Source organism: Nomascus leucogenys, chromosome 4 (assembly GCF_006542625.1).
Source record: "Nomascus leucogenys isolate Asia chromosome 4, Asia_NLE_v1, whole genome shotgun sequence".
Lineage (NCBI taxonomy): Eukaryota > Metazoa > Chordata > Mammalia > Primates > Hylobatidae > Nomascus > Nomascus leucogenys.
The window spans coordinates 73663082-73807260 of NC_044384.1; the positions used below are offsets into that span (position 1 = coordinate 73663082).

General features: G+C 41.2%; 2 protein-coding genes, 1 long non-coding RNA gene and 2 other non-coding genes across 5 annotated transcripts; 2 read left to right on the forward strand and 3 right to left on the reverse strand.

The window, feature by feature from the left end:
* Nucleotides 1–4002: 4002 nt before the first annotated feature.
* On the reverse strand, nucleotides 4003–4109 carry LOC115834901. The gene has a single exon (XR_004029896.1). It is a non-coding gene; the product is annotated as a U6 spliceosomal RNA (small nuclear RNA).
* A 1559-nt stretch (nucleotides 4110–5668) lies between these two features.
* LOC115834696 lies at nucleotides 5669–10799 on the reverse strand. Its single transcript, XR_004029583.1, has 2 exons — nucleotides 10711–10799; nucleotides 5669–6820 (listed from the first exon to the last, which is right to left on the reverse strand). It is a non-coding gene; the product is annotated as an uncharacterized LOC115834696 (long non-coding RNA).
* Nucleotides 10800–11125: 326 nt separating this feature from the next.
* On the reverse strand, nucleotides 11126–47608 carry LOC100587567 (AFG3-like protein 2). The gene is given in 13 exon segments (XM_030810033.1): nucleotides 11126–11163; nucleotides 17094–17204; nucleotides 19893–20018; nucleotides 20114–20221; nucleotides 21815–21968; nucleotides 32651–32788; nucleotides 34648–34921; nucleotides 35903–36027; nucleotides 39732–39806; nucleotides 42901–43053; nucleotides 43212–43318; nucleotides 46754–46831; nucleotides 47500–47608. Coding segments are annotated over 13 exon segments (1596 nt in total).
* A 6588-nt stretch (nucleotides 47609–54196) lies between these two features.
* Nucleotides 54197–118540, forward strand: LOC100583227 (ankyrin repeat domain-containing protein 18A). The gene is given in 24 exon segments (XM_030810817.1): nucleotides 54197–54465; nucleotides 58482–58596; nucleotides 58762–58935; nucleotides 62855–62961; nucleotides 64031–64168; nucleotides 66763–66818; nucleotides 73360–73390; nucleotides 76094–76163; nucleotides 84691–85605; nucleotides 87148–87294; nucleotides 92214–92326; nucleotides 94396–94525; nucleotides 101835–102116; nucleotides 102713–102924; nucleotides 110608–110641; nucleotides 110643–110831; nucleotides 114205–114250; nucleotides 115410–115463; nucleotides 116302–116378; nucleotides 116963–116971; nucleotides 118016–118114; nucleotides 118268–118309; nucleotides 118311–118410; nucleotides 118413–118540. Coding segments are annotated over 24 exon segments (3471 nt in total). The 5' UTR covers nucleotides 54197–54262.
* Nucleotides 65570–65676, forward strand: LOC115834903. Its single transcript, XR_004029898.1, has one exon. It is a non-coding gene; the product is annotated as a U6 spliceosomal RNA (small nuclear RNA).
* Nucleotides 118541–144179: the final 25639 nt, after the last annotated feature.

Here is a 144179-nt window from a genome sequence, read left to right on the forward strand (position 1 = left end):
AAGAGACTGCCATCCTTAGAAAGGCCTGCATGCAACGCTGGCCCTTGGCTGGTGTTCAGGAGAGTGGAATCGGGAGGGTTTCCACCATTCCCTGAGAAGAGTGGCTCACTGTGTCTAAAGTGTTTATAGAAACAGTGTGGTTACTCTCAACAGCTGCTTTCCTTGTAAGAGTCTGGAATTTGGGTACATGTAAGGGAGAGTAACCTCCGTAGAAAAACCTGGGCACTTAGTCTCTAATGAGACTGTGGTACTGGTAGACATCACTACATATATGTTGTCAAAATGTGAGCCTGGGAGAATTAAGCAGATCCCAGGAACTCCACAGGAGAGAGCTCCTGGAGGCTTGTGCCTGATTTCCTCCAGAATTGACCACAAGCACCTTTTTCCTCTACTAATTTTGCTTGTCCCCATTCTTGTCATCAATTAAAGATCTGAGTATGACTATTTGCTGAGTCCTGTGAGTCCTTCTAGTGAACCACCAAACCTGGGGGTGGTCTTGGGAAATCCTGACAAAAATGCATTGTGTAAGATTTGTATTAAGTTGATATAATACATGTAACTGTAATCAGATCGTTATTTCACAGAATAACTTTCCCTAATCTGTTTTTCTTTTCTTTTTTTCCCTTGATATTTGACTTGGAGATTCTTGTATTTCTATATCTATCCAACTGAATAAAGCCATAAAAGGAATAAATGAAAGAATAATGTCAGAAAATAATGTGAAATAAGCAGCAATCTTATTTTAACTGAATAAAAAATAGAAGATCTGGGTGATTGACAATATGTTCTATGATATGAATGTTTCTAGAAAAAAAATGAAAAGGTGGTCAATTTTCTGCAACTCAACTGGGCTTAATTCCCTTTTATAATAATTGTGCAGGTCCGGTGCAGTGGCTCACACTTGTAAATCCCAGCATTTTGGGAGGCTGAGGCAGGAGGATCACTTGAGCCCAGAAGTTCCAGACCAGCCTGGACAATATAGTGAGACCTCGTCTATTAAACAAACAAACAAAAAACACAAGAAAACAAAAAACCTTAAGAAGAAAATTAGCCAAGTGTGGTGGTGCATGCCTGGAGTCCCAGCTACTTGGGCGGCTAAGGTGAAAGGTGAAAGTATCATTTAAGGCCAGGAAGCAGAGGTTGCCGTGAGCCAAGATGGCACCGCTGCACTCCAGTACCGGCAACAGAGGGAGACCCTGTACCAAAAATAAATTTTAAAAATGTGTGTCAGGCCAGATGAAACCACACAAAACTATAGTCCCAGCTACTCAGGAAGATGAGGTAGGAGGACTGCTTGAGCCCAGGAGTTCAAGGCTACAGTGAGCTATGTTTGCACCACTGAATAGACACTGTATTCTAGCCTAGGCAACATAGAGAGACCCCATCTCCTATAATAATAATAATTGGTTAATTGTGCACCATTCAAGTACATTGTATAACTGGAGAAAAACATATGACTACTGAATATACTATAATAAATCTACTACTGATGATAGTACAGGATGTTTACTTGCTTCTAATCTTTTTCTTTGTCTCTTATAAAACTGAAAACGTGATTCCCCTGTTAAAGGCAGTTCATCATAAAACAAGTCAAAAAGTCAAAAGAGTTGCATCCAAACTGTAGGATGTGTTATCCACTGCTCCCTGCGAACAGTTGGATTTGGTCATTAAGAATCAGCAGGACTTTTAACTTGGTGCCTGTGTGCACATGCGTGTGTGTATGTGTATGTGTGTAAACTGTGACAGATAAAATCATTTTGCTTGTGTAAGAATATGTAATATAACTTGTGCTTCTCATGAAGGAATTGCTTTTCTGTCTTCTGTGCTCAGTAGCTATTTTCAAAACATAATCTCCTCTTTGTATGGGTGCACACTGGTTCAGTTTTACAGTTCTTATTGCCATTTATTTATGGTACCAGAAAGTGATTGCTGAGTTCCTGGTCCTAAAGATAGTTACTTTCTTAGTGACACAAATCAATATGCAATACAGTTCACCCTTGAGCAGCAAGTGTTTCAACTGTAGGGATTCACTTATATGCAGATGTTCTTCTGCCTCTGCAACCCAGAGACAGCAAGATCCACCTCTCCTCTTCCTCCTCAGCCTCATCAACCTGAAGATCGTGAAGACCTTTGTCAGGATCTACTTACACTTTGTGAAAAGTCAGTATGTTTTTCCTGATGATTTTCTTTCTAACAGCTTCGTTTCTCTAGCTTACTTTATTGTAAGAACACAGTATATAATAATGCAGCACAAACAAAATAGGTGTCCATCAACTGTTTATGTTATCTGGAAAGCTTCCAGTCAATGGTGGGCTATTAGTAGCTAAGGTGAAGGACTCAAAAGTTATACTCACATTTTTAACTGCACAGGGATCGGAGTCCCTCACCCCCACATTATTCATAGGTCAACTGTAACTATGGCTTACTAAATATAAAGAATTTATTATAAAAATGAAATAGGAGATCCATTTGTGTAACAAGTCCAATTGGTTATAATGTAACTATAGAGGAAACATACAAAATACTAACTTAAAAATCTTTTTTCTTGTTTATGCAAAAATATTATATAGGATTTTAGGGATCATAATTAAATAAATGAATTTTTTCAGACAATAATGTTTGAGATTATAAATTAGCTACAACTACCTACTTAAATAAATCTGAATTTCAAACTAAAGAAGTTAAATTTAAAAAATTAATTTACATATGTATATATATATTATGCACATTTCACTTACACATAGTTTTTAACTGGTCTTTTTTGATTAGCACTATCTTAATCTTACATCTTACTTTTTACTTTCTTATCAAGAGTAGGACCACCAGGGGAAATAAGAAATTCACTAGCAGAAGTCTTACCTTGTTTGTCATTTTTAAGTATCTTCTTTTTATGTTCCAAAATTTGTTGTTGAATTCTATGTATACAAAAGTAATAAATAAAATTGCTATTTTAATACTGAAATAAAAAATATTCACCAAACACATTGAATTCTAAAACCATTTCAGGCAATATCAGACCTAATATCAGAATTTTAATGTCCCATACACTTCAAAGTTTTAAAGCTTACAAGTTTATTAAGGTTATAATTAAAGAAGAAAAAAAGTAAAGTACTCATAAATGGACGAAGCACAGCTCAGTAAAGGAACTCTAGTTAGCTGGACATCATGCAAAGTGTCCTGCACTCGGAGTAAGTCCTCACCCCGTAACCAATAGGTATTTTGTTTTCAGACGAGTTGCTTCTCTTCGGCTTCGTGGTTTCTTCTGAAAATACGGATTTTGCTACCTTACTTCACTAGGTTGTTAGGAAGGTGTAATGAGATTACCTGTTTAAATTTTCAGAGAAATAGTAAAGCAATGGAATAATTTATTCTTGAACTTTATTGCTGAAACCATTTTGGAATCCCAAATAAAACTTTGGTGTGTGTTTTTTTCTGTAAGTTCTAATATTCAAATGTTGCAGTTTTCAGAAAATGTTATTAAGTGCTAATTTTGGTTATTAGTTGTATTCTTTGTGGCTTGTAATTCAGGGCATTTTACCTAATTCATAACTAATCTCATTAAAATAGATGACCTAATTGTCTCCCATCACTGAGCTCATCAATCACACCAAAGGCAGAAAACTAATGGGTGTCAAAACATGGCTTGGACAACTACCGCTCCTTCTCTACCTCCCTCAAACTGTAAGCCAGCACATCTGTGCTAGGATGCTGGATCTCCATGGTCCTCTCCAACTAACAGACAAGACAAAACCCTGCTTTGATTGTTTTTCAGTTCCATGAAGGAAATGCAAGTTCACATTTTCTCATTTCCAAGACATGTGCCAACAACAAGTAACATCCCATTATTACTCAGCTCTGTTCTCATTTCAGAGATCACCTTACATCAATAGTTTTATAGTGATAATCACAATTTCAAAATTGGGTGTCTCCTGTTTTAGTTTCACTCACACTGCTTCCTTGGAGCTACTCAACAAATACTCAAATGACCTTCCCGGGACTATGCAAAATATGGAACGCTTTCTGAATATGTGTGCCATCCCTAGGCAGCAGCCATGCTTATCTGCTCTGTATTGATCGAATTTTAAAATATGTGCTGCTGAAACAAGTACAAAGCCTGTTTGATACATGGATACTCGTGAGTCCTGGATGAGGCTTAGCTCTGTTAAATCCAACTCACCCACTTTAGATTCAGAGAATTTGATTGAATGGCTTCCTGTGAGGCAGAATTTTAAAATATATTTAAAATTTGAGGAAGAGTTGTGATTAGCCCAGGAGATTTTCATTATCACAGAGACACCTTACTTGAGGGGCCAACTACAAGCTGGTTCCCACGACTCAGTGGAAAGATAACATGGAACCTTCTGCTACCTAACCAAAGCTGCTCCACAGGATGTAAAAAAAGCCTCAAGGTACAGATCTGATAGCAGAAGGGAAAGGGAAACCTAATCTCTTCCTGCAACATTATTTGAACATCCCTGACTGTTGAGAACAATCCCAACTAATATTGGTTAAAGAAAAGACAAATATGGCTCTCAAAGGGTAACATACCATGAATGCTTAGGCTAAGCCTAGCTAAGATGTGAGCTCCAAAGAAGGTTTTTAGTGTAGGGTGAGGATCAACTTGCTCAATATTTGTGTTGGTAAAGCTAGGAGGCCTAGCTGCCAGATCAGGGTGCTGGGAACAGTGACTGAGCATAAGTACATAAACTAATAAACACCACAAACTAATAAAACTAATAAATACATGAACTCTATGTATGAATCAGCATGAAAACTGAGGGGCCTGAGTGAGTGAAGGCATCCTGGTGGCACAGGTCAATCATTATCAGATTGCAGGACTGGTTACAATGGCAACAATACAGCAAGTGAGTCCATGGAAACAACAGAATGATCAGAATGGCCTTTTTTCCCCTTCTTCTGACTTTTAAAGAAAGATTGCCTTCCTTTGACTTAGGAAACCCCTTAGCTTCTTGGAAAATTCAAAGAAGGAAGACACAGGAGATAGCCCCAGGGGAAAACACAAGATTTTCTGCTAAATTGGCCATTTCAAGACCCAACAACTAATCAGAAAAGTCAGGCCAGGCATGGTGGCTAGCACTGTGAGAGGCCGGGGCAGGGGGATTACTTGAGCTCAAGAGTTCAAGACCAGCCAGGGTAACAGAGTGAGACCTTGTCTCTACAAAACAAAACAAAAAAAAAGAAAGGAAAGGGAAAGAAGCCAAAGATGTGGCTCTTTTTATCCCATGCATGGGGATTATAACTTAGAATAAAATGAACAACACTGAGATCCCTAGGGATAAAGGTCTTAAAAATCCTGAAAAAGTCTTGCACTCTACTTCTAACTAATCTAGACTTCTGCTTGATTTCTGGCTAAAAGGTAGACAAACTCATTGCTATTTCAAAGATCTGAACCAAACTAGGAACTCTCACCTAATGTATAAGATGGAAGAGTTGCAATTATTTTAAACTTCAGTTTAGTATTAACTGGCCTTTTAACATAAACACTTACTTTGTCAAATGGGGAGAAATAGCGTAATCTTCTGCATCTCTTCCACACATGTCGTGAGTAAAGACATTAACATTTTGCTTAAGAAGGATGTTGACAATACCCGGTGAGTCATAGTGCACGGCAAGCATGAGGGCTGTTCTAAAATAACAAAGACATCACTCCACTCAAGAACTTTAATAAAGACTTTTTTAAACAGCTAGTTTGATACACTTTACCAATTTAATATCCACCTGTCAGTGTAGACGTAATAACCATTTGCAGGTACTAGCTTGGGTCTATAAGCATCTAGGGTGCTCAGGTGTTCATCTTTGTAAATTATCACCAAGGCTAAAAGAAAGGGACAAGGAAGCCTCTCGTCCCACTGGGGTATGACATAATACAAGTTGCTAACTTATAGTCCTTTGATGGCCAAGAAACTGTGCTGAGGTCACTTATCTAAAGCAGGCAAATATTTAGATGAAGATTACCCCATTGCTTTCCTAGTCTGATATATTACAATTCAAATCAGCCAGGGGTCAGATAAGAGTTATCTGCAGGCTGAAAACAACAACAACAATAATCATAATAAGGATAATTCTAGCAGTCATGAACTAAAGGTCCACACTTTAAAAATTAATAAAACTGGTCAGGTGCAGTGGCTCATGCCTGTAATCGCAGCACTTCGGGAAGCCAAGGAGAGCAGATCACAAGGTCAAGAGATTGAGGCCATCCTGGCCAATATGGTGAAATCTCATCTCTACTAAAAATACAAAACTTAGCTGGGCATGGTGTCCAGCACCTGTAGTCCCAGCTAGTTGGGAGGCCGAGGCAGGAGAATCACTTGAGCCTGGGAGGTGGAGGTTGCAGTGAGCCAAGATCACACCACTGTACTCCAGCCTGGCAACAGAGCGAGACTCCATCTCAAAAAAAAAAAAATAATAAAACTAATACAAAACCCTTTAGCTAATAAAAGATTACAGTACCAAAAACATCCAATTATAAATAACAAACACTCTATATTATAAGAGAAGATGAATCCTACTCTATACTGTTCTTTATATCACTCCGTCCAAATATTTGCTGATCTATCTGATTATTCATGGTGATATTTTTTATTATATGCCAATAATTATGTTAATCTTCTTATTAATATTTCTGACTTCAGTGACTGTTACCACTCTAGAATATGCAGGTTTTTATTTAAAAAAAAAAAAAACTACTGTACCGTCTCAGCCTATCAACGGCCTGTGTACTTGTTTTGTTTTTCAATAAAAATTCCACCATTTTCTCTTTCTTGCAAATTATAGCGAATAAAAGTGGGGTATTATTGTCCTATAAAATAGCAGAAAAATCTTAATAATTCACAAAATTACATATTTCTCAACTGAACTGAAAATCTTCTCTAAGATGCTTTGAACTTCAACATACAATATAGAAGGAAGTAAATGAAAAGCTGTCCCTTCCTTCTCACTCCTCTGTGCTTTCTGATGTGCTGCTCTTTGCCTTGCAAACAACCCTCCTCTGTCTCCCCGGATTAACTGTGGTCATTGCCACAACTCACTTTAAACACTTCCCAGTCCCAAGAATCCTTGCTTTGATCACAGCACTTAGCATGGTACATTGTAATCATTTCACTGTTTCCCACTGAAACCAAGAGCTGCTTGAGGCAAGGGCTGTATCTGTTGTCTCTATAGCCCCAACACCCTAAGACATAGTAGCAGACATGTTAAGTTTTTTACATAAATTAATGATCTAAATTATTCTCACTAAAGCAGTGCTTCTTAAACTATATTCCAAAGAATATGTGCTTTACCAGAAGTATTATACCCCAAGAGAAAGACTCCATGACCATCTGCATTTGAGAAGTATTACAAAACTGTATGATATGTCTAATAATCAAGAAATCTCTTGAATTTTACCTAATCCCCATTTGACAATACTATTTGTGGCAAACATTAACATTTGAGAAATTAAGAGTTTCAGAGATACAGTTGCCAGAGCTTCCCAATACAGGTGGAGGCTTCCTCTGGGTGGTACAAACTTGCTTGATTCACTTCTATCAATGGTGTCAGGATCCCAGATGCCAATGTCAGGCACTCCTGCTCCAAATGGCTCACTATGGAAATGAGCTCTGCATTAAGAGAGATTGGCTTCAAATGCACTTATTTTCCTTATTATTAAATAGTCCATGGGTTTTTTTTTTCCTAATACAAGAGAATAGATTTTTATCTTTCTTGTTAGAAAGCTCAGTACGTTCCGTGTAAGAGAGACAGGTTTAGAAAACTTAAGAACAAATATTTAAAAAACCAAAGCTCAGTAAGAAATACTATTCTCAATTATAATGGTAATCCCAGGACCCTAGTGCAGCTCTACTTTTTAAATCCATTTCTTACTGGCTTCCACTTAAATGGCTACTTAAAATTATTTTATTTTTTATTTTAGAGAAAATATAAATCGGAAATAAAAACATAATGGCTTATCAATAAATGTCTTCATACTGATCCATATGAATTATTTCTGGCATGATAAAAGCCAGTAAGTCACTTGCATTTCTAAGGAAGAGCACTGAGGAGAGAGACGTAATGTCTGCAATATTTGTAAATTATCCAACTATAACCGGGAATAACCTAAAAAGGCTTCTAGGCATTCTTATGGGCAGATAATTATTTGTGGTGTATATAAAGAAACAAGTTTCCAAAACTTCTAAATTCTAAAATTCATCTCCATAACGGAGGGATTTATATACTCTATAGACTATATATTATGACAAATATGCGCTGACTTAAAAACCTTGAAATCTTTATCAAAATATACTATACCATAGGAGTTGTAAACTCAAATACTTACGAGGACAAAGGAAGGTTGCCTGAGTAAAGGAAGTACTAAGGTGGGCACAGTAGCAAACTGGAGAATACATGCCTTCTCTAAAGGGGCAACCTCTGCACGGCAGACCAAACAGTGATAGAAACTCAGGGGACACCAGATTTGATTTTTTAGGATAAGGCTGAAGGCCAGATTTCTACACCAGTCTTCTAAATTTTACATGTTGATTCAACTTATAGAGGCAAACAAACAAATCTGTGTACCACATTAGAATATAGCCCCCCTTGTGTTTTTATATTCGGTATTAATGTGTGACTAAATGGTTGTGTATAATCCAAGTATTTGCATGTAAAATATTTTCTTCCTCTAGTATCATATGTTTTACCAAAACATCAGGCTCTCATATATAATAAAAATTGCTAAAAAAGACTCATAATACCTGCTTCAAGAATTTTTCCAACATTTATTCATTTAAAATATGTTTGTGTATAATTTTCCCAGATCATTAACCAAATAGATAATTGGCTCATAGGACTGCTAAAACTAAAGTATTAAAAGAATTCATATGTGTATTTTTATTAACTCCATGGATTTGTGTTTAAAACTGACATTTCCGTTATGCTAAAGCTCTATAAACTTAACAAACATACTGAGCTAGTTCAGAATACAACTTCAACTAAAAAAAATAGTCTAGGATTTGCTACTATTCTAACTGAGAAAGCCCAACTTGTAATGAACATTTGCTGACACATAATCAATCACGTGCATGGTGACAAAGGGACATCAAATCATGAAAAGGTCAGCCTCTACTTATTGAAAGATTACCCATAAGCAAATTTCTAAAGACTCTTTGCATGTTAGTGAATGATTAATGGTGGGAAGGAAAAGGGGTTATTCTGTAAGCTGAGAGATATTGCCAGTAATATTTCCTTTCACTTCCCAGTCACAGACGTAGAGGAAGACAGATAAGTCAGGCTAATATTATTGAAAAGAAGAACTTTGAAGGAAGTAGCACCTATCAAATGCCAATTCTTCTAGAGATTTCTTACGTTTTTGAGATACAGAGATGTATATGTTGCGCTTATCTATTCTGGGGTTCTTAATCAGGAGTGTATCCGAACCTTGAGGTTTTTTTTTTTTTGCTGTTATTGTTGTTAGAGGCAAGAGTCTCACTACGTTGCTCAAGCTGAACTTAAACTCAGGCTCAAGCTGGGACTACAGGAACATGTCACTGTGCCCAGCTTCAAGAAAACGGTTTTAAAAATGTTCAGGCCTTATTACGTCTATAACATCAAAATCCTCAGGGGAAAGCCTACAATTGTAGATTTTTCACAAAATGTCCTCAGGTCACTGTAATGCACAATTCTGAGAATTAGTGCAGCGATCGCTTCAGTCTCGTCTCTCACCTCCATGGCTAATTCCCTTTATCAGTTGGACATGTGGCCAAAAAGAGAAAAGAGTGAGTCATTTATTAAAGCTCCAGTTAAGTTTCCTGGGTATGAGTAGAATAGAGAGAAGTAAACTCAAAATCCCACTTGATTTTGCTATTTATAAGCTCCTCATCTCCCACCTTCCCACCAAGATGTGGGTTTGAGAGGAGTCTTTAGACTCTTATCTAAGTGGCTGTTTCTGCCAGGATGGACAGTAAGTCAGTTAATAATTTGTTCCACCTTCTGCTGAAGTGTTTCTCACTTCATCACCACCTATTCACTGCCAATCTGGTTTCCTCAAAGTCTTCCTAAAATTAATCTCTAGGCAAGTTTCAATTCACTCTCATTTTCAAACCAAAAATTATTAGACCCAAAGCAAAAGAGCACCTTGTCTCAACACATAAACTGGAAGAACAACAAACTAAAAAAAAAAACAAAAAACTCTTTTTGGCATTTTCCCTCATTACCTAATTTCCAAGTGACCTGCATATTTCTGATTGCTCTCCTTTTCCGTTCCCATTTTTCCCTCTTAAGCCTTGTGCCACTGAGAGATGATACATCAGTTTCTCAGAAAATTATCAGCAGCAGCAACATGTCCACTTATTGTAAGTTGCTTTAGTTTTGTTTGAGTTTTAAGATAAAGCCTATTTCCAGGCTGTATTTTCTTTCCTGTGTTGTTTTCCACTAATTAGGGGGAAAAAAAAGGAAAGAATAACCATGTATAAAAAAAAAGTTGAAAAGGTTTTTACCTTTAACAGATTCACAAATATTTTCCAAAGTGCGTTTTATAAAGCTGTGCCCTTTAATGCTCCTTTAAAAGTATCAATATTTAAAATAAAATCTTAGTTATTTCAAAATAATTTGCATTTGCATTCAGGGAATGGTTGAGCTTCCAAACATAAAAAATTGACCCTTACCTATGTCAATGTTAAAACAAATATTTTGGAAAGAAAGTTGATTGATCTATACCTTGTCCAGTGCTTCAATATTTGCACCATGGAAAAGCAGTTTTTTTGCCAGCGAGGTGCTCTCACTATACACAGCATAATGGAGAGCAGTGTTGCCGTAGATATCCTTAAGGTTTGGATTGGCGCCACGTTCCAGCAGAATAATGGCACAAGCCTCTTCCTGGCAATGGACAGCCTGTCCGTATTAGACCAACAAATAGATTGTAAATTCCAAGAATTCAAAATACACGTTCCCCACAGGTTTCACCAAGTAGTTATATTTAAATGAGATCCATTTATTTTAATTCTATATATGCAAATCAAATCCATCTCATGCTATAAGAGTTGGCTCTAATGTACCTGTATCAAAGGTGTTCTGTGTTCTTTGTCACAGATATCAATCTGGTATTTTCTGCTAACAAGGAGAGTGACCACTTTCACATGGCCACTGGCACAGGCCAAATGTAGAGCAGTTCTATGAGAGTAAGAGGACTTTTCAGGAAACTGTAGTGCAACATCTCAAAACATACAATCATTCATGTAACTGTAAAAATTCAATAGCATGTTTTTCCTCTGCCTTCCAAACTCTTAATGTTTTTGAAGAAAGTGCAATACTTACTGGCTCTTATTGCTCAACTGCCTTAATGAATACAGCAGCCTATTTGAAGAGAGATCAGGCTTTGGATTCAGTTCAACTATGGCTTGAGTCCTACTTTAAACCCTGTCACTTACCAACTATTGCTTAGCCTTTCTGTGCCTCAACTTCCTCATTAATAAAGATGACAATAGTAGCTATCTCATAGGACACCATCGTGATGCTTAAATGAGAAGCTATGTAGTTAGAATAGTTTCTACAGCAACTCAATAACTGTAAGATTTTTGTTTTTTGAGACAATGTCTCACTCTTTTGCCCAGGCTGGAGTGCAATGATGTAACTATAGCTCACTGCAGCCTGGAACTCCTGAGCTCAAGCGATCCTCCATCCCCAGCCTCCTGAGTAGCTGGGACTACAGATGTGCACCAGCAGGCCCAGCTATTTATTTAAAAATTTGTGTAGAGGCCGGGCGCAGTGGCTCACGCTTGTAATCCCAGCACTTTGGGAGGCCGAGGCGGGCGGATCACGAGGTCAGGAGATCGAGACCACGGTGAAACCCCGTCTCTACTAAAAATACAAAAAATTAGCCGGGCATGGTGGCGGGTGCCTGTAGTCCCAGCTACTCGGAGAGGCTGAGGCAGGAGAATGGCATAAACCTGGGAGGCGGAGCTCGCAGTGAGCCAGATGGCGCCGCTGCACTCCAGCCTGGGCTACAGAGCAAGACTCCGTCTCAAAAAAAAAAAAAAAAAAAAAGAAAAATTTGTGTAGAGTAAGAATCTCACTTTGTTGCCCAGGATGGTCTCAAACTCCTGGCATCGAGCAATCCTCTCACCTTAACCTCCCAAAGTTCTGGGATTGCAGGTGTGAGCCACTGCACCCAGCCAGATATTATAATTGTTACTATTACTACTACTTAACAAAAACATTTTAATTAGGTAAAAGATACAATTATACTACTTTGTAGGATGGCTTAAACAGTAGGTCACATTTTAATACTTCTGACATTGAATGCCACTTATTATTAACCATAAGTAGCATTTTAAAAATTATGTTATTGATATATAAAATAGTGGGGCATCACACAATCCATGAGACCTTACAGTGAATAGAATATGGTATACTCAGCAGGTCTAGGGCAGTTCTAGGCATATAACTGGCACATAAATATATTTTAGTTCTTTTTTTTTCTTTTTATTATACTTTAGGTTTTAGGGTACACGTGCACAATGTGCAGGTTTGTTACATATGATTTCCTGCACCCATTAACTCATCATTTAGCATTAGGTATATCTCCTAATGCTGTCCCTCCCCCCTCCCCCAACCCCACAACAGTCCCCGGAGTGTGATGTTCCCCTTCCTGTGTCCATGAGTTCTCATTGTTCAGTTCCCACCTATGAGTGAGAACATGCGGTGTTTGGTTTTTTGTCCTTGAGATAGTTTACTGAGAATGATGTTTTCCAGTTTCATCCATGTCCCTACAAAGGACATGAACTCATCATTTTTTATGGCTGCATAGTATTCCATGGTGTATATGTGCCACATTTTCTTAATCCAGTCTATCGTTGTTGGACATTTGGGTTGGTCCCAACTCTTTGCTATTGTGAATAGTGCCGCAATAAACATACGCATGCATGTGTCTTTATAGCAGCATGATTTATAGTCCTTTGGGTATATACCCAGTAATGGGATGGCTGGGTCAAATGGTATTTCTAGTTCTAGATCCCTGAGGAATCGCCACACTGACTTCCACAATGGTTGAACTAGTTTACAGTCCCACCAACGGTGTAAAAGTGTTCCTATTTCTCCACATCCTCTCCAGCACCTGTTGTTTCCTGATTTTTTAATGATGGCCATTCTAACTGGTGTGAGATGGTATCTCACTGTGGTTTTGATTTGCATTTCTCTGATGGCCAGTGATGATGAGCATTTCTTCATGTGTTTTTTGGCTGCATAAATGTCTTCTTTTGAGAAGTGTCCGTTCATGTCCTTTGCCCACTTTTTGATGGGGTTGTTTGTTTTTTTCTTGTAAATTTGTACTGCTCAATGAAATAAAAGAGGATACAAACAAATGGAAGAACATTCCATGCTCATGGGTTGGAAGAATCAATATCGTGAAAATGGCCATACTGCCCAAGGTAATTTATAGATTCAATGCCATCCCCATCAAGCTACCAATGACTTTCTTCACAGAATTGGAAAAAACTACTTTAAAGTTCATATGGAACCAAAAAAGAGCCCGCATCACCAAGTCAATCCTAAGCCAAAAGAACAAAGCTGGAGGCATCACGCTACCTGACTTCAAACTATACTACAAGACTACAGTAACCAAAACAGCATGGTACTGCTACCACAACAGAGACATAGATCAATGGAACAGAACAGAGCCCTCAGAAATGATGCCGCATATCTACAACTACCTGATCTTTGGCAAACCTGGCAAAAACAAGAAATGGGGAAAGGATTCCCTATTTAATAAATGGTGCTGGGAAAACTGGCTAGCCATATGTAGAAAGCTGAAACTGGATCCCTTCCTGACACCTTATACAAAAATTAATTCAAGATGGATTAAAGACTTAAATGTTAAAATACTACAAGAAAACCTAGGCAATACCATTCAGGACATAGGCGTGGGCAAGGCCTTCATGTCTAAAACACCAAAAGCAATGGCAACAACAGACAAAATTGACAAATGGGATCTAATTAAACTAAAGAGCTTCTGCACAGCAAAAGAAACTACCATCAGAGTGAACAGGCAACCTACAGAATGGGAGAAAATTTTTGCAACCTACTCATCTGACAAAGGGCTAATATGCAGAATCTACAATGAACTCAAACAAATTTACAAGAAAAAAACATTTTAGTTCTTAAAGGTACTATGGGGAAAGAGCACTGAAATGACAATAATGCATTTTTAAACAAATTCCTTGATTTTCAAAGAAATTGAAGCCAAAGGAAACTCATGATTCAAATGAATACGTATGGCTCATTTTATTCAATACTTATACTTACAGAATATATGCAAATAAGACTTTCCAATGATTAATATTAGTATTTAAGACTGATAAACTTTTGAAAGGGCAGTTAAAGGTTATCTTCTACTATTTTCTAACTTCAGAAATGCTTTTGTTTGGAAGGTGGGAGACAAAGTTTCAAGGAGATTAAGTCCCAATATTCCCATTTTAAATCTCTCAAGCTTGTGCAGGCAGGGCAGGTAAACATGAAGTTTTTAAGGATAGAAGGGTCCTGAGAGATAGAATATGTCTCCTACATAACAGGTACTCAGGTTATATTCCATGAATAAATGCAATGAAAGAATGGATAATACAGCTGGGGAGTTCAATATTTTACAATAAACTCATATCAAGCAATATTTTTGCAATAGCAATTACTTATGTTATCTTCATTTTTAAAGAACATACTTTATCTATCGTTTGCATAAATTGAATGAATATATAAGAAAACATATGTACGTAACAAAACATATAGATAATAAAATCTGGAAACAGATAAAAACATTCCCTTTTTACTTCTGAAGAAGCTAAAAGTTCGAAGAAGGTAATAATACACACAATAGTGATAAAAAAATAGAAAGCGATAAATTATTTTTAATATTCTAAGATTCATCTTCCTTCCCAAGGATTATTCCTTTATTAATATTAATAAACTTTACTAGTTTTGTATATGTTCACTGCAGCAATCACATCAGAAAAAGGAAAACACAAATGCTCAGCAATGAAAAATTTTATATTTTGTACATATTTTTTGCTAAAACAAGACCACAGTATTTGTGTGTATGTATAATTTAACTCATTTTCTTTCCTCGCTAGCTATAACAAAACACACCTTCGCACATCAATGTACTTGTGTATCTACTGTGCCACCTGCGATGGTCACATATTTCCATCCTTCGGATGCAACTGAAATTTATAGGATCCATTCTACGGGTTCTTTTAAAAATAAGTTGCGAAAGATAAAGCGCATGCATCTTTATTTCCTAAGGGTGTAATAGTATAATGGAATTGATGGGTAACGGCATACATATTTTTTAAATGTAATATTTACCAACCTATTTAAAAGTAATCAAGCAACTTAAGACTTTAGGCAGAAGTGTAAAACACCCTCAACAAATATTGTGGCTGGAACACTGTTTCATTTGTCTTTTAATTTAAATTCTTAGACCAGAAATGTGAAGGACTTTTTCCTGCATACACAAGTAACTTGTAGATCTGGAAAAAAGTATTTGCCCAATTTTAGACTTTTTGATGATTTGACTGGAAAGAACTCCCTGTAAAATGAAAATGTACTTTTCATCTAATGTGTATATATATATAAAAGATTATATCTGTTATATACATATATGGTATATCAGTACTATATATCATACAATATATAATAAACAATAGGCCGGGCACCTTAGCCCATGCCTGTAATCCCAGCACTTTGGGAGGCCAAGGCGGGCAGATCACAAGGTCAGGAGTTTGAGACCAGCCTGGCCACCATGGTGAAACCCCTTCTCTACTAAAAATAACAAAAATTAGCCAGGCGTGGTGGCAGGCACCTGTAAATAGCAGCTACTCGGAAGGCTGTTTATTTGAACTCTGGAGGCAGAGGTTGCAGCGAGCCAAGATTGTGCCACTGTATCCCAGCCTGGGTGACAGAATGAGACTCTGTCTCAAAAAACAAAAAACAAAACAAAACAAAAAACCCACCTTAATTCAACACTGGCCATAGGACAAAATTTTAAAAGCCTTTGAGCTTAACATTCAAGACTTTCCAAAACTGACCAGTTTACTCTCCCTCAACACAGGGTAGACTGCCTCAAGTCCATCTGCCAGGCCACTTCCACGCCACACCCCAGTTTCATCCTGAGCCTGGGGCACACCCCTCCTATTCTGTGGAACTCTGCCTGGCGCAGGGCTTCACCCTCCGTTGAATGCCCGAGTACTTGAATTGCTACTTGCCTTTGGGGATTAAATCAGAAGCCCTATGGAATGCTAAGAAAACGCGCTGTGTGCACTCCCCCTATGCTGACTGAGGAAGCACTTCCAGCTCTATGCCTGTTACAGCTATTTTATTTTATTTTATGTTATTTATTATTATTATTTTTTGAGACAGAATCTCACTCTGTTGCCCAGGCTGGAGTGCAGTGGCGCGATCTCGGCTCACCACAACCTCTGCCTCCCGGGTTCAAGTGATTCTCCTGCCTCAGCCTTCCAAGTAGCTGAGACTTCAAGTACGCACCACCACGCCTGGCTAATCTTTGTATTTTTAGTAGAGATGGGGTTTCACTATGTTAGCCAGGCTGGTCTCAAACTCCTGACCTTGTGATCTGCCCGCCTTGGCCTCCCAAAGTGCTGGGATTACAGGCGTGGGCCACCATGCCCAGCTGTTACAGATATTTTACACCCACAACCTGTATCTAGCACAGAGCATCTCTACTCATGTGATGAAACTTTTGTAAACAGGAAGGTTGTGAGCTTTTAACAAACTTGATTGGTATAATTCATGGGTAGACACCTCACTGCTGGCTGCCTGTGCAAGCAAAGCATTCGTGAGCTTCCATCTCAAACTAACCCAGCACCACAGACCTCCATGCAGAGGGCAGGTGGCAGGGGACGGTGGGGGGAAGAAGGAGGACAGGGAAGGGAGGCATGGGAGGGGCCATGACACCAAGAGAGCACAAGTATGGTGAGCCCCAGGGCTGAGTGGATGCACTTTCTTTGCTTCTAGTTCTTGCCCAAACAGAGAAATCCCTGGCCTCAAATTCATTTTATCAGCCTTTCCACTTGAGTTATGTTCAGTTTCCTTACCACCAATCACTCGCTCAATTGCCTGTTCAAAGTGTTTCTGATTTATGGAATCTGACAGATGCCTTGCAGCAATCAACGCAGCTTCATTACAGACATTAGCAACATCAGCACCTAAAAAATGAACACAGAAGAGCTTACCCACCGAAACACGCCCAAACTGATCAGTCACACGATATGGACGGCCAAATCCATAGTTAATTTTTAAATCAGCAGTACAATGAATAAAGGTTTTGTGTAAATATAGTTCTGTTTTGACTCATGATAACCCTAAGCTATTCTAGCATTTAATGTAAGCCTGGTATAATTCTGGCCCTCTGAACTAAGATGAAAGTATTAGTAGTCAATAGATAATTACAGGCAACTATTTACCGTAATAGACAATATGGCTCACATAACAGCAAACTAAGACAGCATCTAAAAATGCTCATTTAAATAACTTAGTTCTATTACTTGTGTTGGGAAAATGGCTTGCATAGATATTAGGTGAAGTACTGATGTATGATGAGAAACCTAATTTTTATAATCACCTAGTACATTCAGTGAAACAACTAAATTTAAATGTAGCTAAAAGCTTGTCAAATGCTTTTTAGATCCATCTCTTTAAATTAACGTTTCAGTTAAGTATATGGTAGCACAAATAAGCTACAGCATACCATCTGTGTTAAATAAACAAATATTAAAACATTATAAATTTCAAAGTCCAAAGACAAGTAAAAAGTTAGGACCCCTGGAACATCTTCTGACCACACTATTGTATATAGTCTTTTCATACTTCTCAAACTGTTCTTTTTTTATTTTATTTTGCATTCAGAAGGAGAGAAATAGGGAATGGGAAAGGATCACATTTTACATTAAAAAATTACTGGAATAAGCACATGAAAAGATGCTCAACATCACTAGTCATTAGAGAAATGCAAATCAAAACAACAGTGAGATGCCAAATCACACCAGCTAGGATGGCTATAATAAAAAAAGACAGTGACGAGTGCTGGCAAGGATGTGGAGAAACTGGGACCCTCACACATTACTGGTGGGAATGTAAAATGGCACAGGTAATTAAAACAACCTGGCAGTTCCTCAAAAAGTCAGAGTTACCATATGACACAGCAATTCCACTCCTAGGTATATACCAAGAGAAACACCACAAAAAATCTGTACACCAATGTTCATGGCAGCATTACTCATAATAGCCAAGAAGTGGAAACAGCCCAAATGGCCATCAACTGATGGGTGGATCAACAAGATGTGGAATAGCCAAACAATGGCACATTTACTTGGCCACGAAAAGGAATGAAGTTCTGATGCCTGCCACAATTTGGATCAACCCTGTTCATTATGTTAAGTGAACATAAGCCAGGCACAAAAGACCACGTTTTTATTTTATTTTTATTTTTTCGAGACGGAGTTTCGCTCTTGTCACCCAGGCTGGAGTGCAATGGCGTGATCTCAGCTCACTGCAACCTCCGCCTCCCAGGTTCAAGCGATTCTCCTGCTTCAGCCTCCTGAGTAGCTGGGATTACAGTTCCCCACCACCATGCCCAGCTAATTTTTGTATTTTTAGTAGAGACGGAGTTTCACCTCATTGGCCAGGCTGGTCTTGAACTCCTGACGTCAGGTGATCCACCTGCCTCGGCATCCCAAAGTGCTGGGATTACAGGTGTGAGCCACCGCACCTGGCCAAAACCACATTTTTATATAAAATGTACAGAATAAAAAAACCTAGAGAGACAGAAAGTTTGTCTTGAGACAGAATCTCGCTCTGTCATCCGGGCTGGAGTGCAGTGGGATGATTTAGGCTCACGGCAACCTCGCCTCCTGGGTTCAAGCCATTCTCCTGCCTCAGGCTCCCGAGTAGCTGGGATTACAGGCATGTACCACCATGCCTGGCTAATTTTTGTATTTTTAGTAGAAACAGGGTTTTGCCATGTTGGCCAGGCTGGTCTCGAACTCCTGACCTCAGGTGATCCACCTGCCTCGGACTCCCAAAGTGCTGGTATTACAGGTATGAGCCACCGCGCCCAGCCCAAAATGTTTTAAAATTATAGTAATGGTTGTACAACCCTGTAAATATACTAGAAACCATTAATTGTATACTTTATACAGGTGATTTTCAGTTAACTTTATTTCAATAGAGCTTTTAAAAAAACACTTAGGAATAATTCCTACAATATTTATAGAAAAAATTGATACATTGTCAGGAACTTGTCACAAAATACTCCAGAGGAAGCAGAAAGAGAGGAGGATATAGATAAAAGTAAGGTTAGATGTGAATTAGTAATTGTTCCTGAAACTAGGTGATGGGTACAGATGGGTTCATTACACCATTTCCTCAAAATCTGTGTATGTTTGAAATTTCCCATAATAACAAAGTAAAAATAGTCAGGCACAGTGGCTCATGCCTATAATCCCAGCACTTTGGGAGGCTGAGGCAGGAGTATCACTTACAGCCAGGAGTTTCGGGCCAGCCTGTGCAACATAATAAGTAAGACCCTGCCTCCACAAAATCAAAAAGTTAGCTGGGCATGGTGGTACATGCCTGTAGTCCCAGCTACAAACGAGGCTGAGGCAGGAAGATCACTCGAGCCCAGAAAGTTGAGGCTACAGTGAGCTATGATTACACCACTCAGTCCATCCTGTGCAATTAAGCGACACCCTGTCTCAAAAAAAAATAAAAATGAGAATATAAACTTAGGAAGCCCACAGTAAAGAAGTGAAAAGGTAAGAAAGTAAACCGGTACCTGGTAACTGTTACTGATTTTAATATACTTCTAAATAGGGTCCTCGTTATTTTCCACTCACCTGAAAACCCTGGAGTTAAACATGCCAGTTTTCTTGCCAATTTATCCTTCTCCAGGGTACTGTCCAGTTTTAGTGGTCAGAGATGAACTTTGAAAACAGAAGCTCTTCCTTTTATGTCTGGTGGTCCTTTTGAAATCATTTTTAAGGAAAAGAAAATCATATTGAAACAGTCACACCTACACTCATGAGCACTGGACCTGCCCCAGCAAACATCATCTCACCAATAAAGATCTGCCTGTCGAAACGCCCCGGCCTAAGCAGCGCAGGGTCCAGGATATCTGGTCGATTGGTGCCAGCCAAAATGACGACATTTGTTGTTGTATTAAAACCTGAAAGATAACAAAAATGCAAACGCTATTAAATGACAAGAGGCAGAAAGCAACAGTGCACCATCAGGAACATATGAGCACTGCAAATTCATAGCTACAGTAAACACATTTTCTATTCATTATCCAGTGTTTTTTTTTTTTTTTTTTGAGACGGAGTTTCACTCCTGTTGTCCAGGCTGGAGTGCAATGGCGTGATCTCAGCTCACTGCAACCTCTGTGTCCCGGGTTCAAGCAATTCTCCTGCCTCAGCCTCTCAAGTAGCTGGGATTACAGGCATGCCCCACCACACCTGGCTAATTTTTGTATTTTTAGTAGAGACAGGGTTTCTCCATGTTGGTCAGGCTGGTCTCGAACACCTGACCTCAGGTAATCCACCCGCCAGGGCCTCCCAAAGTGCTGGGATTACAGGCGTGAATCATCGCCCCTGGCCTATCCAGTGTTTTTTAAGTTACAAACTTGAATTATTTTTCTTACTATTCAGCTTGTCCTTGAAAATAATCATATATTAGACTTAAAGTTTTATGAGTAAATTTCCTAAAGACAAATGACCAAATATTTAAATTTATTTAACTAGAAATTTAGAAGACAATGTCAATTTTAAAAATGTCTTAGAATCAGATTAAATTGGCAAAGGATGTGTCTGACACCCTGGGCCACAGGACAACCAACTGCCTATCTGAAGGCAGAGATCAACCTCTACTTCCCACCTCTTCTCCACACTCAAGCAGCTCAGTGTTACTGCCCATTTCTCAATGTAAATGCCATGGTCCCAGGTCCTTCACCCTCAGGAACCTGGCCGGCAGGAGCTCCTGGGTGAATTTCCCTCAGATGTGGTGCTCCAATGTGAACGCGACATGGGCTGACCATCGCGGGACGGAGGATCTCTACCTCCTTATTCTGCCCCTATGCCTGGCTTCATCACTGAAGCCAGTTCAGTACTGGCACTGTGCTTCCCCTTTCTGCACAAACAACCAAGCATCCACATTTTTATCTTCCAGCAGGAAGAACACATGGCATCCTGAGAAGTGGCTTTCCTAAATGAAAGAAAAGCTGGCTAGCATGGAATGACTGCTACTCTCTTAGTAAAAAAGTATTCAAAATTTGCTAAATTCACATTTGGTTAGGCTTAGATTTTCCTTATGCTTCAGAGATGGTGATGATTTAGAGAATGAGATGGTAATTCTTTTGTGACTCATTTCACCAATTCTTCTCTTATTCAAACACCAGACACAAACAGCATGTTAACACCAATATTAAGTTATGCAGGCTGCCAGGAAAAAATATTTTGCTATTATTTGTATTAGTATAAAAGGGCCTTTTAAAAGAGCTGTTTGTTTTAGGGAATGCTTTTTTTTGTTTGTGATACTCAATATTGGAATAAGCACTCTCATTTTGGGGACATGAAAGGCATAAGAAAGTGCAGCTTAAACTCAGGAGGCTGAGGCAGGAGGAACGCTTGAACCCAGGGGTCAGAGGATGCAGTGAGCCGAAATCACACCACTGCACTCCAGCCTGGACGACAGAGTCAGACTCCATCTCAAAAAAAAAAAAAACAAAAGTGCAGTTAAAGATACAAAAGCCTTGACCACTCACCATCCATCTCCACCAGCAGCTGGTTGAGTGTGTTCTCCTGCTCACTCTGCCCTCCAAAGTTGCCTCTTCCTCTCTTCCTTCCCACCGCATCAATTTCATCGATGAAGAGGATGCAAGGGGCATTCTTCCGCGCAAGGGCAAATAAGTCTCGGACCTTGGCAAAAACAGAAAGAGAGTCACCTGACCAGAGAATATTATGTATTCTCTGAATAAGAAATGAAATAAATCAGCCAGGCACAGTGGCTCATGCCTGTAATCCCAGCACTTTGGGAGGCTGAGGCGGGTGGATCACCTGAGGTGAGGAGTTCGAGACCAGCCTGACTAACATGGGGAAACCCCGTCTCTACTAAAAATACAAAATTAGGCAGGCATGGTGGTGCATGCCTGTGATCCCAGCTACTCAGGAGGCTGAGGCAGGAGAATCGCTTGAACCTGGGAGGCAGAGGTTGCAGTGAGCTGAGATTGAGCCATTGCACTCCAGCCTGGGCAACAAGAGCAAAACTCCGCCTCAAAAAAAAAAAAGAAATGAAATAAATCTTCAGCTTCCTGTCCCATGTGCAGACAATCTTTTTGTGATACACACTGTAAGGTACATTTTTTTAAAGAGTTAAAACTAGCAAAGAAGCAGCAAATGAGGAGTAACCTGGGTAACCGACTTAAGGTGAGCAAATCTTTCTCAGATCCCATAAATTACTGCATATGTAATAAACACTGATAATATCTGCTATTTTTGTAACATCAACAAATTAACATTATGTATATACCTACACAAAGACAACACTGCAGAGCTGTAAATTTTACATTCAGTTCAAAGTTCAGACTTCTCTAGAGTTCACATTTCACGCCTAACACAGTTTAATAACACGCTGAGGCTACTAAGCGGTCTATGCAATCACACACACACAGTGAAGCCAAAGACCATCCAAGCCCATCAGCTCATCCCCAAAGAGGGGGAGGGGGTGACAGCCTTCGTCTGCCACCCACTCCACCACAGACCATCCTGATAGCACATACCCTCAGACAAACCTGCAGTCAAGAGGAGGAGGAAGAGCCACTCAGCGCCTCACCGTCAGTCACCTGCCCCTTCAAGGAGCGTCAGAGACAACTCTCCACCCGCCCACTCCCACCCCCTACCCCTACTTCACTGGCCAGAAGTCCAGGTCTTCCTGCCTGGATTTCTGGATGTTCATTCCTACACTGCTCTGAACACATCCCCTAAAATAACTGGTATCCTTCTCCAGCCTCCCCTCTGAACTCCAGATCTGTGACCTACAGACCCACACCTTCAAAGTACATCCATCCTGTCCCGGCATGAACAGGAACTCAGCCATTCCAGCAAGCCTGAAGCAGGAGTCTGCATCTTCCCCTACAGGCTAGCTGCAGCTGGGGTCCATCTCACACCCCACTGCTGCTGCCAAAATAACTGCTGGAAAAACCCCTGCTTGCTGAGGCTCAGGCCTCGTGGCAGGCACTCCACCCCACTGTGCCGTGGGTCTCCCCCGGCCTGACTGCCACTAGGCACGATGTCCTCAGTGATTTCCATCCATGTGGCTCTCGGTCTCTCAGTTCCCTGACCACTCCTTCATTCACCTTTTACTTCACTCTGAGAAGACCAGCACTGCCAAGGTTGCCTTTTAAACCACCATCTTCAAGTCATCTACTCTCTGAGCACCCCCGCCTATCATCTGGCCGCACAGACACACTCAGGTATCTTACGCCAACTCTTTACCACTTCTTAGCTCTCGAACCCACCAGGCCCACCCTTCCCCACCACCACCCACAGCTCCTCTCCTATCTTCAATCTCCCCCCATCCACATTGTGTCTCATGGCCCATCATCATTAACACCCAACTCCCCCTCATTCCCTATTTTTCTATGACTTATCTGCACAGCAACAGCAAAGTGTGAAACAGATATGAAGGTGAGGCCGGACAAGGTGGCTCACGCCTGTAATCCCAGCACTTTAGGAGGCCGAGGGCAGATGCATCACCTGCAGTCAGGAGTTCAATACCAGCCTGGCCAACATAGTGAAACCCTGTCTCTACTAAAAACACAAAAATTAGCTGGGCATGGTGGTGGGCGCCTGTAATCCCAGCTACTAAGGAGGCTGAGGCAGAATCACTTGAACCCGGGAGGCAGAGGTTACGCCATTGCACTCCAGCCTGGGCGACAGAGCAAGACTCCCTCTCAAAAATAAATAAATAAATAAATAAATAAATAAATAAATAAATAAATAAAAGAACTCTTAAAATTCAACAACCAAAAGAACCCCCCGCAAAAAAACCCAGTTAAAAAATGAGCAAAGGATCTGAATAGACAACTCTCCAAGGAAGATATACAAATATACAAATGGCCAATAAGCACATACAAGATGTTCAACATCACTCCTCATCATGGAAATGCAAATGAAAACCATGAGATACTACGCCACACCCACTAAGGTGGCTATCATCAAAAATCAGACAATAACCAGTGTTGGTAAGGGCGGGGAAACATCAGAACCCCTTACACACTGCTGGTAGGGATGGAAAATGGGCAAGTAGTTTGGAAAACAGTCTGGTGGTTCCTTAAAATGTTAAACATAGAGTTACCATTCGAAAACATTATGTTAAGTGAAAGAAATCAGGCATAAAAAAACCACATTTGTATAATTTCATTTACACAGAATGTCTGTACTAGGAACCTCCTTTGGGTAGTTTGCTTAGGACTCCCGATTTATTTATTTATTTATTTTTACCAGTAGTACAATTTAATTTTTAATTTTCAATTTTGGTGAGTATACAGTAAGTATATATATTTATGTGAATATATAGTAAGTATATATATATAATTAGATGTTTTGACACAGGCATGCAATGTGAAATAAGCACATCATGAAGAATGGGGTATCCATCCACTCAAACATTTAGCCTTTGAGTTACAAACAATCCAAGTACACTCAAGTTCTTTTAAAATGTACAATGAAGCCATTATTAACTATAGTAAATCTGTTGTGCTATCAAATAGTAGATCTTATTCATTCTTTCTATTTTTGTACGCATTAATTATCCCTATTTCCCCTACACCCCTCCCACTCTTGTACCAGCCCCAGTAACCATCCTTCTACTCTCTATGTCCATGTGTTCAATTGTTTGGATTTTTATTTTATTTTATTTTATTTTTTTCAGGATTGCCTCACCAAATGGAGCATGTGTATATATATATCTATATACATATGTATATAGATATATATATATACATATGTATATAGATATACATATGTATATATATATACATCTATATACATATGTATACATATATATACATATATATACATATGTATACATATATACATATATATACATATATATACATATATATACATATGTATACATATATACATATATATACATATATATACATATATACATATATATACATATATACATATATATACATATATACATATATACATATATACATATATATATATATGTATACATATATACATATATACATATATACACACATATATACATATATACATATATACATATCTATACATATATACATATATATACACGTATACACATATATATACATGTATACATATATATACACATATATACATATATACATATATATACATATATATACATATATATACACATATATATACGTATATATACATATATACATATATATACACATATATATACATATATATATATATTTTTATTATACTTTGGGTTTTAGGGTACATGTGCACAATGTGCAGGTTTGTTACATATGTATCCATGTGCCATGTTGGTTTGCTGCACCCATTAACTCGCCATTTAGCATTAGGTATATCTCCTAATGCTGTCCCTCCCCCCTCCCCCCACCCCACAACAGTACCCAGAGTGCGATGTTCCCCTTCCTGTGTCCATGAGTTCTCATTGTTCAATTCCCACCAATGAGTGAGAACATGCGGTGTTTGGTTTTTCGTCCTTGCGATAGTTTACTGAGAATGATGGTTTCCAGTTTTATCCATGTCCCTACAAAGGACATGAACTCATCATTTTTTATGGCTGCATAGTATTCCATGGTGTACATGTGCCACATTTTCTTATTCCAGTCTATCGTTGTTGGACATTTGGCTTGGTTCCAAGTCTTTGCTATTGTGAATAGTGCCGCAATAAACATATGTGTGCATGTGTCTTTATAGCAGCAGGATTTATAGTCCTTTGGGTATATATCCAGTAATGGGATGACTGGGTCAAATGGTATTTCTAGTTCTAGATCCCTGAGGAATCGCCACACTGACTTCCACAATGGTTGAACTAGTTTACAGTCCCACCAACAGTGTAAAAGTGTTCCTATTTCTCCACATCCTCTCCAGCACCTGTTGTTTCCTGACTTTTTAATGATGGCCATTCTAACTGGTGTGAGACGGTATCTCATTGTGGTTTAGATTTGCATTTCTCTGATGGCCAGTGATAATGAGCATTTTTTCATGTGCTTTTTGGCTGCATAAATGTCTTCTTTTGAGAAGTGTCTGTTCATGTCCTTTGCCCACTTTTTGATGGGGTTGTTTTTTTCTTGTAAATTTGTTTGAGTTCATTGTAGATTCTGGATATCAGCCCTTTGTCAGATGAGTAGGTTGCGAAAATTTTCTCCCATTTTGTAGGTTGCCTGTTCACTCTGATGTTAGTTTCTTTTGCTGTGCAGAAGCTCTTTGGTTGAATTAGATCCCATTTGTCAATTTTGGCCTTTGTTGCCATTGCTTTTGTTGTTTTGGACATGAAGTCCTTGCCCATGCCTATGTCCTGAATGGTATTGCCTAGGTTTTCTTCTGGGAGTTTTATGGTTTTAGGTCTAACATTTAAGTCTTTAATCCATCTTCAATTAATTTTTGTATAAGGTGTAAGGAAGGGATCCAGTTTCAGCTTTCTACATATGGCTAGCCAGTTTTCCCAGCACCATTTATTAAATAGGGAATCCTTTCCCCATTTCTTGTTTTTGTCAGGTTTGTCAAATATCAGATAATTGTAGATATGCGGCATCATTTCTGAGGGCTCTGTTCTGTTCCGTTGATCTATGTGTCTGTTGTGGTACCAGTACCATGCTGTTTTGGTTACTGTAGCCTTGTAGTATAGTTTGAAGTCAGGTAGCGTGACGCCTCCAGCTTTGTTCTTTTGGCTTAGGATTGACTTGGCGATGCTGGCTCTTTTTTGGTTCCATATGAACTGTAAAGTAGTTTTTTCCAATTCTGTGAAGAAAGTCATTGGTAGCTTGATGGGGATGGCATTGAATCTATAAATTACCTTGGGCAGTATGGCCATTTTCACGATATTGATTCTTCCAACCCATGAGCATGGAATGTTCTTCCATTTGTTTGTATCCTCTTTTATTTCATTGAGCAGTGGTTTGTAGTTCTCCTTGAAGAGGTCCTTCACATCCCTTGTAAGTTGGATTCCTAGGTATTTTATTCCCTTTGAAGCAATTGTGAATGGGAGTTCACTCATGATTTGGCTCTCTGTTTGTCTGTGATTGGTGTACAAGAATGCTTGTGATTTTTGTACATAGATTTTGTATCCTGAGACTTTGCTGAAGTTGCTAATCAGCTTAAGGAGATTTTGGGCTGAGACGATGGGGTTTTCTAGATATACAATCGTGTCATCTGCAAACAGGGACAATTTGACTTCCTCTTTTCCTAATTGAATACCCTTTATTTCCTTCTCCTGCCTGATTGCCCTGGCCAGAACTTCCAGCACTATGTTGAATAGGAGTGGTGAGAGAGGGCATCCCTGTCTTGTGCCAGTTTTCAAAGGGAATGCTTCCAGTTTTTGCCCATTCAGCATGATATTGGCTGTGGGTTTGTCATAGATAGCTCTTATTATTTTGAGATATGTCCCATCAATACCTAATTTATTGAGAGTTTTTAGCATGAAGGGTTGTTGAATTTTGTCAAAGGCCTTTTCTGCATCTATTGAGATAATCATGTGGTTTTTGTCTTTGGTTCTGTTTATATGCTGGATTACATTTATTGATTTGCATATGTTGAACCAGCCTTGCATCCCAGGGATGAAGCCCACTTGATTATGGTGGATAAGCTTTTTGATGTGCTGCTGGATTCAGCTTGCCAGTATTTTATTGAGGATTTTTGCATCAATGTTCATCAAGGATATTGGTCTGAAATTCTCTTTTTTGGTTGTGTCTCTGCCAGGCTTTGGTATGAGGACAATGCTGGCCTCATAAAATGTGTTAGGGAGGATTCCCTCTTTTTCTATCGACTGGAATAGTTTCAGAAGGAATGGTACCAGTTCCTCCTTGTACCTCTGGTAGAATTCGGCTGTGAATCCATCAGGTCCTGGACTCTTTTTGGTTGGTAAGCTATTGATTATTGCCACAATTTCAGAGCCTGTTATTGGTCTATTCAGAGATTCAACTCCTTCCTGGTTTAGTCTTGGGAGGGTGTATTTGTTGAGGAATTTATCCATTTCTTCTAGATTTTCTAGTTTATTTGCATAGAGGTGTTTGTAGTATTCTCTGATGGTAGATTGTATTTCTGTGGGATCGGTGGTGATATCCCCTTTTTCATTTTTTATTGCATCTATTTGATTTTTCTCTCTTTTCTTCTTTATTAGTCTTGCTAGTGGTCTATCAATTTTGTTGATCTTTTCAAAAGACCAGCTTCTGGATTCATTAATTTTTTGAAGGGTTTTTTGTGTCTCTATTTCCTTCAGTTCTGCTCTGATTTTAGTTATTTCTAGCCTTCTGCTAGCTTTTGAATGTGTTTGCTCTTGTTTCTCTAGTTCTTTTAATTGTGATGTTAGGGTGTCAATTTTGGATCTTTCCTGCTTTCTCTTGTGTGCATTTAGTGCTATAAATTTCCCTCTACACACTGCTTTGAATGTGTCCCAGAGATTCTTGTATGTTGTGTCTTTGTTCTGATTGGTTTCAAAGAACATCTTTATTTCTGCCTTCATTTCATTATATACCCAGTAGTCATTCAGGAGCAGGTTGTTCAGTTTCCATGTAGTTGAGGGATTTTGAGTGAGTTTCTTAATCTTGAGTTCTAGTTTGATTGCACTGTGGTCTGAGAGACAGTTTGTTATAATTTCTGTTCTTTTACATTTGCTGAGGAGAGGTTTACTTCCAACTATGTGGTCAATTTTGGAATAGGTGTGGTGTGGTGCTGAAAAAAATGTATATTCTGTTGATTTGGGATGGAGAGTTCTGTAGATGTCTATTAGGTCCACTTTGTGTAGAGCTGAGTTCAATTCCTGGATATCCTTGTTAACTTTCTGTCTCATTGATCTGTCTAATGTTGACAGTGGGGTGTTAAAATCTCCCATTATTATTGTGTGTGAGTTTAAGTCCCTTTGTAGGTCACTCAGGACTTGCTTTATGAATCTGGGTGCTCCTGTGTTGGGTGCATATATATTTAGGATAGTTAGCACTTCTTGTTGAACTGATGCCTTTACCATTATGTAATGGCCTTGTCTCTTTTGATCTTTGTTGGTTTAAAGTCTATTTTATCAGAGACTAGGATTGCAACCCCTGCCTTTTTTTGTTTTCCATTTGCTTGATAGATCTTCCTCTATCCCTTTATTTTGAGCCTATGTGTGTCTCTGCACGTGAGATGGGTTTCCTGAATACAGCACACTGATGGGTCTTGACTCCTTATCCAATTTGCCATTCTTTGTCTTTTAATTGGAGCATTTAGCCCATTTACATTTAAAATTAATATTGTTATGTGTGAATTTGATCCTGTCATTATGATGTTAGTTGGTTATGTTGCTCGTTAGTTGATGCAGTTTCTTCCTAGCCTTGATGGTCTTTACAATTTGGCATGTTTTTGCAGTGGCTGGTACCGGTTGTTCCTTTCCATGTTTAGTGCTTCCTTCAGGAGCTCTTTTAGTGCAGGCCTGATGGTGACAAAATCACTCAGCATTTGCTTGGCTGTAAAGTATTTTATTTCTCCTTCACTTATGAAGCTTAGTTTGGCTGGATATGAGATTCTGGGTTGAAAATTCTTTTCTTTAAGAATGTTGAATATTGGCCCCCACTCTCTTCTGGCTTGTACAGTTTCTGCCGAGAGATCGGCTGTTAGTCTGATGGGCTTCCCTTTGTGGGTAACCCGACCTTTCTCGCTGGCCGCCCTTAACATTTTTTCCTTCATTTCAACTTTGGTGAATCTGACAATTATGTGTCTTGGAGTTGCTCTTCTCGAGGAGTATCTTTGTGGCGTTCTCTGTATTTCCTGAATCTGAATGTTGGCCTGCCTGCTAGATTGGGGAAGTTCTCCTGGATAATATCTTGCAGAGTGTTTTCCAACTTGGTTCCATTCTCCCTGTCACTTTCAGGTACACCAATCAGACGTAGGTTTGGTCTTTTCACATAGTCCCATATTTCTTGGAGGCTTTGTTTTTCATCTTCCATCACTGATACCCTTTCTTCCAGTTGATCGCATCGGCTACCGAGGCTTCTGCAATCTTCACGTAGTTCTCGATACTTGGCTTTCAGCTCCATCAGCTCCTTTAAGCCCTTCTCTGCATTGGTTATTCTAGTTATCCATTCATCTAATTTTTTTTCAAAGTTTTTAACTTCTTTGCCATTGTTTTGAATTTCCTCCCGTAGCTCAGAGTAGCTTAATCGTCTGAAGCCTTCTTCTCTCAACTCGTCAAAGTCATTCTCTGTCCAGCTTTGTTCCATTGCTGGTGAGGAACTGCGCTCCTTTTCAGGAGGAGAGGTGCTCTGCTTTTTTGAGTTTCCAGTTTTTCTGCTCTGTTTTTTCCCCATCTTTGTGGTTTTATCTACTTTTGGTCTTTGATGATGGTGATGTACAGATGGGATTTTGGTGTGGATGTCCTTTCTGTTTGTTAGTTTTCCTTCTACCAGACAGGACCCTCAGCTGCAGGTCTGTTGGAATTTGCTAGAGGTCCACTCCAGACCCTGTTTGGCTGGGTGTCAGCCGCAGTGGCTGCAGAACAGCGGATTTTCATTGGACTGCAAATTCAGCTGTCTGATAATTCTGCTGGAAGTTTTGTCTCAGAGGAGTACCTGGCTGAGTGAGGTGTCAGTCTGTCCCTACTGGGGGGTGCCTCCCAGTTAGGCTGCTCAGGGGTCAGGGACCCACCTAATGAGGCAGTCTGCCCATTCTCAGATCTCCAGCTGCCTGTTGGGAGAACCACTCCTCTTTTCAAAGCGGTGAGACAGGGCCATTTAAGTCTGCAGAGGTTCCTGCTGAATTTTTGTTTGTCTGTGCCCTGCCCCCAGAGGTGGAGCCTACAGAGGCAGGCAGGCCTCCTTGAGCTGTGGTGGGCTCCACCCAGTTTGAGCTTCCTGGCTGCTTTGTTTACCTAAGCAAGCCTGGGCAATGGTGGGCGCCCCTCCCCGAGCCTCGCTGCCACCTTGCAGTTTGATCTCAGACTGCTGTGCTAGCAATCAGTGAGACTCCTTGGGCATAGGACCCTCCGAGCCAAGTGTGGGATACAATCTCCCGTTGTGCCGTTTTCCAAGCCCGTTGGAAAAGCGCAGTATTAGGGTGGGACTGACCTGATTTTCCCGGTGCCGTCTGTTACCCCTTTCTTTGACTAGGAAAGGGAATTCCCTGACCCCTTGCACTTCCCGAGTGAGGCAATGCCTCACCCTGCTTCGGCTCGCGCACAGTGCACTGCACCGACTGTCCTGCACCCACTATTTGGCACTCCCTAGTGAGATGAACCCGGTACCTCAAACGGAAATGCAGAAATCACCCGTCTTCTGTGTTGCTCATGCTCGGAGCTGTAGACCGGAGCTGTTCCTATTCGGCCATCTTGGCTCCGTTGATGTTTTCTTTTTTTTTGAGACGAGTCTCACTCTGTCACCCAGGCTGGAGTGCAGTGGTGTGATCTCAGCTCAGTGTAACCTCCACCTCCACCCCAGGTTCACGCCATTCTCCTGCCTCCGCCTCCCAAGTAGCTGGGACTACAGGCATCCGCCATCACGCACAGCTAATTTTGGTTTTGTATTTTTAGTAGAGACGGGGTTTCACCATGTTAGCCAGGATGGTCTCGATCTCGTGACCTCATGATCCGCCCGCCTCGGCCTCCCAAAGTGCTGAGATTACAAGTGTGAGCCACCACGCCCAGCCAGGATTTCTTCTTGATGTAATGGAAATGTTGTAAAACTGATTGTGGTGATGGTTGCACAAATCTGTGAATTACTAAAAGCTACTGAATTGTATACTTTACAGGGATCAATTGTTTGGTATGTCAATTATATCTCAATAAATGTTGTCACCAAAAAAAAAAAAAAATCCACAAATAAAGCAAATGCAAATTTTTTTTTTTTTTTTTTTTTTTGAGACGAGTCTCACTCTGTCGCCCAGGCTGGAATGCAGTGGTGTGATCTTGGTTCACTGCAACTTCTGCCGCCCGCCTGGTTTCAAGAGATTCTCCTGCCTCAGCCTCTGAAATAGCTGGGATTATAGGCATGCGCGACCATGCCTGGCTAATTTTTCTATTTTTAGTAGAGACAGGGTTTCGCCATGTTGGCCAGCTGGTCTCGAACTCCTGACTTCAAGCGTTCCACCCACTTCATCCTCCCAAAGTGCGGGGATTACAGGCGTGAGCCACCGCGCCCAGCTGCCAATTCTTGAAATTGGTCTAATATAGGTAGCAGACTGCAGTCCTAGCTGCAGCAAGGGAAGGTGGGGTGGAAGTCACAGGCCTTGCTGAAGGCTTAGGCCTGGAGGAGAGCTCAGGCCAGGGACTGGTGAGAGGTCACTCTAGCACTCTAGGGGGAAGGGCCATCTCTAGCAAGTGCCCTCATCTGTGGGGAAGTGGTGGGTGTATGGAAGCTGTACCATCCGAACAGAATGAGACTCACTCTAGCAGGGCCCACACCAACGAACATCTCCAAAAACTCGGATCCACTAATGGTGATGAAGGGGACATTGGCTTCTCCGGCTGTGGCCTTAGCTAGCAGCGTCTTCCCAGTGCCTGGAGGACCAGTGAGAATGGCATCCTTCAGATATGAAAAAAGAAATTACATTTAATGAGAATTTCAGAAAAGTAAATTGTGTATCTGCAAATAATTCCAAGATATAACTCTGTCTCTAAATCTTATTGATATATATTAAATATTACTTAAACATCTGGGCTATGGTAGAACATTTTTATATTAGTAAGAATAAAAAGATTATCAAAAGTAATTTTGTTTCAAAAAATTTGGTAAGAATGTGAAATTTAAAATATTTCATTTTTTTCCTAGGGCTGATTTTTAGACCTTTAGTCTAACAGTATGTAAAGGGTGACTTAGGCTAGGAATATACTAATAAATCTGCTAAGATTTACTTAAATAATTCAAGAAGACACAAACACCACACTCCTGATTTATGAAATTCTTTTACTCTTTACAAGTAAAATTGGTTTTTGAGCTCGAATAATTAATAAACCCAACTTCTGACTTCTACTTTCATGTACAAATCAGTACATTTTTAGCATGGTTGGACGTGCAACTTAAAACCTAACTGTGAATTTGTTTTTATTTCCATTGACTACCCACAAACAGTATCCTCTCTTATTTACAAATAGACATACTACCACACTACCATATCCAAATACTGTGAGGAGGTAGATAATATGGTCAAATGACATTTTTTCTAGGCTCTGTAATAAAACCTTAAGGTATTTTTAAAATTTTGCTTATTTTCTTCTTTAAAAGTTTCACAAATGAAGTAGAAATCTAACGACCAATGATGAACTTCACTACAAAGAAAGATGTGTTTGCTCAAACAATACACTTTTTTTTTTTTTTTGAGATAGAGTTTCACTCTTGTCCAGGCTGGAGTGCAGTGGCACGATCTTGTCTCACTGCAACCTCCACCTCCCAGGTTGAAGTAATTCTCCTGCCTCAGCCTCTTGAGCAGCTGGGATTACAGGCACACACCACCATGCCCAGCTGATTTTTTGTATTTTTAGTAAAGACAGGGATTCACCATGTTGGCCAGGCTGGTCTCGAACTCCTGACCTCAGGTGATCCACCCACCTCGGCCTCCCAAAGTGCTGGGATTACAGGCGTGAGCCACTGCGCCTGGCCCTACACACCTATTATATTAAGTTGTAGAGACAGCTAGGTGTGATGCAAATGGGTACTAAGTAACAGTAAGTTATAAATTAATAAAATATGACTTTTATCCATAGAAGCAAGACATAAAAATCAAGGAAATAATGATTATCTTTCAAAGGATTCCTTTAAAGTAAAATTTATTCATTGACTTTTAAAAGAATTATACCTTTTTATTCATTTACTTAATAGCTGATCCATTTAACGAATATGAAGTTGCTGTTCCACGCCTAGCCCTAGGGGCGCCAAGCCCTGTAGGGTACAGCCCACCACTAGCACAGCAGGCAAGAGCGTATTTGCTGGAAAGGGGGAGGTGATGGTGAGTGCCGTGTCCTCTCCACTGGATCCTGTGCAGTGAACCTCAGCACCAGCACAGGTGTCCTGTTCACATACATCCCTCGAAGGGACACTGGGTGACAGCAGAGGGTGACATTGTCAGTGAGCTATAGCGGGCCTACAGTTGCTGAGAGATAGGGCACCTAAATCAGATTAGAGGGAGAAGGAAGACAAATCAAGAAAGTCTTCCAAGAGAAGGTAACACAGATATTTTCAGGAATACATACACTATACAAGACACATTCACACAGAACAACTGACCCAAAACGATCCTCGAGTTGGGCAGAGGCTAGCCTAGTAAGCTCAGAAAGAGGAAGGACAGCAAAACAGCTATCTATAATAAGTAATCAAACTTCATAGAATTATAACTTCAGAGATCAAGAAACACTTCGAACAGTTAATCTTCTAAAAGTTCATTTTACCTTTGGGATTTTTGCTCCTAGGTCTTGATACTGCTTTGGGTTTTTCAAGAAATTCACAAATTCCATGATCTCTAGCTTGGCCTCCTCACAGCCAGCCACATCTTTGAACTTCACGTCAATTTCATCCTTTAAGACCTTGGCAGTGGTTTCTCCGACACTGAAGAGTCCGCCCATCCCTCGGCTTGTCCGGCCGATGCCAGCAGGCCCTCTTCTGATGGTGTAGAGCAAGAAGGCAATGATGAGCACCGTAGGCAGCATGCTCAGCAGAAAAGAGCTGGGGACACACAGTGCAACACGGGTTAGGATTGGCTGCTCACCTCCAGCTTTCGCATGTGGTGCAAGATATCAATATAAATATATATAGCTACACCAAAGTATACCTTCTGCACTTAATACAAAGGAGGGTAACTTGCAAGTGTTCTTCAAAGGCAACAGAATTCCCAAATAAGCTCCACAGCAACCAACTCTTTGAAATAAATGGAGCATCTGCCCAGACTTTAAGTGGGGTTACTAACATGGTCTTATTAAAGACAACCCCCAAAGAAGAAGTTCTGATGAGAGAAGAAATACCCAAAAATCTTGGAAAACTCTGTGAAATGTAAACATAAATGATAGTTCAAAGGGAATGGCACTCTTTGATACAAAGGGGTTCTTTATGCTAAAATCCTACCAAAGGTCAATGCATTGAATGTTAATACCCTAAACCACTGCTTAATCAAGATAAGTATAAATGTGTAGAAAGGGAATGAATCAAAAATAAAAATAAAAATAAAGATAAAAAGCCAGGCGTGGTGGCTCACAACTGTAATCCCAGCACTTTAGGAGGCTGAGGCAAGTGGATTACCTGAAGTCAGGAATTCGAGACCAGCCTGGCCAACATGGCGAATCCCTGCCTCTACTAGAAATACAAAAATTAGCCGGGCATGGTGGCGGAAGCCTATAATCCCAGCTACTCGGGGAGGCTGAGGCAAGAGAATCGTGTGAACTGGGGTGGGGGCAAAGGTTGCAGTGAGTCAAGATCACACCACTGCACTCCAGTCTGGGTGACAGAGAGAAACCCCATCTCAAAAAAAAAAAAAAGAAAATGAATGAGTCATACAAAAACTAGTGAATTACTAATAGTTTTTTAAAAATCTGGCCAAACTGAGAAAGGCCTGTTTGAGAATATAATGTGTAGCCCTGCACCCAGGGACAGAACACAGTGAACCACAGGCAGCACAGTAAACAGTCTCCAAAATATTATCTTTGAGATTACCCATCACTTTCAGCAATGTAGACAACAGGCACCCGATTTTCTCCTTCTATGCCCAATTCCTGCTGTAAAGTTTCCAGATTCCGTTCAAAGGTGTCCACACTGCCAATATTAAACCAAACGTATTGCTATAAAAACAAAACAAAAAATATCCTAAGAATGTAGTGAAACTAAAAGGTTCAATTCACTAAAGGGTTCAACTTTTTAAGAATTTTTCATAAATACTGAAAATTTATAAATTAAAGAAAAAACAATAATAAAAGACTGGCTTCAATAATGTGGTGATTAAATGTCACTCATTGAGAACACTTGGCAATTCTTGGCAAATAAGCATTTCTTTAGCAGCAATATCTCAGTGGCTCTAAAATTATAAACTCAAAAAACAGAATGAAAAGCCTATTTGAAAACATAATCCTTTTTAAAATAAATATGCATTGTTTCCCTCTTCCTCCATTTCCTAGGTATTTTAGCTCCCTATTCCAAATTTAAAACTACCGTGAAACAGTGATAAGAGCTAAAGTTTACTAGGCATGTATTAAGTGCCAGGCATTGTTCTGGGCCCTTTAGATGCATTAGTTCATTCAATCCTGAGGACCATCCTAAGAAGCAGGTGCCATCACTGGGGGTGGTGTTCAAAATCTGAACACCACATCCCCACTGTGCAACTGGAACAGATGTGCCTTGCTGTGCCAGGCAATCCCTCTTTATTCCCTAGAGCTGCAGAGACCCACAGGGCCCAGCACAGGGACACCTCAGGGGCCAGGTCAAGGCTATTCTACCAACCAGCACATAATTATTTCCTATTGTACTCATGTCTACTGACTGAATGAGCCCTGACTCCTGTTCCCATTCTACAGATGAGAAAACTTGCTCATGGTCACACATGAAATAAGAGGCTAGGATCTGAACCCAGACAGTCTGGCTCCTGAACCAGTGTCCTAACCACAATGTCACATTGCCTTTACACAACCATGAGGACACTGATTTTAACAGCTCACATTTATGGAGTTTACTAGCTAGAAGACCCCATTTCAAGCACTGTGCATGTATTAGCTCCATTTTATAGTACAAAAAAACTTTGCTTCTCCTTTAACCCGCAATCATCTTTTCTTAAAAAAGTATTTTTAAAATCAAAACAGTAAGTCTATGATATAAAACTCATTAGGCTGGGCACAGTGGCCAGTAATCCCAGCACTTTGGGAAGCCCAGGTGGCAGATCACCCGAGGTGAGGAGTTCGAGACCAGCCTGGCCACCATGGTCTCAAACTGTCTCTACTAAAACTACAAAAATTAGCTAGGCATGGTGGCACCCGCCTATAGGCCCAGCTACTTGGGAGGCATGAACCCAGGAGGCACAGGTTGCAGTGAGCCAAGATTGTGCCACTGCATTCCAGCCTAGGCGACAGAGCGAGGCTCCATTTCAAAACAAGAAACAAGGCTCGGTGCAGTGGCTCACACCTGTAATTCCAACACTTTGGGAGGCCAAGGCGGGTGGATCACAAGGTCAGGAGTTCAAGACGAGCCTGGTCAAGATGGTGAAACCCTGTCTCTACTAAAAATACAAAAAAAATTAGCCATGGCAGGCATCTGTAATCCCAGCTACTTGGGAGGCTGAGGCAGAGAACTTCTCGAACCTGGGAGGCGGAAGTTGCAGTGAGCCAAGATCGTGCCACTGTGCTCCAGCCTGGGCGACAAAGTCAGACTCCATCTCAAAAAACAAACAAAAAAACAAAACCTCATAAGAGAGCAACAAGTCATCGCATATCCTTCCCACCAGTGTTACTGAGTGAGGAACATTACTTTGGTATTTCTCTCCAAGTACCTAAAAATAAAAGACGAAGAGTAAGTTTTATATTATACAACAACATAACAGTATTTGGTAAATTATTCACTGACAAAGATACAAAATTCACATGGTTACAAAGCCCCAAAACCTGCTCAGAATAGATTAACCACAGAGGATGGAACATTCCCTAACTCAGCCCCTGCTATCAACTGGGCAATGGGCCAAACACCTGGCTTCCATCACAGAAGCAGTGTGAACCCAGGACCAGCAGCATGGTGCCACCCAGGAGCATGTTAGAAATGCAGATTCCCAGAACACAATCTAGATAAGAACCTCTGCGGGGATGGGGTCCCAGGACTCAAGTTTTAATAGCTTTCTAGATAATTCTTATGCACACTAAAATTTGAAAACCACCACTGAATGACCCTATCTCATTTAAGCATTAAGCCCTCCTCTACTGTCATAGAGAAGGTAAGCCATCTACTACTCGATGTAAGGCTAAAGGCTGTGTGTGTGCAGCACTGCACAGTGATTAATACTGCTGCTCCATTCACAGCAGGACACTGAAAATCTGTTTCTGAAAGCTCAAAACAAGAAGTCTTTAGTAAGCAGGTAATATACATTCTCTGTAAAAACTCGGGATATGCCCATACAGAAAGCAAAGACATCCATAACCCCAATATTCAGACACAAACAACATCAGCATTTCAGGCCTGTCCCTCAAGACTGTATAATACCACCTTTACAATCTTGAAATACAATTTTGAAAAGAAATCAATATACACCTTAACTGTAATATAAAAGAGAAATACAAAGAAAGCACTTTATATACAATGGTATGAATTTCAACACATAAATGCTTGTGCATGCCAACACTGGAAAACAACTTCCCGCCAATGTCCAAATCGCCCCTAGGGATGGCACTGCCTCCAAGGACAACTGCTCAGCCAGAAACAGACAGGGAACAAGGACTGCCTGTTAACCCAGTGCCTGGCACGGGCCGCTGGGTTATTTCTCATTTTTTTCTACGTATAGACAATGTGTGAGAGGACGTCCTTGCAGAGACATCTCACACGCATCCCTACTTTCTCCCTAGGCTTCCCTCCTAAAAGCAGAGGGATGGGTGTGTGTGTGCTTCCCACAGTGCTGGAACACACGTTGCCTACCGGCCTCATGAGAAAGTGCCAACTTAATTCCCAGCACTAAAGTCTGAGGATAAAGCACGGTTATTAATAGGCATTGCATCATTAGGTAGAGGGAATGGGAAATCAAGACAATTAAAATACCTTCCTAAACACAGGGCAACACCAGAGCCCTAAGACTTTACAGACACTCTGCTATTTGCTGACATGCTATTAAATAGAGAGATATGGTCACCATCACTTCTAGTTGTCCTTAAATGTTGCCCTGTCCAGGCAGGATGGCTAGAAAATGGTTAAACTCAATTATCCTAAGGGAGCCTGGCAAGTCCTGGGAGCCTCAGCTTCACCTCTCTCCCCTCCCCTCCAGAATTCCCTCAGTGCATTCAGCTTGCTCTGCGGTCTCTGGAAGTGTACTCCAGACTGGTTGGAGAGGAAATACAAATTATTTTTAAAATAAGAAATCAAATGGAAATTAAAATAATATAATATCACAAAATGGTTGGGAGATGGTAGGGATGCTTTTAAACTAATTTGATAAAACCTGTCTCAAAACATAGGCAATTGAGATTTTAATTTTTTCCTAATCAAATAACTACTTCTCAGTCTTGAAAAGTCAAAGACTATTCTGGAATACTGAAAACTGGGATTTCACTCACTGTCTTCTAAATGTAGTCAAAATGGTTATCAGAAACTAAACAAAACACTGATCCAATCCCTACATCAATAATCCATACACAACATTCCCATTTCCACTGATGTTAGTAAGATCACCCCTGCCACACTGCCCAGTTCTGATATATCTGGTGAGTATAACTCCTAGGGTATGAGGCAGGTTTTTCTTTCAGCTTTAAATCTGAAAATGTTAATTTACAACTAATTCACACCAGTTAATAAAATGATTTACCCCATCAACAGGAGTTTTTCCTGGTGTAAAGGTCACTCGAACAAAACGCTTGTTGACGACTTCCAGTCTGTCTACCTAGAATTTTAAAAATAAATTCACACATAAATTCACAGAAAATACTTGAGATACTCCTTTAAGCTCATTTAAAATGCATATGATGTTTCAGCCATACAAGGAAAGAATAAAAATCAGATAAAGATGCCCCCACATCCCCACCTATAATTCTGCGGAAGCTCCCAGGCACGGCCCCTCCCAAAGGGGGCTATGCTCTCATTTAGGGGCTGCATTGCCCAAACCACATCCTTGCACTTGCATTACACATGAAGGTAACCCTACACAATATGCACATTCCCTTCTGCCTGTTTTTAACTTTAAAAATGGTCTTGTTTTATATATAAGTATCCTTCTACAACTTTCTTTTTCCCTCCAACATTGCATTTGTGAGGTTTACACAAGCTGACACTTCCGTGCTGCAGGGTATGCCATGCTATGACCACACCCAAGTTACTGATCCATCCTCCTGTTAATAGACAGCTAGGCTGTTACACACTTCTCACAAGCAATGCTGTTATGAACATTCCCGTATCTACCTTTGTGGGCACATCTTAAAAAATTTCTCCAGGAAACACACCTGTAGATAGACACACTAAGGCTGTGTCGCAGGGTATACGTACCTTCAACTTTACTAGATATTGCCAAATTGCTCTCCAAAATGGTAATTCACACTGCCATGAGCAAAACATTATTATTGTTCTATAGGACATAGACTATCGCTCTATAGGACATACCCACATTTGGTAGTACGAGACTTTTTAATTTTTGTCACTCTATAAACATAAAATAGTTTAAGCTTTTTAAAAAATTGAATCACCTAATTATATAGGATCCTTTTTTTATTTGTCTTTAGACAGGATTTCACTCAGGCTGGAGTGCAGTGGTGCAATCATAGCTCACTGCAGCCTCAACTTCTCTGGGCACAAAATATCCTCCCTCCTCAGCTTCCTGAGTAGCTGGGACTAAGAGTGCAAGTCACCACAAGTGGCCAATTTTTTTACATTTCTTTGTAGAGATGGGGTCTCCCTACATTCCCCAGGCTGGTCTCAAACTCCTAGATTCAAGTGATCCTCCCACCTCAGCCTCCCAAAGTGCACAGATTACAGCTGTGAGCCACCACGGCCAGCCTACATAGGATTCTTAATAACATTGTTAAACACCACATCCCAAGGACTGTAACTGATTTAGGAGCATGAGCACTCTGGGATGTGCTTATTTCTAACTGCTTGCTTTGTCAGCAAGTCTGGAAGGCAAGAATGACAAACAAAAAGCAAAGGAGTCCCAGAGCAATCCCAGAGGGGCTGGAATCGGGGAGCAACTGTTCTTAAAGGCAGTCTCTGTCAGAGAGGAATGACTGGCACTGCTCCACCCCACAGACACCTGCTGGGGAGACAGCAGACTAATGGCAAAGAGCCAGAGGGTCAGGAGAAGCTGCAGCTGTGGAGAAGCCACCTCGAGGACCTGCCATCCCAATCGGAAGGACGGCTGCAGCCCGGTCCACACGTGATGATCACTGCTTCTGCGCAGCTTCTGAGTGGGAGTCCCCACTACACCTGAGAATTACATATATAAGATCCTCACTTTCATGAGATAAACATGTTTCAAAAATCCAACTAGATAAAAGGACTCTGGGAAGATGGTGGCATAAGAAGGCACCAGGAACCCATCTCCCTACGCACAGGACAATGGTACAGGCAGGATCTGTCCGATGTAAGCATTTTGGAACTCTGGAGTCCACTGAAGGTTTGCAACTTCCAGGGGAAACATAAACTGAAGTTAATCCCAGTCAACTTCAGCTCTTAGCACAGCAGCAGCTGCTCATTAGAGTAGGTAGCCATTTCTTACATCCTTACCTTCCTGTACAACCTTTAGAACGAATTTAAATTCTTTGCACTACCTCAGTAAGTATTAATGTCGTCTTACTTTATCCATTTCATGGATGAAAACCCAAGTATTAAGAGGTTAAGGGGTTTCCCCAAGGCTACACAGCAGGCCTAATTCTGGTGTCTATCACTATACTGCATCAATTCTTTTTTCTTTTTTGAGACAAAGTCTCACTCTGTTGCCCAGGCTGGAGTGCAGTGGCGCAATCTCGGCTCACTGCAAGCTCCGCCTCCCAGGTTCACGCCATTCTCTTGCCTCAGCCTCTGGAGTAGCTGAGACTACAGGCACGTGCCACCACGCCTGGTTAATTTTTTCTATTTTTTAGTAGAGACGGGGGTTTCACCATGTTAGCCAGGATGGTCTCGATCTCCTGACCTCGTGATCCACCCGCCAAGGCCTCCCAAAGTGCTGGGATTACAGGCATGACCCACCGCACCCGGCCACTGCATCGATTCTAAGACAGACATTTTTCATATTTTAACATCAGAAATGGAGATCCATTTTACAATTGATGGCATGTCATAATTTCATCAGCATCTTATTAGATTTGTCTTAGCAACTTATAAAACACCATGTGTCTTACAATCAATAGCATCTTAAATATGCTGAAATATGGTCTTACTTATTTCCCACTGGTTGTGGTGAATATAGTCACACATGGGCAAGCCCAGCAGGCAGTAACAAAGGCTGCTCCGCAGACAGAGAAAAGGCAGGGACCACGCGCCCACCTGGCCCTCCCTTAGAGCCCCATCTGCTCTGACGACACACGCTGATTAGCTGCCACGCCCACAGGTGACTAAAGGTAGTAAAGACCTACAGAGGGCCCAAAGAGGCTGGCACACGACAGCACAGAGCAAGGGCAGAGGCTGGCACACGACAGCACAGAGCAAGGGGAGAGGCTGGCACACGACAGCACAGAGCAGGGGCAGCTGAGGGCACGTGAGAAAAGGGCACAAGCAGAGGACTGCCAAAGACCATGGTCAGAAGCAGTGGTTCCAAAACCCAGTTCTGGGAGGTAGTGAAATAAAAGAATTTGGGGGTAAATGTGAGGACACCAGTCAAAACACGGGTTTTCTGGTTGCAGTACTTCTCAGCATTAGAAAAATCGGAGTGAAAGTAATAATTTTACAATGGACGAGCCAGGTTAACCTGCTGACTGTCACTTCTTTGGTCTAATCTGATGAATTTCACCTTTGAACCACAACAGCCACCAATCCCATAAAATACTTACTACTCCTTTTGAAAGATAGTTATTGACAAAGTCCTTCCAAGTGATTTCTCTCCCAGATCTCTTGAGCAGCAAGTAAAACATGACTCCACCCCAGAACACAGCAGTCCAGAGGAAGAACATCCTGAAATCCTTGTCGTCCCATGGAATGTCACCCTAGGCAGAGAGGGAGACAGCTTCTGTGAAGAATGAAATTCCACAATACGATCTATGCTCTGTGAGACACAAATCCCTCCAACACTACACTAATGCCTCCCAGCCTTCTCTGGGCCACCATCATAACCTCGAAATTCACACAATGTATAGCATCAAACCTTCTGGAACCTGGACCACCAGTGAGAAGCATCTTTCTTGCCACCTCGTTTTCCACCACCACCACTTCCTCCTCCAGAAGAGCGTGTGGTAGCGGCTGGCTTTGATTCTGTTCATAAACAAAGAGCACACATAGAAGCACGGCAAGGTTTTAGCTCTCTCAGCAATGTCTTCATGTGTACCGTTTAATAAAAGACTCGTTGCAGAATACACTGTGGCAACTGATCAGTTACTAAGTGAAGCACTATGAGAAAGAATACAAATACAAAGCTTACCAATCAGGGAGGCTCCCAAGGGCTATACTTCCATCATCTCATGAAATATGCACAATAACCCAATAACTCAAGAAATTGTAGGACTGTTATACCCTTCACAGAGGGAGAAAGTATAGCTTAAGTAACTTGTTGGATAATGGGTGGCAGTGTTAGGGGACAGCGAATAAGTCACAGAGTTGGGATGCAAATTCCTCAGTCCCCACTCAAAGTTTTAAGTGTGTTCTGGCCATGCACGGTGGGTCATGCCTGTAATACCAGAATTTTGGGGGGCCAAAGCAGGAGAATCCCTTGAGCCCAGGAGTTCAAGACCAGACTGGGCAACAAAGCAAGACTCTGCCTCTGGCTGGGCACGGTGGCTCACACCTGTAATCCCAGCACTTTGGGAGGCTGAGGTGGGCGGATCACCTGAGGTCGGGAGTTTGAGACCAGCCTGATCAACATGGAGAAACCCTGTCTCTACTAAAAATACAAAAGTACCTGGGTGTGGTGGCGCATGCCTGTAATCCCAGCTACTAGGGAGGCTGAGGCAGGAGAATCACTTGAACCTGGGAGGCGGAGGTTGTGGTGAGCCAAGATCACACCATTGCACTCCAGCCTGGGCAACAAGCGTGAAACTCCGTCTCAAAAAAAATAAAAAATAAAAAATAAAATAAAAATTAGCCAGGCATCATAGTGTGCACCTGTGGTCCCAGCTACACAGGAGGCTGAGGCAGGAGGATTGCTTGAGTCCTAGAGCTTGAGCCTGTAGTGAGCTGTGATTGTATCACTGCACTCCAGCCTGGGCAACAGGAAGACCCTATCTCAAAAGCAACAGCAACAACAAAACAAAACAAAAGTAAGTACTCCCTTTCCCACTCCCACAAAGTATACATGGTTAACACTTTCTTCTGCAGGAAAGCCCATGGTTTTGACAAATGGCTAAAAAAACACACCCACAGTTGATATTCAGCTGGCATCTTTGCTTTGTAGGGAAATGTATGTAAGGAAAACTGTAATTCAGTCCTTGTTGTTGTTGTTGTTGTTGTTTTAGACGGAGTCTCACTCCGTCTCCCAGGCTGGAGTACAATGGCGTGATCTCAGCTCACTGCAACCTCTGCCTCCCAGGTTCAAGCGATTCTCATGCCTCAGCCTCCCAAGCAGCTGGGATTACAGGATCACGCCACCATGCCCGGCTAATTTTTGTACTTTTAGTAGAGATGGGGTTTCACCATGTTGGCCAGGCTGGTCTTCAACTCCTGACCTCAGGTGATGCACCGGCTTCGGCCTCCCAAAGTGCTGGGATTACAGGCGTTGAGCCACCGCACCCAGCCTGAATACACTTCTAATGTCTTCAGTGACCATGAAGCAACCCCTCTAGAGTAGCAGGATGGGAGGCTACAGGCACCCAGCATCCTCAGTGGCTATGTAACATGTGGCTTCATGACACATTCACCCCGCTGTGCTGCATATGAGGCGCTTCTGCACCTCTGTCTCGAGTGGAGTCTGAGACAGGTATGATGTGCACAAGCCTCAGTCCCCCTAATGAGGCCCAGGACTGGGAAACACGCAGTAAGCACACCACTAAAGCTGTGCAACACTCCAAACCATTCAGGGAGAAAGGAATGTCCACACAAAAGCAACCCAAAAGCTTGTATGGGTTATCATTACTCGGCCCCCACACCAAGACTCAAAGACCACCTAGCATGCACTGGGAGCACTGTAGGTGCTGCTCCAATCTAGAGCCCCGGGGCTGTCACCAGCCCACACCAGCGCTTCTCCTTCCTCATGTCCCCTGGCTCTTACTCCTTTGCATTCTTTGGGCATATATTTGTCTCTCCAACTAGATGACAAGTACATTTAAAAACATGGACTCCTTGAGGCCAGGTGCAGTGGTCACGCCTGTAATCCTGGCACTTTGGGAGGCTGAGGCGGGTGGATCACATGAGGTCAGGAGTTCAAGACCAGCCTGGCCAACATGGTGAAACCCCATCTCTTAAAAATTAGCTAGGCATGGTGGCGCATGCCTGTAATCCCAGCTTCTGTGGAGGCTGAGGCAGGAGAATCACTTGAACCTAAGAGGCAGAGGTTGCAGTGAGATCGTGCCACTGCACTGCAGCCTAGGCGACAGAGTGAGACCCCTTTCCCCCCCGCCAAAAAAAAAGAGAACTGAATTACAGTTTTCTTTACACTTTCCTAAAAAGCAAGGATGGGCCAGGCGTGGTGGCTCACGCCTGTAATCCCAGCACTTTGGGAGGCCGAGGCAGGCGGATCACGAGGTCAGGAGATTGAGACCATCCTGGCTAACATAGCGAAACCCCATCTCTACTAAAAATACAAAAAACAAATTAGCTGGGCATGGTGGTGGGCACCTGTAGTCCCAGCTACTGGGGAGGCTGAGGCAGGAGAATGGTGTGAACCCGAGAGGCGGGGCTTGCAGTGAGCCGAGATAGCACCACCGCACTCCAGCCTGGGCGGCAGAGCGAGACTCTGTCTCAAAAAAAAAAAAAAAAAAAGCAAAACAAAAAAAAGCAAGCAAGTCAGTCAAAATGGGCACAGCAGGCCCACTCAGTCCCCCAGCCACCAAGCTCTAATTAAGTCTCTCCGAATCCCTAGGGTGAGGTAATGCTCTGAGGAGCAATTTTTAAAACACTGCCCTAAACACAATATGTATCAAATAAATTGCACGTATTAGATTTCTAAGATTTTTCTCAATGTTTTAAATTATGTGCCAGATATCTATCAAATATGCTTAGTTTGACCAGACAATACCTCTAAGGTAGCCTTAAATTACTTCAATTTGCAAAACGACAGGAAAATATCAATAGAAAATTAAGGCGAAATGTAACATAAGGTCTGTAGAATTTTATATGTACTTGCAACCTACAGCTTCACAACTGACTTACTATAACTTTCTTTTTTTTTTTTTTTTTTTGAGACAGGGTCTCTCTGTTGCCCAGGCTGGAGTGCAATGGCACAATCACAGCTCACTGCCGGGCTCAGGTGATTCTCCCACCTCAGTCTCCCAGGTAGTTGGGACTACAGGTGTGCACCACCATGTCTAACTAATTTTTTGTATTTTTAGTAGGGACGGAGTTTCACCACATTGCCCAGGCTGGTCTCAACCTCCTGGGCTCAAGTGATCCACGTGCCTAGGCCTCCCAAAGGGCTGGGATTATAGGCGTGAGACACTGTGACCAGCCTGATAACTCTTTTCTTTGTTCAGTGGAAACTATCACCATAATACATGAGGGGAAAACACAAAATTCAAATATAATATTGTCAAAAGGTACCTTTTTTCTCTCCCATAACTTCTTTAGGTTCACTAGCTTTTTTTCCATTTTTTCCATTAGGAAAGTATTTTTCAAATCCTGTTAGAAAAGGAAAAAAAATAGTTATCTTCAAACTAAAATTCATCAAGTTTTGTGTTCATTTTGTTTTCAAAGCAGCTGATGCATCATTGAAAAGCACAAGCTGGCCAGGTGCGATGGCTCATGCCTGTAATCCCAGCACTTTGGGAGGCCAAGGTGGGCAGACCACCTGAGGTCAGGAGTTCGAGACCAGCCTGCCCAACACAGCGAAACTCCGCCTCTACTAAAAATACAAAAAATTAGCTGGGTGTGGTGGTAGGTGCCTGTAATCCCAACTACTTGGGAGGCTGAGGCAGGAGAATCACTTGAACCTGGAAGGTGGAGGTTGCAGTGAGCCAAGGTAGCACCAATGCACTCCAACCTGGGCAACAAGAGTGAAACTCAGTCTCCAAAAAAAAAAAAAAAAAAGCACAAGCTAAAAGCATAACATTTCTTGTGTACAAGTACATCAAAGTCTAAATAATAGAGTTCACAACCCAGAAGTATTAAAGGAAAACGCCTCCTTTTTGCATATCAATTTCATTATCTACAAATGTATTACATTTGAAGATGACATATCTTCATTGCTGTAATCAGACATAAGTAGGAGGCAGGGGAATGGGTTACAGAATGAGACAAAAGACCCAACCTAAGAATGTGGAACACTATAGCCACACCTAAGCATTTACCTTTTGGGGGTCGAGAACAGAATCTTTGATAAGCAGCAATTACATCTGTCAAAAGAGAATTTCTGCTGGCCCTTGCTTGAGTTGTAACAAATCGGTAAATCTGCAACATGACATAAAAATAAAACCATGGTTATATCAAGATAAAAAATTTAAAAGAGCTTCATTTCCTGGTCCTAAAGTAGATGAAAGGTCTCTCTCTTCCACAGGTGGTTATGAAGTAGCACAGAATGACTCCCTTAGTGAGGACTAGGGTTACCTAGCACTAGGCCACTGATCCCAGCAAAAGAACCAGGAGACACACATTATTATCCAGAAAACAAGAATATTTCAAAATCAGACATAATGTTGAATTGCAGTCCAATTATAGTTATGTGACAACACATTCACTTTGATGATGTTTGTTTAATTTGTAGCATTCAAAAGACAAACCCTGGCCAGGTGCAGTGGCTCACACCTGTAATCCCTGTACACTGGGAGGCCGAGGCCGGGTGCATCACAAGGTCAGGAGTTCAAGACCAGCCTGGCCAAGATGGTGAAACCCCGTCTCTACTAAAAATACAAAAATTAGCCTGGCGCAGTGGCAGGTGCCTGTAATCCTAGCTACTCGGGAGGCTGAGGCAGGAGCATTGCTTGAACCCAGGCGGCAGAAGTTACAGTGAGACGAGATCGTGCCACTGCACTCCAGCCTGGGCGATGGAGTGAGACTCCGTGTCAAAAAAATAAAAAGTTATAAAAATTACAAAACTAAATAAAACCACCTCATACCCACTATAATCAAAAAGACAGACAAGTGTGGGTGAGAATGTGAAAAACTGGAGCCCTGTACACTGTGCTGGTGAGAATGTAAAATGGTGTAGCCACTTTGGAAAACAGTTTGACAGATCTCCAAAATGGTACCATATGACCCAGCAACGCCACCCCTACCCAAGAAAGCTGAAAACACATGTCCACAAAAAATATGCACACAAATGTTCACAGAAGCCTTATTCATAACAGTCAAAAAGTAGGAACAAGCCAAACGTTCACCACCTGATGATGAACAGATAAATAAAATGTGGTATACCCATACAAGAGAATACCAGTCACTCAAACAAAGGAATGAAGTACTGACACGTGGATGAACCCTGAAAACATCATACTAAGTGAAAGAAGGCAGACACAAAAGGTCACATATTATGATTCCATTTATATGAAAGTCTAGAATAGGCAAATCCCTAGAAAGATACATTAGTAGTTGCCTAGAGTTGGGGGAATGATTACAGAGAAATGCGAAATGATTACTAATGGTCACAGGGCTTCTTTTTGGAGTGCTGAAAATGTTCTGGAATTGGAGACAGTGATGATGGCTGCATAACTTTATGAATATGTTAAAAACCAATGAACTGTACATTTAAGATGAAGAATGGCTTGTAATTTAAAACATCAATAAAAAAACAGAATGAGATGATTTAACTTCAAATAAACACACAATTCTACACAGCAAAACAGGACAGGAACACCAACATTGTTTTTGTCTGAGTGCAATACTGGCCTGGAAGACTTTGGAGCTTATGTTGTGTTACACCCTGCCCAACCACCGGAACACTTGGCCTATGAAATAACCACTGATAACAGATAAGAATGCAACTTAAGAGTTTTTTTCCAATGCCAAATCCATTAAAGGTGTAGATTAAAATGAAATGTTATTCAAGCTAGACAAGTCAACAACTCCAGGTCAGCTGCTGTCAAGCAGTGGGGTGTCCAAAGGGGAATCAGAACCAGTTCCCACCCCTAAGAAGCATAGAAACATAGGGAAGAAAATCATGGGACAAATCAGTTACACTATGGCATAACAATGTAACCAAACAAAAGCTCTGAGTACAGGAAACAGGAGTGGTGCAGAGGTAATATGAAGGGGTCTTTATATTGCCACGTCTTAGTCTTAGTCCGTTCTGTTCCGCTGTAACAGAGTGCCTGAAGCTGGGTAATTTACAAAGAAAGGTTTATTTAGCTCACAGTTCTGCAAGAGGGGAAGTATGAGAAACAGGGTGCTGGGCTTATGGTGAGCATCACATGCTAGGTCAAATTATGGCAGGAGAAGGTGCTACATCAAAACGTGGTGGGAGAAGGTCAATGGCAAAGCAGCCACATGCCAGGAGGGAGGAACTTCTACGTTATAACAACCTAAGGTCTCTGAAACTAAGCCAGTCCCACCACAGCTCACAGAACTCACTCAATACCTCTAGAATGGCACCAAGACACTCATGAGGGCTCCACCCTCATGGCCCAAACACCTCCCACTGGGCCCCACCTCCCAATACCACCACGATGGGGAACAAATTTCAACATGAGTTTTGGTGAGGCCAAACTCAAACCATATTACCATATAAAGCAAGTCTTTATATCACCATAAAGTTTACTACAGAACTGGGCACTGTATGCCCTCCATAAATATTGACTGAAAAGCCCTTTTTAGGCTCTATTTTCAAATTGTGTTGACATGGAATATCCCTAGCAATAATCCGTGACTGAATTTAACACTGAGGTTGTGTTCTATGAAGAAATCGTCAAGGAAACTTCTTCTCCTCTGCATATCTAATCAAAGATCTGCGTGTCTATCATTCAAAGAATAATGTAAGAGATACTAATTAACAAAATTTAAGTTGAGAGCACCGCATTTTGGAGAATTAGCCTTTATGTTTGACAACACGAGCACTTTTCAGTTGCTTTATCATCAGTCTTATTCCTCTGGGCATAACACCTGAGAACTCATCTCTCAACACATCAGAATCTCTTCCCCAGGAACCTCACCATGAAAGCAGTACTTCTGTCTCTGATCTTTAACGGTAGCAGGAACATAAAGGAAAACCTGTCCTATCAGACTCCCTCACAGCACAGTAATGCCCAGGTGTCACCAGGCAAATCTTCAGAGAGTACCAAAGAATATGCATCAGGACAGCGAACCCCCCCCCACCCCCCCACCCCCCACAAATCAATCAGCTACAGCTGTCAGCACAGAGGACTTCCTTATATATCAGCATCTGAGTGATATTCACAGGGACAATAGTGTCACTCAAAAGGAAGGCCTTTGGGTAACACTTCTGACATTAAATTGCAAGCTCACAACGCAGATCCCTACCTGGAACTGTATGTCTGAGTCCAATATTCATGAGCAGCAAAAGAAAAGGAATCAGGCTGGACAGGGTGGCTCACGTCTGTAATCCCAGCACTTTGGGAGGCCAGATGGATTGCTTGAGGCCAGGAGTTTAAGAACAGCCTGGCCAACATGATGAAACACCATCTCTACTAAAAATACAAAATTTTGCCAGGCGTATTGGGGGGTGCCTGTAATCCCAGCTACTCGGGAGGCTGAGGCAGGAGAATCGCTTGAACCCTGGAGGTGGAGGTTGCGGTGACCCCAGATCACACCACTGCACTACAGTCTGGGCGACAGAGTGAGACCCTGCCTCAAAAAAAAAAAAAAAAAAAGAAGAAAAGAAAAGGGATCAGAGCTTGGTAAAACAGGGAAATGGATACAGGAAACCAAAAAAGGACCTACCACAGGGCAGCGTGGCATGACCATAGCGAAGAAATTGATCTAAGACTGGCAAGGGAGCCTCAAAGAGTAAAAGTCATGAATGCAGGCACTATTATTCCCCTCCCCACCCCCGCCCTTTTTTTTTTTTAAGAGACAGGGTCTGTCACCCACGCTGGAGTATAGCAGTGCAATCACAACTCACTGGAGCCTCAACCTCCCGTGCCAAGCGACCTGCCTTGTTCCCCCGAGTTGCTGGGACTATAGTCATGAGCCACTGAGCCCAGATAAGGAAAAAAAAAAAAAAATTGTAGAGGCCAGGAGCTGTGGCTCAGGCCAGAAATCCCAACACTTGAGAGGAGGAGGTGGGAGGATCGCTTGGGTCCTGGAGTTTGAGGCCAGCCTGGGCAACTGAGCAAGATGGTGAACCCCATCTTTCCAGAAATTTTTTTTTTTTTTTGAGACGGAGTCTCGGTCTGTCGCCCAGGCTGGAGTGCAGTGGCCCGCTCTCGGCTCACTGACAGCTCCACTGCCCAGGTTCACGCCATTCTCCTGCCTCAGCCTTCCAAGCAGCTGGGACTACAGGTGCCCGCCACCACACCCAGCTAATTTTTTGTATTTTTAGTACAGATGGGGTTTCACCGTGTTAGCCAGGATGGTCTCGATTTCCTGACCTCGTGATCAGCCCGCCTGCTGGGATTACAGGCGTGAGCCACCGCGCCTGGCCTCTCCAGAAATTTTTTAAAAATCAACCACGGTGCTGTAGTCCCAGATACTCCAGAGGCTGAGGCAGGAGGATCGCTTGAGTTTGGGGCTGCAGTGAGCTATGTTTGCGCCGCTGCACTCCGGCCTGGGCGAAGAAGCAAAACCTCGTCTCTAAAAAAAAAAAAAAAATTAAAAAAAATGTAGATTGGAGGGTCTGCTACCCTACCCAAGCTGGTTTCCAACTCCTGGTCTCAAGCGATTCTCCCGCCTCGGCCTCCCTAAGTGCTGGGATCGCAGGCGTGAGCCCCGGCACTGGCCTATCTCCCCTTACAGTGAAGACGTTGAGCTGACTACCTCAAGGGCGCTGGGATAGCAGGAGGCCAAGCCAGGTTCCCATGGCCGACCCGGGGACCTCAACCACCACCCGTACACCAGTGCAAGGCTGAGGAACCGTGTCACCTAAACAGTGAGAGCGACTATTCGACACGTGAACGTTTCCTTGAGACAGATCACGGCCATGGTTCTGTCAACACACTATCATTATGTCAGAAACACGTATCAGGTCCCGTGCGCGTATCTAGAGGGATGGCTACCAACAGAGAAAGAGCCTCCTGCTGAGAGCAGGCCCTGATATGCAACGAACACAGAGTCCCTGCTCTGAAAAGGTGACATTCTTAATAATAACAGCTAATACTGCCAGTCCTGCAATGCCCGCAATGGCCCCATTCAACAGACGGGAACACGGAGACTCGGAGAGGTTAGGCAGCCCGACTCCAAAACCCATCCTTGCGACTACATCGTGCTCGTGCTGCTGACTCAAAATTACAGACGCCTTCGTTCCGTGCTCCCGGGACACGAGAGCGGGGACAAGGAAGGCCACCAAGCCAACATGACTTTCGAGGCTTCAGCCGCCCCGGTGAAGCGCGAAGACCCGCCTCTACTGGAGCTGCGCGTTTTCAAAACTTGAATCCCACAGGCAGGGCTGAGCGCGAATCGGCGCTCCCGGGGTCGGCGGAGAGACAGCGCGGGGCGCCCAGGCACTCGGCAGGGATGGCCCGCGTGCGGCGGGAGGGCGGGGGCCGGTGACCTTGACGTCCGCTCTCCCGAGCCGGAAGTGGGCCCGAGGCAGGGTGGAGGGCGCCTGGCGCCCAGGTAGGACTCACCGTCCGGAAGCAGGGCTGCTCGCCCGGGCCCACGCCGCCAGGCAGGAGAAGCTGCTGTGGGCCGCTCCTGACCTCCTGATCCACCCGCCTCGGCCTCCCAAAGTGCTGGGATTACAGGCGTGAGCCACCGCGCCCGGCCTCTTTTTTTTTTTTTTAAAGTCAAAAAGACTTGGCCATATTTATAATCAAGGGTGGGATGCAGGGTGGAAGAAACCGAAATTTGAGTAGAGAAGACTTGCAGAGCAGATTTCCCCCGCCACCCCGGGGCCCGCGGAGACTTGGGGAGGTAGGCATCATCTGAGGACAGAGGGCAGTGTGGGGAGCTTGGTCTGGGTCCAGATGGTGACAGCATCTCCTGCAGATGGGGTATTTGCCCTGTCTGACACTGCCTCAGTACTCACTACCACCTGTGGGTCGTCCAAGGCCATGAATGAGTGGTGACCCAATGTGGGCCCCAGCAGTCTCACTCCAGAGCCTGTGCCCTTAACCAGCACAAACCAACATACAGCTCCACCGTATTTAACCAAAGGGCCCAAAGGCAATAGAGATCACACCTCTTGGATTAATTTTCTCTACGTGGCAAGCAGCAAAGTCATCAGCCCAGAGAGAGAGGGACCGGGAAATGACAATGAGGTGCGGAGAGCATGGTCCAGGTTGGGGGAGGGTGATGACCAAGGATGAATGTGTTACCCTTAGGGGACCTGGATAAAACAAGATACCTGGAATGTCTTCTTTGACAATCTGTAAGATCATGCCTTTTCTCCAGTAGCACAGAGTCATTTGGGCTCCTACCACAGAGGGCCGACTGCCTCCAGGGCTTGCCTCTGCATAGTGTGCGGCGGCAATGGAGACAGGCGACTGCCCTGATAGAGGGTGCCCTTGCCAGCACCCGATCTCCCTTAGGAGGAAAAGCGGGGCGGGCCGCAATACCAGACAGGCCCTCCTCCTCAAGCCGGGCTGGCAGCGCGCGTGCGATCCTGGGGCCACCCAGTGAGCCCAGGAGAACCGGCGAGCCCAGCGGCGCCGGCCCGAGGCTGCAGCCCCACCTGCCAGCGCGCGCCGCCTGGGAGCGGTTTCCTGGAGCCCGACGGCCACCGCGGTGCAGGCGCGCGCCCAACGTCTTTGCCAGGCTCACTGGGTTTGAGAGGTCGGAGGCTACTGAAGGCTGTTTTGGACCGGGCTGGATCGCGGATTTTGGGGGATCACAGATTTGGGATCGCGGATTGGGGGTTGGATCGCGGATTTGGGGTTGGATCGGGGATTTGGGGTTGGATAGGGGATTTGGGGCTGGGTCAGCGGGGGCGGGGGCTGGTTGTGAAAAGGTGACAGGGAGCTGCCCCCTCTCAAGAGTCGGTGGTTGGGGGTCTGAGAAGTCACCCCCATGAAGCTGTTCGGCTTCGGGAGCCGCAGGGGCCAGACGGTTCTGGGAGCCGTAGACCACATCTACACGGGTTCCGGGTACCGAACCCGGGACTCCCAACTGCAGGCGATCCACAAGGCGGCTGTCAAGGGCGACGCCGCGGAGGTGGAGCGCTGTCTGGCGCACAGGAGCGGAGACCTGGACGCCCTGGACAAGCAGCACAGGTAGCGGGGGCTCAGCCCGGGGTGGGAGGGGGTCTCCAGACCCGGCTTTCCGGCAGCCCCTGGGACGGGGCCTTGGAGGGCGCCGGGCACCCTCTGAGCGGCGGAGCCAAAGGGACCCTCAGCTGTTTTCCATCCGTCATAATTCCCTGGCTGGAGCAGTTGGTGGAGAATTTGAGTGATTTAACTCACAAATTTAAGCATATACGGTGTTGTTATTTTTAACGTACACGTTTAAAACATGGTTTATATACATTATAGGAGGTGCCTAATGAGAGAACTCATTCACCTCCCAAAAATACCGTGAGTTATTTTCAGTGGGCGAAAAGTTCTCAGATAAAACTGTCCGTTTTACATCCATATCCCCCTCTGTAGATGGGTTCTTTACTGAAGGTTCTTAGAGAGAAACTTGGAAGTGGGAGGTGGGTTCTGTGTTCTTGAATGGGAAGGCACATTTTTCTCAAAATGTGAGCTCTGTGTTTATCAATTTTACATAGACCGAATGAAAATATCAAGGTTTTAAGATTTTTGTATGACACCTGCTGTCTTTCACTATTGCGATGACATTTAAAAAAATTTCATAATGGAGTGAAAAAACACTAGCTCCTCTAGATATCAAAATATGCTATTAATTTCTACAATTAATTGTTTACTAACAGCTGAAAAGGCAGATAAACGCGTGGAACAGAATAGGCAACCCAGAAACAGTGAAATTATGTGAGATATACGTAAGGATTGATGAGTAGGAAAGGATGAATTATTAATTTAAAAAGTCTGCTGTTTGAAGAAAACTAATGAAATTTTATGTCACAAGCATGAGTTCCTGATGGAATACAGACTGAAATTTTTACATATGCAAATGAGTAAAGTACCAGAAGAAAACACAAACGCTTATTTTGCAGGTACACTTTATGTTGACAAAAGCCTTCCTAAGAATGACCTCATAAGCAAACATTCTGAAGGTTGATTTAGCAAACTAAAAATTAAAACTGCCTGTGTTTCAGAAAAAAAAACAACAAAAGAGAGCTTACTTGAAAAATATTAACTATATTATATATATATTCAGATAAAAGTATGTTTTCATTTTATAGGGAATTCATTATATTATTTATTTATTTATTTATTTATTTTTGAGTCAGAGTCTCACTTCTTTGCCCAGGCTGGTGTCCAATGGCACAATCTTGGCTCACTGCAACCTCTGCCTCCCGGCTTCAGGCAATTCTTCTCGCTTAGCCTCCCAAGTAGCTGGGATTACAGGCAGGTGCCAGCATGCCTGGCTAATTTTTGTATTTTTAGTAGAGAGGGGTTTCACCATGTTGGCCAGGCTGGTCTCGAACTCCTGAGCTCAAGTGATCTGCCTGCCTCGGCCTCCCAAGGTGCTGGGATTACAGGCATGAGCTACGGTGCCCGGCCTATATTGTTTATTATATATCATATGATATATGTATTACTGATACATATACCATATATATATTACAGATACAATCTGTTATATATATCAGTTATGTATACACATTAGATGAAAAGCACATTTTCATTTTACAAGGCGTTCTTTCAAATCAAATCATCAATAACTCTAAAATTGGGCAAATTACTTTTTTCCCGATCTACAAGTTACTTGTGTATGTAGGAAAAAGTCCTTCACATTTCTGTTATAAGAATTTAAATTAAAAGAGGAATGAAACAGTTTTCTAGCCACAATATTTGTGAGGATGTTTTACACTCCTGCTTAAAGTCTAAGTTGCTGATTACTTTTCAAATAGGTAATTTGGTGGTCAGTACTACGTTTAAAAAATATGTATGCCCTTTACCCATCAATTCCATTATACTAATACACCCTTAGGAAATAAAGATACATGCACTTCATTTTTCGCAACACTTATTTTAAAAAGAACCCATAGAATGGATCCTATAAATAAATTTCAGTTGCATCCATAGGATGGAATAATATGTGACCATTGAAGGTGGCAATAGATACAGAAGTACATTGATATGCAAAGATGTATTTTGTTATAGCTAGCGAGGAAAAAAAATCAGTTAATTATACATACACACAAATATACTATGGTCCTGTTTTAGCAAAAAATATGTACAAAATATAAAATTTGTAATTTCTGATCATTTGTATTTTAAGTAAAGTTCTTTTCCTTTTTCTTATCTGTGATTGCTGCAATGAGCATGTACAAAACTTCTAGTAAAGTTTATTAATAAAGGAATAATCCTTGGGAAGAGAGGAATATGAATCTTACAATATTAAAAATAATTTCTCGCTTTCTATTTTTTATCATTATTGTGTGTATTGTTATCTTCTTTGAACTTTTAGCCTCTTCAGAAGTAAAAAGGGAATGTCTTTATCAGTTTCCAGATTTCATTATCTATGTATTTTATTATGTACATATGTTTTTCTTAGATATTCATTCAATTTATGCAAACAATGATAGATTAATCATTTCATTTTAATTGTATTCTTTAAAATAAAAATAACATATAAATAATTACTATTGCAAAAATATTGCTTTATAGGAGTTTATTTTAAAATATTGAACTCCCCGGCTGTATTTATCCATTCTTTCATTCCATTTATTCATCAAACACAACCTGAGTACCTGTTATGTAGCAGACATATTCTACTATCTCTCAGGACCCTTAACTTCATGTTTACCTGCCCTGCCTGCACAAGCTGAGAGATTTAAAATAGGAATATTGGGACTTAATCTCCTTGAAACTTTGTCTCTCACCTTTCAAACAAAAGCATTTCTGAAGTTAGAAAACAGTAGAAGATAACCTTTAACTGCCCTTTCAAAAGTTTATCAGTCTTAAATACTAATATTAATCATTGGAAAGTCTTATTTGCATATATTCTGTAAGTATAAGTATTGAATAAAATGAGCCATATGTATTCATTTGAATCATGAGTTTTCTTTGGCTTCAATTTGTTTGAAAATCAAGGAATTAATTTGTTTAAAAAATGCATTATTGTTATTTCAGTGCTCTTTCCCCTCAGTACCTTTAAGAACTAAAGTGTATTTATGTGCCAGTTATATGCCTAGAACTGCCCTAGACCTGCCGAGTATACCATATTTTACTTACTGTAAGGTCTCATGGATTGTGTGATGCCCCGCTATTTTATATATCAATAAGATAAATTTTAAAATGCTACCAATTATAGTTATAATAATATAAGTGGCATTCGAATGTCAGAAGTATTGAAATGTGACTACTCTTTCAGCCATCCTGCAAAGTAGGTATAATTGTATCTTTTACCTAATTAAAATGTTTTTGTTAAGTAGTAGTAATAGTAACAATTATAATATCTGGCTGGGTGCAGTGGCTCACACCTGCAATCCCAGAACTTTGGGAGGCTAAGGTGAGAGGATTGCTCGATGCCAGGAGTTTGAGACCATCCTGGGCAACAAATTGAGATTCTTACTCTACACAAATTTTTAAATAAATAGCTGGGCATGCTGGTGCACATCTGTAGTCCCAGCTACTCAGGAGGAGGCTGGGGATGGAGGATCGCTTGAGCCCAGGAGTTCCAGGCTGCAGTGAGCTACAGTTACATCATTGCACTCCAGCCTGGGCAAAAGAGTGAGACTTTGTCTCAAAAAACAAAAATCTTACAATTATTGAGTTGCTGTAGGAACTACTCTAAATACATAGCTTCTCATTTAAGCATCACAATGGTGTCCTATGAGATAGTTACTATTGTCATCTTTATTAATGAGGAAGTTGAGGCACAGAAAGGTTAAGCAATAGTTGGTAAGTGACAGGGTTTAAAGTAGGACTCAAGCTGTAGTTGAACTGAATCCAAAGCCTGAGCTCTCTTCAAATAGGCTGCTGTTTTCATTAAGGCAGTGAGCAATAAGAGCTAGTAAGTATTGCATTTTCTTCAAAAAAATTAAGTATTTGTTTTGAAGGCAGAGGAAAAACATGCTATTGAATTTTTACAGTTACATGAATGATTGTATGTTTTGAGATGTTGCACTACAGTTTCCTAAAAAGTCGTCTTACTCTCATAGAACTGCTCTACATTTGGCCTGTGCCAGTGGCCATGTGAAAGTGGTCACCCTCCTGGTTAGCAGAAAATGCCAGATTGATATCTGTGACAAAGAAAACAGAACGCCTTTGATACAGGTACATTAGAGCCAACTCTTATAGCATGAGATGGATTTGATTTGCATATATAGGATTAAAATAAATTGATCTCATTTAAAGTATAAGTAGTTGGTGAAACCTGTGGGGAACGTGTATTTTGAATTCTTGGAATTTACAATCTATTTGTTGGTCTAATACGGACAGGCTGTCCATTGCCAGGAAGAGGCTTGTGCTGTTATTCTGCTGGAACATGGCGCCAATCCAAACCTTAAGGATATCTACGGCAACACTGCTCTCCATTATGCTGTGTATAACGAGAGCATCTCGCTGGCAGAAAAACTGCTTTTCCATGGTGCAAATATTGAAGCACTGGACAAGGTATAGATCAATCAACTTTCTTTCCAAAATATTTGTTTTAACATTGACATAGGTAAGGGTCAATTTTTTATGTTTGGAAGCTCAACCATTCCCTGAATGCAAATGCAAATTATTTTGAAATAACTGTCCAAGATTTTATTTTAAATATTGATACTTTTCAAGGAGCATGAAAGGGTACAGCTTTATAAAACGCACTTTGGAAAATATTTGTGAATCTGTTAAAGGTAAAAACCTTTTCAACTTTTTTTCTATGCAGGTTTATTCTTTCCTTCTTTTCCCCCCAATTAGTGGAAAACAACACAGGAAAGAAAATATGCCCTGGAAATAGGCTTTCTCTTAAAACTCGAACAAAACTAAAGCAACTTACAATAAGTGGACCTGTTGCTGCTGCTGATAATTTTCTGAGAAACTGATGTATCATCTCTCAGTGGCACAAGGCTTAAGAGGGAAAAATGGGAAGGCAAAAGGAGAGCAATCAGAAATATGCAGGTCACTTGGAAATTAGGTAATGAGGGAAAATGCCAAAAAGAGTTTTTTTTTGTTTTGTTTTCCTCTTAGTTCGTTGTTCTTCCAGGTTATGTGTTGAGACAAGGCGCTCCTTAGCTTTGGGTCTAATAATTTTTGGTTTGAAAATGACAGTGAATTGAAACTTGCCTAGAGATTAATTTTAGGAAGACTTTGAGGAAACCAGATTGGCAGTGAATAGGTGGTGATGAAGTGAGAAACACTTCAGCAGAAGGTGGAACAAATTATTAACTGGCTTATTGTCCATCCGGGCAGAAACAGCCACTTAGATAAGAGCCTAAAGACTCCTCTCAAACCTACATTTTCTTGGTGGGAAGGTGGGAGATGAGGAGCTTATAAATAGCAAAATCAAGTGGGATTTTGAGTTTGCTTGTCTCTGCTCTACCCATACCCAGGAAACTTAACTGGAGCTTTAATAAATGACTCACTCTTTTCTCTTTTTGGTCACATGTCCAACTGATAAAGGAAATTAGCCATGGAGGTGAGAGATGAGACTGTGAAGCAATCGCTGCACTAATTCTCAGAATTGTGCATTACAGTGACCTGAGGACATTTTGTGAAAAATCTACAATTGTAGGCTTTCCCCTGAGGATTTTGACGTTATAGACGTAATAAGGCCTGAACATTTTTAAAACCGTTTTCTTGAAGCTGGGCACAGTGACATGTTCCTGTAGTCCCAGCTTGAGCCTGAGTTTAAGTTCAGCTTGAGCAACGTAGTGGGACTCTTGCCTCTAACAACAATAACAGCAAAAAAAAAAAAAAAAAAAAAAACCTCAAGGTTCAGATACACTCCTGATTAAGAACCCCAGAATAGATAAGTGCAACATATACATCTCTGTATCTCAAAAACGTAAGAAATCTCTAGAAGAATTGGCATTCAATAGGTGCTACTTCCTTCAAAGTTCTCCTTTTCAGTAATATTAGCCTGACTTATCTGTCTTCCTCTACGTCTGTGACTGGGAAGTGAAAGGAAATATTACAGGCAATATCTCTCAGCTTACAGAATAACACCTTTTCCTTCCCACCATTAATCATTCACTAACATTCAGAGAGTCTTTGGAAATTTGCTTATGGGTAATCTTTCAATAAGTAGAGGCTGACTTTTTCATGATTTGATGTCCCTTTGTCACCATGCACGTGATTGATTCTTTGTCAGCAAATGTTCATTACAAGTTGGGCTTTCTCAGTTAGAATAGGAGCAAATCCTAAACTATTTTTTTTTAGTTGAAGTTGTATTCTGAACTAGCTCAGTATGTTTGTTAAGTTTATAGAGCTTTAGCGTAACCAAAATGTCAGTTTTAAACACTGAAGTCCATGGAGTTAATAAAAATACAGATATGAATTATTTTAATAATTTAGTTTTAGCAGTCCTATGAGCCAATTATCTATTTGGTTAACGATCTGGGAAAATTATATACAAATATATTTTAAATGAATGAATGTTGGAAAAATTCTTGAAGCAGGTATTATGAGTCTTTTTTCAGCAATTTTTATTATATATGAGAGCCTGATGTTTTGGTAAAACATATGATACTAGAGGAAGAAAATATTTTACACACAAATACTTGGATTATACACAACCATTTAGTAACACATTAATACCGAATATAAAAACACAAGGGGGCTATATTCTAATGTGGTACACAGATTTGTTTGTTTGCCTCTGTAAGTTGAATCAACATGTAAAATTTAGAAGACTGGTGTAGAAATCTGGACTTCAGGCTTATTCTAAAGAATCAAATCTGGTGTCCCCTGAGTTTCTATCACTGTTTGGTCTGCTGTGCAGAGGTTGCCCCTTTAGAGAAGGCATGTATTCTCCAGTTTGCTACTGTGCCCACCTTAGTACTTCCTTTACTCAGGCAACCTTCCTTTGTCCTTGTAAGTATTTGAGTTTACAACTCCTATGGTATAGTATATTTTGATAAAGATTTCAAGGTTTTTAAGTCAGCGCATATTTGTCATAATATATAATCTATAGAATATATAAATCCCTCCGTTATGGAGATGAATTTTAGAATTTAGAAGTCTTTGACACTCTTTTCTTTATGTATACCACAAATAATTATCTGCCCATAAGAATGCCTAGAAGCCTTTTTAGGTTATTCCCGGTTATAGTTGGATAATTTACGAATATTGCAGACATTACGTCTTTCTCCTCAGTGCTCTTCCTTAGAAATGCAAGTGACTTACCGGCTTCTATCATGCCAGAAATAATTCATATGGATCAGTATGAGAACTTTTATTGACAAGCCATTATGTTTTTATTTCTGGTTTATACTTTGTCTAAAATAAAAAATAAAATAGTTTTAGGTAGCCATTTAAGTGGAAGCCAGTAAGAAATGGATTTAAAAAGTAGAGCTGCACTAGGATCCCGGGATTACCATTATAATTGAGAATAGTATTTCTTACTGAGCTTTGGTTTTTTAAATATTTGTTCTTAAGTTTTCTAAACCTGTCTCTCTTACACGGAACGTACTGAGCTTTCTAACAAGAAAGATAAAAATCTATTCTCTTGTATTAGGAAAAAAAAAAACCCATGGACTATTTAATAATAAGGAAAATAAGTGCATTTGAAGCCAGTCTCTCTTAATTCAGAGCTCATTTCCATAGTGAGCCATTTGGAGCAGGAGTGCCTGACATTGGCATCTGGGATCCTGACACCATTGATAGAAGTGAATCAAGCAAGTTTGTACCTCCCAGAGGAAGCCTCCACCTGTACTGGGAAGCTCTGGCAGCTGTATCTCTGAAACTCTTAATTCCTCAAATGTTAACATTTGCCACAAATAGTATTGTCAAATGGGGATTAGGTAAAATTCAAGAGATTTCTTGATTATTGGACATATCATACAGTTTTGTAATACTTCTCAAATGCAGATGGTCACGGAGTCTTTCTCTTGGGGTGTATAATACTTCTGGTAAAGCACATATTTGGAATATAGTTTAAGAAGCACTGCTTTAGTGAGAATAATTTAGATCATTAATTTCTGTAAAAAACTTACCATGTTTGCTACTATGTCTTAGGGTGTTGGGGCTATAGAGACAACAGATACAGCCCTTGCCTCAAGCAGCTCTTGGTTTCAGTGGGAAACAGTGAAATGATTACAATGTACCATGCTAAGTGCTGTGATCAAAGCAAGGATTCTTGGGACTGGTAAATGTTTAAAGTGAGTTGTGGCAATGACCACAGTTAATCCGGGGAGACAGAGGAGGGTTGTTTGCAAGGCAAAGAGCAGCACATCAGAAAGCACAGAGGAGTGAGAAGGAAGGGACTGCTTTTCATTTACTTCCTTTCTATATTGTATGTTGAAGTTCAAAGCACCTTAGAGAAGATTTTCAGTTCAGTTGAGAAATATGTAATTTTGTGAATTATTAAGATTTTTCTGCTATTTTATAGGACAATAATACCCCACTTTTATTCGCTATAATTTGCAAGAAAGAGAAAATGGTGGAATTTTTATTGAAAAACAAAGCAAGTACACAGGCCGTTGATAAGCTGAGACGGTACAGTAGTTCTTTTTTTTTAAAAAAAAAATAAAAACCTGTGTATTCTAGAGTGGTAACAGTCACTGAAGTCAGAAATATTAATAAGAAGATTAACGTAATTATTGGCATATAGTGAAAAATATCACCATGAATAATCAGATAGATCAGCAAATATTTGGACGGAGTGATATAAAGAACAGTATAGAGTAGGATTCATCTTCTCTTATAATATAGAGTGTTTGTTATTTATAATTGGATGTTTTTGGTACTGTAATCTTTTATTAGCTAAAGGGTTTTGTATTAGTTTTATTATTATTTTTTTTGAGATGGAGTCTCGCTCTGTTGCCAGGCTGGAGTACAGTGGTGTGATCTTGGCTCACTGCCATCTCCACCTCCCAGGCTCAAGTGATTCTCCTGCCTCGGCCTCCCAACTAGCTGGGACTACAGGTGCTGGACACCATGCCCAGCTAATTTTTGTATTTTTAGTAGAGATGAGATTTCACCATATTGGCCAGGATGGCCTCAATCTCTTGACCTTGTGATCTGCTCTCCTTGGCTTCCCAAAGTGCTGCAATTACAGGCATGAGCCACTGCACCTGACCAGTTTTATTAATTTTTAAAGTGTGGACCTTTAGTTCATGACTACTAGAGTTATCCTTATTATGATTATTGTTGTTGTTGTTTTCAGCCTGCAGATAACTCTTATCTGACCCCTGGCTGATTTGAATTGTAATATATCAGACTAGGAAAGCAATGGGGAAATCTTCATCTAAATCTTTGCCTGCTTTAGATAAGTGACCTCAGCACAGTTTCTTGGCCATCAAAGGACTATAAGTTAGCAACTTGTATTATGTCATACCCCAGTGGGACGAGAGGCTTCCTTGTCCCTTTCTTTTAGCCTTGGTGATGATTTACAAAGATGAACACTTGAGCACCCTAGATGCTTATAGACCCAAGCTGGTACCTGCAAATGGTTATTACGTCTACACTGACGGGTGGATATTAAATTGGTAAAGTGTATCAAACTAGCTGTTTAAAAAAGTCTTTATTAAAGTTCTTGAGTGGAGTGATGTCTTTGTTATTTTAGAACAGCCCTCATGCTTGCCGTGCACTATGACTCACCGGGTATTGTCAACATCCTTCTTAAGCAAAATGTTAATGTCTTTACTCAAGACATGTGTGGACGAGATGCAGAAGATTACGCTATTTCTCGCCATTTGACAAAGTAAGTGTTTATGTTAAAAGGCCAGTTAATACTAAACTGAAGTTTAAAATAATTGCAACTCTTCCATCTTATACATTAGGTGAGAGTTCCTAGTTTGGTTCAGATACTTTGAAATAGCAATGAGTTAGTCTACCTTTTAGCCAGAAATCAAGCAGAAGTCTAGATTAGTTAGAAGTAGAGTGCAAGATTTTTTTCAGGATTTTTAAGACCTTTATCCCTAGGGATCTCAGTGTTGTTCATTTTATTCTAAGTTATAATCCCCATGCATGGGATAAGGAGAGCCACATCTTTGACTTCTTTTCCTTTCCTTTCTTTTTTTTGTTTTGTTGTGTGGAGACAAGTTCTCACTGTTACCCTGGCTGGTCTTGAACTCTTGAGCTCAAGTAATCCCCCTGCCGCGGCCTCTCACAGTGCTAGCCACCATGCCTAGCCTGACTTTTCTGATTAGTTGTTGGGTCTTGAAATGGCCAATTTAGCCGAAAATCTTGTATTTTCCCCTGGGGCTATCTCCTGTGTCTTCCTTCTTTGAATTTTCCAAGAAGCTAAGGGGTTTCCTAAGTCAAAGGAAGGCAATCTTTCTTTAAAAGTCAGAAGAAGGGGAAAAAAGGCCATTCTGATCATTCTGTTGTTTCCATGGACTCACTTGCTGTATTGTTGCCATTGTAACCAGTCCTGCAATCTGATAATGATTGACCTGTGCCACCAGGATGCCTTCACTCACTCAGGCCCCTCAGTTTTCATGCTGATTCATACATAGAGTTCATGTATTTATTAGTTTTATTAGTTTGTGGTGTTTATCAGTTTATGTACTTATGCTCAGTCACTGTTCCCAGCACCCTGATCTGGCAGCTAGGCCTCCTAGCTTTACCAACACAAATATTGAGCAAGTTGATCCTCACCCTACACTAAAAACCTTATTTGGAGCTCACATCTTAGCTAGGCTTAGCCTAGGCATTCATGGTGTGTTATCCTTTGAGAGCCATATTTGTCTGTTCTTTAACCAATATTAGTTGGGATTGTTCTCAATAGTCAGGGATGTTCAAATAATGTTGCAGGAAGAGATTAGGTTTCCCTTTCCCTTTTGCTATCAGATCTGTACCTTGAGGCTTTTTTTTTACATCCTGTGGAGCAGCTTTGGTTAGGTAGCAGAAGGTTCCATGTTATCTTTCCACTGAGTAGTGGGAACCAAATTGTAGTTGGCCCCTCAAGTAAGGTGTCTCTGTGATAATGAAAATCTCCTGGGCTAATCACAACTCTTCCTCAAGTTTTAAATATATTTTAAAATTCTACCTCACAGGAAGCCATTTAATCAAATTCTCTGAATCTAAAGCGGGTGAGTTGGATTTAACAGAGCTAAGCCTCATCCAGGACTCACGAGTATCCATGTATCAAACAGGCTTTGTACTTGTTTCAGCAGCACATATTTTAAAATTCGATCAATACAGAGCAGATAAGCATGGCTGCTGCCTAGGGATGGCACACAAATTCAGAAAGCGTTCCATATTTTGCATAGTCCCGGGAAGGTCATTTGAGTATTTGTTGAGTAGCTCCAAGGAAGCAGTGTGAGTGAAACCAAAACAGGAGACACCCAATTTTGAAATTGTGATTATCACTATAAAACTATTGATGTAAGGTGATCTCTGAAATGAGAACAGAGCTGAGTAATAATGGGATGTTACTTGTCGTTGGCACATGTCTTGGAAATGAGAAAATGTGAACTTGCATTTCCTTCATGGAACGGAAAAACAATCAAAGCAGGGTTTTGTCTTGTCTGTTAGTTGGAGAGGACCATGGAGATCCAGCATCCTAGCACCGATCTGCTGGCTTAGAGTTTGAGGGACGTAGAGAAGGAGCGGTAGTTGTCCAAGCCATGTTTTGACACCCATTAGTTTTCTGCCCTTGGTGTGATTGATGAGCTCAGTGATGGGAGACAATTAGGTCATCTATTTTAATGAGAATAGTTATGAATTAGGTAAAATGCCCTGAATTGCAAGCCACAAAGAATACAACTAATAACCAAAATTAGCACTTAATAACATTTTCTGAAAACTGCAACATTTGAATATTAGAACTTACAGAAAAAAACACACACCAAGTTTTATTTGGGATTCCAAAATGGTTTCAGCCATAAAGTTCAAGAATAAATTATTCCATTGCTTTACTATTTCTCTGAAAATTTAAACAGGTAATCTCATTACACCTTCCTAACAACCTAGTGAAGTAAGGTAGCAAAATCCGTATTTTCAGAAGAAACCACGAAGCCGAAGAGAAGCAACTTGTCTGAAAACAAAATACCTATTGGTTACGGAGTGAGGACTTACTCTGAGTGCAGGACACTTTGCATGATGTCCAGCTAACTAGAGTTCATTTACTGAGCTGTGCTTCGTCCATTTATGAGTACTTTACTTTTTTTCTTCTTTAATTATAACCTTAATAAACTTGTAAGCTTTAAAACTTTGAAGTGTATGGGACATTAATATTCTGATATTAGGTCTGATATTGCCTGACATGGTTTCAGAATTCAATGTGTTTGGTAAATATCTTTTATTTCAGTATTAAAATAGCAATTTTATTTATTACTTTTGTATACATAGAATTCAACAACAAATTTTGGAACATAAAAAGAAGATACCTAAAAATGACAAACCAGGTAAGACTTCTGCTAGTGAATTTCTTATTTCCCTTGATGGTCCTACTCCGGATAAGAAAGTAAAAAGTAAGATGTAAGATTAAGGTAGTGTTAATCAAAAAAGACCAGTTAAAAACTATGTGGAACTGAAATGTGCATAATATGTATATACATATGTAAATTAATTTTCTTAATTTAACTTCTTTAGTTTGAAATTCAGATTTATTTAAGAAGGTAGTTGTAGCTAATTTATAATCTCAAACATTATTGTCTGAAAAAATTCATTTATTTAATTATGATCCCTAAAACCCTACGTAATATTTTTGCATAAACAACAAAAAAGATTTTTTAGTATGTTGTATGTTTCCTCTATAGTTACATTATAACCAATTGGACTTGTTGCACAAATGGATATCCTATTTCAATAAATTCTTTATATTTATTAAGCAAATAGTTACAGTTGACCCATGAATAATGTGGGGGTGAGGGACCCTGATCCCTGTGCAGTTGAAAATCTGAGTATAACTTTTGAGTCCTTCACCTTAGCTACTAATAGCCCACCATTGACTGGAAGCTTTCCAGATAACATAAACAGTTGATGGACACCTATTTTGTTTGTGCTGCATTATTATATACTGTGTTCTTACAATAAAGTAAGCTAGAGAAACGAAGCTGTTAGAAAGAAAATCATCAGGAAAGATATATTGACTTTTCACAAAGCGTAAGTAGATCCTGACAAAGGTCGTCATGATCTTCAGGTTGATGAGGCTGAGGAGGAAGAGGAGAGGTGGATCTTGCTGTCTCTGGGTTGCAGAGGCAAAAGAACATCTGCATATAAGTGAATCCCTGCAGTTGAAACACTTGCTGTTCAAGGGTGAACTGTATTGCATATTGATTTGTGTCACTAAGAAAGCAACTATCTTTAGAACCAGGAACTCAGCAATCACTTTCTGGTACCATAAATAAATGGCAATAAGAACTGTAAAACTGAAGCAGCGTGCACCCATACAAAAAGGAGATTATTTTTTGAATATAGCTACTGAGCACAGAAGACAGAAAAGCAATTCCTTCATGAGAAGCACAAGTTATATTACATATTCTTACACAAGCAAAATGGTTTTATCTGTCACAGTTTACACACATACACATACACACACGCACATATACACATACATATGTGTGCACGCATGTGCACACAGGCACCAAGTTAAAAGTCCTGCTGATTCTTAATGACCAAATCCAACTGTTCGCAGGGAGCAGTGGATAACACATCCTACAGTTTGGATGCAATTCTTTTGACTTTTTGACTTGTTTTATGATGAACTGCCTTTAACAGGGGAATCAGGTTTTTAGTTTTATAAGAGACAAAGAAAAAGATTAGAAGCAAGTAAACAGGAACTCTATGATCAGTAGTACATTATTATAGTATATTCAGTAGTCATATGTTTTTCTCCAGTTATACAATGTACTTGAATGGTACACAATTAACCAATTATTATTATTATAGGAGATGGGGTCTCTCTATGTTGCCTAGACTAGAATACAGTGTCTATTCAGTGGTGCAAACATAGCTCACTGTAGCCTTGAACTCCTGGGCTCAAGCAGTCCTCCTACCTCATCTTCCTGAGTAGCTGGGACCACAGTTTTGTGTGGTTTCATCTGGCCTGACACACATTTTTATAATTTATTTTTGATACAGGGTCTCCCTCTGTTGCCGGTACTGGAGTGCAGTGGTGCCATCTTGGCTCACGGCAACTTCTGCTTCCTGGCCTTAAGTGATACTTTCACCTTTCACCTTAGCTGCCTAAGTAGCTGGGACTCCAGGCATGCACCACCACACTTGGCTAATTTTCTTCTTAAGGTTTTTGGTTTGTTTTGTTTTTTGTTTGTTTGTTTAATAGACGAGGTCTCACTATATTGGCCAAGCTGGTCTGGAACTTCTGGGCTCAAGTGAACCTCCTGCCTTGGCCTCCCAAAACGCTGGGATTTACAAGTGTGAGCCACTGCACCTGACCTGCACAATTATTATAAAAGGGAATTAAACCCAGTTGAGTTGCAGAAAATTGACCACCTTTTCATTTTTTTTCTAGAAACATTCATGTCGTAGAACATATTGTCAGTCACCCAGATCCTCTATTTTTTATTCGGTTAAAATAAGATTGCTGCTTATTTCACATTATTTTCTGACATTATTCTTTCATGTATTCCTTTTATGGCTTTATTCAGTTGGATAGATATAGAAATACAAGAATCTCCAAGTCAAATATCAAGGGAAAAAAAGAAAAGAAAAACGGATTAGGGAAAGTTATTCTGTGAAATAACCATCTGATTATAGTTACATGTATCATATCAACTTAATACAAATCTTACACAATGCATTTATGTCAAGGTTTCCCAAGACCCCCCCCAGGTTTGGTGGTTCACTAGAAGGACTCACAGGACTCAGCAAATAGTCACACTCAGATCTTTAATTGATGACAAGAAAGGGGACAAGCAAAATTAGTAGAGGAAAAAGGTGCTTGTGGTCAATTCTGGAGGAAATCAGGCACAAGCCTCCGGGAGCTCTCTCCTGTGGAGTTCCCGGGATCTGCTTAATTCTCCCAGGCTCACATTTTGACAACATATATGTAGTGATGTCTACCAGTACCACAGTCTCATTAGAGACTAAGTGCCCAGGTTTTTCTACGGAGGTTACTCTCCCTTACATGTACCCAAATTCCAGACTCTTACAAGGAAAGCAGCTGTTGAGAGTAACCACACTGTCTCTATAAACACTTTAGACACAGTGAGCCACTCTTCTCAGGGAATGGTGGAAACCCTCCCGATTCCAATCTCCTGAACACCAGCCAAGGGCCAGCGTTGCATGCAGGCCTTTCTAAGGATGGCAGTCTCTGGCCTGCTATAGGAAATCTTTTCTGCACAACGTTTATAGCCCCAATTTAATTTTTGGTGTTGTTTTAAAATTTTATTTTAATAACATAATATTATAAGATAAGGTAACTTGGTACTAATTTCTGTTGTGTGATCCATCTTAAGTTGCAATGCTGGTTACTTTTTGACTTTTGGTGACTAAGAGGTATTTGTATATAAGTTGCCATAGCAATGTTAGGTAATTATAATCTGTCCCTTTTATCTCATTAAGCTTTCAGTAAAATTGTTAAATTAAATCAGCATAATAATTTCTGAGTTAAAATTAGAATAAAAATTGTCTTTTATTTTGATTACATGAATAATCTAGTTTTCATATTGTGCTAAATCCCTGTTTAGAATTATGAAATAAGATACAATATTCAATCATTTTTATCAATCTTTTCTTACCTAAGCATGCAATTAAATTTATTTATTTTATATATTTCCTATACTTCAATTTGAGAAATAATGACCACATGCTGTTACTTTGGTCTTCAATGATCTCTAATTTTTAGGGTCACCGTGTCTTGCTTAAGTATATCATCATAACAGATTCAGTGAATATCTTTATTTTTATTTATTTATTAATTTTTTGAGACAGAGTTTTGCTCTTGCTGCCCAGGCTGCAGTGCAATGACAGAATCTTGTCTCACTGCAACCTCCACCTCCTGGGTTCAAGCGATTCTCCTGCCTGAGCCTCCGAAGTACCTGGGACTACAGGCATGCACCACCACGCCCAGCTAATTTTTTGTGTTTAGTAGAGACAGGGTTTCACCATGTTGGTCAGGCTGGTCTGGAACTCCTGACCTCAGGTGATCCACCCACCTTGGCCTCCTAAAGTGCTAGGATTACAGGCATGAGCCACTGCGCCCGGCCATCTTTTTTTTATTATTATTATTTTAATTTTTGTTCTGGAGATCCAGGGATGCATAGACAGTTAATATCTTTTTTTCTTTTTTGAGATGTAGTCTCACTCTCTCTCCCAGGCTGGAGTGCAGTGGTGCGATTTTGGTTAACCGCAATCTCCGCCTTCTAGGCTCAAGTGATTCTCCTGCCTCAGCCTCCCGAGTAGCTGAAATTACAGGTGCCTGCCACCACGCCCAACTCATTTTTGTATTTAGTTGAGACGAGGTTTTGCCATGTTGGCCAGGCTGGTCTTGAACTGCTGACCTCAGGTGATCCACCCACCTGTGCCTCCCAAAGTGCTGAGATTACAGGCATGAGCCACTGGGCCCAGATGTGAGTATCTTTTTTAAATCAATAACTTTATTTCTTAGAGCAGTTTTAGGTTCACAGCAAAATTGAGAGGAAGGTACAGAGATTTCTCGTATGTTCCATGCCTCCGAAACATGCATAGCCTCCCCCATTATTAGTATTTTCCACCAGAGTGGTACATTTGTTACGACTGATGAACTTACACTGACACATTATAATCACTCAAAGTTCATAGTTTACATCAGGCTTCACTCTTGATGCTGTACATTCTGTGAATTTGGACAAATGTATAATGGCATGACATGTATCTATTACTGTAATATTATCGACAGAACAGTTTCACTGCCCTAAAAATTCTCTATGCTATGCCTGGTCCTCTCTCCCTTTCTCCCTAGCAACCCGTGGCAACCATTGATCTTACCCTGTCTTCATAGTTTTACTTTTTTCAGTAGAATCATATAGTTGGAACAATACAGTGGATATCTTTTTGAATAGTTAGAAAATTACAGCTTCATGGCATTTGAATGTAGTCCTTTAAGATGTTCTTTGTCCTTTTATTTTTCTTTTGCTTCTGTATCATTGTAAAGAATGATATATGCTGATGACCTATGCTTTGCATACTTAGAAAGCATGATTTCTATAGGTATTTGGCACATAATAGAAAGGGTTGAGGAAAAGGACACCATGCCGTACCACACAGCACAAACGGGAGCATCTTGCTCTATGAGGTGGGTCCAAACAGACTCTCTAGCAATGGAAGGGGACAGGTGCAAGGGGTTGTACTTTATAAAACTGGAATCACAAAGTCTTTCATACTTACCTTCAGTTGGAAATAAGACCAGGCAGTGAATGCTATACGTAAATACATATGTTCCTCACTGATCCTCTTCCTTTGAGGGATGAGATTGACAACAGCCTCTATTATGATGACATGAATCACCTACAACTAGATTCTGTCATGAGGGATGGCAAGGGAGTTTTGCTTTATGTGAGGTGAAAAAGAATTTTTTCCCCTACTAGGGAGAAGGGCAAGCATTGGAACATTCTGGTAGTAAAAGGGCATTGATAGTTTTCTTTCTATATATTTTTCACATCAGATAATACTGCCCAGCAGCCTGCCACACCTCCCCAGTGTTTCTTCAGCTTCTTTCTGAATGTGGGTAAGCTCTTAAAGGCGTGATCTTTCCAGTGGTTCCTTCTGTGGGAGGTAAAATGGCAGGTGAATTTGGACCTTGTTCTACGTAGGGCAGAGCAAGTAGCTACAACTAAGGAAACCACCCAGCACCTTCCCCAGAAGAGTATTAGCCAGAGTAACACAGTGATCTCTCTTGAGCTCTTCTCCACTGGCAGCTGGAAAGTTTTTGCAAGGATTCCTTTTTCTGGTCTGATTCCTGTGTTTCGCTGGCTTCTGGTAATAGGGTGTTTTATGCTAAACTGAACAGTTTGAACTGAAGAGCTAGAGAGGCTGTGTTGTGTTATAACAAAATAAGTGCAGTAGTTCACCCTTAACTGTGGGAGATACATTCCAAGACCCCCAGAGGATGCAAGAAACCATGAATAGTACTGAATCACAAAGTGTTTGTTCCTATACGTACATATCTATGATAAAGTTTAATTTATAAATTAAGCTAAATCTGATGTTATCTGCAGATGGGGTGTGAGAATTGAATTGTGCCATCAGCAGGAATGATTGCTTGCTTGTTGGTGGGGAAAAACTCTCCACACATTTGGTCACAGAAGCCTTCTTTGTTGGTGATTGTTGCTGTGGCGTGACAGCAGAGAAAACACGTCAAGTATGTCTTTCTGCACATATAGTGGATAAGGGGTGCTACTGTATACTCTGTTTTAACTGCTCCTCCTATTTTGGTCCAGAAATCATGCTCTTTGACACTGTTGACTCATCACACCTGTTCTGCTAACAATACCATTTTTACTCCATCTCATAGGGTTTGGCTAGGATGACTTCTATGCTGCAGTTCATTTGTAGATACCAAGTTTTAATAAATTTATTCTTCTTTGCATCTAATAAATACCAAGGGAAGAGTTCTTAATTGCATTAATTACCTACCAATAGGTATAACTAATGTTAATTCTAATACGGTCCCAGGCATGCTCCCAAAGGAATGCTTCGTAACAAAGCATCAGTCTTATGCTTTAAAAAACCAAACCAAAACAAAACCAACAACAACAACATCAACAACAAGAAAAAAGAGGATCTAAAGAATACACAAAAGTGTGCACAATTTTTTTTATGAAGGTAGGGTCTTTCTATGTTTCCCAAGCTGGTCTCAAACTTCTGGGTTCCTCAAGTGATATTCTTGCCTCATCCTCCCAAGCAGTTTGGATTACAGGCATGCATCACTGTGCATTCTTATGCTTTTAATATTCTGTACATTTATTATCGATTTAAAATGCATTTTATCTTTTTCTTTCATAGATGTTGGAAGTTCTGATGAATCTGCAGTCAGGTAGGATTTTATAGGTTTAAAAAATTATGTTAACTAGGGAAATACAGATGGAAGAAACTACTATCTGTCGAGTGTTGTATTCTGGGCTAGACATCCTAATGTGTTCTATGCATTTATCATCTCATAAAGCCATCACAACATCTGTGTTCCTATAGCCTACTGTTTATTAAATAAACAACTATGGATTAGAGCAGTTGATTAATTGCCTCATGATCCCATAGTTAACAAAGTAGCTGGCCCACGGTTTGACCGTCGGCCTGCCTGCCTTCCAAATCCCTTCTCTTGCTCCTCAGCATAGATTGATAGGCATCTGCGCAGCACTTGGATCAAGGTATAGGTCTGAATCAGATTAATCAGATTCATTAATTTAATTAATGTCTAAATTAATGAGAGTTTAAATACCTTAAACTCTCATTTAAGGTTATTGTTAGAATGTGGTTAGTCCAAGAGTTTGTCCTAATAAATTTGACAATTTCAGTGGTAACCAGTATCTTATTTTTACCGTCAAAGGCTTTAGGGCAAATCTTGCTTAGCTTTGGCCATAGGACTGTAAGTTTTACAAAAGCAAATTTAGTCAAGTCTTAGAGAGAAATTATTTGACTACGCGTTTGGTTTTCCATTTAGGCAGGTATTTCTGCTTACTTCCGCGATACTTTTTTTAGTCTTGTTTCTTTTTCCATGACTTTTCTATCATCTTGTCTTCATTTTTTAGAACTTTCTTCTCTGCTCTTCTTGCTGTTTCTTTTGTTCTATTATTTTTTCAAATTCTGCTGGCTGTGTATTCCCAGTTTTCCTGTAGACAGAATCAAGAGGACATAGACTTACAGAATTTTAAGGAATCTTAGAATGAATTAAAATACCTTCTAGTATTTTTACCTGTATTGAATATTCCAGTCAAGTGATTCTCTAGATAGAGAATGTGAGGCTCAAAGTGATTAGGATGCTTTTTTTTTAGACATAGGAATTGGCAGAAATGGATTTGAACTCATTTTAAAGCCCAGTACTCTTCCTTCTTTTTATATCCTATTTTCATGTGTTATAATAATAGAAATGGGAGTGAGTCCGGTGCGCCCAGGGGATAGTATGAGAATGGAATTAGCTGGTGAACCCAGTGGAAGTAGATAAGAATGGAACGAGCAGGGGAAGGCCAATTTTGAAGAGAAACAACACTGGATTGGATAGGAGTATGGACTCTTCAATAAGAGATCAAAATATTGGGGTTTATGACAAGTATGATAAAGATACATTATAAAGACGAAGGACACAAGATGTTGGGGATTATCTACGAAGGCACATTAAAATAGAAGGTTTGAGGGAGCTCTAAAAAGTTTGCTGCCTTTTTTTTTTTAATCAAGGACTGACAAACTTGAAGATTTTTACTGAAAGATGCTAAAACATTTTGAGACACTGAGAAGGGTGTCTACAGCAGATAGAAATGTGGTATCATCTACTTCCATCCTGACTTACAGAGGGGTGGCTTAGAGCCCCTGGAGTACTAAGGGGCTGGAGATTGCTGAACTACATTGATGTGTGGCAGATGGCAGGTGTCTCCTCACCTCTGCCTCTGTTCCCGATTCACTGATGTCCTTCCCATGTCCATGTAGGCTGGGTCAGGGGCATGATTGGCTGGCAAATCAGTCATGGAGTTCAGTTAGGTAGTAGGTAGTGTGTCTGTGCTGGGGGAAGGCGATGGAGACTCCAGTTAGCTTGTTTTTAGGAGCAGGGATATAGAGAGCTCCTACTCCTGGTCATTTGAGGCCATCCTTTCAGGAATCTGTGCTTTCATAGACTGAAGATTGGAAGATTGGAGACTTCTGTGGAGCCCTGCAGAAGTGGAATCTGGAAGTGGGAGCCCATAGGAAGACAGATATTTAGATAGTACTTAGGGAAATAGAGGTACAACTGCCAGGACTCTGTTTTTCCAGCAGTCTCTCTCCTTGGGTGTCTGATTGCCTATGAAAATTTTTAAGGGCTTGCTAGTTTATGTGGACCTGAATAAGGTAGGACCTATAGGGTGAAAATAATGGGATTTTATATTTGTTAATGTTTTAATCTTTCCGGGAAGAGTATTCTCCATAAGAACATACACGTTTTGTTATTTGACTCTTGTACATTTAGCTTTCATACATCTCAAATATTGTAGGGGATTCCCTGTACTGATTTAGGGCAAAGGAAAGCAATAGGACCTTCCTAAGTGGGTTCCATGCTGAGGAATCAAGAGCGTCATTTTGAAGTGATGCAGATTAGTCCTTTAACCAGAGACAGATCATGGAAAAGAGACAGTGGATCTTTCTACCTTGTTTTAGGTCATCAGGTTTCTTCCAGTTTAGGTAACAAAGTTTATGTCATCCATTAATTGAATTTTAAGTTCAGCTTCAAGACAGATCACTTGTGAGGGTAAATTATTGTCAGGCTCTGCCAACATATTGACTGTCACTATTTGTTGTAAAGCTCAAGGTCAGTTTTCATTGAATATTTTATAGATTTAGACAGGAGGAGGCAGAAATAGGTAACTAAAATCTATTTTTAGAATGGAGGACATATTTTAATTATATCAAGAATCATAATTTAATATATAGATTACTGACCTTTCCCCAGATTATGTCTTCCTTTTTTGAGGGGAAAGCTGGATATAAACTGGCAGTTAAAAAAATTGTAAAGAAATCAACTTGCTCATTTTCTTTGTGTATTTTTGCTCTCAAGCATTTTCCATGAACTGTGTGTGGATTCATTGCCTGCATCGGATGACGAAGACTTGAGTGTTGCTACTAAGGTAAAGTGGTCTCTTGTAAAATTAATTTTCTCACTCTGAATCTAGTTTTGCATAGTGTTTACTTTTTAAATTTAGCAGTGGCTTACCTATCATTGTTTTATGGTGGTCATGGAAAGTTGGTCAGAGAAAAACATACGTATGGCTAGTTGATTCAAAAAAATTGTTTAACTTTGGTAACTAACAAAGATTGCTAAATACTGTGACAGGGTGGGAGCTAAAAAAAAATGAACTGGAAAATAAGCAGTGACAGGAAAATCACATTAGGAAATACTTTCTCCAATAGAGGAAATATGAAATTTGGTCAAGGTTTATTTGGATAAATACTATTACTTCGACTTTTAAATCATATGAGTGTGACTTTCATGATCTTTATGCCTGTATAAATCTTAAGTGGATCAAATTATTTGCAGTAATCATACAATCTCTCTGGTACCTTTTAGTTGTGAAAGTGTTCAGCACACAGCATATAGCTTTTTTTCTCAGAAACTTATTATTTTGGTGTCATTTAGCTTTTAGGAGAGATCATTTCTCTACTTATATTATTGGTTCTGTAGTGAGACTAAAATAATATTTAAAATTGTAGAAAAATAGCTGAGTGTGGTGGTGTACACCTGTAGTCCCTGCTACTTGGGATTTGAGGCAGGAAGATTGTTTGAGCCGAGGAGTTAGAAAATAGCCTGGGCAACATAACAAGACTCTATCTGATTTAAAAATATAAATTGTGGAAATGTAGAAATTTAAATTTATGTTCTCAAAATTTGTATTACAAAGGGATTTTTGTGTGTTTTATGAATTGTCCATAAAGAGTTTATATAAAACACGTCACCTAATTGAATAACATGTATTTTGCTGCAAATAACCAGTTCTAGAAGCAGAGACTCTTAATACCAATATGGTAAGACTTTAACACTTTATTTTATCAGTGTTACTTATAATATCCACTTGATTTAATATATATTATTTAGGTCTGAAACAAACCAGAAATGTTATCTCATTTTTAAAAATGAATGATGATACAGGTACAGTTATTAATATTTATTATAAATCTTGGCAACCGCATAGCGTATTATTTTATTACAAAGAGCTTTTGAAAACAACAATATGCCATAATATAGACTTAGTGATAACCTATTGATAAAAATTTTTTTCCCAGTAAAATTGCTGCTTTTACTTTCCCCTATTTCACACTGATTACTGTACCTAATATTATAAAGAAGAAACAGAAATTATTGCAATCACAAATAATCTCATGATAGTCTAAGAGGAGATCTGTACATTTTGTCTTATTTACTATTGGTGTTTTGAAATAAAAGTGTTCTGGCCGGGCGCGGTGGCTCACACCTGTAATCCCAGTACTTTGGGAGGCCGAGGCAGGCGGATCACGAGGTCAGGAGATCGAGACCATCCTGGCTAACACAGTGAAACCCTGTCTCTACTAAAAATACAAAAAATTAGCCAGGCGAGGTGGCGGGCGCCTGTAGTCTCAGCTACTCGGGAGGCTGAGGCAGGAGAATGGCGTGAACCCCTGGGGGCGGAGCCTGCAGTGAGCTGAGATCGTGCCACTGCACTCCAGCCTGGGCGACAGCGAGACTGTTTCAAAAAAAAAAAAAATAAAAGTGTTCTTTCGTATTGATATATTTACACTGCAGAAGTAACTGTGATCTGTTGGAGAACTAGATGTAGAGTCAGAAGCCCTTGGGAAAATCCTGTAGCTTGCTTATATTTTTAACCTTTCTTTTTTCAAAATTGTGGTAACTAGATGAGTTCATCAATGAATGTATATAGGAGTGACTAGTATAATATCTAGATTTATGATTTAGTAAATGTAATTCTTATAACTGACTATAAAAGTGTTAAAGGAATCAAACTGCAATAGAATATTATCAGTGAAACAGAACTGTAATAACTTTGGGAAATTTTGTCTGTCCAAATACGTGTGAACTAAGGTTCTTACTATAGGGTGGTGTGTGGGTTAGATATCAAAGTGTAAATGAAATTTTTTCATATATTTTAATTTAGTCAAATTTGTTAATGCTTTAATTTATGCTTTTGGGTTTGTTGTAATTCAGCGAAAGGCCTTTCCAACTCTGATATTCTTAAAAATTCTCTGGTGTGCATGTGTGCTTGTGTGTGTGTGTGTGTGTGTGTGTTTACTTTTATAAATTCATTGACTTTAAATAAATTTCTGAACTTTTTTGAATTTGTGCTCTATAAGTTTCAAAGTTTTGCTTCAACTTTTTCTCCAGTTGGACATCTACTTTTTTTTTTATTATTATACTTTAGGTTTTAGGTTACATGTGCACAAGGTGCAGGTTTGTTACATATGTATCCATGTGCCATGTTGTTTTGCTGCACGCATTAACTCGTCATTTAGCATTAGGTATATCTCCTAATGCTGTCCCTCCCCCCTCCCCCCACCTCACAACAGTCCCCGGAGTGTGATGTTCCCCTTCCTGTGTCCATGAGTTCTCATTGTTCAATTCCCACCTATGAGTGAGAACATGCAGTGTTTGGTTTTTTGTCCTTGCGATAGTTTACTGAAAATGATGTTTTCCAGTTTCATCCATGTCCCTACAAAGGACATGAACTCATCATTTTTTATGGCTGCATAGTATTCCGTGGTGTATATGTGCCACATTTTCTTAATCCAGTCTATCGTTGTTGGACATTTGGGTTGGTTCCAAGTCTTTGCTATTGTGAATAGTGCTGCAATAAACATACGTGTGCATGTGTCTTTATAGCAGCATGATTTATAGTCCTTTGGGTATATACCCAGTAATGGGATAGCTGGGTCAAACGGTATTTCTAGTTCTAGATCCCTGAGGAATCGCCACACTGACTTCCACAATGGTTGAACTAGTTTACAGTCCCACCAACAGTGTAAAAGTGTTCCTAATTCTCCACATTCTCTCCAGCACCTGTTGTTTCCTGACTTTTTAATGATGGCCATTCTAACTGGTGTGAGATGGTATCTCATTGTGGTTTTGATTTGCATTTCTTTGATGGCCAGTGATGATGAGCATTTTTGCATGTGTTTTTTGGCTGCATAAATGTCTTCTTTTGAGAAGTGTCTGTTCATGTCCTTTGCCCACTTTTTGATGGGGTTGTTTGTTTTTTTCTTGTAAATTTGTTTGAGTTCATTGTAGATTCTGGATATTAGCCCTTTGTCAGATGAGTAGGTTGCAAAAATTTTCTCCCATTCTGTAGGTTTCCTGTTCACTCTGATGGTAGTTTCGTTTGCTGTGCAGAAGCTCTTTAGTTTACTTAGATCCCATTTGTCAATTTTGGCCTTTGTTGCCATTGCTTTTGGGTGTTAGACATGAAGTCCTTGCCCACGCCTATGTCCTGAATGGTATTGCCTAGGTTTTCTTCTAGGGTTTTTATGGTTTTAGGTCTAACATGTAAGTCTTTAATCCATCTTGAATTAATTTTTGTATAAGGTGTAAGGAAGGAAACCAGTTTCAGCTTTCTACATATGGCTAGCCAGTTTTCCCAGCACCATTTATTAAATACGGAATCCTTTCCCCATTGCTTGTTTTTGTCAGATTTGTCAAAGATCAGATAGTTGTAGATATGCAGCATTATTTCTGAGGGCTCTGTTCTTTTCCATTGATCTCTGTCTCTGTTGTGGTACCAGTACCATGCTGTTTTGGTTACTGTAGCCTTGTAGTATAGTTTGAAGTCGGGTAGCGTGATGCCTCCAGCTTTGTTCTTTTGGCTTAGGATTGACTTGGTGATGCGGGCTCTTTTTTGGTTCCATATGAACTTTAAAGTAGTTTTTTCCAATTCTGTGAAGAAAGTCATTGGTAGCTTGATGGGGATGGCATTGAATCTATAAATTACCTTGGGCAGTATGGCCATTTTCACGATATTGATTCTTCCGACCCATGAGCATGGAATGTTCTTCCATTTGTTTGTATCCTCTTTTATTTCATTGAGCAGTGGTTTGTAGTTCTCCTTGAAGAGGTCCTTCACATCCCTTGTAAGTTGGATTCCTAGGTATTTTATTCCCTTTGAAGCAATTGTGAATGGGAGTTCACTCATGATTTGGCTCTCTGTTTGTCTGTGATTGGTGTACAAGAATGCTTGTGATTTTCGTACATTGATTTTGTATCCTGAGACTTTGCTGAAATTGCTAATCAGCTTAAGGAGATTTTGGGCTGAGATGATGGGCTTTTCTAGATATAAAATCATGTTGTCTGCAAACAGGGACAATTTGACTTCCTCTTTTCCTAATTGAATACCCTTTATTTCCTTCTCCTGCCTGATTGCCCTGGCCAGAACTTCCAACACTATGTTGAATAGGAGCGGTGAGAGAGGGCATCCCTGTCTTGTGCCAGTTTTCACAGCGAATGCTTCCAGTTTTTGCCCATTCAGTATGATATTGGCTGTGGGTTTGTCATAGATAGCTCTTATTATTTTGAGATACGTCCCATCAATACCTAATTTATTGAGAGTTTTTAGCATGAAGGGTTTTTGAATTCTGTCAAAGGCCTTTCCTGCATCTATTGAGATAATCATGTGGTTTTTGTCTTTGGTTCTGTTTATATGCTGGATTACATTTATTGATTTGTGTATGTTGAACCAGCCTTGCATCCCAGGGATGAAGCCCACTTGATCATGGTGGATAAGCTTTTTGATATGCTGCTGGATTCGGTTTGCCAGTATTTTATTGAGGATTTTTGCATCAATGTTCATCAAGGATATTGGTCTGAAATTCTCTTTTTTGGTTGTGTCTCTGCCAGGCTTTGGTATCAGGACGATGCTGGCCTCATAAAATGTGTTACAGAGGATTCCCTCTTTTTCTATCGATTGGAATAGTTTCAGAAGGAATGGTACCAGCTCCTCCTTGTACCTCTGGTAGAATTCAGCTGTGAGTTCATCAGGTCCTGGAGTCTTTTTGGTTGGTAAGCTATTGATTATTGCCACAATTTCAGAGCCTGTTATTGGTCTATTCAGAGATTCAACTTCTTCCTGGTTTAGTCTTGGGAGGGTGTATTTGTTGAGGAATTTATCCATTTCTTCTAGATTTTCTAGTTTATTTGCATGGAGGTGTTTGTAATATTCTCTGATGGTAGATTGTATTTCTGTGGGATTGGTGATGATATCCCCTTTTTCATTTTTTATTGCATCTATTTGATTCTTCTGTCTTTTCTTCTTTATTAGTCTTGCTAGCAGTCTATCAATTTTGTTGATCTTTTCAAAAAACCAGCTTCTGGATTCATTAATTTTTTGAAGGGTTTTTTGTGTCTCTATTTCCTTCAGTTCTGCTCTGATTTTAGTTATTTCTAGCCTTCTGCTAGCTTTTGAATGTGTTTGCTCTTGCTTCTCCAGTTCTTTTAATTGTGATGTTAGGGTGTCAATTTTGGATCTTTCCTGCTTTCTCTTGTGGGCATTTAGTGCTATAAATTTCCCTCTACACACTGCTTTGAATGTGTCCCAGAGATTCTGGTATGTTGTGTCTTTGTTCTCGTTGGTTTCTAAGAACATCCTTATTTCTGCCTTCATTTCATTATGTACCCAACAGTCACTCAGGAGCAGGTTGTTCAGTTCCCATGTAGTTGAGAGATTTTGAGTGAGTTTCTTAATCCTGAGTTCTAGTTTGATTGCACTGTGGTCTGAGAGACAGTTTGTTATAATTTCTGTTCTTTTATATTTGCTGAGGAGAGGTTTACTTCCAACTATGTGGTCAATTTTGGAATAGGTGTGGTGTGGTGCTGAAAAAAATGTATATTCTGTTGATTTGGGTTGGAGAGTTCTGTAGGTGTCTATTAGGTAAACTTTGTGCAGAGCTGAGTTCAATTCCTGGATATCCTTGTTAACTTTCTGTCTCATTGATCTGTCTAATGTTGACAGTGGGGTGTTAAAATCTCCCATTATTATTGTGTGGGAGTTTAAGTCCCTTTGTAGGTCACTCAGGACTTGCTTTATGAATCTGGGTGCTCCTGTGTTGGGTACATATATATTTAGGACAGTTAGGTCTTCTTGTTGAATTGATCCCTTTACCATTATGTAATGGCCTTCTTTGTCTCTTTTGATCTTTGTTGGTTTAAAGTCTGTTTTATCAGAGACTAGGATTGCAACCCCTGCCTTTTTTTGTTTTCCATTTGCTTGATAGATCTTTCTCCATCCCTTTATTTTGAGTCTATTTGTGTCTCTGAACGTGAGATAGGTTTCCTGAATACAGCACACTGATGGGTCTTGACTCCTTATCCAGTTTGCCAGTCTGTGTCTTTTAATTGGAGCATTTAGCCCATTTACATTTAAAGTTAATATTGTTATGTGTGAATTTGATCCTGTCGTTATGATGTTAGTTGGTTGTTTTGCTCATTAGTTGATGCAGTTTCTTCCTAGCCTTGATGGTCTTTACAATTTGGCATGTTTTTGCAGTGGCTGGTACCGGTTGTTCCTTTCCACGTTTAGTGCTTCCTTCAGGAGCTCTTTTAGGGCAGGCCTGGTGGTGACAAAATCACTCAGCATTTGCTTGTCTGTAAAGTATTTTATTTCTCCTTCACTTATGAAGCTTAGTTTGGCTGGATATCAAATTCTGGGTTGAAAATTCTTTTCTTTCAGAATGTTGAATATGGGCCCTCACTCTCTTCTGGCTTGTAGAGTTTCTGCTGAGAGATCAGCTGTTAGTCTGATGGGCTTCCCTTTGTGGGTAACCTGACCTTTCTCTCTGGCTGCCCTTAACATTTTTTCCTTCATTTCAACTTTGGTGAATCTGACAATTATGTGTCTTGGAGTTGCTCTTCTCAAGGAGTATCTTTGTGGTGTTCTCTGTATTTCCTGAATCTGAATGTTGGCCTGTCTTGCTAGATTTGGGAAGTTCTCCTGGATAATATCTTGCAGAGTGTTTTCCAACTTGGTTCCATTCTCCCTGTCATTTTCAGGTACACCAATCAGACGTAGGTTTGGTCTTTTCACATAGTCCCAAATTTCTTGGAGGCTGTTTGTTTCTTTTTATTCTTTTTTCTCTAAACTTCCCTTCTTGCTTCATTTCATTCATTTTATCTTCCATCACTGATACCCTTTCTTCCAGTTGATTGCGTCGACTTCCGAGACTTCTGCAATCTTCGCGTAGTTCTCGATACTTGGCTTTCAGCTCCATCAGCTCCTTTAAGCCCTTCTCTCCATTGATTATTCTAGTTATCCATTCGTCTAATTTTTTTCAAAGTTTTTAACTTCTTTGCTATTCATTTGAATTTCCTCCTGTAGCTCGGAGTAGTTTGATCATCTGAAGCCTTCTTCTCTCAACTCGTCAAAGTCATTCTCCATCCAGCTTTGTTCCGTTGCTGGTGAGGAACTGCGTTCCTTTGGAGGAGGAGATGTGCTCTGCTTTTTAGAGTTTCCAGTTTTTCTGCTCTGTTTTTTCCCCATCTTTGTGGTTTTATCTACTTTTGGTCTTTGATGATGGTGATGTACAGATGGGTTTTTGGTGTGGATGTCCTTTCTGTTTGTTAGTTTTCCTTCTACCAGACAGCACCCTCAGCTGCAGGTCTGTTGGGGTTTGCTAGAAGTCCACTCCAGACCCTGTTTGGCTGGGTGTCAGCAGCGGTGGCTGCAGAACAGTGGATTTTCATGAGACCACAAATTCAGCTGTCTGATAGTTCCTCTGGAAGTTTTGTCTCAGAGGAGTACCTGGCCGAGTGAGGTGTCAGTCTGTCCCTACTTGGGGGTGCCTCCCAGTTAGGCTGCTCGGGGGTCAGGGTCCCACTTTAGGAGGCAGTCTGTTCGTTGTCAGATCTCCAGCTGCGTGCTGGGACAACCACTACTCTCTTCAAAGCTGTCAGTCAGACAGGGACATTTAAGTCTGCAGAGGTTCCTGCTGAATTTTTGTTTGTCTGTGCCCTGCCCCCAGAGTTGCAGCCTACAGAGGCAGGCAGGCCTCCTTGAGCTGTGGTGGGCTCCACCCAGTGTGAGCTTCCTGGCTGCTTTGTTTACCTAAGCAAGCCTGGGAAATGGCGGGTGCCCCTCCCCCAGCCTTGCTGCCGCCTTGCAGTTTGATCTCAGACTGCTGTGCTAGCAATCAGTGAGACTCCGTGGGCATAGGACCCTCCGTGCCAGGTGCAGGACACAATCTCCTGGTGTGCCGTTTTCCAAGCCCGTTGGAAAAGCACAGTATTAGGGTGAGACTGACCCGATTTTCCACGTGCCATCTGTCATTCCTTTCTTTGACTAGGAAAGGGAACCCCTGACCCCTTGTGCTTCCCGAGTGAGGCAATGCCTCGCCCTGCTTCGGCTCGCTCACAATGTGCTGCACTGACTGTCCTGCACCCACTGTTTGGCACTCCCTAGTGAGATGAACCCGGTACCTCAAACGGAAATGCAGAAATCACCCATCTTCTGTGTCACTCAGGCTGGGAGCTGTAGACCGGAGCTGTTCCTATTCGGCCATCTTGGCTGGACATCTACTTACAGTAGCCTTATGAGTGTATGGATGTGCAGGTTATTCTTTAACTTCAGAGGTAATCATGATATGGTATTTTATTGAGTACTAGCTAAAACTTCCTTTTGTTTTATTTAGGATTTTCATAATCATGAAGAAATGAAAGATCTGATGGATGAAAATTGCATTTTGAAGACAGATATTGGTATACCCAGACAGGAAATATGCACAATGAAAAATGACAATCTGGAAAAAGAAAATAAATATCTTAAGGACATTAAAATTGCTAAAGAAACAAATGCTGCCCTTGAAAACTGTATAAAACTCAATGAGGAAAAAACAGCATTCTGGTATCAACAAGAGCTTAATGATCTCAAAGCTGAGAATGCAAGGCTCAATTCTGAACTGTTGGAAGAAAAAGAAAGCAAGAAAAGACTGGAAGCTGACATTGAATCTTATCAGTCTAGACTGGCTGCTGCTATAAGTAAACACAGTGAAAGTGTGAAAACAGAAAGAAAGCTAAAACTTGCTTTAGAGAGAACACAAGATGTTTCTGGACAAGTAAAAATGAGTTCTGGTATTTCCGAAGTAAAAGATGAGAATGAGTTTCTTACTGAACAACTTTCTAAAACGCAAATTAAATTTGACACCTTAAAAGATAAGTTCCACAAGACAAGAGATACTCTCAGAAAAAAGTCATTGGCTTTAGAAATTGTACAAAATGACCTAAGCCAAGCACAGCAGCAAATAAAGGAAATGAAAGAGATGTATCAAAATGCAGAAGCTAAAGTGAGTAAATCCACTGGAAAGTGGAACTGTGTAGAAGAGAGGATATGTCAACTCCAACGTGAAAATCTGTGGCTTGAACAGCAACTAGATGATGTTCATCAGAAAGAGGGTCATAAAGAGATAGTAATTAATATCCCAAGAGGCTTTATTGAGAGTGGAAAGAAAGACCTCCTGCTAGAAGAGAAAAATAAGAAGCTAATGAATGAAAATAATCATTTAAAAGAAAGTCTCTTTCAATATGAGAAAGAGAAAACAGAAAGAGTAGTAAGTATCAAGGAAGATAAATATTTTCAAACTTCTAGAAAGAAAATTTAAACATTTGGTTCTGAATACATGTCGAATCTAGTTGAATATAAAAATCAATAGATAAAAAGTGTGTTTACCATAGTGTATAATTCCATTTACATGAAACATCCAGAAAAGATAAATGTATGAGACAAAAAGTAGATGAATGTTTGCCAAGGGCTGGGGCTGGAAGCTGGTAGTGACTGCTAGTGGGCGTGAGGGATCTTGCAGTGATGGAAATGCTCTAAAGTTGGATTGTGGAGATGGCTGCACAACTCAGTAAATGTACTAAAAATCTTTTAACTTTATGTTGAAACAGATACATTCTATAGTATATAAATATATTTCAACAAAGCTTTTTAATAAAAAAAAAGGAAAAATGTGTTTACTATAGCAGCTTAGAAACATACCTTGTTTCCAGGAAATAAAAGTTAGAGGTGAGAGATGATTTACTTTGAGAAAAGACATGGTGTCACCTATGAAATTTTAGTAGGCACAGAGTCATATTTTAAGGTAGATAGTCCTGTACTGCTGAAATAATAATTTTAATGTCTTTATGTTGTTACATGTTAAGACCATGATGAAGGCATAAATGGAAATGTTTACACCTGAAATGAGTATTTTCAAATTAAAATTGAATTAAGTGATTTGCTTCGACACTTAATTCTAGATTTCCCAGATGAACTGAAGTGTATTACTGTCTTGTAATATCTTGCTTTAAGTAGCTTTTTATATATTTTAGTTGGTATAGCTTTATTATTATTCATATTAATTTAACTTAAATCTGAAAATATGTCAGTCTCAAATTACGTATTTTTATGACCATGTAATGTTTTAAAAGCACCTACTTGTTGTAAAATTATCATTTAGGGTAAATGTGATAAATTTCAGCAAAACTATATTTGATTTAGTCTTCCCACTGGTATTCATAATTTACTTTGAATATTTTTATTAATAATTAGCCCATAATTTTTATTTCAAGGCTCAATGACTATCATTTGAATATAACTTTGTCCAGTACAAAGATACTGTAGCTGCTTGTGATTTATGAGTTAGGCATTAGATCCCCATTTTCAGACTGAAGGGTGGCAGGCTTCACGTACAGTGGGAATGGAGTAATCACAGGAAGGAGTTGTAGGAGCTTGAAGTCAGAGAGGGAGGTAGAGGCCTCAAAGGCCATTGGAATTTTACTTTTATTCTGAGACAGGAATCTGTGGGAAGGATTTGAACAGGTGATTGAATATGTTAGGAACTTTGAGGTTGAGTTGAGCTTCTAAGATGATTGAATGGTGGGCTGAATCTGTTGTGTAAGTAAGAGAATACCAATTTGGCAGGAGGATAACACATTCTGCATCCCTCACTGAATTCAGTAATAAATAAAAGTGTGTACATGTGATGAAAAGAAGGTGAATTGATGTGTGTGGTGATAACTTTCAAAGTAGGTATGTTAGAGTTAAATGTTATCAATATAATTTAATAATAAGGCAATTTATAAAATCAGTAACAAAAATATTTTATCAGGTGGTTGTGAGACACCTTCAACAAGAAGTGGCTGATTCCCTTAAAAAATTAACCACGTTAGAGTCTCCACTGGAAGGTACATCATGTCACATTAATTTGGATGAGACACAGGCCTCAAAGAAGAAATTATTTCAAGTGGAAAGTCAAGTATGTATGGAATTTTACCTGTCGATAGTTATTCTGTAGGTGGTTGAATTATATAACATGTTTTAGGATACTAATTTTGGCAGAAGCTTGATTTTGTATTTTCATTACAATTAATTATTTCCATTTTACTATCTTTATAATGTACTTTTTTTTTATGTTGTGACTTTTGTTCCACCATTTTAAAAAACGATTGCATACCTTTTCTCTTACAATATGTACCCTTGGAAAAGTTGATAATTCTACATCTTTCCTCAGAGAAAATTGACTTTTTTCCTGTTAAGCATATTTTCAAGTAATTTTTGTATTGCTATGATGAGGCAGGCCAGATTAAATCAAAGGAGAATGTTTAACGGAATGTTCCAGAAAATTGTCTTATTTCTTCACTTTTGTGAATCTGTGTCTATTTATTTCACAGATTCTAGGTTAACTTGTACAGAAAGGCCATTGTACTATTCTTTGAAATGTACATGTTTTATGTTAATTTACAAACTATTTGAAAAGTTAGGCATTTTCTTTATTTATCTTTTATTTAAAATATACTATAAAAGTATAGAAATATTTAGATCTGATCTAGTATGTACATCAAAAATTGAAAGTTGAGAAAGTTATCTTGATCCTGTCATTGGATTTTTAAAACAGTTTCACTGAGATATAATTCATGTATCAGACAGTTCAACCATTTAACATGTGCAACTCCGTATCTGTTAGTATACTCACAGCATTTTCATCACCCTGAAAAGCAACGCCACATCTCCTAGGCATGACTGCAACCTTCCTCCATATCCCTCCACCTGCCCCTGTTGTAGGCAACCACCATCTACATTTGTCTCCATAGGTTTGCCTGTTCTGCATATTTCATATATATAGAGTTAGACAATATGTAGTCTTTTGTGACTGGCTTTTTCACTTAGTATAATGTTTTCAGAATTCATGCATGTTTTAGCACACATTGGTAGTTTATTTCCTCTTATAGTTAAGTGATATTCTATTGCGTGGCTATACTGGTTTTCCATTCATTCATCAGATGATGGATCTTTAGATTAGTTTCTACTTTTTAGCTATTATGAAAAATGCTGCTGCAAACATTCACTTACACGTTATTATGTGGACACGTGTTTTATTTCCCTGCCGTTGGACTTTATCCTCAGAGTTAATTGGGCAGGTTTCAGCACTTGTCTTGCTCGTGCTATCCTTTCTGCCCTCTCAGTTTCTGTTCATCCAGCCTCATTCATTCAGACCTGGCAGACAATTTATTTGTTTTCATGAAGCTTTCTCTGACTGTTCTGACTCTCATTGACCTTGTGTGTTAGGAATTGTTGTCTAGTCTGTGCAGAAAAACTTAGTCCTTAATTTTTCATGGCTTTTATATTTTTTATTGAAATTCATAATGAGACATTTTTTATAATATAAATTTATAATGAGATTTATAATGAGACAAATTTTATGGAAATTTATAATGAGACATAATTTTGTCTCATTATAAATTTGCTTAATGGGGGAATAACATATAATATGTATGCCATCTATCCTTGCATACACTGAAAGTATTTTATCTTAGAAGTTTTTAGCATACAATTAAATACTTTATACCATACCAATTATTTCTTCTTTGAGACCTTGACACAGTAAGGTTTAAATGTATTTTTGGCAATTAAATATCAAATGTAAACCAATTAGTCTAATAGAGGAGAATCGTTCAATCACATGTTTATGTTTTTCTCACTATGAAAAAGAATCTAAATTGGCCTTTTTTCGCTATGCAGCCAGAATTGTGTTTCTGGACTGCTACCAGTTTGTCAGCTGAACAGTTCTGGCTGCAGCTTGCCCGATGAAGGATAGCACAGCCCCTCAATCTGAGTGCTCAGAAGAGTGCTTGTGAAGGCAGCACCACAGCAACAGTTGCTCAGAGGGAACTGATTCAGGAGCCTTTATTTAGCAGTAGAGTCTAGGGTTTTCAGCTCAGTGTCTTCAGCCTGTCTCTGCTGGTCATGTCAGTTATGTACTATTCAACCCAGGAGGTGCTATTTACATTGTAGTACATACATAGTCATTGCCTACTGAGTCATACACAGAGAAAAGTAAGTTATAAATTATATGCCCCCCATTTGCTGCAACTCTCAGTGGTGAGAGGAATGATTCAGTGCAGCTATAGGAGACTACTTCCATTGGCATGCCACCTGCCTAACATACACAATTTTGTTAGGATATACAATAAAAGTGTTATGCTAATAGCAAATATTTTGTGTAGCTCACTATGTTCCATGTACTCTTCTAAGTGCTTCATGTTAGTCCCCAGTTAAACACCTGGTTGGGGGAGGTGCCTCATGCCAGTAATCCTAGCATTTTGGAAGGCTGAGGCAGGAGGATCGCTTGAGCTCAGGAGTTTGAGATTAGCCAGAGCAATATAGTGAGACCCTGTCTTTAAAAAAAAAGTTTTTTTAAAATACTTAGCTGAGGCATGGTGATGCATGCCTGTAGTCCCAGCTACATTGGGAGGCTGTGGTAGGAGGGTCGCTTGAGCTTGGAATATTGAGGCTGCAATGAGTGGTGATCAAGCCACTGCACTCCAGTCTGGGTAACAGAGGGAGACTCTGTCTTTTAAAGAAAACATTTTGTATAGATTCCCATAGAAGTGAGTTAGACATCAGGCATAGAATTATTAGCCACTTTGATGTCTGCCTTGGGAGTAAAACATATAATAAGGGACGGCATTAAACAATCTCAATCAATAGCCTCTAACTTCTTGAGAAGGTTCTTATTTCATGAATTTCTAAGCAAGAGACTATCTGGATTAAAACATTTGGTGGACACCGTTTTGAGAAGAAGAATCTCAATTGGGAAGAAGGGAGACCTCTACTTGACTGGAGCTTCCCAATGATATAGTTGAGTGTCCCCCAAAAGAAACTTTAAAAACTTTAGAACAAGACTTTCATCATGCCATATCTCTACAGAAAAGGAAACTCTTTAAAACAAAGGCAAACAATTGATAATCTGATTCTCATGGGAAAGTTTTCATTATAAAAGAAAAAAAGGACTGGGCATCGTGGCTCACATCTGTAATCCAAATATTTTGGGAGGCTGAGGTTGGTGGATTACCTGAGGTCAGGAGTTCAAAAACAGCCTGGCCAACATGGTGAAACCCTGTCTCTACTGAAAATACAAAAAAGCCAGGCGTGGTGGTGTGCACCTGTAGTCCCAGCTACTTGGGAGGCCGACGCAGGAGAATCACTTGGACCCAGGATGTGGAAGTTGCAGTAAGCCAAGATGGCGCCACTGCACTCCAGCCTGGATGACCAGTGTGACTCCATCTCAAAAAAAAAAAAAAAAAAAAAAAAAGGGACAAAGTAGACTGGTCCAAAAAAGAAGAAAGAAAGAATAAAAGGACAAGTTATACTGGTCAATATCATAATGGTGAGACTGTCCCCCTTTGAGATTAGAAAATAACAGTATACTCAAAGTAACATCAGTAAGAACCAACATAAAATAGACAAGACTCACTATCTACAAAAGTAACCTGCACCAAGTAAGATTGTATGAGCGTATGGTTGAGAATGTTGTCTATAATAGGTGTACTAGAAGGAAGAGGCCTCAAGAGAAAGGTCAGAACTGGAAATGTAGATTAGGGAATCTAGGTCAAAGTTTTGAGATTTTAGGAGTCCTGAGGGAATTTAAAAAGTGGAATAGCATCCGGGCATGGTGACTCACACCCGTAATCCCAATACTTTGGGACGCCAAGGCAGGCAGATCATGAGGTCAGGAGTTCAAGATCAGTCTGGCCAACATAGTGAAACCCCATCTCTACTAAAAATATGAAAAATTAGCTGGGCGTGGTAGTACAAGCCTGTAATCCTAGCTACTTGGGAGAGTGAGGCAGGAGAATCGCTTGAATCCAGAAGGCGGAGGTTGCTGTGAGCTGAGATCATACCACTGCACTCCAGCCTGGGTGACAGTGGGGGACTCCATCTCAAAAACAAACAAACAAACAAACAAAAAACAGAAAGGAATAGGGCTGAAGAACAGAGGTTGCTGCATTTAGAAATGAAGCGGGGTCAGAGGAATAGAAAGGGATAGGGCTGAAGAACAGAGGTTGCTGCATTTAGAAAGGAAGCGGGGTCAGAGAAGCAAAGAGAACATTTGGTCACTGCTTGCAGTTTCTGCTGAGTAAAGCCGGATAAAGTCCTTCATGACCCTTGGACTTTTTTATTGGAATTATTAAAAATCAGATTTCAATATAAAAAACACAATAAGTGATGAAAAATAGATTTCTGAATGAGTCCATGTGTCATAGAGTCCAATGGAAGGGGAGAAACAGGATAATGGAAAAGCCACAAAAAGTAGACAAAAGTTGTTTTTGTTTATTATAGAAAAAAATAAACTTTATTTAAAGAGAAATGGTTAAGAGAAAGGGAAAAACTGAAACCTGTGGGTGAATACTTACAGAGAATGACAGTATTTAGCTCAGCCTGAAGACGGATGAGGATCAAAAATGTAATGGGAACTAGATAAGAGTTTTCTAAAAATCATCTTAGTAAGATGTAATTTAAGAAAACTTGGAATATCTTAAACTATTAATGACAATGTTTCTAGAGCATCTTTAAAAACTAAAATGTAAATATAACTACTCTTTTTTTTTTTTTACTAACTCTTAGTATTTTATGTGTAAAAACCCTCATTTGTAACAAACATTTTTGGCAGTTTAAATTTCAGAAAATATAACGATGGAAAGTATGAATCATATTTAGCAGTTTTAAGAAATGTGGCTATTTTTGAAATCTGCCCTTATTGGCATCAGGTTTATAAAATGCACTTTATACCCCTGCCTAAATACATATTACTCATCAACTTATGAGAAATAATATTTTTAAGATAAAAGAGGTCTCTAGATTTTACAAAAATAATTTTAAACACTTTTTTTTAAGCCTGAAGAAAAAAACAAAGAATTAAGAAAACTTTTTGAGTTAATATCATCACTGGAGTATAATGTGAATCGAATAAGAAAGAAAAATCGTGAATTAGAAGAAGAGGCAACTGGGTATGGTTTTCATATTGTAGAACATGTTAACCATTTACTAATTGATTTAACTCTAATTTTACTCGACTAAAACCGAGATACAAATTCATTTTATGTCTGCATTTTCATAATTAAATGAATTCTATTTTAAAATGCATTTCAGAAACTCACAACACTTTATAGGCATGTGTGTCATGGGGCTGGGAGTCAGCTGAGCTGCGGGGGCAAGGTTGGGATAAAAAAATTATATTAAAAATATGTATAAAAGAGAAACACAACAGAATCTGAAAATTTTTTTGAATGCCAAAATATTATACTTATTCTTTTTTCTTTTTTTTTTTTTTGAGACAGAGTCTGGCTCTGTCTCCCAGGCTGGAGTGCAGTGGCGCCATCTCAGCTCACTGCAACCTACACCTCCATGCAGTTCTCCTGCCTCAGCCTCCTGAGTAGCTGGGATTACAGGTGTGTGCCACCACGCCTGGCTAATTTTTGTATTTTTAGTAGAGACGGGGTTTTGCCAAGGTGGTCAGGCTGGTCTCAAACTCCTGACCTCGTGATCTGCCCGCCTCAGTCTCCCAAAGTGGCGTGAGCCACCATGCCGGGCCACTTATTCTTTAATGATTTTGAAAACAATGACAAAGCCTTGGACATATAACATCAAGTGCACTCTTCATTGTCTAGTTTGAATTTTTATTTCTGAAGATATTTTTGCTGTCTGTGGTCATCTTCCTTTTGTAGTATCCTCTGCTGCATTCAAATTATTTAAAGAAGACCTATTGTGTCATTCTTTAACATCAAAATTTATCTTGATATGTAGCTTATATTTTGTTTGTGCTTCTTTCTCTTTCTTTTAGATATAAAACATATCATGGAAATTTACTCATTTTACACAGATACCTCTGTTATATACATGAAGTATATATGTTATTAAACTTCTGTTTTAGAGAAATAAATTTCATATATATAGAAATATATGTATAACTTAAAAGTAAAATGAGCATTCTTGTTTTGATCACAAATTTTTTTAAAAAAATGGAATGTGCCTTTGAAGCCCTGAACACAGCAACTTTTCTGTTTATTTACTGAGCACTTAAGCTGGTTCTCTGATTCTTGTTGACGTTTTTCTGTCATTGCCTTTCTCTACATGGTTTTGTATCTCTTTCATTTTGTTGACATTATGTCAGCAAAGATCTCTAGATCTCTTCTTCAGAGTCTTTAAATTGTCACACATCTCTCTGTCCCTTTCCTTTTTTCTAAAACTGCCTGTTTCCTTTTTCTCCTCAATTCAGATATTAAAGATGTTTTCTTACTTCTCTTTTTCTACATTGAATGATCTCCTTGATGCTTTTTGTGTGTACTTTTTTTCTTCTTATAGACTGTGGTCAATGAGTATCAAAATGTATTTTTGTGTCTTTTTCAAACGTGTGTGTTTTACTTTTTTATCTTGGTTGATCATTTCTGGGTTATGTCTTATACTTAGTAATAGGTTATTTCATCTTAGCATACCAACATGGATATGAATAGTTTGTTTACAAAAAGTGTATGGTTAGACCAGGTGTGGTGGCTCACACTTGTAATCCCAGCACTTTGGGAGGCCAAGGTGGGTGGATCATTTGCGGTCAGGAGTTCAAGACCAGTCTGACCAACATGGTGAAACCCCATCTCTACTAAAAATGCAAAATGAGCCAGGTGTGGTGGTACATGCCTGTAATGCCAGATACTTGGGAGGCTGAAGCAGGAGAATCACAAGAATCCAGGAGGCAGAGGTTGCAGTGAGCCAAGATCACACCATTGCATTTCAACCTGGGCAGCAAGAGTGAAATTCCATCTCAAAAAAAAAAACAACAAAAAACTGTATGGTTATAATATCACTTTACCTGCCATATATGCCATAAAATTGTTCTTCATATTACTTACCTAAGATTATAATTTCATATCGAATGCTTCCAAACTATGCTCAGTTGAAACTGAAAGGATCATAGTTTATAGATGTGTTTCTTTGATATGCCATAACATAATATCTGTTTAAACAATTATTAAATATTTACTCTTAAAAATACTTGACTTACTAATTCTGTACATTTCTGCAGATATAAGAAACTCCTGGAAATGACAATAAATATGTTAAATGTATTTGGAAATGAACACTTCGGTTGCCATGGAGACTTAAAAACAGATCAACTGAAAATGGATATTCTGATTAAGAAGCTAAAACATAAGGTAATTTTTTTAAAATTTATTTTATCTTAAGGTCTAGATTACATGTGCGAGACATGCGGGTTTGTTGCATAGGTAAACGTGTGCCATGATGGTTTGCTGCACCTATCAATCCATCATCTAGATATTAAGCCCCACAGGCATTAGCTATTGATCTTGATGCTCTGCTTCCTGACCCTAACAGGCCCCAGTGTTTGTTGTTCCCCTCCCTGAGTCCATGTGCTCTCATTGTTCAGCTCCCACTTATAAGTGAGAAGATGTAGTGTTTGTTTTTTGGTTGCTGCATTAGTTTGCTGAGGATAACAGCTTTGAGTTCATCCACGTCCCTGCAAAGAGCATGATCTCATTCATTTTTATGGCTCCATAGTATTCCATGGTGTGTATATACCACATTTTCTTTATCCCGTCTATCACTGATGGACATTTGCATTGATTCTATGTCTTTGCTATTGTGAATAGTGCTGCAATGAACATACAAATGCATGTATCTTTATAATAGAATAATTTATATTCCAACATACAGTAATTTTAATTCAGTTTTGGGATTAAAAAATCACATATTTTGGGAAAATGTTAATAACGGAAAAACCCAAATTCTGCCAAAATATGTTGAGAAAATAGAGGATAAATATATCTTTTCAGACTTTAAATTCATCAGGCTCTTAGTTAATCTTCCCCAGATCTGGGAAGACCTAGAAGGGGAGAGATTGGGCTTCATTAATGAGGGCCATTTCAATCTCTTGGCCCTGCAGCAGCCATTTCAAAATATGCCAAAAAATATGTTTTGGGGTTAAATATTTTGATTTCCTTCAGCTTCTTCTCTCTGCGATGCTGTACCAGAATCAGGTTAGAAAGTAAGCCACATTATAAGTTAATAAGACCCATCTGATGAGATTTGATGGTTTGAAGCATGTGATTCCCAGACTCTTTAGATAGAAATTGGGGCCAAAGAAAACAAGGTCTTATTCTTCAATGTAAATGTCTCAGTGCTTTAAGCGGTGAAAGAAAGATTTTTCATTTAATTTTACAGACAATACTAATGAAAAGGATAGTTTTTAAAATACAAATCTTTTTTTCTATAAAAAGGACATGCTGTTGATTCTCTTATGTCCTGAACTCTGGCCAGTGATCTGAAACCAAGCAGTACCTGTCTCCAGATCACTAGCACCAAATTAATTTGGGGGGCATTGGTAACAGGTTTATTGAGAAATAATGAACACACCATGCAATTCACTCATTTAAAATATACAAGTCATTGACTTTAGTATTTTCAGAGAGTTATGCAGTCATTGTTACAATCAATTTTAGAACATTTTCATCATCCTGAAAACAAACCCCACATTATTTAGCCATCTTCACTAGTTTTCCCTTCCTCCCTCAGCCCTAGGGAACCACCCACCTTCTTTGTATAGATTTGCCTATAAACCTCTGAAATGAAAAGCAAGTGGTCTGCTGTGACTGGCTGATTTCACTTAGCATAATTTTTCATGTTGCATCTGTGCTGTAGCAGGTATTGATGCCGGGTTTTTGCTCCTTAGTTCAGCTACATCTGGGTTCTTCTCTCATGACCAGGAAAAATTAAGCATGCAGACACATTGAGGAGGACGGAATTTATTATGTGAAAGGAAAGCTCTCAGCAAAGAGAGGGGTCCTGCAAACAGGTTTCCACCTAACAATTGAATACCAGGAGCACATGAGCTGAAGCGGCCTGGCTTCTCCCCTGCATAAGGCGTGAATTCCTGGTGACTCCACCCCATCCCCCCAGTGCATGTGGGCCTCTGGTCTGCTGCAGGCATGTCCAGGCAAGACAAGTCCAGGTTCCCTTATCTGCACATAACATCTGGTGTAAACACTTGTGGGGCTGGTTGGAGATTCTCTGGGGACCCTTCCGTATCTGCCTAGGCATTTTGCTGTCTCCTCCTAATACAGTATCTGTACTTAATTTCTTCTTATTGCTCAGTTAGATTCCATTGTATGGATACATCAAACATTTTATTTATCCATTCGCCAAGTGATGGACCTTTGGGCTCTTTCCCACCCAAATGTGATAGACGTTCTGGTTCTTTCCACTTTTTGACTCCTGTTAATAACGCTGCTGTAAACATTTATGGATGAATTTTTGTGCTTGTGTATGTTTTTATTTTTCTGGAGTATATACTTGTGACCGGAATTTCTGGGTCATAGGGTAACTTCATGCTTAACCTTTTAAGGAGCTGCCCGTTTGTTTTCCAAAGTGGCTGCATCACTTTACATTCCCAGCAGCATTAGATAAGGGTTTTAATTTCTTTACATTTTTCCTAACACTTACTCTTTTTTCTTGAACAAAGATTTTATCCTGTGGTGTGAAGTGATACCACATGTGGTTTTGATTTACATTTTCCTAATGACTAATTACATTAAGCATCTATTAATGTGCTTCTCCATCTTTATATCTTCTTTGCAGATATATCTATTCAAAATCTTTGCCCATTTTTAAAAATTGGGTTATCTTGTTATTTATTAATTGCAAGAGTTATTTATATTTCCTGTATATGTAAGTCCCTTATCGGATATACACTTTTCAAATACTTTCTTCTACTTGGCGTCTTGCCTTTTCACTTCTTGATACTGTCTTCTCAGGCACAGCAGTTTTCAATTTTGAAGTCCATTGAATCCATTTTTCCTTTGGAGTCATAGCTAAGAAAACACTGCCAAATGCAGTCACTAAGATTTATGGCAGTGTTTTCTTCTGAGGGTTTTATAGTTTTAGCTGTTACAGTTAACTGTTTTATTTTGAGTTAATTTTTAAATAAGATATTTGGTCGAACTTTATTTTTTGCATATGGATACCCAGTTGTCCCAGCACCGTTTGTTGAAAAGACTATTCTTTTCCCATTTTATTCTTTTGTTAAGCTTGTATAAAATCAATTGATTGTCAATGTGCAGGTTTATTTTTAGATTATCAATTCTTAGCTTGTTTATGTCTATTCTTATGTCAAGGCCAAATCGAATTTAATGAGAAGTTTTTTTCAATCATGTTGCATATTACCAGTTGTCTTATGTCATAATAAAAGTTAAATTTAGCGGAATATCTTTAACTTCACCTTTTGTGTCACAAAGGAGTCTCTGGCCAGCTTATACCTTACTTACTCTAAGACATGATGGGAAGCCAGGCTTACAAGACACACTTAATTTCTTTTTTTCTCCATTCAAACCTTTAGTCTCTTTTCCATTGCCTCCCGCTATAGTTATATTTTCAGTAAGTTTTGGTCACAGGATCTGCTGACATAGTCTAATATTTAGTGCATTATGTTTTACTAACTCATTATAATTCATAGAACCTTCCATAGATGTTTACCATCTAGGGAGGAGAAGTTTAAATCTGAGCCGCCAGCTTTCCTCTGTGGAAATCAAGTGAAGTCATCATCTTGCAGTTCACAGACCCTCTTTCCACCTGGCAGCTGGTTCTCTTGGGTAGCACTGTGGCTAATCCTTTTCTTGGTGCAGATCTTGCATTCTCAGAAACCACAGTTCCCTGTATTGACCTCCTTTTACTGAAACAGAGATGCACAGCTCTGCTTTCTAGCTCAGTAGAGGATTCTTGGAATAAAAAGTTTAACTCATTCCAAGAAAAAGTCTTAGGAGTGCAGCACTTCAAAATCAGGTAATGTTCAGGCAATTTATCAGAGACACATAGTAGATTAGTATTTTGACTTTCAAAATTTCAGAGCCAAGTTGTGTGCTATAGAGAAGCATTGTGGCAAAACATAGAGATGGGATGGTCTTAACTTCTCCATACAAACAAGCTTGGAGTAAGGTAAAGGAGAAATTGCATCTGATGTCTAACACTCAAAACACACTATGTTTATTTTACTTCTGTGAAGACTAAAAATCATTCCATAATGTTCTCCTTATTCCCTCATTTAGAAAAGAAAATGAAAATTGAATACTAGGTTGATTAATAAATACTCAAAGCTGCTTCTTTAAGAATTTTAGTTAATTGAAATCAGGTAAATGTCTGATTTTGGCTATGTAACCAAGTACTTCTAGTTGTTTTTCAAATCATACGTCTTCTTGCTTCCCAGTCTTATTTCCTAACTTGAGGGGAAATTGTAAGAAGACACCCTTGCCTTGTTATCAGAGTTCATAATTGAAGGGGTTTTAGGAGAAGTTCCTCCTCAGCAGCTTATGTCTCTCTCCTGGTTATCTGCTGCTTCTCAATAATGTTTGACATCAATAAATAAATCTCAACATTTATTAGATCCTACTTTAAAGGAGACTCTTTTCTGCTGCATAAGTTATGTTTCCTGTTGTCTCTTTTTAAAACTTATTTTTCTAACAATTAGCCAGAGTCTTGTGGCTTGAAAGAAAAACATTTATTTTGTTCATGAACCTGTGGTTTGGGAAAAACTTGGCCAGGACAGCTTGTCTCTGCTCCCTTCAGCTTCCCTAGGAACAGCTGCTCAGTTGGGGAAATGGAATCCTCTGAAGCTTTGCTCACCCACGTGTTTGATGGTTGATGCTGGCCATCGGCTGTAAACTTGGTTGGGACAGGCAGCATGAACACTGACACAGGCACTTTCAGGCTCTCTTTGTGGCCTGATGTCTCTCACAATTGGGGCTGGGTTCCAAGGGAAAACAGTCTGAGATAGGGAAGCCACATGGTATCCCTTTTACTACATTCTACTCATTAGAAGGAAGTCAGTAAGGCTGGCCCATATTCTGTTTTTTAAATGGGATGAATGTAGCTTCTCTTTTGTTTTAATTGACACATATATACATAATTATAGGGTATAGAGTGATATTTTTATACACATATACAGTGTGTAATGATCAAGCTAACTAGCACATTTACTACTTCAACCATTTTTCATTTCTTTGAATTGTGAACATTCAAAATCTTCTGGCTTTTTAAAAATATACAATAAATCATAGTTAACCATATTCACCCTACAATGCCACAGAACACCAGAACTCATTCCTCTTATCTAACTGTAATTCTGTATCCATTAACCAGCCTCCCCTCCCCTACTTCTATGAGCTTTTTTTGTTGTTGTTAAGAGACAGGGTCTTGCTAGTGTAGTCTGGGCTCTGGGCAACTGTAGTCACCCAGACTGGAGACAGTGGTTTGATCATAGTTCACTGCAGCCTCAAACTCTTGGGCTCATGTGATCCTCACACCTCAGCCTCCTGAGCAGCTGGGATTATGGGCATGCCCCATTGCACCTGTCCGATTTTTGACTTTTAGAGATATCTCCCTACGTTGCCCAGGGTGCTCTGGAACTTTTTTCCCTTGCCTTGGTCTTACAAAGTGCTAGGAAATTACAGGCATCAGCCATATTGCCCAGCCCTCAATTTTCCTTTAGCTCCCACACATGAGTAAGAATGCGCAGTATTTATCTTTCTGTGTCTGCACTTAACATAACGTCCCTCAGACTGATCCACGTGGCCACGAATAACAGGATTTAATTCATTTATACGGTGAATAGTATTCCATTGTGTATGTGTGCCACAGTTTTTCATCCATTCATTTGGTGATGGACATGTAGGTTGATTCCATACATAAGTTTTTGTGAATAGTGCTACAGTAAACATATGAGGACAGGTATCCTTTTGATCTATTATTTTCTTTTCTATTTCCTGAATACCCAGTAGTGGGGTTGCTGGATCCCTCGGCAGTCCCATTATTAGTTTTTTGAGAAAACCTCATGTTGTTCTCTATAGTGGCTGCACTAATTTACCTTCCCACCAACAGCATGTAAGAGTTCACTGTTCTCTGGAGACTCACCAGCATTTGTTATTTTTTTTTGTCTTTTCAATGACAACAATTTATTCAAATTGAAGCAAGATTATGTCACATTGTAGATTTGATTTGTATTTCCCTGAGGATTAGTGATACTGAGCATTTTAAAATTTATTTATTGGCTATTTGTATTTCTTTTTCTAAAAAAAAGTATAGTTAGATATTTTGCCCAATTTTAAACTCAGATTTTTTTTTTACTGTGAAGTTGAGTTTTTTTGTATATTTTGTATATTAGTCCCTTATTAGATGAATAGCTTGACAATATTTTCTCCCATTCTACAGGTTTTCTCTTCACTCAGTTGTTTGCTGGACAGAAGCTCTTTAGCTTAATGTAGTACCATTTGTCTATCATTTGTTTTTTGCCTGTGCTTCTGATGTCTTACCCATAAAAATCTTTGTGCAGACTAATGTCATCAAGCATTTTCCCTATGTTTACTTACAGTAGTTTGATAATTTTGGGCCTTACATTTCAGTCTTCAATCGATTCTGAGTTTATATTGTTATATGGTGTTACATAGGAAGCTAGTATCATTCTTCTGCATATGGATATTTAGTTTTCCCAGTGCCATTCATTTGAAGAGGCTGTCCTTTCCCCAGTGTATGTTCTTGGCATGTTCGTCCAAAATCAGTTGGCTGGAAATATGTGGATTTATTTCTGGGTGCCATATTCTATGGCCTTTACCCCAAGAATCATTACTTCTTAAAATGCAATTCAAATTAGCATGAAACATTTGCAGTTTAAGGAAAGGCTTATGGCATCAGAATCCTTAATTATAGGATTCATTATTTTGTGTTTTTTTTGAGATAGGATCTTTGTCTGTCATCCAGGCAGAAGTGCAGTGACAATAATTCACTGCAGCCCTGAACTCTGGGTACAAGCCATCCTTTTGCCTCAGTCTCCCAACTAGCTGTATCTACAGGCATGAGCCACCATGCCCGGCTAATTTAAAAAAAATTTTTTTTGTAGAGATGGGGGTCTCACTATGTTGCTTGGCTGATCTCAAATTCCTAGCCTCAAGTGATCTTTCTTCCACAGCTTTTTAAAGTGCTAGGATTACAGGCGTGAGCCACCATGCCTAGTATAGAGTGTAATACTATTTTCAAAGTCTTATTCCTAGAGCCATTTATTGACTTTGGCCTAAATAACTCAATATGATATCTCTGAAACTTTTTTTGACATACTGTGGGGAATGATAATGAGGGAAGAGGGTTAGACACTTTTTACTAGGAGATGACTTTGTGCCATTTAAGGAGGAACAAAAATGAATTATCAGAAAAATAATAGTAAGATGAAGTACAAAAGTTCTGTGGCAAAGATGATGATAGTAAAGAATATATTTTTATGACTCATGGTAGCTTTAACTTTGTTCTTAAAATTCTGAGTAATTTAAGGGTTCACATTTGAAGAATCTGCTGCATTACAGATAACATTTTATTGCAAGTAAATGCATTTCAAAATTTGCTGTTGGTTTTGTATTAGATTATTCTCAGCCTACTTCATTATCAAGCTATACTATTTTATTCATGCAGTTTGATGATCTTATGGCAGAGAAGGAAGCTGTATCTTCAAAATGTGTCAGTTTGGCTAAAGACAATCAAGTTCTTCAACAGGAGTTATTATCTATGAAAAAAGTACAACAGGAATGTGAAAAACTTGAGGAGGATAAAAAGATATTGGAAGAAGAAATATTAAATCTTAAGACACATGTGGAAAACAGTACAGTAGAACTTAGTAAACTACAAGAATATAAATCAGAGCTAGATGAAAGGGCAATGCAGGCAGTAGAAAAATTAGAAGAAATCCATTTACAGGTTAGTTGTTTAAATCAGGTAAGTTTACCTGTAATGTGCTTTCATTTATTTCACTGCAAATTATATTTTGGATATATATACATATAGGGTTTCCTCTGCCTCTCTTGTAGCAATCTGCTTTGTAGAGTTCTAGAAAAAAGTGACATCTGTTTTTTCTTTTAAATATTTACATTTCCATTATTATTATAACAAAATCAATCTTTCAGAGTAATGATTCTCATTATGGAGTCATTTGATGATTAAGACCAGTTGGCATAGGAAAAAATTGTGATTTAGAAATTATGTGATACTTTTGAATTGGTCTTAAGCTACATTGTTCATTGATCACTTTTTAAAATTATGAATGGATTCTATTACTTTTTATGTGACCAGATTACATTAATACTAACATAATTATGATATCAAATTTTTATAAATCAGATTTAATTCTGAATTCAGTTATTAGTTTTGATACTGCTGAAATATTTTAAGCTTCAGCCTCTTTTTTAACATATTAAAAAATGCTCTTTGAATCACTGACTCAAAATGAAAGGCAACAAACATATAATAATTAGGTTATAATTGTTTTAAAAGTATATTCTTTTCCTTTGTTTTAGAAACAAGCACAATATAAAAAACAATTAGAGAAGTTAAACAAGGATAATATGGCTTCACTAAATAAGAAGGAACTCACATTTAAAGATGTGGAATGTAAATTCTCCAAAATGAAAACTGCTTATGAAGAGGTTACAACTGAGTTAGAAGAATATAAGGAAGCCTTTGCAGCAGCACTGAAAGCTAACAATTCCATGTCAAGAAAATTAACAAAGTAAGTCAAAACATACACTCATAGAAAATGAATTAAGCTCATTAATTTGTTTCAAAAGCATAATTTTTAGTGAGATGGCTTCAGGATATTAGTAGGAAGTGAATGCTAATTTGAGAATGTAATTTTGAAAAATAATGTTAGTAGAGGTGGAGACAAGATGGCCAAATAGGAACAGCTCCAGGCTACAGCTCCCAGTGTGAGCGAGGCAGAAGACAGGTGATTTCTGCATTTCCATCTGAGGTACCGGGTTCATCTCACTAGGGAGTGCCAAACAGTGGGTGCAGGACAGTGGGTGCAGTGCACCATGCGCAAGCCAAAGCAGGGTGAGGCATTGCCTCACTCAGGAAGTGCAAGTGGTCAGGGAATTCCCTTTCCTAGTCAAAGAAAGGGGTAACAGACAGCACCTGGAAAATCGGGTCACTCCCACCCTAATACGACACTTTTCCAACAGGCTTGGAAAACAGAACACCAGGAGATTGTGTCCCGCACCTGGCTCGGAGGGTCCTATGCCCACGGAGTCTCACTGATTGCTAGCACAGCAGTCTGAGATCAAACTTCAAGGTGGCAGCGAGGCTGGGGGAGGGGCGCCTGCCATTGCCAAGGCTTGAGTAGGTAAAAAAAGCAGCCAGGAAGCTCAAACTGGGTGGAGCCCACCACAGCTCAAGGATGCCTGCCTCTGTAGGCTCCACCTCTGGGGGCAGGGCACAGACAAACAAAAAGACAGCAGGAACCTCTGCAGTCTTAAATGTCCCTGTCTGACAGCTTTGAAGAGAGTAGTGGTTCTCCCAGTATGCAGCTGGAGATCTGAGAATGGGCAGACTGCCTCCTAATGTGGGTCCCTGACCCCCAGAGCAGCCTAACTGGGAGGCACCCCCTAGTAGGGACAGACTGACACCTCACTCAGCCGGGTACTCCTCTGAGACAAATCTTCCAGAGGAACAATCAGACAGCTGAATTTGCAGTCCATGAAAATCCGCTGTTCTGCAGCCACCGCTGCTGACATCCAGCAAAACAGGGTCTGGAGTGGACCTCTAGCAAACTCCAACAGACCTGCAGCTGAGGGTCCTGTCTGGTAGAAGGAAAACTAACAAACAGAAAGGACACCCACACCAAAATCCCATCTGTACATCACCATCATCAAAGACCAAAAGTAGATAAAACCACAAAGATGGGGTAAAAACAGAGCAGAAAAACTGGAAATTCTAAAAAGCAGAGCACCTCTCCTCCTCCAAAGGAATGCAGTTCCTTACCAGCAATGGAACAAAGCTGGACGGAGAATGACTTTGACAAGTTGAGAGAAGAAGGCTTCAGACAATCAAGCTACTCCGAGCTACGGGAGGAAATTCAAACCAATGGCAAAGAAGTTAAAAACTTTGAAAAAAAAAATAGATGAATGTTTAACTAGATAACCAATGGAGAGAAGGGCTTAAAGGAGCTGGTGAAGCTGAAAGCCAAGTTTCGATAACTACCTGAAGATTGCAGAAGCCTCGATAGCTGATGCGATCAACTGGAAGAGAGGGTATCAGCAATGGAAGATGAAATGAATGAAATGAAGCAAGAAGAGAAGTTAGAGAAAAAAGAATAAAAAGAAATGAACAAAGCCTCCAAGAAATATGGGACTATGTGAAAAGACCAAACCTACGTCTCATTGGTGTACCTGAAAATGACAGGGAGAATGGAACCAAGTTGGAAAACACTCTGCGAGATATTATCCAGGAGAACTTCCCCAATCTAGCAAGGCAGGCCAACATTCAGATTCAGGAAATACAGAGAATGCCACAAAGATACTCCTCGAGAAGAGCAACTCCAAGACACATAATTGTCAGATTCACCAAAGTTGAAATGAAGGAAAAAATGTTGAGGGCGGCCAGCGAGAAAGGTCAGGTTACCCACAAAGGGAAGCCCATCAGACTAACAGCTGATCTCTTGGCAGAAACTCTACAATCCAGAAGAGAGTGGGGGCCAATATTCAACATTCTTAAGGAAAAGAATTTTCAACCCAGAATCTCATATCCAGCCAAACTAAGCTTCATAAGTGAAGGAGAAATAAAATACTTTACAGCCAAGCAAATGCTGAGTGATTTTGTCAACATCAGACCTGCCCTAAAAGAGCTCCTGAAGGAAGCACTAAACATGGAAAGGAACAACTGGTACCAGCCACTGCAAAAACATGCCAAATTGTAAAGACCATCAAGGCTAAGAAGAAACTGCATCAACTAACGAGCAAAATAACCAGCTGACATCATAATGACAGGATCAAATCCACACATAACGATGTTAACCTTAAATGTAAATGGGCTAAATGCTCCAATTAAAAGGCACAGACTGCAAATTGGATAAGGAGTCAAGACCCATCAGTGTGCTGTATTCAGGAAACCCATCTCCTGTGCAGAGACACACATAGACTCAAAATAAAGGGATGGAGGAAGATCTATCAAGCAAATGGAAAACAAAAAAAGGCAGGGGTTGCAATCCTAGTCTCTGATAAAATAGACTTTAAACCAACAAAGATCAAAAGAGACAAAGAAGGTCAGTACGTAACGGTAAAGGGATCAATTCAACAAGAAGAGCTAACTATCATAAATATATATGCACCCAACACAGGAGCACCCACATTCATAAAGCAAGTCCTGAGTGGCCTACAAAGGGACTTAAACTCCCACACAATAATAATGGGAGATTTTAACACCCCACTGTCAACATTAGACAGATCAACAAGACAGAAAGTTAACAAGGATACCCAGGAATTGAACTGAGCTCTGCACCAAGCGGACCTAATAGACATCTACAGAACTCTCCACCCCAAATCAACAGAATATACATTTTTGTCAGCACCACACCACACCTATTCCAAAATTGACCACATAGTTGGAAGTAAAGCTCTCCTCAGCAAATGTAAAAGAACACAAATTATAACAAACTGTCTCTCAGACCACAGTGCAATCAAACTAGAACTCAGGATCAAGAAACTCACTCAAAAACTACACGGAAACTGAACAACCTGCTCCTGAATGACTACTGGGTACATAACGAAATGAAGGCAGAAATAAAGATGTTCTTTGAAACCAACAAGAACAAAGACACAACATACCAGAATCTCTGGGACACATTCAAAGCAGTGTATAGGGGGAAATTTATAGCACTAACTGCCCACAAGAGAAAGCAGGAAAGATCCAAAATTGACACCCTAACATCACAATTAAAAGAACTAGAAAAGCAAGAGGAAACACATTCAAAAGCTAGCAGAAGGCTAGAAATAACTAAAATCAGAGCAGACCTGAAGGAAATAGAGACACAAAAAGTCCTTAAAAAAATTAATGAATCCAGGAGCTGGTTTTTTGAAAAGATCAACAAAATTGATAGACCACTAGCAAGACTAATAAAGAAGAAAAGAGAGAAGAATCAAATAGATGCAATATAAAATGATAAAGGGGTTACCACCACCAATCCCACAGAAATACAATCTACCATCAGAGAATACTACAAACACCTCCACGCAAATAAACTAGAAAATCTAGAAGAAATGGATCAATTCCTTGACAAATACACCCTCCGAAGACTAAACCAGGAAGAAGTTGAATCTCTGAATAGACCAATAACAGGCTCTGAAATTGTGGCAATAATCAATAGCTTACCAACCAAAAAGAGTCCAGGACCTGATGGATTCACAGCCGAATTCTACCAGAGGTACAAGGAGGAACTGGTACCATTCCTTCTGAAACTATTCCAATCGATAGAAAAAGAGGGAATCCTCCCTAACACATTTTATGAGGCCAGCATCATCCTGATACCAAAGCCCGGCAGAGACACAACGAAAAAAGAGAATTTCAGACCAATATCCTTGATGAACATTGATGCAAAAATCCTCAATAAAATACTGGCAAACCGAATCCAGCAGCACATCAAAAACCTTATCCACCATGATCAAGTGGGCTTCATCCCTGGGATGCAAGGCTGGTTCAACACACGCAAATCAATAAATGTAATCCAGCATATAAACAGAACCAAAGACAAAAACCACATGATTATCTCAATAGATGCAGAAAAGGCCTTTGACAAAATTCAACAATGCTTCATGCTAAAAACTCTCAATAAATTAGGTATTGATGGGACATATCTCAAAATCATAAGAGCTATCTATGACAACCCCACAACCAATATCATACTGAATGGGCAAAAACTGGAAGCATTCCCTTTGAAAACTGGCACAAGACAGGGATGCCCTCTCTCACCACTCCTATTCAACATAGTGCTGGAAGTTCTGGCCAGGGCAATCAGACAGGAGAAGGAAATAAAGGGTATTCAATTAGGAAAAGAGGAAGTCAAGTTGTCCCTATTTGCAGATGATATGATTGTATATGTAGAAATCCCCATTGTCTCAGCCCAAAATCTCCTTAAGCTGACAAGCAACTTCAGCAAAGTCTCAGGATACAAAATCAATGTACAAAAATCACAAAAATTCTTGTACACCAATCACAGACAAACAGAGAGCCAAATCATGAGTGAACTCCCATTCACAATTGCTTCAAAGAGAATAAAATACCTAGGAATCCAACTTACAAGGGATGTGAAGGACCTCTTCAAGGAGAACTACAAACTACTGCTCAATGAAATAAAAGAGGATACAAACAAATGGAAGAACATTCCATGCTCATGGGTTGGAAGAATCAATATTGTGAAAATGGCCATACTGCCCAAGGTAATTTATAGATTCAATGCCATCCCCATCAAGCTACCAATGACTTTCTTCACAGAATTGGAAAAAACTACTTTAAAGTTCATATGGAACCAAAAAAGAGCCAGCATCGCCAAGTCAATCGTAAGCCAAGAGAACAAAGCTGGAGGCATCACGCTACCTGACTTCAAACTATACTACAAGACTACCATAACCAAAACAGTATGGTACTGATACCACAACAGAGACATAGATCAATGGAACAGAACAGAGCCCTCAGAAATAATGCTGCATATCTACAACTATCTGATCTTTGACAAATCTGACAAAAACAAGCAATGGAATGGGAAAAGGATTTCCTATTTAATAAATGTTGCTAGGAAACCTGGGTAGCCATATGTAGAAGGCTGAAACTGGATCCCTTCCTTACCCTTATACAAAAATTAATTCAAGATGGATTAAAGACTTAAATGTTTGACCTAAAACCATAAAAACCCTAGAAGAAAACCTAGGCAATACCATTCAGGACATAGGCATGAGCAAGGACTTCGTGTCTAAAACAACAAAAGCAATGGCAACAAAAGCCAAAATTGACAAATGGGATCTACTTAAACTAAAGAGCTTCTGCACAGCAAAAGAAACTACCATCAGAGTGAACAGGCAACCTACAAAATGGGAGAAAATTTTCGCAACCTACTCATCTGACAAAGGGCTAATATCCAGAATCTACAATGAACTCAAAGAAATTTACAAGAAAAAAACAAACAACCCCATCAAAAAGTGGGCAAAGGACATGAACAGACACTTCTCAAAAGAAGACATTTATGCAGCCAAAAAACACATGAAAAAATGCTCATCATCACTGGCCATCAGAGAAATGCAAATCAAAACCACAATGAAATACCATCTCACACCAGTTAGAATGGCGATTATCAAAAAGTCAGGAAACAACAGGTGCTGGAGAGGATGTGGAGAAATAGGAACACTTCTACACTGTTGGTGGGACTGTAAACTAGTTCAACCATTGTGGAAGTCAGTGTGGTGATTCCTCAGGGATCTAGAACTAGAAATACCATTTCACCCAGCTATCCTGTTACTTGGTATATACCCAAAGGACTATAAATCATGCTGCTATAAAGACACATGCACACGTATGTTTATTGTGGCACTATTCACAATAGCAAAGACTTGGAACCAACCCAAATGTCCAACAATGATAGACTGGATTAAGAAAATGTGGCACATATACACCATGGAATACTATGCAGCCATAAAAAATGATGAGTTCATGTCCTTTGTAGGGACATGGATGAAACTGGAAACTATCATTCTCAGTAAACTATCACAAGGAGAAAAACCAAACACCGCATGTTCTCACTCATAGGTGGGAATTGAACAATGAGAACACATGGACACAGGAAGGGGAACATCACACTCCGGGGACTGTTGGGTGGGGGGAAGGGGGAGGGGGGAGGGACAGCATTAGGAGATATACCTAATGCTAAATGATGAGTTAATGGGTGCAGCACACCAACATGGCACATGGTTACATATGTAACAAACCTGCACATTGTGCACATGTACCCTAAATCTTAAAGTATAATAAAAGAAATAAAAATAAATAAAAGACTATAATTTGATTGTTTGTAACACAAAGCATAAATACTTGAGGGGATGGATACCCATTTTCCATTATGTGATTATTACACACTGCATTTCTGTATCAATGCATCTCATGTACCCTGTAAATATATACATCTATTATGTACTCACAAAAATTAAAAATAATTGTTTAAAAAAAAAGAAAAATAATATTAGTAAATAATCTTACCTTTAAAATGTTAGTCAAAGGTAGTTTTTGTCTCTCCTCTCTTTTTTTTTTTGCTTTTTTATCGCTTTTTCCCCTGAAAAGTCTCATGTATTTAACCTGATCTGTTAGTTTTTTTCACTAAGTGTTTTTGAAGCTTTATAATTAATGAAGTGATCCTGTTATAAAATTACTTATCAGAATTTCCCTAAATAGAAATATTAATGAGTTTAATTTTTTTTTCGGTAGATCACAACCTAAATGCAAAGTGGTACTGCTACTCTGGGCACAATCATTTTTGATTGTGATCTTTAGTATTATCACCAGACGGTGCCTCAAGAAAGACTATTTGTGTAACGTATTTAAGATGTCACAGAAAGGCATCCTTGTGAAATAGGGAATAATTATCACCGGAATTTAAAGAAGTATCATTCACAAAGCAGTTAAAAAATAACACCTTGTTCAGCCTGAAGGGGTGTGTGGAAGGCAGAAAGAACATGCCCCACCTCCAGGGCCTTGGTCACAGTGCTGGGGGCTAATTGCCTTCAGAGATGCTTTAGTTCTTTTTGATCACCAACCAATCTAGTTCTCCCCTAGGCGTTGTTGCTCTGAATTATTCCTCAGTGCCAAATGTTTAATTGGTCCTAGATAATGGGTGAAATGTACAAGCGTGAAATCTAAAACTGATTTACTAAACACAAGTATTCCTAGATTTTTTTTATTCATTTTAGTTTTCTCAAGCTATATTAAGGAATACAACATGATGTTTTGATATAATTATTTCTAAAGAAGTGGTTCTTATAATCAAGCAAATCAACATATTCGTTTTCCCACATTATTACCCTTTAAATACAAGTATTTCTAATGGAATCTTCAGAATCTTACAAGTGGAGCCATTTTAGAAGGCAGCAAGTTTTACCTGTTGAGCCATACATCACTGATAGCCATTTCTCCTCCCTGTCTACTTTGTTTGAACTGCTTGTTCAGTATAAATCACCTTAGAAACAAAGGTGCTTCTTTAGAACGATTTTAAAATTATGATTCCTTACAACAGGTATGCTCTCACACATCTTCGGTGTGAAAACACTGTTTAGTGGGTAATTTGGTTTACTCTCAGGGCAAGTTTTTAAAAACTGCAAGTCATTAAGAATCATTTAAGGAAAAATGTAATAGTAAGCATTTGTCTTTGCTATCTTTACAGAGTGAATAAGAAAATAGCAATGATCAGCACCAAGGCTCCTTATGGAGAAAGAGTGGGTGAAATATTTTCTCAGCACTCTTCCTATAAGGCGAGGCCCAGAGTCACCTTGTGTTGAAAATCTTACTAGTATAGGACTCAACAGAAAATATATTCCCCAAAGGCCCGTAAGAATTCCTACTTCAAACCCTCAGACTTCAAATAACTGCAAGAACTACTTGACTGAGGTTAGTTATATGACCGTTTCTCTTTAGGGTTTCATTTCTCTAGCGTAATTCTTGTTTTTAATTTGGTGAAGTACTGAGTTGTTCTGTTGACTTTTGCATGTTAAGTAAAGATCATAATTAGCTGTGTTAACACAGAAAGGATATGGGAACTTTACATTTTTTAATTCCCTGGAGCTCTCATTTTCAAGAGATATCCATTTGCTAACTTTATTCAATAAATGTGACTAAACGGACACATTTCAAATGTCTTTAAAAGCTGCATTTAAGTTAGGTTTTAGAAATTGCATGTTATTGCCTGATAACTGATGATATACTTTGAGATGCTTTGGCTCACTCTCTAATTGATTGTAGTTTAGCTGTGGTTCATACCGCATTTTTTTTTTCTTTATTTTGAGGCAGTGTCTCACTCTGTCGCCCAGGCTGGAGTGTCGTGGTGCCATCTCCACTCACTGCAACCTCCACCTCCCGGGTCCAAGTGATTCTCCTGCCTCAGCCTCCTGAGTAGCTGAGACTACAAGCACCCACCATTACACCCAGCTAATGTTTGTATTTTTAGTAGAGACAGGGTTTCACCATATTGGCCAGGCTCTTCTCGCACTCCTGACCTTGTGATCTGCCTGCCTCAGCCTCTCAAAGTGCTGGGATTACAGGCATGAGCCACCGCACCTGGCCCATGTCACTTTTAAAGTTTCTTTGCACCGGCCAGGTGCGATGGCTCATGCCTGTAATCCCAGCACTTTGGGAGGCTGAGGCAGGTGTGTCATGAGGTCAGGAGTTCAAGACCAGCGTGACCAAGATGGTGAAACCCCATCTCTACTAAAAGTACAAAAAAAAAAATAGCCGGGTGTGGTGGCGGGCACCTGTAATCCCAGCTACTAGGAAGGCTGAGGCAGAGAATTGCTTGAACCTGGGAGACGGAGGTTGCAGGAGCTGAGATTGCACCACTGCACTCCAGCCTGGGTGACAGGGCAAGACTCTGTCTTGAAAATAAAAAATAAAAAAAAAGTTTATTTGCACCATCTCAACTCTTCCCACCCATGATCACAACTGAATGATTGGCATCCAAACACTTTACCACATATGGATGTTTATTATTTAGTAGAATCTGAAATAATTGCATTTTATGAATTAAAACACTAAAATGCTTATTTCCATTTTTATGTTAAAAGCTTTGTGCTTGGCCAGGCACGGTGGCTCACACTTGTAATCCCAAAATTTGGGGAGGCTGAGGCAGGTGAATCACCTGAGGTCAGGAGTTTGAGACCAGCCTGGCCAACATGATGAAACCTGTCTCTAGTAAAAGTACAAAAATTAGCAAGGTGTGTTGGCAGGCATGTGTAATCTCAGATACTCAGGAGTCTGAGGCAGGAGAATCACTTGAACCCAGGAGACAGAGGTTGCAGTAAGCCAAGATCATACCACTGCACTGTAGCCTGGGTGATGGAGACTCCGTCCAAAAAAAAAAAAAAGTGTTTGTGCTTTTCTTACATAAGAGTACATCTTCTGACTATAAAAATCCTGGAAGAAAACCAAGAAATACTCTTCTGGACATATATTTGTCAATTAATTTATGGCTAAGTCCTCAAAAGCAATTGCAAGAATAACAAAAATTGACAAGTGTGATCTAATTTAGCTAAATAGCTTCTGCACAGCATGAGAAACTATCGTGGGATTAAACAGACAGCCTAAAGAATGGAAGAAAATATTCACAAACTATGGATATAGCAAATGCCTATTATCCTATTATCCAGAATCCATAAGAGACCTAAACAAATCAACAAGCAAAAAATAAATAACATCATTAAAAATGGGCAAAGGACATAAACAGACACTTCTCAAAATAACACATGTAAGTGGCCAACAAACATTAACAAATGCTTACCATTGCTAATCATCAGAAAAATGCCAGACAAAACATCGGTGAGATACCATTTCACACCAGTCAGAATGACTTTTGTTAAGAAAAAAAAAAAAAAAAAGATGTTGGGGAGGCTGTGGAGAAAAGGGACCACATACCATTTGTGGCAATGTAAATTAATTCAGCTACTATGGAGAGCAGTTTGGAAATTAAGAACTAAGAATGACTGTTGGATGCAGCAACCCCATTAGTATACTAGGCGTATACCAAAAGGACAATAAATCATTGTAACAAAAAGATGCATACACATGTATATTCATTGCAGCACTATTCACAATAGCAAAGACATGGAGTCAATCCAGGTGCATCCAAGGTAGATTGAAAATCCAAGGTAGATTGGAAAATTCCATATATACCATGGAATACTATGCAGCCATAAAAAGAACAAAATCATGTCATTTGCAGCAATATGGATACAGCTGGAATCCACTTTCCTAAGCAAACCAACGCAGAAACAGAAACCAAATATCTCATGTTTTCACTCATGTGGGAGCTACACATTGGGTGCACATTGTCATAAACATGGGAATAATAGACCATGGGAAATAAGAACAGGGAGGGACAGAGTGGGCCAGGGTTGAAAAACTACTTATTGGGTCCTATGCTCACTACCTGTGTGATGGGTTCAATTGTACTGCAAACCTCGGCATCCCTCAATATGCCTTTGGAAGAAACCTACAGAGGTACCATGTTAATTTATAGAATACAAACTAGAAAAAAAAAAGAAAAGTTTACTATAAGTAGAGAATAGAAATTTATTTTTAAGATAAAATTTATTGAAGTAAAAAATGGATTAAACTTTTATAAAGGGCAGAGTTTTCTAAGAATTTCAAAGCAATGCATTCATTGCAAAAGATGGCTTTAATTACTTAATCTTTTTTTTTTTTTTTTTTTTTGAGACAGGGTCTCACTCTGTCACCAGGCCGGCTCACTGCAACCTCCACCTCCTGGCTTCAAGCAATTCTCCTGCCTTAGTATCCCAAGTAGCTGGGACTACAGGTGTGCATCGCCACGCCCAGCTAATTTTTGTATTTTCAGTAGAGATGGGGTTTCCCCCTTTTGGCCAGGATGGTCACGATCTCCTGACCTTGTGATCTGCCTGCTTTGGCCTCCCCAAGTGCTGGGATTACAGGTATGAGCCACCATGCCTGGCCATTGTTTAACCTTTGTACTAATAAAACACTACCTTTCTAAAATCATGTATGTGCAGTAGATCAATATTAACTGCATTTTTGTCAGATTACTCTAAACAGCATTACACATATACATCCTCTGTTATCTAAACTTAAAATAAGTAGAAATTTTACTTTATGTGATTATTTTTCTATTCACACAAACTTCAAGTTATGTCTAGTCACTAAAAATACTAAAGGCCACATTTTGTAATGATACATTATTTTCATGATAATGTTTCTTATTTAACTTAAACATTATTATTATTTTTACTTATTTTAGATGGAGCTGGACTGTGTAGAACAAATAATTAGAGAAACAAAGAGAAGTACGTTGCCAAAATTTATTAATTAAATTTAGGTTTATTTTAGAAATAAAGTGTAAATAGCAAATGGCATTCCTTTTCATTCTTGGGTTAATAGATATTATGTCAAGTATTTTTTTTCTTACACACATCTAATGAAAGATGTGAAAACAAAAATTTTCACAGAGAAGACTGTACTTATGCACCATAAATTCATCATGTTCCATAGCTTAAAAAATTTCCAAGAAGTTTGTGCATCTCTTTTTCACTGGCTCTACACTTTCTTAAGTTTTGCCATCCTCATGGAACTGTCAGCCAGCACATTGAAACGATTCTCAGAAAACAAAGACATCATCGGGTTCTCAGGGTTTTGGTAGAGATTGAAGGCCAACAGACCTAAGACTCATTCAGAAATACTTAGCTGAGCAATAACCCTTCATAAGGAGTCACTTGACAGGTGACATTTTAAATCCCCTGTCATTTACCGGCTTACACTTGTTCTCAGGAAAAGTTCCAAATTTTTCACCATGAAATTAAAACACCCATGTCAATGTAATTCTTGTCAAGTTACTCAGCCTTTTCTCTTGCAACTTACTGCACTCTGCCCTTTGCTCTAGCACCAAACTGGATGGAGTGGAACTCTGCAGGGCTCTTCCTCACCTCAGGCTCTTTGCCTTCGCCTCTTCCCTCTATCTGGGAAGCTTTTCCTTGTCCTTCAGGTATCAACCTATGTTATCTCCTCCACCAGAAAGCCCATGATATTGACATAAAAGTGGGTAGATGTCCCTTCCATGTGTTCCAGTAGTGCCCTGCTGTATACCTGTCATGGTATCTATGACTCTGTATGGACATTGCCTGCCTGTCTGTTTTTTTAGGTTATAGCATATGACTGTTGAGAGGTGGACCATACCATCTTCATCTTATAATTCCAGTGCTGGTTCTAGTACCTTAGCATGTGGCTTCATTACATGAATGAAGAATGAAAAAGCTCTGATATTTAAACATAATTAGAATTAATGCCATGTGTAAATTATTAAATAGTAATTTTGTATTGTAAATGTACATACATATTTCTCATTCTTATTAACTCTGATAAAGTTCTCAACTCTTTAGTTTTTAAACTCACACTTAGTTAACTGAAGTGTTTTAGGTAAAGAACATAATTCTTTATTTTTCCTTCCAGCTGTTGCTGTGTTGGACACTTGCTTCCATCTACTTTCTTCTCTGGAATCCACTGGTAAGCCACATCTAATGAAGAGAATATTTAACCATAAAGTCTTAAGGAAAAACTGTGTGATTTAAAAGATTATAAAACTTTATTACTGGGCTATTTACACATTTTAATTGTTCCTCATAAAGTATGTAACATTACAATATTTACTGAAGTAGGATATTTTTGTATCATATGTATGATGATAATTTATAGTGTATTTTAAATGATATTTTTTAGCCTCCTTAAGTTTTAAGTGGATCTTGCAAATGAAAACCAGTATTATTGAGTTTGACATATTCAAATTGCCCAAATGTCAGCTGTTTAAACAACCAAGTCATCATTGATACTTTAGTAAAGGTTAGTAAAGGTCATCGAAGGCTTATTTGCATTTTACAGTTGTTATTACTTAGGAGACTTAAGGAGTACCTGCCAGGTTTGTCCATGCTAATGTTATGATTTTCTTTTTGTACTTCAACCGTATTTTGTATGGAGATACTTTGAGGCTCTGTAAATATCTGGTTACTCCTCAGAACCCACTAGATTTAGCATTTCATGGATTGGATGACTTGTGTTTGAACAATTATTACTATGATGGTTGCCAGATGATTATTTTCTTATTGTCTTCTTTGTTCTACATGGAGAAATAAAATCAATAAATAAGGGAGAAGGGAAGCTCATGATTCTGATGCTCCAATTCCCCAAGATTAGGCCAGTGGTAGACATTCCAAGCTGACTTTATGTCTTTTTGATTTGTCTCCATTACTCTGTCAGCACTTTTTTACTTTCTGGCAGAAGATGTTCTAAGCTCTTCTTGTATTTTCTCTGCCCTAGCCCTGGAATGAGTAATTTTTTTTAGAAGCAGAGGTGGAGCCACTGAGGAAGCACAGGCGAGCCCTCCCCAGCGTGTACTCACTGGTCCCCAACAGAAGAACCGCTGCCGCCATCCACTGAGGTACCAAGAAACTAGCATAGGGCCTTCTGGCTGTCTGGGGAGAGTCCTCATGTGGTCCCTGGCTCAGCCTCAGAGGTTCTGGATTAGTCTTCCTGTAGCCTCTGTGCTGTGTCTTTAGATTGGGGCTCTGTGGGAAGGGCCCTGGGAGACCCAACAGCACAGGGTGTCTCATCTGCCAAATGTCCCTCCCTTCCTCACACTCTGACACTCAGGAATAGGGTAGATGGCGGGGCCAGGCAGGGCCAGGCCACCTCACTGTCTCCTTTGAGATGGGCGCAGAGGGCCTTTGGGGTGAGTGTGGAGCTCGGAACCTGGAGCCTGAGGCCAACTGTCTCTCCCTGTGTCTTGGAGGAAAGGCCAAGTCCCAAAAAAACCCCAGGGCCTGACCTCTGGGCACGCATGCAGGGAGGCAGGGTCTGTGAGCTGAGGGGGACATTGTAATGAGACTTTGAGCCTCGTTGCTCAGGGGCCTGGTCAGTGGACCGTGGTCAGAGATGACCTGGTCATCAGGACCTGGTCAGTTGGGACCTGATCAGCAGGGGCCTGGTTAGTGGTGGCCTCCTCAGTAAAGGCCTCATCAGTGGGGACCTGGTGACCTAGTCATTGGAAGCCTGGTCAGTGGGGGGACCGAGTCAGTGGTGGCCTTATTAGTGGGGCCTGATCGGTTGGAACGTAAACAATGAAAAACTGGTTGGTGGGGCCTATACAGTGTACCAGGGGCCTGGTCAGTGTGGGGCCTTAGTGGCTTGGAGCCTGGTCAGAGAGGGCCTGGTCAGAGGGGGCTCGGTCAGCTGGGGACTCATCCATGGGGAATTGTTCAGTGGGGGGGGTCGGGTGAGCAGCAACCTGGTAAATTGTGGTCTTGTCAGTGGGAACCCGGTCTTGTCAGTGGGGACCAGGTCAGTGGAAAATTGGTCAGTGGGGTCTGGCCCATGAGGCCTATGAAGTGCGGGCCTGGTTAGGGAGACGTGGTCAGTGGGGACTTGATCAGTGGGACCTGGTCAATGGAGGAGTGGTCATTAGGGACCTTATCACTGGGAACCTGGTCAGGGGCGGTTGGTCAGTACCTGGCCTGCTGGCCACTGTGTGACCTCAGGCAGGGGGTTTGTCTGTGGAGCCTCCTTGCCTCCATCTGCAGGGAAGGTGAGTCAGGGCACCCTGGAGGGTGGCTGGAAAGAGAAAGTGAGAAGATGTGTTGAATCCAATACTGCTTGGCAGACCTACAACTTTACAAATGACCTGTGTTCCACCTAGAGAGGGTGCCAGCCCTCTCAGCATTATGCAGTGCCCCTCTGTCTGCATCCCCAGGACCACCATGGGTGGGGAGGGCAGAGATTGGGGAGCACCTATAGAGGCTCTAATGCTCTAAGGTGACAGTGATGAGGACCTGGGTACACCCATGAGTGGAGAAGCTAGGCCTGTTCAGAGAAGCAAGACAAACAAACACATACACACACACAGGCACACATGCATACACAAACACATTACATACACACATGTCAGTTCAGGGGATAGAGGACACTGACTCTGGGCCCTGTTGACCCAAGCAGGCTCCCGTTGTGGTGGGTTGTGTCACCCCACAATGTCACTGTTGCTGAGTGCCCATCGCCTCTGTGTTGTGGAGCAGTTAGAGACACACAGCAGTGTCTGTGAGTAGCTCTGCGTGAAGGACCATTTTCTAGATGAGAGGCACATCTCAACACAGCTCACTGATCAGACTCAGGTGAGTGAGACCTTCTCTCTTCTCTTCCTCCTGGCTTGGGGACAGTCACTATCAGGTGGGTGGTTTTGGCCTCTGGGCAGCTACTGAGGGTAATCCCTGAACACTCACCGGGTGCCTGTTCTGTGCTGACATTCATCTCATTCATCCTTGCAGCAATTCCATTCTGCATCTTTTCTGATCACCTCCGTGACCACCCAGGACAACCCGATCAGGGCCCTGTCACCAGGCCCAATCCAGCTCCATGATAACAAAGACACAGGTCCAGAGACAACCATCCTGCATTGTGCCTGCATCTGAACCCCTTGGTGGCTAGTGACCAACACAACATGGAAGAAGCCAGGGCAGCATGCGGCCAGCTGCCCTACAGCCCCAGATGGCTCCTGAGCCTTGGGAAGTCATTCTTAAAGGGGAAGCTGGTCACTTTGAGATCCCTGGAGGGAAGGGTGAACGTGCATCCCAACAGCCCTGGCAGCCAGCAGCATGCCATGCATCTTCTCACCCAACCTGTGTGACAGAGGCCCCCTCCTGGGGCAAAAGTCCCATACCTAAAAGGTCCCGTCCCAGTCGGACCTCATCCTGAGCCCTGGGAGGGGAGGGGCACCATGGGCCTCCCTGCAGCAGCCAGGATTACCACCCAGGGGACTCGGCCTTCTGTGGCCCTGGCCAGACTTAGAATTTGGCCCAAGACAAGCTCACTCAGAGCAGCTTCTCAGTACCTGGGGCCTGTGCATGCCAGGCAAGACCAAGCTGGCTCAAAGAGCAACCAGCCACCTCTGCAAGCGTGTGCCAGGAGCAGGTGGAGCAGCCACCAACCTCCCCCACTCAAGGAAACAGGGATGGCCAGGTTCCCACAGCCTGAGTGACCACCACCTGACAGCTGATGGAGTGGAGGCCTGAGGAAAAGCAGATGGCACTGGGGCTGTACCTCCAGGGCAGAAGAACTGATTTACCCTGACTGGCAGGGAGTGACATTGGTGGCTGGTCCACCGGCTCCTGGCACACCCTTGCAGAGGTGGCTGGTTGCTCTTTGAGCCAGCTTGTCTTTGCCTGGTGTGCACAGGCCTCAGTGCAACAAATGTGCTGCAAATGGAGCCACATAGAGGAAACGAGCAGCAGGCTCAGGAACAGGGTGTGCCCTGCCTTTGGGGCTCCAGTCCATGCATCGGGGCTCCTACAGCACTGTAGGCTTCTCGGGTGCCAAGAGGCAGACCACAGGCCATCTTGAGGAGGACTCTGGTAAGAGCTTCCTTGGGTATGTGGATGATGTCCAGGATGTTGGCCTGGTGTCCCTGAGACAGCACTAACAGGTCCATGACTGGATCCAGGTCCTGCCTGGGCTGATTGGCAAAGAGCTCACTGACAGTGTGGAAGGCATCTATGGTGAAGTGGGATCTATGTTCAAGGGCAGAAAGGGCCCAATCTGGTAGATGAACCACACAGCCAGCTTCTGGGTGCAGGCATAGTGCCACATTTTTTGTCACTTCCTGATGTACCCCACCAGGACTGAAGAGACAGCCTGGAGACAGGGCAAGAGGAAGGCTGAGAAGGATGAGATAGTGAGTGCCAGATTTTTCCTGGCCCTGAGCCCACTCCCAGGGTGACATTCAACCTTTAGGAGTGGGAGAACAAGATTGACGGCTTCAAGTGCTTCACCAAGAAGATGGACAACAGGGCACTCAGCTCAACTTCACAGCCAATGAGTGGTGACAGGCTTTAAGAAAGAGCATCAGAAGGCTGCCAGTTCTTCTTCAGCCTCAGTCAGGCCTTGGAGCTGGACCAGGCCATCCACTTCAGTATAGATGCCTTCCACACTCTCAGTGAGCTCTTTGCCAATCAGTCAAGGCAGGACCTGGACCCAGCCATGGACCTGTTAGTGCTGTCTCAGGGACACCAGACCAACATCCCGGACATCATCCACATACACAAGGAAGCTCTTACCAAAGTCACGGACAGCAGGCAACATGTGGCAGAAGGGAAGACAGAGGTGCAGAGGCTGATGACGTCAGAATCACAGGAACAGGTTTTCTTTGGCCACTTTGGCTGAAATTCACCACTTCCATCCAATTGCAGTGAGAGACATGGGCTCACAGATGCAGCATTTCTTGCAACAAGAAATACTACTTTTTCAAAAAGTCACCCAGGAATTGATAGTGTTGAATGACTCGATACTCGATCGTGGACTGTTTCCAGTTCAAGGATACTTTCTACAGCAGAATAATAACACTAGCAAAGAGCTAGTACAAGGATGGTTTTGTGATCAACTGAAATCCGGCTGAACACAGAATTGTATAGGAAACAGTTCATATGGTGATAGAATAGAAACAGTAGCAAACGTGAACTACATCATGCTACGAATGCCTAAACTACTGCTGTAACTTTTGGAAAAATGATAATACCACTTTATTGCTTTTTGAAGTATGAATATTTTAGTGTATATGCTCTAGACCTCAAACCGTGTAAAGAGTCTCAAAGAAGTTGGCTGGATAAAGCCTGCTGCGGATGTCTTTATATTCAAAGATTGATGATGCAATTCAATTATGTGTCCCCACCGAATCTCATGTTGAATTATATTTCCTAATGTGGAAGGTGGATCCTGGTATAAGGTGATTGAATTATGAAGGCAAATTTCTCATGAATGGTTCAGCACCATCCCCTTGTACCATCCTCACAATAATGAGTGACTTCTCATGAGATCTGGTCACTGAAAACTCTATGTCACCTCCCTACTCTCCATGTTTTCCCCTTGCCATGTGAGACAACTGATTCTTTCTTTGTCTTCCATGATTATTGAAAGATTTCTGAGGCCTCCTAGAAGCAGAAGCACTGTGCTTAGAACCATGAGCCAATTAAACCTCTGTTTCAAAATAAATCATACAGAAAATGGCAAATGAGGACTGGAGCATTGCAATAAAGATACCTGGAAATGTGGAAGCAGCTTTGGAACCAGGTAATGGACGGAGGTTGGAAGAGTTTGGAGGGCTCAAAAGAAGACTGATAGATGAGAAAACTTTTGGACCATCTTAGAGTCTGGTTCAATGGTTGTGACAAACATCCTCACAGAAACATGGACAGTGAAGGCCAGGCTGAGGAGGTCTCAGATATAAATAAGAAGCTTTCTGGAAAATGTCTTCCTTTTGGATATGGAAAGCTTACACAATGCCTGTACCATCACTGTACCTTAGAAGCTGTGAACTTGCTTTTTATTTCAGAGACACATAGGCAAAAGAGACTGTAGCCTTGATCCAGATGAGACTTTGGACTTTGTAACTCTGAGTTCATGCTGAAATGAGTTAAGACTTTAGGAGACTGCTGGCAAGGCATGATTGTATTTTGCAATGTGAGAAGGACATGAGATTCATGGGGTCAGGGACAGAATAATACGGTTTTTCTCTATGTCCCTACCAAAACTCATGTGGAATTATATTCTGTAATGTTAGAGGCAGGGCCTAGGTGGAAAAACATTTAGTCATAAAATGGTGCAGGTAGATCCTTCACGAATGATATAGGACCATCACCTTGATGCTGTCCTCCTGATAGTGAGTGAGTTCTCATGAGATCTGGTTGTTTAACAGGCTGTGGAACCTCTTTCCTCACTCTGTCTTCCTCCTACTCCTGCTTTAGGAGGCATCTCATTGTCCCTTGGCTTTCTGATATAATGAGGAGGCTTCCTGATTCCTCCCAGAGACAGAAGACACTATGCTTCCTTCACAGCTTGCAGAACCATGAGTCAATTACACCTCTTTTATCCACAATAATACAGAAAATTAGAACTGCAGAGAGGAGCTGTGAAATGTCTTCAAGGCCTTTTTTCCTTTGTCTTGGCTATTAGCACAGTGCTTCTTTATATGCAAATTTCTGAAATCTTGAATGTTTCCCCTTAAATTGGATTTTTGTTATTGCTACATAGGCAACCTGCTATACAGATATCTGAAAAAGTAGAAGCAGGCTCAGTAGTGGGTAGCAAACAAAGATTGGAAGGGTTTGGAGGGATTAGAGTATGAGAGGGAGTGGGAGGGAGTGATTTAATCATGGATGGCAGGGGTGGGTGTGGAAGGAAAAAGGGGTGGGTAGGGTGGGAAGGAGTAGACTGGCTGTATGGTGGTGGGAGGGTGGTGGGTAGTAGGAAGGAGGAGTAGCCTGCTGCAGAGGCAGAGCCTCATAGAAAATCCCTACTAGGGAAGTGCACCTGTGGCTTTGCAGGTTTGAGCCCCCATGGCTGCTCTCATGGACTGGACTAGTGTTGAGTGCCTGTAGCTTTTCCACACGGAGGGTGCAAGCTGTTGGTGGGTCTATGAATCTGGGGTCTGGAGGGTGGTGGCCCCCTGCGTGGGGGCTCCAAGTCCATATTTTCCTTCTGCACTGCCCTAGTAGAGGTTTCCCAAGAACTCTTCATCTGCAGCAGGCTTCTGCCTGGAAACAGTGGGAGGTGGGGGTGGGAGGCAGGTCCTTCACCAATGCTTAGGCAGCATCGTCTTGATGCTGTCCTCATGATAGTGTGTTCCCATGAGATCTGCTTATATAACAGGGTGTGGCACCTCTTTCCTCTCTCAGTCTTGCTTCTATTCCTGCCATTTGAAACATCTCATTGCCTCTTGGCCTTCTGGTGTGATTGGGAGGCTTCCTGATCCTCCCAGAAGCAGAAGCCACTATGCTTCCTTTACAGCCTGCTGAACCATGAGCCAATTAAACCGCTTTTCTTTATGATCATACAGAAAATTAGTGCTATGAAGTAGAGCCATGAAATGCCTTCAAGGCCCTTTCCCCTTTGTCTTGGCAACCAGCACTCAGCCTCTTTTCATGCAAATATCTGAAGCCTTCGTGAATTTTCCCCTGAAAATGGACTTTTCTGTTTTACCACATTGCCAGGCTGTGATAAAGAGAGCTGACAATGTAGAACCAGGTTCAGAAGTGGGTAAAAGACAGAGGTCAGAAGAGTTGGGAAAGCTTAGAAGACAGCAAGATGAGGAAAATATTGGACGACTATAGAGAATTGTTAAATACTTGTGATCAGAAGGCTGACAAAAGGATAAACACTGAAGTCCAGACTTAAAAGGTCTCAGATGAAAATGAGGAATTTCCTATGAACAGGAGCCGAGATTACATTTGATTGGCCTTAGCAAAGGACCTGGCTGCGCGGGGACCATGCCCTGGAGATCTGTAAAACTATGAACTCGGGGGTGATGATTTAGGATGTATCTGGTGAAATGAACATCTAGGCAGCATAGCACAAGAGGTATCCTGTCTGCATTGAACAGCCCGTGTTCTTATGGGTGACCTAAGAAATGACTTCAAGTTGGAACTTCAAGTGGAGATCTAAAGTTTGGAAAATTTGGAGCCTGGCCAAGTGGTCAAAAAGAAAAGCCGATTTTGAGGGGGAAAATTCAAGAAGGCTTAGGGTATTTGCATAAAAAGGAACCTAGAGCAAATAGCCAAAACAGTGGGAAACCGGCCTTGAAGGTATTTTAGAGAAGTCTGCCGCAGCCGTTGCTGTCACAGGCCCTAGGGCCTAGGAGAGAAGAATGGTTTCCTAGGCCAGTCCCATGGCCCTGCTGCTGTGCTCAACCACAGGACACTGCTGCCTGCATCCCTGCAGCTCCAGCACCAGCCATGGCTGAAAGATGCACAGGTACAGCTTGGGTCATTGCTTCAGAGGTGGCTCAAAGCCTTGATGGTTTCCATATAGTGTTAAGCCAGTAGGTGCACAGAGAAAGAGACTAGAGGCTTGGGAGCTCCTGTCTAGACTCCAGAAGATGTACAGAAAATCCTGGATGTTCAGGAAGAAGCTTTTCCAAGAGGTAGAGCCTCATGGGGAACCTCTACTAGGGGAGCAAAGAAGGGACCTATGGAGTTGAAGCCCCCACACAGGGAGGCATCATTCTCTAAACCCCAGATTCATAGACCCACAAACAGCTTGCACCCTCAATGTGGAAAAGCTATGGGCACTCAACAACAGCCCTGTCCATGAGAGACAGCTGCAGAGGCTGAACGCTGTAAAGCCATAGGTGCAGATCTGCCCAAGGCCTTGGGAGCTCAGCCCTCATAGCCCTGTGCCATGGATGTGGGACAACGATTCAAAAATGATGATTTTGGAGCTGTAAGATTGAGTGAATGGCCTGCTGGGTTTTGGACATTCATGTATCCTATGAGTCCCATCTGTGTTTTGTGCTTCTTTCTAGCAATTTTTTTTTTTCTGTTGGCTGGGAATGCTTACCCATTGCCTGTATAATCATTGTACCTTGGAATTAGTAAACCTGCTTTATAATTCAGTGGCTCATGGGCAGAAGGGACTGTAGACTTGTCTCAGATAAGACTCTGGGCTTTGGGCATTTGAGTAAATGCTGGAATGAGTTAAGATTTGAGAGACTGTAGGGAAGGCATCATTGCATTTTGCAATGTGAGAAAGACATGAACTTTGGGGGACCAGGGACAGAATAATATGTTTGGCTCTCTGTCTCCACCAAAGCTCATGTGGAATGTTAATGGGAAATGTTAAAGGTGGGGGCTGGTGGAAGGTGATTTAATCATGGTGGAGAGTGGAGGGTGGATGGTTGGGGGGGGAGGTTTGGGGGGATTGGGGGTGGGGAAGGTTGGAGGGGATTGGGGGCTGGGGTGGGTTGGAGGGGATTGTGGTGGGGTTGGGTGTGAAAGGCAGGGTTGGGGGTGGATCCTTCACAAATGGTTAAACACCATCTCCTTAATGCTGTCCTTCTGATAGTGAGTTCTCTTCATGATTTTGGAGCTGTGAGATTGAATGAACACTGACCTACTGGATTTTGGATGTCCATCGGGCCTATGGTCCCATTTGTGTTATTTTTCTTGGAAATTTCTTCCCTTTGGATTGAGAAATCTTACCCAATATTGTACCTTGAAAGAAACAAACACTCTTTTAACTTCAGGGACTCATAGGCAGAAGAGACTGTAGCCTTGTCTCATATGAGACTTTGAACTTTTTATGTTTGAGTTAATGCAGGAATGAGTTAAGGCTTTTGGAAACTTTTGAAAAGGCATGATTGTATTATATTCTGTGAGAAGGATATGAGATTTTGGGGGTCAAGGTCAGCATAACATGATTTGGCTGTGTGCCCCTGGAAAAACTCATGTGGAATTGTAATCCCAAATGTTGGAGGTGGGGCCTGGTGGGAGATTATTTAATCATGGATGGGAGGGGTAGGGGTGGAAGAAAAAAGGGGTGGGTAGGGCGGGGAAGAGTAGGCTGGCTGTAGGGTGGTGGGAGGGTGGTGGGTAGTAGGAAGGGGGAGTAACCTGCTGCAGAGACAGAGGCTCATGGAAAACCTCTACCAGGGCAGTCGCCTGTGGCTTTGCAGGTTTTAGCCCCATGGCTGCTCTCATGGGCTGGGCTGGTGTTGAGTGCCTATCACTTTTCCATACTGAGGGTGTGAACTGTTGATAGGTCTATGAATCTGGGGTCTAGAGGATGGTGGCCTCCTGCATAGTCACTCAAAGCCCTTGTTTTCCTTCTGCACTGCCATAGTACAGGATTTCTAAAAGCCTCTGCCTCTGCAGCAGGCTTCTGTCTGGAAACAGTAGGGGGTGGAGCTGTGTTGGGGGGCGGATGCTTCACCAATGGTTAAGCACCATCTTCTTGATGCTGACCTAGTGATAGTGAGCTCTCATGAGATCTGGTTATATAACGGTGTGGCACCTCTTTCCTCTCTCAGCTTTGCTCCTACTCCTGCCGTTTGAAACATTTCATTGCTGTTTTCCTACTGGTATGATTGGGAGGCTTCCTGAGTCCTCCCAGAAGCAGAAGCCACTGTGCTTTCTTTACAGCCTGCAGAACCATGAGCCAATTAAACCCCTTTTCATTATGATCATACAGAAAATAAAGTACTGCGAAGTGGAGCTATGAAATATCTTCAATGACATTTCCCCATCGTCTTGGCTGTTAGCACTGGACTGCTTTTTAATGCAAATATCTGAAGCCTTCTTGAAGTTTCCCCCTGAAAATAGACTTCTTTTTCTTCTACATTGCCAGGCTGCAACAAAGATAGCTGAAAATGTAAAGCAGGTTCAGAGGTGGGTAACAGCCAGAGGTTGGAGGGTTTGGAGAGCTTGAAAGAAGACAGGAAGGTGAAGGAAATTTTGGACCATTGTAGGCACTTGTTAAATAGTTGTGATTAAAAGGCTGGGAGAAGGATGGACAGTGAAGGCCAGGCTTACAAGGTCTCAGATGAAAATGAGGAACTTACCGGGAACAGGAGCCAAGGTTACTTTTGTTTTGCTGTAGCAAAGAACATGGCTGCAGGGCGACCTTGCCCTCGAGATCTGTGAAACTTTGAACTTGAGGGTGATGATTTAGTGCATATCTGGTGGAATGAGCTTCTAGGCAGCATAGCACAAGGGGGGGGTCCTGTCTGCATCAAACAGCCTGTGCTCTTATGTGTGACCGAGGTTATGTGTGACCGAGGAAATGACCTCCAGTTGGAACTTACATTTAAATGACAAGCAGAGCTCAAAAGTTTGGAACATTTTCAGCCTGGCCAAGTGGTCAAAAAGAAAAGCTGATTTTCGGGGGAAAATTCATGAAGGCTCCAGAAATTTGCATAAAATGGAGGCCAGTGCTAATAGCCAAGACATGGGGGAAAAAGCCTTGAAGGCATTTCAGAGATGTTTGCAGCAGCCCTTGCTGTCACAGGCCCTGGGGCCTAGGAGAGAAGAATGGTTTCCTGGGCCAGCCCCATGGCCCTGGTGCTGTTTGCAGCCTCAGGACACTGCTGCCTGCATCCCGGCAGCCCCAGCTCCTGCTCCGACTTTGGCTGAAAGATGCACAGGTACAGATTGCATCACTGCTTTGGAGGGTGCAAGCTATAAGGCTTCATGGCTTCCACATAGTGTTAAGGCAGCGAGTCCATAGAGCACTAGCCCAGAGGCTTCAGAGCCTTCATATAGATTTTGGAAGATGTATGAAAATGCCTGGGTGTCCAGACAGAAGGCTGCCAAAAAAGCAGAGCCTCCTGGGAAACCTCTACTAGGGCAATGCAGAAGGAAAATATGGGGTTGGAACCCCCACACTGCAGGCCAGCATCATACAGACCCCAGATTCATAGACCCACCAAGAGCTTTGTACCCTCTGCGGGTAAAAACTACAGGCACTCAACACCAGCACAGCCCATGAGGGAAGCTGTGGGGACTGAACACTGCAAAGCCACAGGTGCAGACCTGCCCAAGGCCTTGGGAGCCCAGCCCTCATGCCCTTGTGCCCTGGATGTGGCACAAGGATTAAAAAAGGATGACTTTGGGGCTGTAGGTTTGAATAACTGGCCTGCTGGGTTTTGGATTTTCATGGGACCTGTAAGTCCCATTTGTGTCTTGTTCTTCTCTCTGGCAAAAATCTTCATTTTGGGTGGGAATTCTTACTCAATGCCTGGACAATCATTGTACCTTGGAAGTAGTTAACTTGCTTTGTATTTCAGAGGCTCAGGGGTGGAAGGGACTGCAGCTTTGTCTCAGATGAGACTTTGGGCTTCAGACATTTGAGTAAATGCTGGAATGAGTTAAGACCTTGGGGTCTTAGCCAAGACGATGCGGAAAAGTCATTGAAGGCATTTCATAGCTTCACTTCACAGTGCTAATTTTCTATATGATCATAACAAAAAGGGGTTTAATTGGCTCATGGTTCTGCAGGCTGTAAAAAAAAAAAAGGATAGTGGCTTGGGGAATGGTAAGTAAGTCATCACTGTATTTTGCAAAGTGAGAAGGACATGAGATTTGGGGAGGCAGGGACAGAATAATAAGATTCAGCTGTGTGTCCCTATGGACACATGTGGAATTGTAATCAGAAATGTTAAAAGTGGGGCCAGGTGGAAGGTGATTTAATCATGGAGGGCACTGGGTGTTGGAAGGTGGAGATTGGGGAGAATGGGTGGATTATGGTGGGGGTGAGGGGTGAAAAGTGGGGGTGGGGGAGGATCCCTCAGAAATAGTTAAACACCATCTCCTTAATCCTTTCCTCATGATGGTGAGTTCTCGTGATGGTTTTGGAGCTGTGAGATTGAATGGATACTGGCCTCCTGGGTTTTGGACTTGCATTGGCCCTGTGATCCCATTTGTGTTATTTTCCTGGCAAACCTCTACCTTTTGGATTGAGAAAACTTACCCAATGCCTGTATCATTGTTGTACCTTGAAAGAAAAGAACTCCCTTTTAAATTCAGGGACTTATAGGCAAAAGGGACCGTAGCCTTTTCTCAGGTGAGATGTTGAACTTTTTACGTTTGAGTTAATGCTGAAATGACTTAAGACTTTCGACAACTTTTGAAAAGGCATGATTGTATTTTACTCTGTGAGAAGGATATGATATTTGGGGGATCAGGGTCAGAATAATATGGTTTAGCTGTGTGTCCCTACCTGAACTCACATGTAATTGTAATCCCGAATGTTGCAGGTGGGGCCTGGTGGGAGGTGATTTATTCATGGATGGGAGAGGGGTGGGGTTGGAAGTAGAAACAGGTGGGTAAGGTGGGGAGGAGTAGGCTGGCTGTAGGGTGGTGGGGAGTAGCCTGCCACAGAGGCAGAGGCTCATGGAAAACCTCTACTAAGGCAGTGCACCTGTGGCTTTGCAGGGTTTAGCACCTGCAGCTGCTCTCATGGGCTGGGCTGGTGTTGAGTGCCTGTAGCTTTTCCATACTGGGGGTGTGAGCTGTTGGTGGGTCCATGACTCTTGGGTCTGGAGGATGGTGGCGTGGGGGCTCCAAGCCCATATTTTCCTTCTGCACTGCCCTAGTAGAGGTTTTCCAAGAGGATCTGCCTCTGCCTCAGGCTTCTGCTTGGAAACAGTGGGTGGTGGAATGGGGTGGTGGGCGGATCCTTCACCAAGAGTTAAGCACCATCTTCTTGATGCTGATCTGCTGATAGTGAGCTCTCATGAGATCTAGTTGTATAACAGGATGTCACACCTCTTTCCTCTCTCTGTCTTGCTTCTACTCCTGCCATATGAAACATTTCATTGCCACTTGGCCTTCTGGTATAATTGGGAGGCTTCCTGAGTCCTCCTACAAGCAGAAACCACTATGCTTTCTTTACAGCCTGAAGAACTGTGAGTCAATTAGACCTCTTTTCTTTATGTAGATACAGAAAATCAATGCTGTGAAGTGAAGTTATGAAATGACTTCTAGGCATTTTCCCCAATCTCTTGGCTATTAGCACTGAGCTTTTTTCAATGCAAATATTGGAGGCCATCTTGATGTTTCCCCCTGAAAATGGACTTTTCTTCTTTTACCACATTGCCAGGCTGCAAAAAAGATAGCTGACCGTGTAGAAGCAGGTTCCAAATTGGGTAATGGCCAGAGGTTGGAGAGTTTGGAGAGCTTGGAAGGAGACAGGAAGATGAGGGAAAGTTTGGACCATTGCAGAGACTTGTTAAATAGTTGTGATTAAAAGGCTGACAGGATGATGGACAGTGAAGGCCAGGCTTGTAAGGTCTCAGATGAAAATGAGGAACTTACTGGGAAAAGGAGCCAAGATATTTTGTTTTGCCTTAGCAAAGTAATTGGCTACACAGTGACCCTTCCCGTGAGATCTGTGAAACTGAACTTGAGGGTGATGATTTAGGGTGTATCTGGTGGAATGAACTTCTAAGCAGCAAAGCTCAAGAGTTGTCCTGCCTACGTCGAACAGCCTGTGCACCTATGTGTGATCAAAGAAATGACCATAAGTTGGAATTTATATTTAAATGAGAAGCAGAGCTTAAACATTTGGAAAATTTGTAACCTGCACAAGTGGTCAAAAAGAAAAGCTGATTTTCAGGGGGAAAATCAAGAAGGCTTTGGATATTTGCATAAAAAGGAGCCCAGTACTAATAATTCAAGACAATGGGAAAAAGGCCTTGAAGGCATTTCAGAGACCTTTGTAGCAGCCCTTGCTGTCACTGGCCCTGGGGTTTAGGAGAAAAGAATAGTTTCCTGGCCCAGCCCCATGGCTCCACTGCTGTGTGCAGCCTCAGGACACTGCTGCCTGCATCCCTGCACCTCCATCTCCAGCTCCAGCCATGGATGAAATATGCAAAGGTACAGCTTGCATCACTGCTTCAGAGGATGCAAGCTCCAAGCCTTGGTGGCTTCCACATAGTGTTAAGCCAGCAGGTGCATAAAGCACAGGACTAGAAGCTTCAGAGCCATCATCTGGACTCCAGAGGATATATCAGAAAGCCTGAGTGTCTAGCCAGAAGCTTTTCCAAGAGGCAGAGCCTGATGGTAAACCTCTACTCAGGCAGTACACAAGGAAAATATAGGGTTGGAGTCCCCACACAGGGAGGCACGATTTTCCAGACCCCAGTTTCATAGACCCACCAGCTTCTTGCACCCTTAGTGTTGAAAAGCTACAGGCACTCAACACCAGCCTAGCCAATGAGGGCAGCTGTAGGGGAAAGAGTCTGCAATGCCACAGGTGCAGAGCTGCCCAAGGCCTTGGGATCCCAGCCATCACACCACCCTGTGCTCTGGATGTGGATATAGATTCCAAGAAGATGATTTGGAGCTGTATGATGGAATGACTGGCCTGCTGGGTTTTTGACTTGCAGGGGATTTGTAAGTCCCATCTGTGTTTTGTGCTTCTTTCTGGCAAATTTCTTCTTTTTGGCTTGGAATGCTTTCCCAATGCCTGTACAATCATTGTACCTTGGAAGTGGTTAACTTGCTTTGTATTTCAGAGGCTCAGGGCAGAAGGTATGGCAGCCTTGTCTCAGAAGAGACTCTGGGCTTTAGACATTTGAGTAAATGCTGGGATGTATTAAGATTTGGGGGACTCTAGGGAAGGCATCATTGCATTTTGCAATGTGAGAAAGACATGAACTTTGGGGGACCAGGGACAGAATAATGTTTTGGCTCTGTGTCTCTCCCAAAACTCGTGGAATTTTAATGGGAAATGTTAAAGGTGGGGGCTGGTGGAAGGTGATTTAATCATGATGGAGAGTGGAGGTTGGATGGCGGGGGGGTGGGGAGGGTTGGGGGTGAAAGGCAGGGGTGGGGGGTGGATCCTTCACAAATGGACATTTGAGTAAATGCTGGAATGAGTTCAGACATTGGGGGACTGTAGAGAATGCATCATTGTATTTTGCAGTATGAGAAGGATGTGAGATTGGGTGGCCAAAGGGAGAATAATATGATTTGGCTCTGTGTCTCTACCAAAACTCATGTGGAATTGTAATGGGGAATGTTAAATGTGGGGCTTGGTAGAAGGTGATTTAATCATGGTAGAGAATGGGGGTTGGAAGAGGGATGTGGGAGAATGGGGGTTCATGGTATGGGTGGGGGTGAAACATGGGGATGGGTGGCAGATCCTTCACAAATGGTGAAATACTATCTCCTTAATGCAGTCTGTGTGATAGTGAGTTCTCATGATAAATGAATGCTGTCTTGCTGGATTTTGGAGTCGGATTGGGCCTGTGTCCCATTTGTGTTATTTTTCTGGGAAAATCTTCCCTTTGGTTTGAGAAAGCTTACCCAGTGCCTGTGCCATCATTAGAATTGTCTTTACATTCAGGGAGTCATAGGCAGAAGGGATTGCAGTCTTGTCTTGGATGAGACTTGAACTTACTACACTTGAGTTGCTGGAATTAGTTAAGACTTTTGGAAACTTTTGAAAAGGCATGTTTGTATTTTTCTGTGTGAGAAGGACATGAGATGTGGGGGTGTCAGGGTCAGAATAATATGGTTTGGCTGTGTTTCCCTACAAAAACTCATGGGGAATTGTATTCCTGACTGTTGTAGGTGGGGCCTGGTGGGGGATGATTTAATCACAAATGGGAGGTTGGTAGAGGTGGAAAGGAAAACAAATGGGTAGGGTGGGGAGGAGTAGGCTGGCAGTAGGGTGGTGAGAGGGTGGTGGGTAGTAGGAAGGGGGAGTAGCCTGCTGCAGAGGCAGAGCCTCATGGAAAACCTCTACCAGGGCAGTGCACCTGTGGGTTTGCAGGGTGTAGCCCCCATGGCTGCCCTCATGGGCTGGGCTGGTGTGGAGTGCCTGTAGCTTTTCCATACTGGAGCGTGCAAGCTGTTGGTGGGTCTATGAATCCGGGGTCTGAGGATGGAAACCTCCTGCGTGGGGCCTCCAAGCCCATATATTTTTTCTGCTCTGCCCTAGTAGACGTTTTCCAAGAGGCTCTGACTCTGCCTCAGGCTTCTGCCTGGAAACAGTGGGGGGTGGGGGTGGTAGGGGGCAGATCTTTCACCAATGGTTAAGCAACATCTTCTTGACACTGACCTTGTGATAGTGAGTTCTCAGGAAATCTGGTTGTATAACAGGGTTATACAATGTGTGGCACCCTTTTCCTCTCTCTGTTTTGTTTCTGCTTCTGCCATATAAAACATCCCATTGCTGCTTGGTCTTCTGGTATGATTGGGAGGCTTCCTGAGTCCTCCCAGAAGCAGAAGCCTCTATGATTTATTTAAAGCTTGCAGAACCATGAGCCAGTTCAACCTCTTTTCTTTCTGATTATACAGAAAATTAATGCTATAAAGTATAGCTATGAAATGCCTTCAAGGCCTTTTCCCTATTGTCTTGGCAATCAGCACTCAGCTTCTTTTCAGGCAAATATGTGAAACCTGCATTAATTTTTCTTCTGTAATGGACTTTTCTTCTTTTACCACATTGCCAGGTTGTGACACAGGTATCAGAAGCAGGTTGAGAAGTGTGTAATGGCCAGAGGTTGGAGAGTTTGGAGGTCTTGGAAGAAGACAGGAAGATGAGGAAGTTTGGATCAGTGTAGAGACTTGTTAAATAGTTATAATTAAAAAGGTTACAGAAGGATGGACAGTGATCACCAGGCTTAGAAGGTCTCACATGAAAATGAGGAGCTTGCAGGGAACAGGAGCCAAGGTCACTTTTGTTTTTTCCTTAGCAAAGAATGTTGCTGCATGATGCCCCTAACCTGGAGACCTGTGAAATTTTGAACATTAGGGTGATAATTTAGAGTGTATTTGGTGGAAAGAAATTTTAGGCAGCAAAGCTCAAGAGGTGTCCGCTCTGTGTCGAACAGACTGTGGTCCTATATGTGACCAAAGAAATGACCTCAAGGTGAAACTTATATTTAAATGAGAAGGAGAGCTTTAAAGTTTGGAAAATTTGCAGCCTGGCCAAGTGGTCAAAAAGAAAAGGTGATTATCAGTGAGAAAGTTCAAAAAGCCTCCAGAAATGTGCATAGAATGAAGTTCAGTGCTAATAGCCAATACAATGTTAAAAAGGCCTTGAAGGCATTTCAGAGACTTTTGCAGCAGCCCTTGCTATCACAGGCCATGAGGCCTGGGAGAAAGGAATGGTTTCCTTCTCCAGCCCCATGGCCCCGCTTCTATGTCCATCCTCAGGACACTGCTGGCTGCATTTCTGAAGCTCCAGTTCTAGCCGTGGCTGAAAGATGCACATGTACAGCTTGGGTCACTGCTTCAGAGGGTGCAAGCTGCAAGCCTTGGTGGCTTCCACATAGTGTTAAGCCAGCAGGTGCACAGAGCACAAAACTAGAGGCTGGGGATCCTTTGTCTGGACTCCAGAGTATGTTCAGAAAAACCTGGGTGTCCAGGTCAAAACTTTTCCAAGAGGCAGAGCCTCCTTTACTAGGGCAGTACAGAAGGAACATATAGGGTTGGAACCCCCAATACAGGGAGGCACCATCCTGCAAATGCCAGATTCATAGACTCACTAGCAGCTTGCACCCTCATTGTGGAAAAGCTATAGATACTCAATACCAGCCCAGCCCATGAGGGCAACTGTGGAGGTTAGACCCTGCAAAGTCACAGGTACAGACCTGCCCAAGGCCTTGGGAGCCCAGGCCTCATACCCTTGTGCTCTGGATGTGGGATCTGGATTAAAAAAAAATGATTTGGAGCTGTAGGATTCAATGACTGGCCTGTTGGGTTTTTGACTTGTATGGGGTCTGTAAGTCCCATCTGTGTTTTGTGCTTCTTTCTGGCAAATTTCTTCCTCTTGGCTGGGAATACTTACCCAATGCATGTACAATCATTGTACTTTGGAAGTAGTTAACTTGCTTTGTATTTCAGAGGCTCGGGGCAGAACATATGGCAGCCTTGTCTCAGAAGAGACTTTGGGCTTTGGACATTTCAGTAAATGCTGGAATGAGTTAAGAGATTGGGAAACTGTAGAGAAGGCATCATTGTATTTTGCAGTGTGAGAACAACATAAGATACGGGGGCCAGGGTCAGAATAATATGATTTGGCTCTGCATCCCTACCAAACTCATGTGGAATTGTAATGAGGAATGTTAAAGGTGGGGCCTGGTGGGAGGTTATTTAATCATGGAGAAGCATGGGGGTTGGCGGTAAGGGTGTGGAGAGAATGGGGGAGATTATTTTGTGGGTGGGAGTGAAAGATGAGGGTGGGGGGGCAGATCCTTCACAAATGGTTAAGCACTCTCTCCTTAATGCTGTTCACATGACAGTGAGTTCTTGTGATGATTTTGGAGCTGTGAGATTGAGTGAATACTGTCCTGCTGGGTTTTGGACTTGCATTGGGCCTGTGGGCCCATTTGTGTTATTTTTCTGGGAAATTTCTTCCCTTTGGACTGAGAAAGCTTACACAATGCCTCTACCATCATTGTACCTTGAAAGAAAAGAACTCCATTTTAAATTCAGGGACTCATAGGCAGAAGGGACTGTAACCTTGTCTCAGATGAGACTTTGAATTTTTTACATTTGGAATGAATTAAGACTTTTGCAAACTTTTGAAAAGTCATGACTGTATTTTGCTCTGTGATAAGGACATGAGATTCTGGAATATCTGGGTCAGAATTATATGGTTTTCCTGTGTGTCCCTATGAAACTCATGTGGAATTGTAATCCCTAATGTTGAAGCGGGTGACTTAATTATGGACAGGAGGTTGGTGGGGGTGGAATGTAAACGGGATGGGTAGGATTGGGAGGAGTGGGTTGGCAGTAGGGTGGTGGGAGGGTGGGGGGTAGTAGGAAGAGGGAGTAGCCTGCTGCAGAGGCAAAGCCTCATGGAAAACCTCCACTAGGGAAGTGCACCTGTGGCTTTGCAGGTTTTAACCCCTCAGCTGTTCTTGTGGGCTGGGCTGGTATTGAGGGCCTGTAGCTTTTCCACACTAACGGCGTGAGTTGTTGGTGGGTCTATGAATCTGGGATCTGGAGATTGGTGGCCACTTGCGTGGGGGCTCCAAGCCCATATTTTCTTTCTGCACTTCCATAATAGAGGCTTTCCAAGAGGCTCTGCATCTGAAGGAGGCTTCTGCCTGGAAACAGTGGGAGTTGGGGGTGTGGGTCTGATCCTTTACCAATGTTTAAGAACCATCTTCTTGATGCTGACCTTGTGATAATGAGTTCTCATGAGATCTGCTTGCATAATGGGGCATGACAACTTTTTCCTTTCTCTGTCTGGCACCTACTCTTGCCATATGAGACATCTCCTTGCCCCTTGACATTCTGATATGATTTGGAGGCTTCCTGAGTCCTGTCAGGTGCAGAAGCCACTGTGCTTCTTTACAACCTGCAGTATCATTGACATATTAAACCCCTTTTCTTTATGATCATGGAGAAAATTATTACTGCAAAGTGGATCTATTAAATGTCTTCAAGGCCTTCTCCCTAATGTCTTGGCAATCAGCACTGAGCTTCTTTTCATTCAAGTATCTGAAGCTTCCTTGAATTTTTCCCCAGAAAATGGGCTTGTCTTCCTTTACCACATTGCCAGGCTGTGACAAAGGTAGATGATAATGTAGAAGCAGGTTCAGAAGGGAGTAGCAGATGGAGTTTGGGAGAGTTTGGAAGGCTTCAAAGACAGGGAGATGAGGGAAAGTTTGGATCTTTGTAAAGAATTGTTAAATACTTGTGATCAGAAGGCTCATAGGAAAATAGACAGGATCAGATTGAGAAGCTCTCAGATGAAAATGAGGAACTTACTGCAAACAGGAGCCAAGGTTACTTTTGTTTTGCTGTAGCAAAGAACGTGGTGGCACGTGACCCTGCCCTGGAGATCTGTGAAACTTTGAACTTGAGGGTGATGACTTACTGAGTATCTGATGGAATGAACTTCTGGGCAGCAAAGCTCAAGGGGTGTCCTGTCTGTATCAAACAGCCTGTGCCCTTATGTGTGACTGAGGAAATGACATCTGGATGGGTCTTACATTAAATCAGTCCCAACTCTTATATTAAATGAGAAACAGAACTCAAAAATTTGCAGTCTGGCCAAATGGTCAAAAAGAAAAGCTGATTTTCAGGGGAAAACTGAGGAAGGCTTCAGAAATTTGCATGAAAAGGAGCTCAGTGCTAATAGCCAAGACAATAGGGAAAAGGCCTTGAAGCCATTTCAGAAACCTTTGCAGCAGCCCTTGCTATCATAGGCCCTGGGGCCGAGGAGAGAAGAATGGTTTCCTGGGCCAGTTCCATGACCCCCCTCTATGTGCAGCCTCAGGACACTGCTGCCTGCATCCTTGCAGCTCCAGCTCCAGCCATGGCTGAAAGATGCACAGGTACAGTTTGCATCACTGCTTCAAGGGTGCAAGCTTCAAGGCTTGGTGGCTTCCACATAGTGTTAAGCCAGCAGCTGCACAGAGCACAAAACTAGAGGCTTGGGAGCCTTTGTCTAGACTCCAGAGTATGTACAGAAAAACCTGGGTGTTCAGGCAGAAGCTTTTCCAAGAGGCAGAGCCTCATGGGAAACCTTTACTTGGGCAGTACAGAAGGAGAATATAAGGCTGGAGTCCCTAAATATGGAGACACCATTCTCCAGACCCCAGATTCATAGACCCCTCAACAGCTGGCACCCTTAGTGTAGAAAAGCTACAGGCACTCAACACCAGCCCAGCCCATGAAGGCAGCTATGGGGGATAGACCTTGCACAGCCACAGGTGCAGAGCTGCCCAAGGCCTTGGGAGCCCAGGCATCACACACCTGTGCTCTAGATGTGAGATGTAGATTCAGAAAAGATGATTTGGAGCGGTAGAATTCAATGACTGGCCTGCTGGGTTTTTGACTTGCATGGGGTCTATAAGTCTTTGCACATTTCAGTAAATGTTGGAATGAGTTAAGTCATTGGGGGACAGTAGAGAAGTCATCAATGTATTTTGCAGTGTGACAGGGATACAAGATTTGGGGAGCAAGAGCCAGAATAATATGATTCGATTCTGTGTCCCTACCAATACTCATGTGGAATTGTAGTGGGGAATGTTAAAGGTGGGACCTGGTGGGAGGTGATTTAATCATGGACAAGAGTGGGTGTTGGAGGTAGGGGTGTGAGGAGAATGGGAGAGACTATTTTGAGGGTGGGAGTGAAAGATGAGGGTGGGGGGGCTGATTCTTCACAAATGTTTAAACGCTATCTCCTTAATGCTGTTCGCATGACAGTGAGTTCTCTTGATGATTTTGGAGCTGTGAGATTGAGTGAATACTGTCCTGCTGGGTTTTGGACTTGCATTTGGCCTGTGGGCCCATTTGTGTTATTTTTCTGGGAAATTTCTTCCGTTTGGATTGAGAAAGCTTACACAATGCCTCTACCATCATTGTACCCTGAAAGAAAAGAAATCTCTTTTAAATTCAGGGACTCATAGGCAGAAGGGACAGTAGCCTTGTCTCAGATGAGACTTTGAACTTTTTACACTTGGAATGAGTTAAGGCTGTTGGAACTTTTGAAAAGGCATGATTGTATTTTGCTCTCTGATAAGGACATGAGATTCTGGGATATCAGGGTCAGAATAATATGGTTTGGCTGTGTGTCCCTATAAAAATTCATGTGGAATTGTAATTCCAAATGTTGAAGGTGGGGCCTGGGGGAGATGATTTAACCATGGATTGGAGGTGGTTGGGGGTGGAAGGAAAAGGGTTGTAACCGAGCGAGTTGTCGAGAAACCCCACACTATGAGATGAATTCAGGAGTCCTTTATTGCCGGCGACTGAGAGACAGCTAGTGCTCAAAATTCTCTCGGCCCCTAAGAAGGGGCTAGAATTTCTTTTATACTTTGGTTTAGAAAGGGGAGGGGGAGCGTAGCTGAAGGAATCTTACAGAAGCAAAACAGGCAAAAAAGTTAAAAAGATAAATGGCTACAGGAAAACAAATAGTTCCAGGTGCAGGGGCTTTAAATCTATCACAAGGTGATAGACGTGGGGGCTTTGGGTGCTATCAACTGGACACAAATGTGGGGGCTTTAGGTAGTATCAACCGGGTGAATTCCTGGGAACTGCAGATATAGCTTGCCACAATAACTTGTCAGTAATTGCATTCTTTGATGTGCTGGGAGTCAGCTTGCACAAGTTACGTCCTTGAGGAAGGTGGCTGTGTAAGGGGCTGCAAGTGAAGGAGCCAAGATGGAGTCTGTCTGGCTCTCTCAGCTAAGGGAGAGTCGACCAGGTTAAAACAAGGTAGGGTATCACAAAAGGGTTGGTTAGGGTGAGAAGGAGTAGGCTGGCAGTAGAATGGTGGTCGAGTGGGGGGTAGTAGGAAGGGGGCTTAGCCTGCTGCAGAGGCAAAGCCTCATGGAAAACCTCTACTAGGGCAGTGCACCTGTGGCTTTGCAGGGTTGAGCCCCTGCAGCTACTCTCATGGGCTGGGCTGGTGTTGTGTGCCTGTAGCTTTTCCACAGAAGGTGTGAGCTGCCTGTGGTCTATGATTCTGGGGTCTGGAGGGTGGTGGCCATCTGCGTGGGGGCTCCAAGCCCATATTTTCCTTCCACACTGCCCTAGTAGAGGTTTTCCAAGAGGCTCTGCCTCTGCAGCAGGTTTCTGTTTGGAAACAGTGGGAGTTGGGGGTGGGTGGTTGTTCCTTCATCAGTGTTTAAGCACCATCTTCATGATGCTGACCTTGTAATAGTGAGTTCTTATAAGATTTGGTTGTATAATAGGATGTGCCCCTCTTTCCTCTCTGTCTTGCACCTACTCCTGCCACATGAATCATCTCATTGCCCCTTGACATTCTGATATGATTGGGAGGCTTCCTGAGTCCTCCCAGATTCAGAAGCCACCATGTTTCCTTACAGCCTGCAGAATTATGAGCCAATCAAACCTCTTTTCTTTATGATCATAGAGAAAATTAGTAGTGCGAAGTGGAACTATTAAATGTCATTGTCTTGATAATCAGCAGTCAGCTTCTTTTCATTCAAGTATGTGAGGGCTTCATGAATTTTCCCCCTGAAAACGGACTTGTCTTCCTTTACCACATTGCCAGGCTGTGGCAAAGATAGTGATAAATGTAGAAGCAGGTTCATAAGGGAGTAGCAGGCTGAGGTCGGGAGAGTTTGGAGGGCTTCGAAGACAAGAAGATGAATGAAAGTTTGGATCTTTGTAAAGAATTGTTAAACACTTGTGATCAGAAGGCTCACAGGAAAATGGTCAGTGAAAGCCCGACTTAGAAGGTCTCAAATGAAAATGAAGCACTTACCGGGAACAGAAGTCAAAGTTACTTTTGTTTCCTTAGCAAAAAATGTGGCTGCACATTGACCTTGCCCTGGAGATCTGTGAAACTTTGAACTTGAGGGTGATGATTTACTGAGTATCTGGTGGAATGAACTGGGCAGCAAACTCGAGAGGTGTCCTGTTTGCATCAAACAGCCTGTGCTCTTATGTGTGATGAACGAAATGACCTCTGGGTGCGTCTTACATTAAATGAGAACAGAACTCAAAAGTTTGGAAAATTTGCAGCCTGGCCATGTGGTGAAAAAGAAAAGCTGATTTTCAGGGGGAAAATTGAGGAAGGCTCCAGAAACTTGCATGAAAAGGAGCCCAGTGTTAATAGACAAGATAATAGGGAAAAGGCCTTGAAGGCATTTCAGAGACCTTTGCAGCAGCCCTTGCTGTTACAGGCCCTGGGGCCTAGGAGAGAAGAATGGTATCCTGGGCCTGTTCCATGACCCCTCTCTGTGTGCAGCCTCAGGACGCTGCTGCCTGCATCCCTGCAGCTCCAGCTCCAGCTCCAGCCATGACTGAAAGATGCACAGGTACAACTTGGGTCACTGCTTCAGAGGGTCCTGGCTAGAAGCCTTGGTAACTTCCTCATAGTGTTAAGCCACTGGTGGATGGAGCATGAGACTAGAGGCTTGGGAACCTCTCTATAGATTTTGGAAGATGTATGGAAATGCCTGGGTGTCCAGGCAAAAACATCCCAAAAAGGCAGAGGTCTATATGAAACCTCTACTAGGGCAGTGCAGAAGGAAAATATGGGGTTGGATCCCCCACACTGGAGGCCACCATCATGCAGACCCCAGATTCATAGATCCCCCAACAACTTGTATCCTCAGTGAGGAAAAGTCATAGGCACTCAACACCAGCCGAGCCCATGAGGGCAGCCGTGGGGCATAAACTCTGCAAAGCCACAGGTGCGAAGCTGCCCAAGGCCTTGGGAGCCCAGCCCTCACACACCTGTGCCCTGGATGTGGGACAAGGTTTCAAAAAGGGTGATTTTGGAGCTGTAGGATTGAATGACTGGCCTTCTGGGTTTGGAGTTTCATGGGGCCGGTAAGTCCTATCTGTGTTTTGTTTTTTTCTGGCAAAATTCTTCCTTTTGGCTGGGAATACTTACCCAATGCCTGTACAACAAGCATTGTACCTTGGAAGTAGTTAACTTGCCTAATATTTCAGAGGCTCATGGGCCTAAGCGACTGTAGCCTTGTGTCAGATGAGACTTTAAGCTTTGAACATTTGTATAAATGCTGGAATGATATAAGATTTTAGGGGACTGTAGGGAAGGCATCATTGTATTTTGCAATGTGAGAAGGACATGAGATTTCAGGAGCCAAGGACAGAATAATAAAATTCAGCTCTGTGTCCCTACCAAAACTCATGTGGAATTGTAATAGGGAATGTTAAAGGTGGGGCCTGGTGGAAGGTGATTTAATCACGGTGGAGAGTGGGGGTTGGAAGATGGGGGGTAGGGAGAATGGGGGATTTATGGTGTGGGTGAGGAGTGAAGATTGGGGGTGGGGGGCAGATCCTTCACAAATGATTAAACACTATCTCCTTATTGCTGTCCTTGTGATAGTGAGTTCTCTTCATGATTTTGGAGCTGTAAGATTGAATGGATACTGGTCTCCTGGGTATTGGACTTGTATTGGGCCTGTGGTCCCATTTGTGTTATTTTCCTGGGAAATTTCTTCCCTTTGGATTGAAAAAGCTTACCCAAAGCCTGTACCATTATTGTACCTTGAAAGAAAAGAACATCCTTTTAAATTCAGGGACTCATAGGCAAAAGGTACTGTAGACTTGTCTCAGATGAGATGTTGAATTTTTTACCTTTGAGTTAATGTTGGAATGAGTTAAGACTTTTGGAAACTTTTGAAAAGGCATGAATATATTTTGCTGTGTGAGAAGGACATGAGACTGTGGGGTATCCGGGTCAGAATAATATGATTTGGCTGTGTTTCTTTACCAAAACTCATGTGAATTGTAGTCCTTAATGTTGGAGGTGGGGCCTGGCTGGAGGTGATTTAATCATGGACGGGAAGGGGCCAGGGGTGGAAGGAAAAGGGGTGGGTAGGGTGAGGAGAAGGTTGTTAGTGGGGTGGTGAGAGGGTGGTGGGTAGTAGAAAGGGGGAGTAGCCTGCTGCAGAGGCAGAGGCTCATGTAAAGTCTCTACTAGGGCAGTGCACCTGTGGCTTTGCAGGGTATAGCCCCCATGGCTGCTCTCATGGGCTGGGCTGGTGTGGAGTGCCTGTAGCTTTTCCACGTTGAGAGAGCAAGCTGTTGGTGGGTTTATGAATCTGCGGTCTGGAGGATGGTGGCCTCCTGTGTGGGGGCTCCAAGCCCATATTTTCCTTCTGCACTGCCCTAGCAGAAGTTCTCCAAGAGGTTCTGCCTCTGCAGGAGGCTTCTGCCTGGAAACAGTGGGGGGTAGTGTGGGTGGATCCTTCACCATTGTTTAATCTTCCTGATGCTGATCTCCTGATAGTGAGTTCTCATGAGATCTGGTTGTATAACCGGGTGTGGCACCTCTTTCCTCTCTCTGTCTTCTTCCTACTCCTGCTGTATGGAACATCACATTGTCGCTTGGCCTTCTGGTATGATTGGGAGGCTTCCTGAGTCCTCCCAGAAGCAGAAGCCACTTGCTGCCTTTACAGCCTGCAGAACCATGAGCCAACTAAACCTCTTTTAAAAATAACATTACAGAAAATTTGTACTGTAGAGTGGAGCTATGAAATGCCCTCAAGGTCTTTTCCTCATTTTTTTAACTATTAGCATTTGGCTTCTTTTATATGCAAATATCTGAAGCCTTCTTGAATTTTCTCCCTGAAAATGGACTTTTCTTCTTTTACCACATTGCCAGGCTGCCACAACGATAGCTGAAAATGTAGAAGCAGGTTCTGAGGTGGGTAATGACCAGACGCTGCACAGTTTCGAGGGCTTGGAAGAAGACAGAAAGATGAGGGAAAGTTTGGACTGTTGTAGAGACATGTTAAATTGAAGGGGTGACCATAGAGACTTGTTACATAGCTATAATTAAAAGAGTGACTGAAGGATGGACAGTGAAGGCCAGGCTTAGAAGGTCTCAGATGAAAATGAGCAACTTACTGGGAACAGGAGCCAAGGTTACTTTTGTTTTGCCTTAGCAAAGAACTTGGCTGGATGGTGTCCCTGCCCTGGAGACCTCTGAAACTTTGAACTTGAGGGTGATGATTTAGGGTATATCTGGTGAAATGAAGTAGGCAGCAAAACTCAAGAGATGTCTTGTCTGTTTTGAACAGCCTGTGGTCTTCTGTGTGATTGTATAAATGACCTCAAGTTGAAACATATTTAAACGAGAAGCAGGGCTTAAAAGTTTGGAAAATTTGCAGCCTGGCCAAGTGATCAAAAAGAAAACCTGATTTTCAGTGGGAAAATTCAAGAAGGCTTCAGAAATTTGCATAAAATGGAGCCCAGTGCTAATAGCTAAGATAATGTTTAAAAGGCTTTGAAGGCATTTCAGAGACCCTTGCAGCAGAGCTTGCTGTCACAGGCCTTGAGTTCTAGGACCAAAGAATGCTTTCCTGCGTCAGTCCCATTGTCGCGCTGCTGTGTCCATCCTCAGGACACTGCTACCTGCATCCCTGCAGCTCCAGCTCCAGCCATGGCTGAAAGATGCACAGGTACAGGTTGCATCACTGCTTCAGGGGTGCAAGCTTCAAGCCTTGGTGGCTTCCACATAGTATTAAGCCAGCAGGTGCACAGAGCACAAAACTAAAAGCTTAGGAGCCTTTGTCTAGACTCCAGAGTATGTACAGAAAAACCTGGGTGTTCAGGCAGAATCTTTTCCAAGAGGCAGAGCCTCATGGGAAACCTTTACTAGGGCAGTACAGAAGGAACATATAGGTTTGGAGCCCCCACAGAGGGATGCACCATTTTCCAGACCCCAGATTCATAGACCCACCAATTGCTTGCACCCTCAGTGTGGAAAAGCCACAGGCACTCCACACCAGCCCAGCCCATGAGGGCATCTGTTGGGGATAGACCCTGCACAGCCACAGATGCTGAGCTGCCCAAGGCCTTGGGAGCCCAGCCATCTACCCCTGTGCTCCAGATGTGGGATATAGATTCAGAAAAGATGATTTGGGAGATGTAGGATTCAATGACTGACTTGCTGGGTTTTTGACTTGCATGTAAGTCCCATCTGTGTTTTGTGCTTCTTTCTGGCAAATTTTTTCCTTTTGGCTGGGAATGCTTACCCAATGCCTGTACAATCATTGCACCTTGGAAGTGGTTAACTTGCTTTGTATTTCAGAGGCTCATGGGCAGAAGGGACTGCAGCCTTGTCTCAGATGAGACTTTGGGCATTTGGACATTGAGTAAATGCTGGAATGAGTTAGGACTTTGGGGGACTTTACAAAAGGCATCATTGTATTTTGTAGTGTGACAAGAATATGAGATTGAGGGGGACCCGAGTCAGAATAATATGATTTGACTTTGTGTCCCTACCAATACTATCGTGGAACTGTAATGGGGAATGTTAAAGGTGGGGTCTGGTGGGAGGTGATTTAATCATGGAGAAGAGTGGGTGTTGGAGGTAGGGGTGTGGGGGGAATGGGGGAGATAATTTTGTGGGTGGGGGTGAAAGATGAGGGTGGGGGTTGGATTCTTCATAAATGGTTAAACACTATCTCCTTAATGCTGTCCGCATGATCGTGAGTTC